The following is a 125,605-nucleotide window of genomic DNA, read 5'->3' as shown; positions in this document are numbered from 1 at the left end:
AACCGCAGTCAAGAAGGAGTGGAGAAAAGTGCTGCCCAGTTCTTTTCCTCCTCTCTAACTTCTCTGGCAAAAAATCTCTATCTTCCCTTCCCCCATCTTTTTAAATCACAGATGATTCTTGTTTTTCCATTCTGTTCTGTTTGGCTTGTTTACAGCCATTTCCTGACAAGGGTGCAGCCTGGCCCGCTGCTTGCAAACCACATCACTGCCTGCTGGCACCTCCTCAGCCTTGGCGTGCTACAGTTTGCTGTTGGGTCTCGTCCCTTCATTAGAGAGCTGCTTTTGGATGGTTGATTTGATCTGCTCTAGAAACAGCATCCAGACTGCAGAGATGCAACGTTGCTCCTTCCCCTTCCTGCACGCTGAAAGACTAGGGACCCGAGGCATTGGAAAGGGAGGGGGCAGGCATGGATCTGAGATACAGAGATGCTGAGAAGCTGGAAGAATTTGCTCAGATAGGCTTTGGGGGAGGTCTGGGGGTGGAGGCTCTGAGTGGCACCAGCCAGGGACCATTAGAGATTACGCGGGGGGAGTTAAAAAGCTGCGATTAAGTCAGAGAACACTGTCTTCCTCATCTCAGCCCCTGCTGAGAATCAATCCTGGTAATCACTACTTATCACCACTGCTGCTTTCCAAGGCTCAGCCCTCTCCTAGGTTAGATTAGAAGAGAAGAGAAAGGACCCACCAGCCTTCCTCAGAGACCTTTCAACTTCCTGCTTTCTACCGCCTACCTCTGAGATCCTTGCTCTCCATGGCTTTGCAATTCGGATAGTTATCTTTGCCAAGGTTTGATCTACTCTGATCCCCGGGGATTCCCTGGGCAGAACAGAGGGCAAGTATTTGTTGTGCATGGTTTCAAAGTGTAGTGTTAAAAACAGACACAGCCCTGTCTTCAAGGAGCTCATGATTTCTCCTGGAGTCAAAGTAAACCCAGATAGCAATGGAAATATGGAGAGAAACTAGAGACTAATTTCCTTATAGGCAATGGCAGCAAGTTGCATTCCGTGCTGGAATAGTTTGGACACAACTCTCCGTGGACTCTCTTTATTTTGATCAGAGAGATGCAGAACTAGCCCCAACTCTCTCTGGAGGAGTGGGGAGGCAAAGTAATCTTGGTAATAAAATCCGATTAATAATTTACAGGCCAGACTAAGAGTGAGTTGTTTGCTATGGATTCAGTTTAACACTTAATGTACAACTACTATGTCCATGGCACAATGTGTAGGTCTTCACGGAAGTGGTGAGTGATAAAAAATGAACAAGGAAAGTCTTGCCGCTAAAAAGCATGTCCTCCATGCATTTCTAATAATATTTGGTTTACAAAACTTCAATCATATAGAATCCTTTGGAATATAGTACTGTGAGGTGTTCACGCCTCCTGGACTCTTTCACTGAACTATCTGAAGTTGTTAATGTCCTTAAATCTTGTTTTGATAATTTGAAATTTACATTCTACTGTATATCTGTATTGGTTTAAATATAAAATGATCCTCCTGTCCCCCAATCCCACACTTCTCAAAGTCTGCTTATAACTGAAACAATAGGAAAACTAGACAGTTATCCTGTCTTTTCTACCCCAGCACATTATCTTACCCCCAAGGGACACAAGTACCCCCTGAGAAGCAGGGTAATCTATTGATGTATCTATTCTATCTAATCAGACTATCTATTGGGTAGATATTTGATAACTATTTATTGATTCTCCCTCCTTCCCAGGTCCGACCTTCCTGGGCAGCTCCAGTCTCTCCATTTTTCCTATGTTATCCTTTCACTCCTACAAGCTAGGAACCTCTTAGTTGTGAAACATCCCATTCCTGGCTCTCTGTCTTTTTGTGCCTCTCTTGCGGTAGGTACCCTATTTGGTTCTGGTCCTTGCTTTCGTGTAATATTGTTTTGATTATGGACACACAACCAACTTAGCCCCAAGTCAGAAAGTGGCAAAAAAAAAACCTTATTAATTACTCCATTAATTAATTCATTCAAAAAAGATTTGTTAGCAACCTATTCCTTAGACTATGAACTGCAGTAGACACGGGCAAGACAGAGATGAGTGAAACAGAAATGTTTTCTGCCCCAGTGATCACTATAAGTTCTTGGGAGAGGCAGACATTAATTAAATCATTGTTCCAGTATGTAATTCTGAATTGTGCCATCAAGAGAGAAAAAAGCGGGCTGTGAGGATGTAGAGCAAAGTACTTGATCTGCTTTAGGGGAGGTGGTCAGGGAATGTTTCCCTGAGGAAGCGCCATCTCAGCAGAAATGTGGAGGAGGACTAGGAGTTAGTTAAATGAAAGTTAACCAAGTGGGAGGGAGCATTTGAGACAGAGAGTACAGCATGTGTAAGAGTCCTGTGGCCGGGGGAAGGGAACACAGCCAACCTGAGGAACTGAAAGGGGACCAATATGGTTGGAATACAGACCCAGAAGAAGTCAGTCAGATAGGCTGGTAGGTGGGGGCTAGGATTCTAAAATCCAAACATAATTTCAGCAGTGTGTGCGTATACCTATATATATATATATATATACACACCTGTATGCATGGTCAGGACATGACCAAATATGCTTACTTTACTCCAGAGTGAATTAAGCAGGAGGAACTTTAAGGAAAAACAAAGTAACCAAGATCAACAGTGCAGGAGAAGTAAATTCACAACAATAAATATTCCACAACATCTCAGAGGACAAAGGGCAGCAACTTGTTTGTTGAATGAACAAAAGAAAAAGGACAATGAATGATGAGCTAGTACAGTATTAGACATCTCCATGTCCAGCCACATTCCCAGCAGAAGCCTGACCTGGCTCTGCTTCTTCCAGACCAAATCACCCATAGTGCTCTGCCTTCTGATTGCCATGGCAATCTGTACATGCAAAGGCATTGCCCCACTTACCACACTGATGGTGTGCCACCTGCCCTTCCCACTAGACCCTGAGTTCCTCAAAGGCAAGGACTTGTTTTGCTCAGTTTTTCACCCCCAGGGCACAACACAGTGCCTGGCACAAAATAGGTGCTCAATAAGTGTTGATTCAAGAAAAACAGTCCTGCCTGCATAAACTCAACTAGACTCACAGAACTCCGGATGTCAGGGTGAGCAGTTACCTAAGCCTTCTAAGCTCTCAAGCAACCACTTCAGGAGAGCCACCTGTATTAGACATCTGTTTTGTGGCCAAATCTTAAACTCATTCTTCTAGTGATTAAATCCAAAATGCTGTTTTTCTTGTGTTTTTTTCTGTGGGTGTGTCAGCTCATCAAGTCAACAGAAACTAAGCAGGAAAACCCTAAGGGTGAATTGTTAGTCCTCTATGAGTAGCCTTTGTATTTCTAAGTTTCCATGTGCACACCCACGATTTCCTTCTGTTCATCCAGCACCTTTATGATGTATTTAACTACAAGAGGTTAAATGACTCATGCAAGATCACACAGCAAATCAGTCAGGCCTAGACTTTTTTTTCTCCTATGTTCATTCCACTCCCTTTCTCCCCACTCCAGTGCTTCCCTTTACCCACCTTGAAAGATGGTTCTCAGTGGCCCCAGTGTGAAAGATGCTCAGCAGAGCTCTTTGGGCCTTGCTCCTGCTGAGCTGAGCACTGACAAAGCTCTGGTGGGGAGCCAAAAGGAGCTTCTCAGGGGATGCAGAGATTCGGCACACAGAGAGGGGAGAGAGCTTGTGGATAAAATGAGAGTTCCTGTGGCCAGGATTCTCACCTTGCCATGGTTGACTAGCTCACTGCATACCTGTGGGCAATACATGGCTGTTGACTATAAAAAGAGCTCTGCCCAGTGCTCTGCGTGCAACATGGTGGTAGGGCTGCAAGGCTGCAGGAGAGCAGAGCAGAGGCTGTAGTGGTGGCAGCGCCGAGGACAGAGGCCCAGAGGATGGTTGTGCGGGACGACTGTGAAGAGAGGCCCAGAGGATGGCTGTGTAGACAGAGGGGCCCAGAGGCACAGACCGGCTTGCTGCATGCAGACTTGCTCTGAGTGAATGGTATTCTAGTGACTGACCTGCCACCTGGAAATAAAGTCGGGTATAACCCTTGCACCCCAAGAACGTTTTGCTGTCAATTTCTTTGGTCACATTGAATCCATAGCGAACTTGCCCGGGGCTGAAACCCATTGGCAAGACAGAGCTGCCAAAGCCAGACCTGTTCTCTCTCACCTTCCCAGAGGCAAGCTGATACAATGTGCGGTCACCGAGCCATCATCATGACGCAGCCAGGAGCAGTCGGGAGGCTTGCGAATGGAACTGCAGACAGACAGCAGCCAGGAGGGCATGGAAGAGCCATTTCTTTCTGAGCCCAGCACCAAGCTAGTGCTGCCTGAGTCCTGGACCCAGATGGCAGCTTCTACAAGATGGTAGTGAGTTCTGGTCTTGAGCTGCGCAGCACTGCTGTGCCCTTCTTCAGGAGAACAAACCCAAACCAACTGCTATTCTTCCTACCCCTTTGGAGACCAAAGTTATGATAGGATTAAATGGTCAGATTCAAAACTTAAAGTGTCACGGTATTTTCCCGTATTAAAAAATTCACCAAATAATTGCTAAGTGCTCTGTTCTAGGCATTTACCTAAAGATGAAAGGGCATTCTCTAGTCTCAAGATGTTTCCAGTCTAGTAGGAAGGTAAGCTGCCACACAAAAATTATACATGAGGAGTGTGGTTATGTGCCATAAAGAGAGGATTAGATTTTGCCTTAATGAAGGTAAACCACAGGGAGGGCCACCAGGCAGGCCAGCAGTCTTGAATGGCACCGGGCATTAAATCTGGAAGACAAATCCATGGCATATGCCTATAATTCTAGGTCACTGAGCAGTTTTCATGACTGCAGCCTTCTTATCTAGGAGGTAGTAATGATCAGGTACTTAGGAGAGCCCTGCTGCATGCAGCCCTTTGCATACACCACCTCAGGCCATCATCAGAACCCCCTGAGGTTAGTTCTCATCAGCCTATTTCACAGCTGAGGAAATTGAGGCCTTAAGAGGTTAAATAACCTACCAAAGTCAGTCAACTGGAGTTGGAGGTGAAATGTAAACTCAGCTAGTATTTAAAATTTTTAATATTATAGAAATCTATCAGCTACTATGTTCCAAAAGTGGAGATCTCCCCACAGATCCTGAGGAAATGCTCAGTTGTCCTGTGGAGCAGTTCAAATGCTGGGTGGCGTTTCTATGGTACCAGGTTCCTAGATTCTAAATTTCTATGGGACGGGGCTGAGACCAGTATTTCCAGGTAGAAGGCAAGATTAGGAGACAAAAGTCAAGCCCACCCACTTCAGGATTCTGGAGGATCTGGGCCAGCCGTATCTGAGATGGAGTCTCTAAATCAAATGTCCCGGTCCTAAGCCCCTGTGGACTCCAGCTGGATTTCCTTGCTCTCAGGTACGAATCAGTCGGTGTCTGCTTGCCATAGTGCTCAAACTTGCCTTCAGTGTCTCAATGAATCATAAACTGTTCTGACAGAGACTTTAGAGATGATCTAGCCCAATCCCTCATGTATATATGACACATTAATAGTAGTTAATGGCAGAGCCACTAAGATGTTTCCTCTTTGCTTCAAAAAAAGGGTCATCTTACCACTCAACACTGATGTAAGCTATTTCCCTTGGTTGGGAAACCAAAAAAAGAATCTTACAAGTTGTGCACATCCACTGAGAATCTCTGTCAATCCTCATCTGTAATATTTTGCCCCATGGGCAGTGCCCCTTCTGTGGTAGAGGCAGGAGGGTAGGTGGGGATGGAGAGCAGAGGATTGCTCTCTAATGCTGAGAACAGAGACTGCTGTTGCTGGCCTGCTCTTCTGCTTCCTCACTTGGAAGCCCCAGCTGTCTGCCATGTTCAAGGCCAGCGGCCATCCATTTTATGTGCCAGGCTCCTTATCTGCCCGACCCACAGGCAGTCATAGCTAAGCTCCTTTCACCTGCTGGCTGCTTCTCTAGGCCACATGACTGTGTGAGTGGCTGGCCATGCAGAAGCCAAGACTTTCTTTCTCAGAGGCCCGGCTGAAGAGGGGGGCGGCACCGACTGCTAGGCGTACCCCAGGATCCCCTGCCCTTACTTTCTGTTTGGGACAGGAAACATCTGTGTTCTGTGGCTACCATGCAGTAAAGCATAGGAAGGTGCGGAATGCCGGCAGAAAGTGGGAGAAGTCACAGCTCTTCCGCCTGTCACGAAGAACTAGACAGGATAGCTCACGACATTGCTCACCCTCTTCTAGGACCCTTGAGCCCCATATACAGCCCACTTTGGGGGCTCCACCTCCACTCCTTTTTAGGATCCAAACCCCTGGTTTGGAGAGCATGGTAGTTCCCATGGCAAAGGGCCTCTTAGCTGTTTCCATGGCAACCAACACCCAGACCATTTAGTTGCTAGTCAACTGACAGCTGTTAAGTGAATAGGATTCAGTTTGGAATCTGAGGGATAGGCCAGGGGTTTCTCGTCACAGAAAAACACACAACAGCCCCAAATTAACTCCTCTAAAGGCTCTCTTAGGCAACATCTGGAGAAATCCAGTACCACTTTCTATACAACCCTGCCCCTTCCATTCCCAACACACACACACACACGCACACGCACACACGCAGGAACACATACTCAACGAACACCCAACACGGCAAGCTCCATTTCCTAATCTCCTTCCCAGAGGAGATTATCCTTTGAACTACCTAGCTTGAATGGCTAATCCCAGATCGTCTTCCCTCAGCCAGGACCTCACCTCTGTCAAGCCACTTGTCTTCTGTCTGTGGGTTTTCCCAGAGAACAGACTGTTTTATAAACCTTTGCAAAGTGTAATTAAGATCAATCTGTTTCTTTAAAAAAAAAAACTAAGGTTTCAAAACCAAACATACAGGATTGGAAATTACTCCATGCTTATTGCTTTTCATTAGCCTGAAGATTTGACTAAATGCCAGGCCTCCCAACTAACATTCTCCCAAATTCATGTAAGACAGGAGCTGAGTCTAAGCTTCCACGGCTTGCTCAGTGGACTAGAAAAGTGAGACTGTCACTGGAAAGAGCATGACCTTCTGCATATAGCCTAAGGTTTAGTGCTTCTCAGTGTTCTAATGACTGTGGGGGAGGCGCCTACGAACTGTTGGTACTGAAGACCACCTTTCAAACTAATCTCCCCACAGGAACCCTACTTAGCTCACTGCTGCACGCTCCATGTAGCCTCACAATGGCTGGTAAACAGTTATAAGCTGTTGTGTTACCCTTCTGCTCTGACTAAAGGGGACATAAACACACTAGCTGAACTGATTTTCTTCTTTCAACATGTAGGGGCAGGAGTAGGAAATGCAGGGCAGGTGGCTGTTAGCTTCAGAGGTGCTCAGTGACTCCATCATGAGTTCCCTGGGAATAGGGAAAGAGCAGACACACATGGGCACTGAGCTTTTCCAAGTGTCTCAAGAAGTTCTGTGCATGGATGATAACCTCATTTTTCTGAGGACACATCATACTTTCTGATATTCCGACTTCCAGATGCTGAGGAACATGTCTATCTCCTAGAATAACAGCTAACATGTACTGAGTGAGTGTGTACTCTGTGCTAGGGTCATTCTATGGGCTTTATAAGTATCATCTCATTAAACCAACTGCCTCACTCTTATTATTCCTAATTAAGATAAGGGAACTGAAGCATGGCAAGGTTAAGGCATTTAAGGATCGCACTGGTAGTCCTATTGGTGGAGCCAGAAACCACAGCAGTTAACCAAGCACCTATGGAATTCTCCCTAGTCCAGCATGGGAAGACAGAGTGGGCTGTCCCGGAAGACACAATGAGAAGAGACACAAAAGATTTAGCTAAGGAGTGCAGGGGCTGAACGGCTCCAGGAATTAACTGGAAAATCTTGCCTGTTGATAACTTTATTCCTGATCTATGTCTGTCCCCTGGTGGTTTTCCTGGGAAGCTCACAAACCAAAGAAATCCAAGCATCTAGTGAAATAGTGAGATGAAAAGAACTAGACCAAATAAATGCTGATTTGTGGCATAAACACCCCAACCTAAACCAGATGGCCTTTCAAGGTCCACACTACCCAACTCACTTGTGAATAGGGTTGTAATTTCTGTGACAGCTAAAAGCGGATTGGTGTACATTGATTAAAGCATGCAGCAGAATAAATGCCCCGTGATTTTACGTACGCTTCAAAGGCAGGAAATTCCAAGACTTAATTGACTTAGCCATTACTTACTACACCTTCACATTTCATTTTTAAGTTTCTAGGCTTCCCCTATGGCAGGTTCCCAAGAGTAGTCTGCTTCATGTCCACTTGTAATCTCTTACTTCCCCACCCACTCAGTTCCCCCCCCACCTTTCAGATGTTATTATTCAACTAGCTGATATTTGCTTTCACTGCTTCATTCAAGCACACTTGGTGGTGTAAGATTGTGCAAAACAAGGTCATTTCATATAAAATAGACAAAAGCTAACTGGGCACAAAGGGGAGAAAAGGCAATTTCTGAGGATCAAGTCTTACTGACTCTAGGACTGCAGGTCTGGGTATCCACCTTCCACAGATCTGTGGGAACATACTCTGAAAGAAGCGGGTGATGGCAGCGCCAGTGCAGAAGACAAGACTGCCAAGTTTTTATTTGTTCAAAGGGACATTTCCAGGTGCATAAAGAGGCCGTAAGTTAATGTTGTTAAAAAAAAAAAAAAAGCAAACATCTGCTCATCAAGTGCTCCATTTAATGAAAAGTACCTAAGACAGAAAAGGAGACATGAGATAGCCACAGAGAACCAGCTATCAGAGTTGAATTTCTCTCGCAGAGTACTTCCCTTCCACTGACATGCTGGGTACCCCTGGAGGGCAAGGCGAGTTACAGTAGAAACAGGGGGCGCTGGAGGTGCTGTCAGGAGCCAGCAGGCTTGTTGGCCAGATGCACTCAACTCGGCGGGGCACTTGGAGATGAGGGACTTGCAGAAGTAATATCCCAGCCAGATGGATGTGGTTCAGAAACTGTCCTCCGCTACAAGGGCCAATAACCCAGGGCAAGTTATCCAGCATTCCTAAGAAACCTCACTTGAGTCCTGTCTGGTTGGACCATCCTTATTCCAAAAGCAAAAATACCTGTGGACAACTAAACCAATCCCTATAGCCTGTCTCTCTTCTTTCCTTCAACCCTTTTACAAAAGATATTACAAGGGCAACAGTTCTGAGCTCTCAAGCAACAGAATCTTAATATGCTTTTAGAGGTTGAGAGGCATAAAACAGCAGTCTAGAAATTCCTTTCACTTTATGGCACTGATTTAGTTTAGACTTGAGCTCTCCTTCCCCCCCTCCACTTGTATTCTCTATCCACTCCCACCCCAACCTCCCACCCCATGGACATACTGGTATCAAACAGCTCTAGCCTTCAATCTCTATTGGGATTTCCCAGCAGAAGAAATTTTGCTTTCTGTCATCAAGAAGTTCCCACTTCACCACCAGTCTTATCTGGAGAAAGAGAAAAACAATTAGGAAAATGAAACTAGGACCTCACCTCAGGTCGGACTTGGTTTAACTATTCCTCTTAGATACAAATTGTAACAAATTGCCTAATTCCTCCTACTTTTCTTCTGAATCATGCCGTCACAAAGGCTGCCTGGGCTGTGGTGTGGGCACGGGTATGGGCCTTAACTTTCGAGAGCAAACCAACTCACACCTACGATTTGGTGTTAGCACCACATACTAACCTAGTTAATACATCAAATATAATTTCAAAAGCATTCTTTTCCCTCTTAGATCAGTGGTACATAAGTGAAGCCTTACGTGAAAAATAATTTTACACTTGAACAATTTCTCATGTATTTGGTGATCTGATCCAGTTTTTCCCAACTGTAACCATGAAGAGTAGAGCATAACAAGTTAGATTCTTAGGTGTGGATGAACTTATTTGTTGCCTGGAAATGGAAATGTTAAAAGCACTAAGGATGTCCAAAGAAGTTCATGGTTGTATGAAAAATTTCAGGAACAGTACCCTTTGCAGCAATATGATTTCAGTTAACTTCCTTAAACTGTTTCTTGATAATATACCTCATTAGAGACCTCTGCCTTGACTTGTTGTTACTCATACTATGAGCTGTCCCTTCTCATTCTTAATAAATCACTGACAATTTGCCAGTCCTTTCTTATGTGGACATGAGCTTACTTTTAATTAGTTATTACTTCTCTTGTACTCAAATTTCTTCACAAGGCAACATTTGAGTGACAATGACACCCAGCTTCTCAAAACTAGTTTTATTAGTTTTTCAAGCCTAAGTACACATAACTACTATTTCACTTAGTGCTTAAATTAACAGTTTTAGGCTGTTTTTCAAATGAAATGTAATTCACTGAATAACTACCATACATTAAAAGCCTACTATGTATAAGGCCCTAAATAGACACTCTGTATAAGTAACTGAGGCTCAGAAATGCCCATGATTATATGGCTACTCTGCAAATTCACCTACAAATCTGTCCCTGACCTTTAGGGTCTCCAACATCCCTGAAACTCAAGACTCTTTCTCTACAAGTCTCTTTAGAATGTTCTTTAGTTACTTGCTGTTTCTAGAAAATAAATGCCCAGATTACTCCTGGGTTCTAGTTGGATTTCCTTCAAAAAACGCAGCTCTTTCTCTTCATAGAAAAAAGCAATTGCTTTACTTCCTCCATTCTTATCAAGGTTCCTATCTTTAATACAGGCCCATTCCAGCAGGATCTATCTCACAAGTGTTTGGTAGAATAAGAAGTATAGCAGAATGAGTGAGTCAGAAGTGAAGTGAATGTAGGGTCAGAACAGGTGGAGGGGAAAAAGAAGAATGTTAAAAACTACCTCTCGGCCCTGGAGCTAAGAAACTACTGCTCTCTTTAGTGGAGAAATCAGGATTCTGATGACAGTGCTATGACAACGTGAAATCTTGAACCAGTTGATACTTGCCTAAAACCCTCTAATATCGCACAGCTTCTGGAGTCAGAAGACCTGGTTTTAAATCTAGATTGTAATATTTCTTGGTGGATTGACTCTGTTCATATGGCACATTGGAGGTTCAAATTTCTTCATCCATGAAAGAGGGATAGTATCACCTCTACACAGGGCAGTGGTAAGGATCACTGTATATAAAAATGGCATCACAAGGCCCAGGCTAACCATTAGACTAGGTACAAAGAACAAAGAAAGGGACACAATGAAGAGCATCTGTCTTGTCTCATGACCCCTAACACTCAAACTCAGCTCCTTTTCCCAGGCTGCTGCTGCTGCTTTTTTAGAGAGGAAGGACTCCTACTTCAGTTTTTCCTTCTTGCCCCCATCATCTGATTCCTAATATAGTCACAGGCCTCTAGTGTCCTCAACGACAGTGTCACTTACAGAGGGGTATTCACTCTTCACTGGTAGTTTATTCACGTAACTATAGGTCTTGTCTTTTTCCATGGGGCAATTGATTCCGCTTTTACAACCATCAGGCTCAGGAATGGGAAAGGGAACTGGGACACCCAACACGATGCCATGTACCACAGCCTTGCTACTTTGAGACTGAGTATCTAAGGAAAAAAAAAAGAATCAGACAGTGAAGGCAACAGCCTATTTCCAAACTATAAACAAAAAATTCAGACATATTCTCAAGCAAAGGTATTGCTATGATAGCAAATCATTAAGTCTGTGCTTCTTAATTTCTATGGCCTATTTCTTAGTAGTTATGCTTCACACATCTGTGAATGTTACAGAGCAAGCATTCACTTCCAAACTTGAAAAATAACTGAATCATACAATCAATCAATAAACAAACAAACAAACAAATAAATAAATGCAATGGGGTGGGGGTTTCATTGCTCTTAACCCCACCTTGCTCTTCATTGCTTTGCAGAGTTTCTCAGGAGAATCAGAGCTACCTGGATAAGTAACCTTATCCAACAAAGTTAACTGATTTTTGGCAGTAAACTTTCTGTTTACTGTTTACATCAGCTCCTGTCAAAGTGTATTGAGTACCTTAAAGGGTTTTAGGAGGTGGGTCTCTGAGTTCTCAAATACCTTGCCCAAAGGATTCCATTAGAAATTAAGAACAAAAAAGCAACAAAAATGGAAAGAGGGGATAGGGAGTTTCCACAGAAATGCCACAGGCGGTAACAGTAATCCCTAAGAGCTGACCCCTTAGAAATTGGGTAAGACTGGGAAGAGGTACGTTCTTGCTAATCTCCATCTTCCACATAACAAGATGGGCAGGAGAAATATAATAAAATTAGGGCAACCAGAGGTAGGAGCTATTAGGTTATCCTGGAGCTCCACAGTATTGGCTCTGTTTCTTTCTTTCTGTCTGGGTTGGGGATTACTTTTGTTTAGAAGGCACTTTTAGTTTGGAACAATGAAAGGGCAAATGTATTGTCCAGGAGACAAAACAACTCTAGTACTTAGAGCTGTGTTGAGGCTGAAGGACAGGAAATGACAGGAATTTTGAGATTTCTTAGATTGCCTGGTCTAGTTTCATGGAACAGAAAAATGAGGGAAGGATTCAAGGTAGATGCCCTTTCTAGAAACAAAGATTTGTATTTGTCTCCATTCCTGGGAATCTGAAGATGAACAAACATGGTACCAGGAAGCACTAAGTTCCAATAACATTTCTTCGAGTTGAAGAAGCAAGCTCAGATTGTTTCTTGGGTCCCCAGTGAGCTTCCTAAATCTTACAGAGGCTAAGTTTAATTGCTTCTGTGTTTTCAGGCAGAACACAGACTCAATAGCTAGAAGGTATATTGCTTGAAATAACATTCTGGAGGAGTTCCAAAGCCAAACTGGGGTCTGTCCTAATACTCTGTAGTCTGTAGCTGAACAGTGCTGACATTCCCATAAAAGCATGTTGGACAATACAGACCAAAATAGGACAGAGAGAAGCCAAGCTGTCTTCTCTAACCTGGGAACACAGGGGAAGCTCCCTATTTGCTTCAAGGGAGTATGACAGCTATGGGGGACTCTGGGAAACAGGCATATGGGAATCCAGTAGAAAGGTGTCTAAGGGAGTAGTGAATCCTAGCTTTGCAAAAGTTGGAAGGGAAGTCACAGAATTCCTGACTTCATCTCTCCTCCCCCAAATTCCCATGCTCATTCCAATATTTGAGATTGATGCTATACTTTAAGATGAATTTGAAGGTAAGAGCCACTTTAACTCACTACTGGTGAACGTGACATTGACAGTGTAAGACTGTCCTTTGTGCAGATGGCAGGGCTGGGTGGGGCATGGGTTCACATTCACTTCCTTTATAACTCCAACCCCAGAACCTGCAAAAGAAGAAACGTGAATTCAAACAGGAGGGAAAATAAAACCACTGAGGCTTTCCCCTACCTGATGGTAATGTTCTTTGCTTTCCAGGAAACTGTTCATATTTGATGGGTGAAAGGAAATGAACGAAATTATTAAGTATACACAGCCAAATCCCCTGCTCTATGTCTGGGCAGGGATTTACTAGAGAAAATCATCCCTACTGCTCCTTCTATCCCAACACAGGATTTTAAAGTAGCGCACATAGGGCTCAAGGTGCAAGCACTACTGTTTCCATTTGAAATCTTGAGACTGGTTGCTCCCAAACTGCCTTCCAACCCTGTCCTGGTATCTCTCCATATCAGTGGTCTTCAAGCTCTGCATACCCCGACCAGTGAGAACAACTTTAAGCATGTGTCTGCCAATTATAGGTGTATACTCCACTTTGGAAACCTGCCTTCAGGGTGTGTGTCTTTTTGCTGCGGTTGTTAATTTCAGTCTAAACAAGGACAGAAGTACTATTTTTCACAATAAATGCTTGACTGAAAAAGATCAAGTACAAATATTAAAAAACTCAATTACCTCATCCAGGTCTCTGAAACTGGGCAGCTGAATGGGACAGAGTGCAAGTAAACTGCTTGTTGCCACTGCCTGTAACAGGGTCGGCTTAAATCCTCCCATTCAACCACCATTGTTGAGACTGGCACCTGAAATCTCACTGGCTTCATTATTTATGTAACCTCAAGGCAAGATATCTAACCTCTGTGGGGATAATAATAGTGACTATCTCATAGGGTAGGTGAGTTAACACACATGTATCTCTTAGATGAGTGTTTGAAACATAGTAATGCTATATAAGTATTTCCTATTATTATCATCTTAAGGGATTCAGTCCATGAATTCAGTCTACAATAGCTGCTCCTGGGTGGCTAGGAAGTTCCCTTTTAACACAAAAGGGCCTCTCACCTCAAAAATATTTTGTGGGTAGAAATTACAGATCCCTGAATGGACTCTTTCTGTCTCAATAGTAGAATGCATGAAGACAGAAAGCAAAATGCAGGTTGAGAGCGCATTACCACCCTCACAGTCAGCAGGTTAGTTCAGTCCTGTAGGGTAGGAACTGAACAGCTCATGTAGATGCACTTTGCTTTCTCAGCTGTGCCTGCTCTTGGGTGGAACAATTTTATCTACTGACCAACACTGCTAGGTATACAAATGACATGCAGTCCCTATCCCCTGCTTGCTTGCCCACCATGGAAAGTTCTCAAACTGTACATGCAAGGTCTCTCCTCTAAGCACTTCTTACACTCTGTCCTATCTTCTGTGGACAGGAAAAACCATATCTGGAACTTTAATCAACAACCTATTGTAAATCAGTTCTTATGCTAAAGCTTTCAACATCCAGTTTCTATCTGTTCCTTTCAAGGCTGAGTCACATGATCTAATAGGAACTGAGTAAAGGGCAGTACTTGTAGCTCCTTCATCCAGCATTTTTTTTGCTAACAAGAGGTTCTTGGACTTCCAGTGTCAATAGAACAAACTCCTCAGTCCTAATCTGCAAAAATTGCAAAACTCATTTCTTGGCCCCATTTCTCACTTGAGGGAATGTCCCCTTCAGGGGCAAGGGGATGTAGAGCGGAACTCAAAACCTTTTGATGTGGGCACTGAAGTTTTTACATTGTATTTCCCAATTAAAAAGTAAACTACAAGTCTGCATCTGAAACCCTCCTTCCCTTGAGAATTTCTTGCCAAAGGCTTTCAAATGAGTAAACCAATGTCAGTATTTCCTTTCCCTTATTTTTTCTTTACATGTTACTGTTGAAACCTAAAGTGGTCCACAAACACCTACTAGTTTCCTACTGCTTACCAGCTGTGAAAACTTGGGCAAGTTACTCTATGAGCCAGTTTCTCATCTGTAAAACACACTGTGAGAGCTAAACAAGTTAATAAATACAGTGACTTTATCTAAACATTAGCCACTAAGTTTAACAGAGTGGAAGGCAGTAACTCAGGTGATAATAGCATCTTTCAAGTGCCAGGCTCCTACTTCAGTGGAACAGCATGTGTGAAGGTTAATAGGCTAGCAGTCTTTATTCCTTAATCAATCCTGTCTCCCAGCAGCTAGTTTTGCTTTAGCCTCACATGAATTTTGATGGCATAGGGGAAAGAGTATTTGTTTTATCATTCACTTTTTTGATAAATATTTACTGAGCAGTTACTATTACCTGAGCACTGGATATATATACGCAAACTTACTCTGTGTGCCTTTGAGTAAGTTACCTAACCTCTCTGGAATTCAATAATTGACTGTATAATCTACAAGTCTCCTTCCATCTCACAAATTTAGAAAATCAGTGTCATGACTCTTTCAGTTATCATGACACCTCTCCACTTAGCAAAATTCTGCTCCAACAGTTAATTCTACAGATTAGACAGAAGAACTCACAATTTCCACCCCTCTCCCCAACCCTGTTCTATTTCCCAACAAAGATTTCAATCACAGCGGCAACAGGGGGGTTATGTGTCATCAATTGTGACCAGAAACACGAGTTTTATAAATATGAGGAAAAACTTATTAAGAATCACAAAATTTCATAGCTTGAAAGCAGCGCTATGCTTCGGACTTGTCAGCAAAACGTAAATTAAAAGGAAAAGCAAACGGAGTTGGGAGGGAGAGGTCATCCATCCATTTCTTTCTGCCTTAATAGAAGGCATAAATGAGAAGTTCTGCGTCGTCCACACCACGCACTGCATGTGCTGCCTGCCCTTAAAACTTTAGAAACTTAGCCAAAGTCCCACCAATAACGTCCAGGGACGCCAAATACGCGTCCCAGGAAAGAGCCGAAGTTGTGAGCTCTCGGGTTTCATTCCGGCCCGCACCTTCTCCCCTACCCCAACCCACTCCACTAGGGGTCCAAGGCAGAGCCTGGCCGCCCGAGGGACCCGCCCAACCTAGACCCGGGGTTCTCAGCGGGGTTCGGCGGGGGCTCTCGCAGAGGGCGCAGGAACCCCCTCGGGCTGCCGTGGGGCTCACCGCAGTCCTTGAAAGACACCGGCTCAGCCAGGGAGAAGGCGCGAAGCGCCAAAAGCAGGAACACAGTGGGTAAGACGAACATCGCAGCCACTGAAGTTCTCAGAGCTGGGAAGAAGGAGCCGCTTCGGTCACAAGATAAACCTGCTGGGGCGGGCCGGGGGAGGAGCCCAGTTAGGCGACCAGTTACCAGCAACCAGGGCCGAGGCCCGCCCGCGCCCCGCCTCCTGCCCCCTGCCCCAGGGAGCCAGGCTTGGCTTGGTCCGGCCCAGGTGCCCACTACGTCGGCCCATCTTGGTAGCTCATCACCTAGGAGGACTAGCATCCGCGTCCCCCGGCCCCGCTCCTCTCCCGCGCTACGCCCTGGCTTTGTGGGTACTCCCTGAAACGCAAAGGAAGCATTTCTAGCCAATCAAACCCCTTCTCCTCCAGCACCACCCAATAGGTGTGTTCGAAGGCGGGCCTCCGAGGGTTCCGCCCCTCGAAGCCCATTCGGAGAGGATTGGGGCAACGCAAGGGGCGGAGTTTGTGGGAAGATGGCGGCCTCTAGGGGCTTGTCACTAATGGCCGTGGCGCTGAGAGCGGTCACCCCTTGGCCTATGGGCAGGTACCAAGCCTAGAAAGGCACCTGGGAAGGGCGTTAGGTTGTGCGTCTCCTGGACTAAGGGGAAATTAAGGCCTGCGGGGAGGTGAGGGTTGGTGGGAGGGCGACATGGTGGAGGTCGCCAAGTGCCCCCTGCTCCTGGATTTATGCTCCTCCCTTGTCAGCAGGCTTCTCGCGGCCTCCCGCGGACCTCAGGCGCGTCGGGAAGCGTCGTCCTCCAGCCCCGAGGCGGGCGAAGGGCTGGTGCACCTCACCGACAGCTGCGTCCAGGTAGGAGGCGGGACGCGGAGCTGCGGTGCCTGGGCGGGGGCCGAGAGTGCGGGGACCTCCCCTTTACCTACCGACTCTTCTTAACGCCCTTCTCCGGCATGATCCCCCCTTCCTGCATTTCAGAGGCTTCTGGAAATCACCGAAGGGTCAGAATTCCTCAGGCTGGAGGTGGAGGGAGGTGGATGCTCCGGATTCCAATACAAATTTTCACTGGATACAGTTATCAACCCTGACGACAGGCAAGGAAGAAGGGGTGTGTCCTCAGAGAATGTGCGGGGCGGATAAAAGTGGCTCCAGTTGAAGGTGCACTTTTATCCCAAATTCAAAAGGTTTGCCAAGGATGCTTAACACCACCCTTCTCACATGATGGGGATACAGAGTAGGTTTGTTGTCTTGATTCAAAATAACTGTTACAGGAGAAAAATTGGCCTGCCTAGGCCAGTAGGTTACTTCGTAGGCAGGCAGGCAGACAGGACAATCTAGGCCTAAATCCGTAAACATTTCTCAAAATTCATTCCACTGAATCTTTTTGCCCCAAAGAAAATCGGCACATGTTAGAGGCAAAAAGGGCTGTTTCCTCTCTATTTCAGAAAACAGAGGATGTGCACCTCTGGGCTTCAGAGGGTGTCATGTTTTTGGTATTTATAATATTCACTAATGCTTTCCTCCTGTCTTTTCAGGGTATTTGAAAAGGGTGGGGCGAGAGTGGTGGTTGACACTGATAGCTTGGCCTTCGTGAAAGGGGCCCAGGTGGACTTCAGCCAAGAACTGATCCGAAGCTCATTTCAAGTGTTGAACAATCCTCAGGCACAGCAAGGCTGCTCCTGTGGGTCATCCTTCTCTATCAAACTTTGATGCAAGGACAGGTGACCCAGAGATTGCTTCATTTGTACCAATTTGAGGAACCTGGGATTAGTTGAATTCTAGTGGTTTTCTTCCCGTCATGTCCCTCTCTCATTATTTCCAGGAGTGTTGTGTTTTGCTTCCATTATTTTCAGAATATGAAGTTTTTACTCTTGACTGAATTTCCCTTGCACAGTTCTAAGGCCAAACCCTTAGGTGCTATGACCTAAGATTTTTTTAAAAATTTTTTATTAAGGTATTATTGATATACACTCTTATGAAGGTTTCACATGAAAAAACAATGTGGTTACTACATTAACCCATATTATCAAGTCCCCACCATACTCCAATGCAGTCACTGTCCATCAGTGTAGTAAGATGCCACAGATCCACTATGTGCCTTCTCTGTGATACACTGTAATCCCGGTGATCCCCCACACCATGTGTACTAAACATAACACCCCTCAATCCCCTTCTCCCTCCCTCCCCACCCACCCTCCCACACCCCTCCCCTTTGGTAACCACGAGTTCCTTCTTGGAGTCTCCGAGTCTGCTGCTATTTTGTTCCTTCAGTTTTGCTTCATTGTTATACTCCACAAATGAGGGAAATCATTTGGCACTTGTATAACCTAAGATTTAATAACTGTTTGAAACCCAGTATAATCTAGAGGCTCCAAGTTTCCAAAATTTGTAATTACTTCTCAGACCTTCATAGCTGCTTGTTTATATGTGTATATCTATGTATAAAAGCTTCATTTTAAAGAAAAGTCCTTATTTAGGTGTGTTTTGGGTCAGAGTTGTAGATTGTGTAGTTTGAACACTGTTCCTAGGTCAGAGAGGGTAAGAAAGGCAAAGGAAATGTTCTCTTTTTCATCTCACCCTTCCTAAATGCTCTGGTTGACTTATCCTTATTTTCTATGCAGCCCGTTGACCACTTCCATTTGTTAGGGCAGATCCACTTTCCTCTCATACTCATGAATCTGCTAGATTCATAAAACCAATATAAATAACCCATAACCCAGAAATCTTGGACCTAACCTACACCGATAACCTGAATAATTTCAAAAATGGCCTCAATTCTCCATATTCATATAGGCATTTCAAGATTATGTGATCATTTAGGATAGATCCTATTTTTAGGATATGTTGCTTCACTTACCTTATGATGTAAAATGTCTCTGGTGCCATGCATAGCAGCATGTGGGCCCTTTGTTGGTATAGATAATAGATACTTAGGGAGTTTCACGTTGGATTACCAGATAAAATGCAGGATGCCCAGTTAAATTTGAATTCCAGATAAACAATAATTTTTTTAGTATAAGCAAGCCCCAAATAGTGCATAAGGCATACTTAATACTAAAAATCATTTGTTTATATGAAATTCAAATTTAACAGCATCCTGTATTTTCATTTGTTAGATCTGGGAACCTTACTTTAGGGTCACTGAAAGGAGCTTTTTAAGCACAATTCCTAATGAATTTTTTTTTTTTTTTGAGAGGGCATCTCTCATATTTATTGATCAAATGGTTGTTAACAACAACAAAATTCTGTATAGGGGAGTCAATGCTCAATGCACAATCATTAATCCATCTCAAGCCTAGTTCTCGTCAGTCTCCAATCTTCTGAAGCATAATGAACAAGTTCTTACATAGTGAACAAATTCTTACATAGTGAATAAGTTCTTACATGGTGAACAGTACAAGGGCATTCATCACAGAAACTTTCGGTTCTAATCACGCATTATGAACTATAAACAATCAGGTCAAATATGAATATTCGTTTGATTTTTATACTTGATTTATATGTGGATCCCACATTTCTCCCTTTATTATTATTATTATTTTTATTTTTGATAAACTGCTGAAGTGGTAGGTAGATGCAAGATAAAGGTAGAAAACATAGTTTAGTGTTGTAAGAGAGCAATTGTAGATGATCAGGTGTGTGCCTGTAGACTATGTGCTAATCCGAGCTAGACAAGGGCAATAAAACATCCATGGATGCAGAAGCTTTCTCTCAACACGGGGGGGTGTGAGGTTCTAAGCTTCACCACTGTTGTTCCCCAATTTCTCACCTGATGGCCCCCCTGCGACTGTGCCTGTCTTAGGTTGTTCCTCCCTTGAGGAATCTTACCCGTCTCTGGCTAACCAGTCATCTTCCGGGGCCATACAGGGAAATGTAAAGTTGGTAAGTGAGAGAGAAGCCATATTGTTTGAAAAAGTTAGCTTTTTACTTCTTTGCAGATTTATGCCCTATGGCTTCTATGCCCAGCACTTGTCTCGAGGTATCTTTACCACCTGGAGGAATTATGTTACTCGGTAAATTCGATATGAGGCACGAATTCTATTTAAGGGTTGTAATTAGGAAGGAAGAAGAAAAGCTATAGAGGTAGCATATGGAAGAAAACATGGGAGGATTGATTATTTCTTTGACATATCTTCTTGTAGAGTACCTTAAGTATGTATAGGTTTTAAACAACTAACTTGCACACACATATTAACATAATAGGAATACGGTAACATAAACAAAGCAAATCTATAATTACCAGCCATCTCCAGTGAAGCCAAGAAAACCATTTAGGCACCCTAGGCATTTGTGAAAATTAGTCTATGATATGATGGACATTGTCCAACTGTACTTGAACAGTCTGAGAGAAATCAGACAAATTAGAGCAACCCATTTCTGGGATCTGTTCACATCCCATAAGTTCTTTTAACCATAGATAGTCTATAGTCGTAAGATTTTGGAGCGCTACAACTTGCACCCCTCCCAACTCCTGATTGAGTTCCAACAGTACAGATCCGGTCAAATTTGTTGTCTCACTGTATGCACATGCCAGCCTAGACATCTCCCTCCTCATTCCAATGGCAAGTCCAGGAAACGGTGAGGTGGACACAGCCACAACCGCAGCATCACCCGGATCCCTGTGAAGGCTTTTTGATGATCATCCCCCGGCACGAGTCCTCCAGAGAGTGCTGATACCGGAAGCTCCTCCTCATATCGTATCTTAGTTCATTTTCTGGGTAGCCAAGCTAGGCCTTGATCTTCTGCATAGAAACAAACAGACCCTTTGCCCACACTTTGACATGCCCTCTATACCACTGTGTAGAACTCATTGGAGGTCAGCACACAGGAACTGCTTTTTTTTATTTTTTATTTTTTATTTTTATTAAGAGAAAGGAATATTATCAGGAAAGAGTACCTCCATAGCTGATCATCTGACACCCTTTAAGTGATCAACATTAAGGATATTTAAAGCATGTGTTAATCTTTGATTTACCAATTGTTTTATCCTATCAAGGAGTAATCCCCCTTTTCTTTCTTTCTTTTTTTTTTTTTAATCTTTAATCTACACTTACATGAAGAATACAGAATACTATGTTTACTATGCTCTCTCCTATATCAGGTCCCCCCTAAAAACCACCTTACGGTCACTGTCCATCAGCATAGCAAAATGTAGAATCATTACTTGTCCTCTCTGTGTTGTAGAGCCCTCCCTCCCCTTTCTCCCTCCCCCCCATGCATGCTAATCTTAATACCCCCCTTCTTCTTGCCCCCCCCCATCCCCCCCTGCCCACCCATCCTCCCCAGTTCCTTTCCCTTTGGTACCTGTTAGTTCATTTTTGGGTTCTGTAATTCCGCTGCTGTTTTGTTCCTTCAGTTTTTCCTTTGTTCTTATACTCCTCAGATGAGTGAAATCATTTGGTATTTCTCTTTCTCCGCTTGGCTTATTTCACTGAGCATAATACTCTCCAGCTCCATCCATGTTGCTGCAAATGGTAGGATTTTTCCTCTTCTTATGGCTGAGTAGTATTCCATTGTGTATATGTACCACATCTTTATCCATTCATCTACCGATGGACATTTAGGTTGCTTCCAATTCTTGGCTATTGTAAATAGTGCTGCGATAAACATAGGGGTGCATCTGTCTTTCTCAAACTTGATTTCTGCGTTCTTAGGGTAAATTCCTAGGAGTGGAATTCCTGGGTCAAATGGTAGGTCTGTTTTGAGCATTTTGATGAACTTCCATACTGCTTTCCACAATGGTTGAACTAATTTACATTCCCACCAGCAGTGTCAATTCCTAATGAATTTTAAAGTACTTGTTTGGGTATGGCCCTTAAATAGGCAGTAGAGCTAGAAATAGTCATGGTATGTGTGTGACAGTGCTGGGGAGCCAGAACTGCACGGGCAGACAACTAAAAAAAAGATAAAACATCACCACCTTGAAAAATGATTTATTAATGCTAATGGGAAACCACAACCAACTTGAGTCTGTAAGAATTATTGGTTCAACTCATCTTTTCCTTGAAAGCCTAAATGTTTATTACCACAAAAACTTGCGTTTCTGGACTGGATTAGTATTAAGGTTGCTCAATAAAAGAATTTACCATTAGAAAAACAAATAAAGAGTTTAGAAAAATGTATCTGAGACAGAAACTTAGACGCTTCCATTTTCAATATGGGAAAACCCAGAACTTAGAGAAAACAAACCTATCGTGTGTACAGTGTGTTTAGAAAGGAAGGCAGGAGACACGCAGAAGCCTGAGTAGAGAGAAGGGGGCAGAAAGCAGCCTACTGTGAACAAGTCTGCATGACTTTGTTAGGACATTGAGAGTTGCTGCTGATTCTTGGGCCTAATGAGATTCCCAGCTATGTCCTCTTATCCTTCTTAAGAGATTTTGCTACATTTTAAGTGTTAGAACCCTTCTTCCAGAGTATTTTTGTGGGTTATTTATTGATTTGGTGATTTTAAAACTACCGAGCACAAGCATAATAGCTTTAGTTGCTAAATAGTTAAATTGCAGTGGCCAATTAGGAAGGAATAGGGTCTGCTCAATATATGTTAGTACCTAGTGCTAATGGGAGAATAGAAATGTTGTGTTTAGAAAGAGTGGATTTGGGAGGGATCACCTCACTTCATCACTCTGAGAAAGCTACATGGGGAAACCTGAAGTGGTAACAAGAAACCTCTGTTGGAGCAGAGTCATAAAGAAATTTTAAGAATACAACATGGGGAAACAATAGAATAGCATCAGGGAACTGTGTGTTTGGAAAAAATAGTAATCATGGTTAATTGGGTTTAGGATCTTATTAGGCCCTTTGTGACCAGATGCCCTCTTGGCAGGCCATGAAAGCCAGCAGATGTCTGCAGAAATTTTGCTGACTGTTCAGATTCATTTAGGACAACTTTATACTCTTTCAGTATCAATTGGAAGATTTTTTTTCCCCTCCCTGATACTTTCACGGGGGAGCTTTTCAAGGCCCTTTTGAGGAATGGCAGGAACATGGGACAAGCATCGTGATTAATTTTTCTTGCCTATGATGCAAAATGCTGAGATAAAAATAATATACTGAGAATAAGGAGGGATTCCATCTTAGAGCTAAAATTCTATTTTAAAAATCAGCGAGTTAGGTAAGATTCCTAACGTACTTTATTGTAGTTAACCAGCAACTGACCCTATCTTAAGGCAGGGCAAGCAATCCTAAATTATGTTTCCACTGCTTGCAGGTAGCCATTACCTTGGAGAAGAACAAGATCAAAAAATTCCTTGTGTTAAGTTTCTCTTACAGAATGTCTAGAAGACTGTGGATGATGACAATATCTTTCACTGTAGATAGACATCATGAGACCACAGTTACCTACCCTCCCTTGTCTCTTTACCCCATTCTTTAAATCCTTAAAAGACATGAATCCTAAGCATCCTAAGCCTTAAGCGTGCTTCTGGGGCTGCCCACACTCTTGTTTTGAAGGTGTACTTTGCCTTAAGTAAAGCTGCCTTGCTGTTCAAATTAATGCATTTTGTCTCTGCACTGTCCTAAGCCACTTGGGAGATTAGTAAGATACAACTTTTCCCAGTGGTAAGCGTCTTTGTTACTTTACTATTTCATTCAGTTTTTTAGACTTAATCACAAGTCTCTCTGTTCTACTCAGACAAGTAGGGAAGGGCTACTGAGATCTCTGATTTGGGCTTGCCAGTTCCCATCAAGTCAGTGACCCTGATGGGACTATGGCTGTACAATCATGCTCTTTAGTAGCCTTCCCTAAAATCTCCTTCCTTTGCTTTGGGGATGTTATCAGAACGTAGTCTCACTCCATCCAGTGCTCCACGGCTCCTGTAAATCCTGGGGTGATAGGGGCTTAGTTGCCACACCATGCAGATTCAAGCAGACACTGGATGCCGGGTGACCCTGGCTTTACAAGTTGGCAAGGTGCCGGAGTCCAGCTCCAGCCGAGGTGTGGGTCACGAAAGAAAGGACAGCGTGGGCGAGTGAGGAGACGAAACACCTGATCAAGGTTGTAACATCTCCCGACATCAAGCAACAGGGTCTTTATTTTTATATCTTTTAAAGGTTTACATAATGTTAAACATTTTTCTTTAATCATGAATAGTACAATTCTTTTCCTGTCAATTTACATAATTCCAGCTTATTACCCTTAAGTAAATAGCGTCATTTCTTTTAACTTTCCCCTAGTCTATTGTGATTAGTTATTCATAAAAGCTGCATGCTAAGTGCTAAACAGGAAATGGCATAAGACAGTGTGTGAGCTAAGCGTGTGGGCTATGATTTTTACTTTAAGCGTGTAAGATTATATAGTGTTTAAGATATGTGTCTAAAATATGTGTCTAAAGCTATATAAAGTTTAAGCAGGTTATATAAAATGCAAGCTATATTAAGTGTAAATATATTATTAATTAAATCCTATCCTACACATGTGGGTTGAGGCTCACATCTAAAATCTAGGGATGGTACTCTTATCACCCATTCCTCAACATTTCTACAAATACAATAAAAACATCTTATCCTTTCATAATATTCATTCCACAATTTTAGATGTTTACACCTCTCCTTCTGCATTTACAGGCACTAGGGCCTTGCAGTCCTCTTTAATCTTTCATATAATGATACTAAATCTGCTCTTAACTACCTTACCATTAATATAATAATATTTTATCATAAATTTATTATAAACTTCTATATATGGGATAATTATAAATGTAAATCTTATTTTACTCATAACTTCTTTCTTCAAGGGGAATACTCTTCTAATATTATAAGCAACATAAAAGGGGGGCCCTGGGTAGTGGGGACTATTAATCTCTTTTTATTACTTTGCTATTTCATATAAATTTCTTGGGAAAATGGTTTTTTTCCATGGGAGTTTCTCCATGCCCCAGGTTCCTATAACTTCTTCTCTGCCAATATTCTAAAGAAATTCTGGTTAGTCCTGTTTCAGTTGTTACGAAGGAAGGAACAAACCGCATCTAGTTTTGAGAGGCCTGGGCTGTTCTGCCTCACTTCTTCATGGCAGTATGCCTGGAACAGTTGGTCCCATAACACTGCTTCCATTTCCGGAATTGCTGCTTTGATCAATATTTTGGGTTATGTTATTTACTAAAGATTAATAAAAAATACATAAGATTTCCCATATATGAGCCCCATCACCAACATCATAACTGCAAAAATAAGTGGGAATTAGCAGAGGCCAGCTATGAGGTTTCCCTTTTTCAGGATTCCTCCTCATGCCTGGACCTTGTCAAACAGCATGAGCAGCATGGCCCGTGCCAGCAAGGGATTTGCCCTGTGTCTAATAGGAGTTCAGTGAACTTCCCTTTCTTCCTGCTTTCACTACTCCTCGGGTTTTAATGAATTCCTTCCTTACCTACACTCATCTGACCCGTTAGTGAATTCTTTTGTGATCAGAGTCAAAATCCTTCCGAGTCCAGGCTGAAGTTGCACCTAGTGTGCAGGGAGAGGTATCCCAAGATGCAGCTGCCCCCCAACACTATTCCAGAATTGGTTTTTAATTATGTATACATGGCTAGTGAGTGCCTGGGGCAGCATGCCCCCTTTCTCCTTTGGCAAAACATAATAGTGCAAGAACCAAAGGGAAGGGAGCCTTGCCTCTGCTTTGTGTTTTTAGCTCCAAAGAGGGGGCCTCTTGATCAACATCCAGATATTACCTCGGTCATGTGATTGATAGTGACTCCTGGTATGCAAATTATAGATGTCCCACCTGCCCTTAGGTCTTTGTGTGGGAATGTTGACTGATTATAAGACAGGAGGAGAAAATAGGTTCAGAAGATAAGGAAGGACTGCTAAAGTAGGTGTCCAAGAAGGTATTCTTTCTCTTTCTCCTGAGAGTTGAGCCCTGCTTTTTGAGTGGAGGGCCGACATTGGGCAGGGGCATCTGTATACAGAAGTTGGCAGCACTGATCCTCGCAGTAGAGCCTCCCTTGAAGTCTGGGCCTGAGCTGATGCTGCTGGCAGTGGGCAGGGTGTCATACTGCAACATTAATACGGTTTTTTGTGTTTGTCTCAAAAGCAGGAAACCTGACTGCTTTTCCACTTTTTGAGGCATCTCGCACTGATATTTATGATTGCTCTTTTAAAATCCCTGTTTGCCATTTCTCCACAGAAATACCACAGGGCTGCTTAAAGGAAGTTTGCTCTAAGAAGTTTTGAAAAAATTACCATCTGGCTTTAATTGTAAAATATAGTCAGATAAATGTATAAGGAGAGGGAGCATTTAAGTAGTCTAAGGCCAACAGCTGTATTTAAAAATATTTTATTTTTTTTTGAATAGGTAATACATATGGTACAAAAGTCAAAGAGACACAGAAGAGGATACAGTGGATGCAGTGAACAGTCTCCCAATCCTATTCCCATCCACCCTGTTGCCCTCCCACAAACCACCATTTTTTCTAGGAATGTGTACCATAGGTAGAATCCCATACGTAAAATGTGAAATAACATGGACAAGAATATTCATTACAGCATTATTTATAATAGCAAAAGATAGGAAGCAATGGAAATGTTCATCAATAGGGGACTGATTAAATTATGATTTATCCAGTCAGTGAAATAGCATATAGTTAGAATGAGCTTATTATGTGCAAGTATATTAAGTGAAAAAAGCAAAGTGTAGAACAGTATGCAGAAAATGCTGTTTGTGTTTTTGATTCAAGGAAATATGTATATATGTGTGAAATATCTCTGGAGGGGCAAGCAGGAAAGTGAGGGTTGGGAGGAGGGGCAGTGGGAACAGCATTTAAGTAGGTACAGTGTCAGCAGGGTATCCTGAGGAGTGATCAGAATTTCTCTGGAATGTTGGATATAAGGTAGAGTGACAAGGGTGAGGTTAACAGATACCCAATTCTCTTTCCCCTTTCTTTAGACAAATAACAGTATGTGGTAAATGTTGTTATACACAACCTTCCTTTTTCCCTTGATCTATTCTGGATTTCTTATGAGGGCACTTAAAGCCACTTCTTTTTTCCTTTTGAGGGCTGCATAGAAATTAATGATTTCTAATCTTTTACTGTTAAAAATAAATGCTATAATAAATAACCTCTTACATTTGTCATTTCACATTTGGTGAGAATATATCTGAAAGGTTAAATTCCTAGAATTGGAATTACTGATTCCAAGAGTAAGTGCTTTTGTAATGTTGAAAGACATTGCCATATTATCCTCTTCAGAAGTTGTATGAATTTCTTCTGTCAGTTATGTGTGTGAGTGCCTCATTCCCCAGACCCTTGCCAACTAGGAGTCTAAACAAACTTTTTGGTCTTTGCCAATCTGACAATTTTTTAAGAAGTGTCTCAGTATGGTCTTAAAAACTCTCATTTCTTTTACTATGAATGGAGGTCAGAATTTTCGTATGTTTTAAGAACTATGTAGTTGGTCTGCTGAAAACATCTCAACTAGTATAGTGACCTAGAGCAAATTATTTAGGCTTTGTATATCTCAATTTCTTCATCTATAAACTGGGAATAAAAATAGTAAGTAGGATTGTTGGATGATTGTAACACTCAACATAGTGCCTGGCACATAGCAAGCATTCAATAAGTTATGTGATAGCTGACAATCAGAGCAGCAGGTAGGACAGGACAGGTTAAATTAAGAAAAGAGCATTCATCTCCCTATCTCCAGGCACACAGCCTTGTTCATTTACATTGCCATTCAACAGAGACGTCCAAAATCAGAGTTTCCTTGTCTTAGAAGGTAAAGAACCTTTTCCCATTGGAGCCCAGTCAGAGGCTATTGGCAGAGCTGGTGAGGGGGGTAGCACAGCTTCATATGTAATATTTAGACAGCCAATATGGTAAAGAAATTTGGTTTAATATGAAATAAAACAAAAACAGAAGAGCCCAGATGTACATTTATTTATTCCACCGTGGTCCTAAACTCCTAGCTAGCCAAGGTTGGGGTGGGTCTCTACTTGCCAACTCAGAGGGTTGCCAGCTGTCTGTTTCACAAAGAGGAAGGGGGCTGAGGCTTCTGAGTAGACAAACAACATAGAAAATCTGGCTTCCTCTAAACAATCCTATACCTGTTTTCAAGCTAGAAAATAGACCTTTTTATTTTTAGCACACCAAACTGGTGTCCACAGGAGGAGAGCCTAGGAGAGACTTGTTTCTTGTAAGAAGCAATAGGTACTTAATACAAGTCTTTGGAGGTGGGCACCCTGTCTTGTGGCAGCACTTGCTGTGGTGCACAGGAGCTATTGCTGGGGAGATTTTGAATGTTTATTTACCTGAAGCTACTGAATATTTTCTTTAGCCTTGTGTAAGGCCCAGGCTCCCCCTTTCTTACCAATTCTTTGTGTTTTTCATACTGTCCTCTTGCTGCTTTTGCAGGCTCCTTGCTCCCCTCATTTGTGCCTCTTATACTCAGCCATCTCACTTCAGTCTTCTCTGAGATGAGGGGATCTTCTGCTCCTCCCTGGGGCCACTGAACTGGCTAGAGGATGGAGATGTGGCAAAATATGGCCCAGACTAGATTGGCCGAGTGGCGGTGATGGTTCTCAGGAGGAGGCAATGCAGCCACTCCCCAAAGTTCCTCAGTCCTTTTTTGCTCAGTAGGTACTGAAGGACCATCCAAGGGCAGATGTAGCCCAGTTGTGGAATCATCAGGATGAAGTGTGGATCATGGCTGGAAAGGTGTCTGCAGCATGAGGCCGAAGGACCTTGTGTGTTTGCACAGCTCGAGGGGGTGGAGGACCATCCTTTGGTAAGCATCCTTTGGCAAGGCCAGGACAGATAGCAGGCTGGGCCTCATGGTCAGTGGCTGAAGCATTAAAGCATTTGGTGGTGTTTGAGCCAAACAAGGGCATGTGGCATGGAGGCAGTGACAGAAGCTCCCAGGCAGAGCCCAAGCTCAGAGAGGTGAAGAGCTGGCAAGGCTGACTGGGAGCTGGGCTGCAGGGCCTCCCGCCTGATGTCTTCATGGTGTCTTCCCAGCTCGAAAGCTTCCTCGCCTGTGGCTGGGGCCATTTCCAGGTAGCTGCTCACACAGACTCCTCACTGCTACTCCTTAGCAGTGCAGTGTGGGGGGCCGGCCTCCGCCACAAAGCCTGGGGAGCAGTGGCAGCGGTAGGAGCCTTCTGTGTTCTCACAGTGACCGTGGGCACAGACTGCAGCAGGCCCATTCAGGTCATCACACTCGTTCACATCTAAGAGGAAGGGAAGGAGGAAAGAGCTGTAGGGGCCCAAGTGCCTCTGGCTTGCTGCCTCTCCCCCTCTGGTCCTGCAGGGGAACCCTAGGTGTGGCAGCTAGAGGCTGAAGTCACTGTCCCAAACTGAGTAACTCAAGGACACAGAGCAGATGGTAGTGAGTCCATACTGTGCCCAGGAGAGTGACCATGCTCTTTTGTCTCTGTTTTGCTTTGGTCTAGGAACCTCCAATGGAAAGGGCTTTCTAAACAGCCTCTGGCCTTCCTTGGAGCTTTCTCACCACTCAGCCTGGTGCCTGGCAGCCCCACTAGGTGGCAGCAGCGGATGTCCTAGTTGTCTTAAGGCAGGGGTGTCTCCCTAGTGAGTGGTGGGCCAGTCTGACCTTCCCACTGAGCCAGCTGGGCCATCCTGCTCCCTGGGCATTGCCACTCTGATTTGAAACTTACCCACACAGACCATGTGGGCCGTGTCCAGCTGGAAGCCCTCAAAGCAGTCACAGGTGTAGCCCTCCCGCACACGCACACAGCGGCCATTCTCACAGCCATCAAGAATGCCACATTCCTCTGCCTGAAGCCCTTCGAAGCCAGCCTGGTGCTCTGGTAGGAAGGAATCAGAGAAGGAAGCTGAGACCTTCTCACCCCCCCGTTAGACTCTGGGACCTCACCCTCCACTATAAAGGGCTGCCCTTACTGAACTGGGGTCGGGATTGGGAAAGTCATAAGACTCAAAAGATTTTAAAACCAGACAATACTCAGAAAATCAGTATGTGTCATTTTAGGTGGGGTGAGACATGCTATACTTGAAACAAAGACCCCTGGAAGGTTGGGATGCTGTTGTCACAATGCCTGGGCTCCTGAGCAGTTGGGTGTCTCTGTACAGTTTTGGTTTTGTTGTGATTGGTAGTAGGGTGTTAAAATCTTTACATAGTGGTTTTGTGGGAAAAGGATCGGCAGCAAAGGGGGTTTCCCCTCACTCAACACAAAGCAAAACTTCTACAAGATCTGCCTAACCCTTTTCTCTCTCTTTGTAGCCCCCCAGCCCTGAAAAAGACCCTACCCCTGATTTCAGGGCAGTCTTAGTCTGAGAGGGTGGCTGTGGCTCTGGCAGGTACTGCATCCATGGCACAGATGCCAGGCCTGACTTCCTCGTTGGAGTCCAAGTCCTGAATGCTGCTAGGGTTATTGCCACATACTGACAGAGCCACCATGGCTGGCCTTAAGTGATTAGGAATCCTTAATTCAGACTTCAGGTCACAACTGTGAATCTATAGAACAGGTTATTCTGCATTCTGAAACTGGTGTGGAGGGGCAAACAGACCAGAGGTACCCTACCCACTTCCTCTCGCTCTACCAATTCACAGGGAAGCCTTTGAAGTTGGGATGCGTGTCCTGTATCTGTGTCCCCTGTGCTGGTTCTTTAGAGGGAGTTGTTAGGGTCTGACCCAAGCCTTTGGAATTGTCCCTTGAGTGACCCGTGAGAGGGCTCAGTGTGTTTTTTCCCTTCCCTGTCCTCACCCTGCTGGCAGTGATTAGCAGGTGGAGGAGATGGAAGGGAAACAGCTCTGGTTCCCATTTTTGTGGCAGTACAGACCTGGATGGCTGGCCACATAGTGGGGCTGGAGTTCTGAAGGCCGCAGGGGAGACTCAAGGACTGGGAAGTGGTCCCCTGGGTGGTCAGCTGTGTTAGGGAAAGGTGGCTCAGGGATGGCATCCTCAGGGCTCAGGTAGTTGTAGAAGGGGGCCCCGTCTGGGCCATAGAGGCTGTAGTTCAGGTCCTCAGGCCCAGGGCCATATTCATAGCCTGGCCGGAAGTGGACCCCAGCCTCCCGCTCTGCTTCAATCCGGGCCACGTTGCACAGCTGAGCATAGACCTCTGTTGGGGAAGAGGAAGAAAAGAAGCTGGGCCCAATTCCTGGTAGCTAAAGCCTGGTGTGCTGTCCCCCAGCTCACTCCCCAGCCCAGGAGAGAGGGAGCACGCAGGAACTGGTGTCCTCTGAGAGCTCCTGGAAGCGCTCCTCTCCACACTCCACCCACTGCCCCACTTTGTCCCCAAAGAACAGGGAGGGAAGACAGGCACACTACTCTGATTGCTCTACTCATTTCTGAACCCCCTTTACAAGGTGAGGGCATCCCCTGCCCTGAGGCTCTGCCAACTCTGCAAGTGTTTCCAGGTCTCTACACAGAGGCACAGGTGCCTACTCACCAGAGCTCCTGGGGGGGCACAGGGCACACTGCTGGCTCCAGGCCTCGCCGTCCTGGCAGCAGCATTCTGTGTATGTGGTGCGATGGCCATGCAGGGGTTGGCTGCATACATAATTGGTGACTTTTTTCCAGCAAATGTCCATGTGGATGTCATGGTCAGGCAGGTCCTCTGGGGGTGCAGGGGCAGGGCGTGAGCCCCCCAGCTCAGGCCCACTGCTCCTGCCGCCCTCCCCCCGCCTCCCACCGGCCCCCCGACCTGTGCTGCTGGTGCTGTTCACACAGTGCTGCTGGCTGAGGTCCAGGGTGAGCGGGGGGCTGCAGAAGCAGTGGAAAGAGCCTTCTGTGTTCACACACTCGCCATTCTCACAGGCCATGGCCTGGCACTCATCGACATCTGTGGTGGTGGGAAGATGGGAGGAATGTGTGGGCGGTGCCAAGGTGGCTTGTCCAGGGACCACCTTCATGGAAGGGGGTTTTCTTGTAACTGATAATAAAGAGGTAGTACCCTTCTTCCCCCACCCCTGCCCCAGCCCAGCCTGCCTGACCCCTCCCAGGGAATGCCTTTCCACCATGTGCCCACGGCAGTCCCTGACCACCCACAGCACCCTCCCCACAGACCTGCCTGCTGCCATGAGCACTTCCCCAGGAGGGGAGCCGGCTGGCAGGGGCTGGGTTGAGCATTCAGCTGTGGGCCCGAGGGTGGGGAAGGGTGGGGTGCATCCTCACCCTCACACTTCCTGCGCTCTGCATTGTACTGGTAGCCAGGATCGCACATGCAGATGTAGCCAGGCACTGTGTTGAGGCACCGGCCATTCTGGCACAGACCAGGCCCGAACATCACACACTCATTGGCATCTGAGGGAAGGCAAAGCTGAGGTGAGGGGGAGGTGAGCAGTAATGAGGCGGTACTTAAGATGGGGCTCCCAAGCTGGACTTACTGGGTTTAGCGGCCCTGTCACTCGCTAGTCAGGTGACTTTGGGCAACGTCTTAATTTCTCCTTGCCTCAGTTTCCTCCCTGAGGCTGTGGAGAGTACTGCTTAGCCTCTTAGAGTTGGTATGAGGATGTAAAGGTTCATACGTGGAAAGTGCCTACGGTAGTCCTTGACACACAGCAAGCACTTAAGTAAAGCTACTTCTCTTACTATTTCCTTCTCCAGCTTCAGGCTTAGGGCTCTGAAGGGCTTAGACCTGAACTACCCACTGTGAGTATGGGTTCCCCGAAGTGTCTGGCTTGTAAGTGGGGCAGGGAGATAAGCTTCTGCCCCCGGCCTCTGTACAGCTCTACCACCTGCTCTGGCCCTGGGCCTTGTGACTGGGTTAGTCAGCGTCGTGGTTTGTTCCTGGAGGGTTCAGACTTGGGGGATCAGGGAAACCAGGTGGAGCTCAGGTCAGAACTTCCAGCTAAGAACCTACAGGTGGTTAGCCTGGGGACAGGAATGAGGGAAGCCACCAGGGCGATGCAGAGATCCCCTGGGGGACCTAGAGGGCCAGGCTGGGCCGGCTCAGGTGAGTGGGATTTGGGGAGAAGGGTCAGTAGGGAGGTCACCTGTGTACGTGGTCTGTCCAAACATCCAGGCTCCTTCCACAGGGATGTAGCCTTTACCACTGGGGCAGATCTCGCTGAACGCAGCTGTGCAGGGAGACATCCAGGCTCAGAGAGGGAAAGCCTCTGCCCCCTTCTCTGCTCCTTTCAGTGTCACCCTGCCAAGCTGGCCCTGAGAGGATCTGGGACCCTTGGGAGCCTTACCTGAGTCCTCGACTGGGCACAGGTCACAGGTGTCTCCCCAGGCGTGGCCCTGGGTGCAGCAGCACTCGGCCTGCGTGGTGTTCCGGCCCAGAAGGCTGGAGCAGGGCAGCTGGCCATTCTGCCCAGAGTAGCATTCCATGCGGATGGGGCCTGGAGGGTGGTCCCCTGGCAGGGCCTCAGGGATGCTCTGACCTGTGTGACAGACGCCCCTGATTATTGTCTGTCTATGGCTTTCTGGGGCACCCTGGCCTTTGAATTTATTTTTTAAATTTAGTGTTTAGCAGTTTACAAAATGCTTTTACCTATGTCATCTCACTTGATGCTCTCCACAACCATATGAGGTGGGCATTATTATTAGCTCCCTTTTGCAGATGAGGCAATTAAGGCTTAGGGAAGCTAGGCAGCTTGTCACAGCCACCAGCTATTAAGTGGCATAGAGAGCAGGGATTTTACCCCAGTTCCTCTGGTGCCAAAGCCCCTGCCTGCTTCCAGTACACCACCCTGCCTTCCTTCACTGTAGCGGGTGCCCGCTGCTCTGGCACATCACACGGCAGCCCCTCTGTCCATTCCTTTGCTTCATTCTGTACCCCAGCCTCTCCCACTCTTTCGTGTTCTAGGGCCTGCTTGCTTTTCCCCAAGTCAGAAAAGGCCAGCTGAGTGCTAGTCCAGCTTACAGTTCGGGGTTGAACCCAGCAGCTCTGGGATGGAGTGGGAAGGAGAGAGTGTTGAGCTTAGCTCAGCTTCAAGGCCTCCCTTACCAGAGTGCTCCCTGGGGCTGCATTCAGGGTTCCCCCAAGACTCAGTCTAAGATCCCTGAGCCACCCTAAGTTGGTGTCAGAGTTCCTAAGCCTCTCAGGAGAGAGAAGAGGGCAGAAACAGGTCACAAGATGGGAAGGCTTCTCTCTCTGTGCACTTCCTACAAATACCATGCCACTTGAGGCCCTGAGGTGTCTGGAGCACGGTGGCACCTTAATTAATGTGTTTGCTCCCCCTGTTGGTAGGTAGGATGTGCACACTTCCCCTACCAACCTGCCAGATGAAGATGGAGTTGCAGTCTCCCTTCCTTGCCCACTGGGTGAGAACCTATTTATGCAGGTTCATCACAGCCCTGAAGCCTCATGATGTCCCCTGGCCTGGTGAATTCCCCTTCTTGCCGTGACAATCACTGCATTCCGACTCCTCATCCCTCCACCTCCATTCCTAATCTGCAGCCCAGCCCACACTGCCCCAGTGCCTGCCCAGGCCCCCCTCTAGACTGGAACAGTATAAAGACTTTGTAAGCCTGGAGTGGTGGTACAGAATTGCGCGGGGTGCTGTACGGGTCCTGCTTACCTCCAGCCACACGAGGGCGGCAGTGCCCTTGCTGAGCGTCATATTCCTCCAGGTCGCTGGCACAGAGGCACAGGAAGGAGCCCTCCACGTTCTCACAGAGCGCCGCCCCACACACTGCCAGCATGAGCTCACACTCGTTCACGTCTGCCAGGCACGAGGACTGCTCAAGGGTGGAGAGGAGGCAGCCCCTGCCCCCTGCCCCTGCCTCTAGCCCAGCCGGCAGTTCCTCTTCTCATCCCCCCAGAAGAAACAGGCCAGGTCTTGGGGGAGGGGCAGAAAGTAGGAGCAGCAGGAAGGGGGAACAGATGAACAGAGGGCATGAGCTGAGAGCAAGGAGAAGGGGGCAGAAACGGGTCATGAGATGGGAAGGCTTCCTTTCTCTGCACTTTCTCCAAATACCATGTCTCTTGAGACCCTGAGGTGTCTGGAGATGGGTGGCACCTCAGTGTGCTTGTTCCCCCTGTTGGTAGGATGTGCACACTTCCCCTACCAACCTGGCCAATGTACCCGCTGAGGGTGGAGTTGAAATCTCCCTTTCTTGCCCACTTTATGAGGACCTATTATGGGGCGATGGGGCCATGAACAGTTCAGGAGGAGGGCCCTAGGGCCTCTATCTGGGACAGTCAAGATCTGTGGCGATGGGGTCAAGCGCCCAAGGGCCTTCCCTTCCCCGACCCAGAGCCTGGTCAGCTCAAAGGCCTCTCACCAACACAGTCCCAGCCGGAGGACGAAGTCTCAAAGCCCTGGTCACAGAGGCAGCGGAAGGAGCCATCAGTGTTGTCGCAGAAGCCGTGGCTCCCACACATGGTGTCGTTGGCACACTCATCTATGTCTGTGGGACAGTGGGGACTGGAGTGTAGGGTGCACACTATTTGCTGGGAATACTTACTTGGTTTATTAACACCAAGCTCTGTAAAAAGTGACTTTTAATCACAGGACAAGAAAACTCTTAACATTCCTCTTCAATTTTTGTATAAGCCCTGCTGTATGGAAAATATACAAATTTCAAACAGGTGCAAAAAGTGTCCTTGGGAGAAAGTAGTTTTTAGCTGGATACATGACCAATAGGTGTCCTCAGTCCCCCCTCCCCCACTCTGCTCGCTGCTCACCAATGCAGTCTCCAGCTGGGGCCAGGTGGAAGCCAGGCTGGCAGCTCAGGACACAGTGGTAGGAGCCAGGGCTGTTCTCACACCTCAAGGCTCCACATACGGAGTCTCTGTAGTCCTCACACTCGTCAATATCTGTCCCCAGAGTCATGAGAGGAGACAGAAGTGGCCAGGTCACTGCTCTGGCCACTACCCCCCCACCTCTGGCATTATAAGGTCATGCCCCTCAACCTCTGGGGTCCTTGATCTGTTCCAAATTACTGTTTGATCTCAATCCCAGCATATCAAGTTCAGGGTCACTGCCCCTGACCCAGCAGGGTGAGCATCCAGGAAGAGAGCTGTGTGCTGTTTAGGAAAGCACTGAGCACCTAGCCCCCGTGACACTCTTTCCTCCCACCCTCTTCCCTGCAGCAGAGCACCTTACACTTAATCTTCATATAAAACCTTCACCAAACGTATTACAGAGAGTTGTCATCACGTCTGTCTCCCTTGCTCAATTTCAAGATTGTCCATAATTGTCTGTTTGTCCTAGCAAAAGATACTGAAACTAGCAGGCGCTTAATAAATGTCTACTGAATCAATTTGGCTTAAAAACTAGATGGTGTGCTCTGCTCACACACGGATTATGATTATCTTCATTTTGTCATCCTCGGACAGTCCCTGAGTCAGCAGTCTCAATAAACGCCTTACCCATTAGATGATTAATCTGTGGAAAGTGCTCTGCTTCCCAGAAACTGCAGTCCTGGTCCCAGGGAACCAAGGGCCAGGCATGGGTGGAGGTGGGCAGACCTGGGGTGAAGCCCTGTCCACTCCCCCGGGAGCCCTTACCTACACATTCCCCACTCTCTGGGGAGGGCTGGAAGCCGGTCTTGCACAGACAGTTGAAGGAGCCCTCAGTGTTGACACACTGGCCTCCCAGACACTGGTCAGTGACCACACACTCGTCCACATCTAGAATAGAGAAGTTGTCAGCAGACCCTACCCTGGGGTACCAGGGCCCTGTGCAGCTTCCTCTGGGCCCTAAGTAGCCCATAGGTGGGTCTGGGAGTGACTCAGGGTAGGAAAGGTCTGGAAGATCTGAGCAAGAGTCCAGAACTGGAAGCTAGAGGCCAGGCTAGGGGCAGGAGCCCGGAACTGGGGTTCTGTCACAGGGAGAAGGGTGACAAACAGTTCAGAGGGTGCACATGTAGACATCATGGAGAAGCCCTGGTGAAAGACTCGGAGTCCCACCCTGACTCCCGGCTGCCTCTCATCATTCCCAGCTGCCATCTTCCTAGGTGGGGCTGTGGGCATTGTCTCTTTCAGGACTCTAGACGTAGCCTTCAGCGTCACTGCTGCTGGCAAGTGGACATGGCCAAGCTGGGATCTCACCCTGGCAGCTGGTGCCCCCCTCTGCACTGGCAAAGCCCGGTGCGCAGAGACAGAAGAAGGACCCGTGGCTGTTGAGACACTCGCCGCGGGGTGCGCAGTACTCCTCCTCCACACACTCGTCCACGTCTGCAGGGAGAAGTGGGCACTGGTGTCTCCCCACGTGCCCACACTCCTGCCTCCAGTTCCCAGTGGGGAGGCTGAGCCACTCACCCTCACAGATGGTGCCGTTGGCCAGCTGGAAGCCCGGGGGACAGAGGCACTGGTAGGAGCCCACTGTGTTCCTGCACATGCCTCCCAGGCAGCTGCTCCGGGGGTCTTCACACTCGTCCACGTCTGCAGGGTCACATGGGGAGGAAGGCAGCCGATGACAGCACCTCCCATGAACAGGAGCCAGCAGGGAGGTCTCCAGAAGGCCTGTCACCTGCCTGAGGAGTCTGGACCCAGAGGGGGATTCTCCCTTTATAAAGCAGCACAGGTGCCAGCGCAGGTGACTCAGCTCCCTCCACTTCTGCCTCAGCTCTGCAGGTGTCCCTGCCTCTGGCTGGGCTTCTCCAGCTGCCCACACAATGCTCACCTTGGGGACACTTGGCTCCTCCAAGCTACCCTGCCCTTATCATGGCTGAGATGGCTTAGATTTTACTGGGAAGCAATGGGAAAACAAAGGAGAAATAAAGGAAATGATACTAAGAACCCGAGAAGGTAACAGAAACTATATTCTTCAAGCTGGCCTAGCCTACAGTTTGCCTGGTACAGGCTGATGTTTTCTGAAATGTCCCAGCACCCACCCCTCTGAGGGAGCTTCCTGGGGAGCTTGCTAGAGAATCTGAGGCCCACAGCAGTGGCTGACCTAGCAGGTCGGGGACAAGGCCCAAGAAGCTGCATGTTGAACAAACCACAGCGAAGTGTATGATCCAGTGGCTCACTGGCCCCCTAGACCCAGGTCTGCAGTCATCTTTCGAAAACTCCTGTGTGGGGATGGGTGAGAATAGGTGTCCCCAGCTGCCCCGCCATCCGAGGTGGACAGAGAGGCCCCTGGTCTGGAAACACCTCCCTGCTGTCACCTGGTCACTCCCTTCTCTAGGGTGAGGGGTTAGTCCTTGCACACGGGGTAGGAGGGCAGCTCTCACCTTTGCAGGTGTGGCCCAGGGGGCTAGGCCTGTAGCCCTCGCCACAGTCCCTGCAGGAGAAGGACCCCTCGGAGTTGGTGCAGACTCCTGACGGGCAGACTCCCGGGAAGGCACACTCATCTAGGTCTGGGCAGACAGCCAGCCAGTCACCCGGGGCCTGGGAGGGCTCCCTCCACCCGGCAAGGCAAGCACCTTCCCGCACCTCTGGCCCCCCTCTCTGATCATGTAGGACTCTCTCCTGGGCAGGAGCAGGTCCTGGCTGTGGGCCTCCTGCAGGACAACTCCAGCACCTTGTCCCCAGAATGCTCCTGGGGTAGCTCTACTGTCAGCTTCCCTCTTGTCTCAGTGACTCCCTTTTCCTCCTGTTCCCCACTTCCAGTTTGGAGGCTTATAACAATAGCTCTCTTTGGAACCGAGTCCATTTATAAGGTCCTCTAGGCTAGCCTGGAGACCCTGAGCATCAGCCTAATGCTGGGGCACAAATGGAGTGTTCTTGGGGAGGTAAGAAGACCTGTATTCTCAGCCCCCTGTGGCAATCCCTTCCCCAGAGTTACCTTCACAGGCAGTTCCATCCTCATTCACCCAGTACCCAGTCTCACAGGCCGAGCAGGCGAAGGAGCCCTCAGTGTTGAGGCACAGGCCCGTGGGGCAGGAGGCCCGGCTGGCACACTCGTTGACATCTGAAACAGGCCACTGAATTCTGTGTAGGACTCTGCTGGGCAGACATGCCAGGACAGCCGGAGACTGACAGGTGGGTGGGAGGAGGGGAAGGACAGGTCTTGACAGTGGTGTGCTGGGCAAGCCCGGTTAGGGGTATGGGGACAGGGGTGGATTAGGTGTGTGTGTGCAGAGGGAAGGAACTGCAGGCTAACTTGCCCATAGAGAAAGGTGCTTCAGCATCTTTGTACCTTGGCAGCCCTTCTCATCTGAGGTGACCTCGTAGCCCTGCTCACAAGAGCATCTAAAGGAGCCCTCTAGGTTGATGCACCTTCCATGGGTACAGACCCCAGGGGTCAGACACTCGTTTACATCTGTGGAAGAGAAGCCCAAGATGGCAGGCTGGCCTCCTTTCCTTCCTGCAGTCCCCATAGTCAGGCTTGCAGCATCTTAATTATGAGGCCAGGGAATCTGCTTTCAGAGGGCCCACAGGTCACTCCTTCTCCTGGCTTCACCCACCTGGGCGGGCCAGGGTGCCCTCCCCAGCTGAGGTCACTTCAGCTCTATCTGCTAACACAGAGCATCCTGCATATGTCCTAGGAAAGGGATCCGTGTCCCTCAGCCATGGGGCTGGTTCGGCCCATCTGAGAACAAGACCTTTGACCTGCCCTACAGTGGGTCTGAACCTCTCTGGCCTCCCACATGCCAACCAGACTGGTATGAGCCCATGTTCCCAGCTCAATAACCAGCTTCAGTAGGTGAGTGGGCAAGGCAGAGAGAGGCCAAGCTATGCCTGGGTGGCGGGGCGGCAGTCTCGGGAGCCTGGGAAATGTCTGCCCTCTCCAGAGCCTCAAAGCATCTATTCACAACTCTGTCCCTCCTGGCATTCTGAACCCGGGTCCTTCTTCCTGCAGGGGGTGAGGGGAAAGAACATTCTTCCTACAGCTGACAAGCAGCCCCTCTGGAGGGAGAAGAGCACTCACTGTTCAGTTAAACCTTGCTGTTTAGACTTTGCTGGTGAGATGCGGAATAGCAGACAACCCCTCCCTCCCTGGGGACCACAGGAGGGCCTGGCTGCCAGCTCACACTCCCAGAGTCAGGCTCTTCCCAAGTGCTTGGCACCTTGCTCTACCCATCAGCATCAAGCCACAGAAGCTTCTGGGACCTTGGGCTGCAGCTCCTGGATGAATATGGCCAGGAGCCAAGGGGCCCCCACCCTGGCTGATTCAGGGGGGCAAATCCCCAGCAGCGGAAGCCTGCCCACCTCACGTCCAATGTCACTTGGGTACCCAGCCGGATCATGGGGGACAACAGGCTGCAAGTCACTTCCCCCAGCCCACCTCTTTCCCTCTCTGTGTGTGGGCTCAACCAGAGGTCCTGAGGCCGAACAGCCCTCACCTACACAGCTCCCGCTCTGGCCCCTGTAGCCCTCCTCGCAGGCCAGACAAGTGTAGGAGCCGGGGGAATTGACGCATCTCCCATCAGGGCAGGTGCTGGGGTGACGGCATTCATTGATGTCTGCAAAATAACAGCCCCTCCCTTGGTCACGCCTGGGAACCACAGCACACAGAGGTCTGTGAGGAAGTGAATCCTTGGCCGGGGAGAGTGAGGAATGTCAGTGTCTGTACAGATGGAAATGAGGAAAAACCTGGTGTTGTCCTCTGTTCCCAACTCCACCTCCCACCCACTGTCCTGGACAAAAGAGGGAGATCGTCATTCTCCTGGAGGAGGGTCACCAGCTTATGCAGGTTCAGAGATCCTATTGCCTGGGAGGAAGACTACTCAGCACCATGGAGAACACACAGGAAACAGGGCCAGGGTCAGAACACAGGCTTTCTGTAAGGGATGAAAGTCAGCAGCTGCTGTCACAGAACAGGACACAGGTCCTGAAGTTGGGGGTGAAAACGAGTCATCCTCGAGGTTGGTTGGTATGCAGACGCCAGGCCACATGAAAGCCCTCTGTCTCAGGGAACAGGGGCCCTCTCAAGCTTCATCCTAAGGGTCCAGAAGAGGAAGTCATACACAGGGCAGGTGGTTATTCAGGTGGGTGTCTGCAGGGTGATACCCAGAACTCCTAGGTTATGTTGAGGACACCGAAATAAGGTTCATTTCTGGAAAGAGGGCAGTCAAGAGCCCTTAATTGGCTTGTACTATTCTAAGAATTTCTGTAAAGACAGAGATGGAGAGAATGAGACAAAGATGAAGGGAATAAGGGATCTAGGAGCACCAACACTGGCACCCAGGAGACAGCAGCTGGCACCGTGGCCTGCTGGCCTTGGCTGAGGTACCAGCAGGAGGGTAGGCAAAACCTGGGAAGGATAAGCAATCCCTGTTTCAGGGATGCAAGACTTGGCAGATGAAGAAAAGGAGAATGAAGTGAGGGTTCCCTCTAAGACCACATTGAGAAAACTGAAGTCTTTGGACCTCTCCTATAGAGATCAGGCCTGGTGGCAAGGAGATTAGGTTTACCAGGAGCAAGGAGCCCTGACGTCTGTCCCATTTCAGGTGTACAATGTAATGATCTGGGTACATCTGCGGACGTGTTGCATGAAATGTCTTCAGCTGGCACTGTGCTCATGGCACTGGCTCTCTACTTGCCAGGCCATGGGGTCTTTGGCGTCCTGGTTCCTTGCTTCTGGGTGGGGCCAGGGGACTAGTGTTAGCCAATGAGCTATGTGTAGGTAGGATGTGTGTAATTTACAGAGCACAGTGTTTAGCTGAGTGCACCCCTGCAGAGTGCTCTCTCTTTCTTCCGTGGAGACTGGCCACATTTAAGAACATTCCGTGGAGACGGGCCACATTCAGGGACCTCCAGCTGACCCATGATGGACATGTGGTCGTGGTCAGATACGAACTTGGCTGTGTCCTAAGTCACTAAGCTTGGGGTTGCTTGTTGGTGCATGTCTACCCTGGCACACCACTGCCGGCTTCCTTCCTCAGACCGGAGCCTCGGCCAGCGATTATCAGATGTAAGGGGTCTGTCAGCAAGTGGGCAGAAGATCCAAGCAGTCCTCTGCCTGCCTCTGAGCCAAGGAAGGCCTTCCTGAATGGGAGTGGATGTAAGCCTATTGAAAGGAGCCAGATAAAGATTCCAGATGAAGATTCTACTTCTGACCAGTCTTGTTAAGGGCATAGGCTCTCATGTCACCAGACAGCCTGAGGCTATCCCACTGACCTCTTGGTGCCTGAACTGGAGCTAGATTTTTCTGCCTAGTCTAGGGTTTGAATTTTAATCTAAAATTATGGTATATTTTGGTAGGTTCTAATACCCTGGCTGTCAGGGAGGGAACTATGTATCTTATTTATTGCTTACATTCCGAGCCCATGGCGGGGCCACAGTTGGCATTTAACAAATGTTTGCTGACCAAAGAATGAGACCATGTGACTAAGACTTCACACTCTCTTGGTATGGCAGCTGCTGAAGAGACCCCAGGAAACCCATGGAAACAGTTTCCCAGGGACCAGCCTGCTGACCTGCTCTCTGTCCACTGGGAGGATCCTGGAACTTCTCTACTTCAGCCTTTGCATGAGGAAATGTAAGGGCGCCCCCACCTCTGTTCCTTGCGAGAGCACAGGGTGGGGTGCTCAGAGTGCTCAGTCAGGGACCAGAGGCTCAGGTGACCTTGGATGCAGCAGAGCCCCAGCAGTCTGCAGGGGACTCTAACCCCTTTCTGGGGGCTACCTAGAGTCCTGGTCCCATGGAAATGCCATTAAGACTGCATGGGCCACTGTCCAGACCACTCAGGCCTTTCACCAGAGACTTTGAGTGTAAGTAGAGAGAGTGGTTTCCTAGCTGGAGAAAGAAGAAAGAGGGAGAGGAAACTGACTGGGCTCTGGGGGCGATGGGCTGGTCTGTGGTTACTGATGGAAACCTGGAGAAGTGTGCAGGCTACATCAGTCTTTCTTTCAGCAGACTCAGAGTGTCTGCCCTGGGCCAGGAACTCAGCCTGACCTCCCAGCCAAGGTGAGTGCCTGGAATCTTTCCTCGGGAAAGGAAGGGGACAATCCGGAGGCATGGACAGGCCTGGTAGGAGTCTAGACGTGAAGAAGAACAGGGCCTTCAGACAGTACCAGTACCCCTGCCCACTGAGGGTCTACATGTGCATGCTGTATATATTAGCCTCTGAGATGGGCATTATGCTTTCCGTTCTCAGACATCGTGATAGGAGCCAAACGCAGGCCTGTCTCTGACAGAGCCTGTGCCCTTAACATGGACTGGTTAGTACAGATTTGTCTTTTTAAAGTCCTGGCATTTTCTTGGTTCATTTCCTTTAGCTTTGCTTTTCTTTTTAATAGAGTCTAATGTCAAGTTCATAATGTTTTGATGCTTAAATGAGGTAACTATCAAGTACCTCGCACCTGGCACATAGTAGGGATCCGTCAAATACTGACTCCCTTCACTCTCCATTCTCCTGTAAACTACCAGGCTGCCTGTCTCCATCATGTTAACAAGGACAAGGGGAGTGGGTCTGGCTTTGATTGTGTGTAGGCCTGCATTTTCAAGGGGGAGCACCAAGAGGGAGGCACTGAGCAGAGAAAGTGACACGCTGTGGGTGCAGAAAGAGAGCTAGTTGTCTGTCTGATACCCCAGCCACCCCTCCCTTTGCTAGGACCTTTTAGGACCTCTGGCCTTTGCTTCTGTGGTAATGGCCTTGGGAAGGGGGCTCTGCCTTGACAGGGTGCACAAGCTCACCTCTAGGCAAGGTGAAACCAGCTAAGTCCTGGCCAGGGAAAGCCTGGAGGCTGGGAGGAGCCTGGACCTAAACTCTGGTCCAGGGCAGGATTTCTTTCCAGAGAGCTTTATTTATCCTCATTTAGTCCTGTCTCAGCCAGTCTTAGCACATAAGCCAGGCCTCATGCAAGCACTTGACACCCCAGCCTGGCGAGGAGTTGGTAGTGGCAGAGCTGCCAGGAGCAGGCATAACAGTCGCTGGTTCAGGCCAGTTTGTGAGGACACCAGTTGGCAATGTCACAGTCCCCTTTTGGAGAGGACTGGGAAATGGAGTGAGGATCAGGGCTCTTTCATTCGTTCAACTAGCATTTGTTGGGGGTGTCCAATGATGGATGTTTATCAGGGGTCCACACATGGCTCATCTGAGAATGTGGTCCATCTGTGAGGAGCTCGTAGGCTAACAAGTTTTAACAAGTAGGTCAAGGCTGAGGCACCAGGTGCCTCCAAGATAGATCAACTCCTTGGCCACATGGAGAGAGGGGTGTGACTCATGGTGAGGGACTGGGGTATACAGAGGCATGTTCCCAGGGTCTCACATACTTAAAGTTGCTTGGGCTCCCCTGCTTCAGGAGGCAGATATCACTGGAGGGATGAAAAGCTCAAGGATTGCCAGCCAGGCCTCTGTCCTTGGGAGTGGGCTCAGCAGCAAGGGGCTTAGCTGGGAACAAGCTGGAAGGGGAGTTGGTGGCCGGCTGGCACATGGAGAGGGACCAGCAGAGCACATGGAGAGGGACCAGCAGATGGTGGGGCAGCAGGCTGTGCTCCCTTACCCCATTCCTTACCTTGGCAGTGGCCCTTCCTGACCATGATGTAGCCCTGGCCACACTCGCAGTGGTACGAACCCTCTGTGTTGGTGCACCTCCCCCTGCTGCACACCTCTGGCTGCTCACACTCATCAATGTCTGCAAACACACACAAAAGTGCTGAGCTGGGGCCAGCCCTGCCGGGGATCTTGGAACATCCTTTCAGAAGCTGAGGACAAGGACACCCATGCTGAGGCTCAGGCAGGGAAGGAATCCTTGCTGCAGCCATGATTGGCAGGGGGCTCCCACGCCGGGTCTGAGATGGATCTAGCTCAGGCCTCTGCAAATCCTGAGTTCCTCTCTCCTAGGGAAGGCTATTTTGGGGCCCTTAGGGAGCCTCCCAGCTATCTCCTTGATGCAAGGGCTGTTCTTCAGGTTAGGTGGCAATCTATATGGCATGATCTGAAGAGGTCCCTCCTGACCCCAAGACACCCCAGAGGTCTGCTTCTAGAGTTTTAAGGGCCTTCTTAAAGGTTAGGGATTAAGCAACCAGCAAGACAGAACATGAGAGGCAACTGTGGGTCTATCTGCTTGGTTTATTCTATTGTCCCAAAGCGATCAGAGGATTGCTCAAAAGCCCCCCCGTGGTCATGCCACTCCCCTGCTTAAGCACCTACCAGGGATCCCTGCTGACGGGGCCTCTGCCACCTGCCCAGCCTTGCTGTATTCACTGATCTCCACCAGTCCAGCTTCTAAGCCTTTGTTCATTCACATCCGTGTTTCTGCTTGGAGTGTCTTCCTTCACCTCAATGGCCAGCAGAGTCCTACTCCCATTTCAAGGGCTGGCTTGACTGATCAACTCTAGGTCACTCTGGCCACTCCCCATTCCCTGCCCCCACAAATTAATGGAGCATCCATGTTTGCCCCGTGCCCCCCAGCACTAGTTCAAGCACTTCGCAGAGTCCTCCTGCAGATTAATTGAGATAATCCAGGTGAGGGGCTTAGCACAGTGCCTGCCTAGCACAAGGGACACACTGAAGAAACATTAGCTGTTATTATCTGCATTAAATCCATCCTATAAAGTCTAAGCTCCTCAGTCTAGCTTGTGAATCTTCATGACCTGGTCCCTGCCTACTTCTTTCACCTCCCTTCTTGCCTCCCACACACCTCTTAGCCTCAGCCATACAGGACCTGCTTCTGAGCCTCTGCATGTGCTGTTCCCTTGTCTGGAGTGGCTTCCTAAGCCTCAGCTTGGCAGTCTCTGCTCATCTCTCAGGTAAGGCTGACCTCTCCCCTCCAACCCATATGCCCCTCACCAGGGTACCCTTAGGACCCAGCCCTTAACTAACTGTTTCTTCACTTGCCTGTTCCCCCCAACTGCTGAGAATGTGCCTTATTATCTGAGTGTCCCCAGTACCCAGCAGAGAACCCCCCAAAATGCTAGTTGCATGAGTGGATTAATAACCATCTGTCCATGTACACTGTTTCAGCTGAGCAGTACTTTACAACACTTTAGTGCATGGCAGTCATCGGCAGAAGGTGTAAAATGCACAGTCCCAGGCCTAAACTTGGAGCTCTCACCCCAGCAGTATGGGGCTGGCCCAGGAACCTGCATTTTAATAACTCTCCAGGGAATTCTGAAATAAATGGTTCTCACTCTGAGAAGTTCTAATCGCAATGGAAGAGAAAAGGGGACTCAGAGGCAGAGCTATGTGTGGGAACTTGATAAAGAATCCACAAACAGATACCAGGATGACTATCTGATAGATGAGGCTGGGAAAACTGACTTGCTCTGTAGACAAATATGGAAATGGAAATGGAAAAACCCGGATCTTAACACCCCTACAAAGATGGACTCCAGATGGATTCAAACATGCCATGAAAGGCAAAGCTATAACTTTAATGGAAGAAAATGTAAGAGAATATCTTTGCAAGTTTTGGGAAGGACTTGTTAAATAAAGCCCCAAAAGCATAAAAATAAAGCAAAAAGGTGAATTTCAATATATCAGAATTAAGGATTTCTGTTAAAAGAAGGACATGGATATGATTAATGGACAGAGGACAAAATGGGAGAGTTACAAGATTTAAACCCAGCAAATATCTGGAACATTTAAGGAACTCTTAAAGAGCAACAAGAAAAGCCAGCAACCACTATTGGAAAACTGAGCAAAAGATAAGAACAAGCCATTTCCACAGAAAGAAACTCTTCAGTAAATGTACACAGAGATGCTCATGCTTATTAGCAAAGTCAATGGTATTTTAAATCATCAATATTCAAATAATGTGTATTAACAACTATTTATACTTTAATTTTAATTCTAGAAATTATATATGGTTTATAGTAATTAGTTCATGAATAAAAACAGTATTAAAACAATGAGATACTGTTTTATGAGACAGGCAGAATTTAGAAAGTAGATGTTATTCTGGGTATGACCTCACCAAGTGGCAGCCAAGCCCGACCGAGGGAGGACTGACAGCTGACCTTGAGCTTCCCCCCCCCACCCTCCGTTCCCTCAGCTTTCGGGGCCGGCAAAGACCTTCCAGACACCAGGCTGGCACACAGACAAACCCCGTCTGGATCAGCTCCGGGCAAGTCATTCCCTGCAGCAGCCCCTGCTTGTCCCAAGCCAGCACCAGGGCTGGGCCTGAGAGAGCAGCGTCTCTGGCCCACACCACCAGCCAAGGCTGCGAGACCACAAGAAGCCCCTCACCCCAGCCTGTAACTGCCCCCCTAACTCCAGGCTGCTCTGAGCCCTGCTGCTGAGTCACTTCCCTGGAAGCCAGCTGACTGCACGGCCACCCTGTGCTCACAAACCTCTGCTGGCTGCCCGCTGCCTGTGGGACGGCACCCAGACTCTCCCCGCCGATACTCAAGGCACTGTGCAAACTGGCCTCAGCTCCAGCCACTTCCTCCGCATACCCCACACTCCAGTCAAACGGGGCGGATCTTCATTCCCAGAGCACGCTGGGCTCATTCACTGCTCTGTGCTCTGCAGAGACGGTTCCCTTGCCCTGGAATAAAGACCCTCTGCCCTCTCCTTCCTCCACTGTGCATTGTAAGGGAGTGTGTTGTTGGAAGCAAACTATGCTTTGGGGCCAGAATGACTTTGATTCTGTTTCCAGCTCTGCCATAACTAGGCGTGAGGTCCCTGGTGTTTCAATTCACCTCTCTGAGCCTCAGTTTGCTGAACTATAAAGTGGGGATAAGGATTTCTACTGCACAGGGCTGGGATGATGAGCTTCACATAATAAAGTGCTTGGGACATTAATAAAGCGCCAGTATATGAGTGCTCATTAAATGGTAGCTAGTATTATTCTGCCCCATCGCAAACACTCCCATGGGAAACCTTCCTACAATCTTCCATACAGAACAAGCTGCTTCCTCTTCCAGATCGCACGCACACCTTACTCCATCCATGGTTCTCCCACTCTTTGATTAGATTAGGTGGTTTGACTCTTCACCCCCATCATCAGGTGAGAGGACCTGGATGGCTCTGGTCTCCACAGACAGAAGAGCCGTGGGAGACCTGGGCACCGGGAGGACACACAGCCTCCCTGGCCTCTGGGAGGTGCCTGTGAGTGATTGCGGGGCTGTCCCTGCCAGAACCAGCAGTGTGAGCCCCAAGAGCAGCAGTGCCTTTCTTCGAGTGAAGGATTCCAACTGGGTTATGAATCTTCAGGCACTGCCTGGAAAGTGCTGCATCATATTCTCTGTGAGCTCATTCATAAAAATGTATGCAGAGTGTTTTGTATCACAGCCTAAATGCTGACAATTAAAGGGTCTTTACCCAGGGGGAATCATCTTTTCCCAGGGTCCCCAGGCAGTAGGCCAGGCCTTCCCAGGGCAGCTCAAAGCCTTGCAGGTGTCTCCAAACTGCTGAGGACACATGTTCCTCTTGCAAAGGTGTGCCTGCTCCCCACCTGCAGGAGTCCCAGTCAGTGTTCTCATGGCGCCCTCCTTAACCAAAATGAAAGCAGCTCCTGGTCACTCAGGACTTGGGAACCCGGCTTATCATCCTTATCTCTAGCCGTGTTCCCTGACCCCCTCACACTTGGCTCCAGCCACAGGTCCTTGGAGCCTTTATGCATGTCGCTGCCTTTCTGGTTCATACCTCTTTCCAGCCTCAGCGTAAGATCAGTTCCCTCCCAGGTCCAGGTCAGAGCCCTGTTCTCTGTCCCACAGCCCCTGTGCTCCCCAAGCTGCAGTGCAGTGGCTGAGTGCTGTGACTGCCTGGATCCTCTTCCACCCCAACACCACCTGTGACGTCCTGGCCCCCTCCAGGGGCAAGGGAGTGCCCAGCTTACCTTGGCATTCCTGTGTGGCTCCCGAGGTGGCCAGTGTGTAGCCAGGGTAGCAGAAGCAGGAATAGGAGCCCACGCGGTTGACACAACGCCCTTTTCCCTTGCAGGGGTCCCTCAGACACTCATTGTCATCTGAGCAGGGGGACGTGGGGAGGGAGGTCAGGCAGGCCTTTCTTTGAGCACCTGCTAGCAACCTGCCCCTGCTAAGGACTGGACAGGGCATGATGCCTTGGGGCAAGGAGGGAGGATTGAGGCTGCAGAGGCAGCCAGTGAGATGAAATATCTCTAAGGCTGGAAGCCACGAGGTTGGGCCACTGAGCCCACTCAAGCACAAGGGCCAGGGATGGCAGCCCAGCACCTCCTTCCTGCCCCATGTTCCCCTCTCCCAGTGGCCCCATGATCACTTCCTTTCTCTTTCAGGGCACACCGGATGTGTGTCCTGTGTGTAAAACTATCGTGGGCCAGGGGGAGGAGGGATCAGGACTCCCCCAGGGATGGCCCTGGTGGAGACATTTACAGCTAGGTCAGGCCATGCTCCACTCTGCAGACAGCAAGACGGCAAGTGGGAGGGGGTGCTGATCTCAGAGATGAGGGTTCCGGGCACTGGTTGGGAGTCCCTGGGGTGGCTTCCCATCTCCTGGAGTCCTAGAGACTCACTGGATGGTGATCCCAGAGATTGATCTCCCCAAGGTTAAAGTTAGCTTTGTCCACAGGGGCTATACTCCCCCTCAACCCATCAACCACGCAGCTGTGCTTAGAGCTTCTGATGCCTGGACTCTTGACTCTGCCCCCAGTCCTGCTTCTATCTGAGTGAGCCCAGGATACCTGAAGTGAATACCTGTGCAGTAGGCCTGGCTGGGGTGCAGCTGGTAGCCAGGGCTACATAGGCATCTGTATCCATCTGGGAGGTTCACACAGGTTCCAGGGCCACAGATGTTGGTGGACCCAGCGGCACATCTGTCAAGGCCTGTGGGAGCTAGACCACAGCAGTTATGGTGGGGAGGGTGGAAGTGGATGAGCAAGGCGGTAGACAGGGCACAGGGGCCTCAGAGGACCCACAGAGGCCTCATACCCCTTAGCTGGGCCCTCTCACATCCACGTACAGCACGGCCGTGGCCTTGCCTCAGACCCCCACAGCACCTCCTCCCAGGGCCGGGCCCTACCAGGATGGAGTCTGCAGCAGTCCGTCCCTCTGACAGTGGATTCCAGTTCCCCATATTCCATGTCCCAGCACAGGGTCACCCCTGCTGAGGCCCAAGCTTGACCTCACCCTGAGTATAGGCACAGTTCTCATGCCCAGTGCATCCCTTCCCTGCAACTGCTGCCCAGATTCCCCCAGACAGACAGACAGACAGACAGGCACACAGATCTGGTGAGTAGGGTAGAAAAGCAGCCGGAGGAAGAATGCTGAGGTGGGCTGGAGCCAAGTGGACAGGGCCTGGAAGTCCACACTGAGACAGGCCTACAAGCAAGCAGTCATGCAAGATGGGTGTGACGAGCTGTCTCAGGAAGACCCACATCTTGTCATGTTGTCTTGCTCAGAAAGGCAGCAGGAAAGTGGATGCACTGCAAGGGGAGGCACAGGGGCCCTTAGACACCTGTTGATATCATTTAAACAAGGACTGCCTTGGGTGGTAGTAATGTGGTAAAAAAATGAGGCATCAGATGCTGGATTTGGAAACAGTTCGGAGACTCACCAGGACTCAGGTATGTAGAGGTGGCAGAGAGGGCAGGAACTAGCTTTTTTGAACTGTGTCTTTAACACTAGAAAAGTACCTGGTACTTAGAACATGCTGAGTGAACAGATGACTGATGAAATACCCTGTGACTGCCTTGAGGTCTCAGCTGCACGCTCCTGCCCCTGCCCCATGGCACTGAGGGGGCCCTGGAGGCCCGAGGGGATGGGTTGGTGCACAGCGGGGCTTCACAGCATTTGCTAAATTGGACTGAACTGGATGTGCACACAGGCCTATTTGGGAGGCCACCCTGCCCCTGGCCTGGCTCTGAATTGGTGTCAGCCTGGGAGCCTGTAGGGACCACCAGCCAGGCTGTAAATGTCCTCTCAGAGGGCTGAGTTTAGAGAATAGTAGGCAAGGAAAGGGATCAGGAAAAAGGCTGTGGGTGGTGGTTGGGGGGGATTCTGTCTCCCAACAAAACTGAGAGCTGCTGCTGAGGCTGACCTGGGCCCCTCCTCTGTCCTCATCCCTGCCTCCAGGCCCATTTTCCTTGCAAGAAACTCAGAATCCTCATCTAAGACCCTTAACCCAGCTCATCCTGCCTTCCAAGCAAGGCAAGATGGGGTACTAGGACACCCTCTGGAGCAGCTGCCTGAACCCAGAGGAGAGAGGTCCTGGGAGAGCGCAGTGGGATGCCCAGGAAGGCCTGGGAACCACCCCAGCCCCACACTCTCTGGACTGTTCCACCAGGCTGCAGGGTCTCTCCTTTATCAGAGGAAATCTGGAAATACCCCTCTCCCCCAAGGTGCCCTCAGTCTGAAAGGTCAACAGATCAGCAAGCCCCTGACATGGGCACATGAGGGAACACATGTGCACACACACACAAGCACATGTGAGCACACACGTGCACAGGCAGCAACAGTGGCCACATTGGCCTGGCCTCTCTTGAACCAAGTCCCCAGACAATGAGCCTTTAAGGAGGGCACATCCCAGAGCAAGGTGGGTTTGCCAGGGACCCCCCTGCACTGCCCCCCTCACCACTGTAGCTGGCCCGAGAGGTGGAAACACAGGCTGCCAGACAGTTAAACAACCTTGAGAACTAGAACCATTTTCCTTCCCGAAAGTCAGCTCTCCCTGGGGGCCGGAGGCTGCCTGCTGCTAGGGCCCTCAGCTGACCTAGGGTCAACAGCCTGGAGCAGTCAGGCTCCCAGAGGCCCCACGTGCTCCGCTCCCTCAAGAGGGGCCCCTGGATTCTCCTAAATGGCCTCTGAGTAAGCCCCTATTCTTTCTCCTTCCTGGCCTGACTGGTGCTCTGGACAGGACTCCTGTGAGCACTCTGTGCTCTCCGTGAGGAGGAGCCAGGGGCTGAGCCTGCACCAGAGTTCACTGGACACTGTTCAGCTGGTTGGAGAGGCCCTGGAGTCAGCTCTGGCCAGCCACGCCTCACGGGGCTGGCTGCAAGTACCTGAGGGGCCCAGTACCACTGGCACTTCGGTGGGAGTCGTCTCTTGCTCTTCTTCCCGTGTCTCTGGGGTCCCCTGTCCAGGCAGTGGCAGCGTTGGTCTTCCTACAGCATCTCCTGCAGGTGGGAGAGGGGAGCAGGTGAGCCACGGCCCCATGGCTGCCCACCTTCCCACTTCTGGACACGGTTCCCTCCAAGGACACCAGCAGTGGCTCTTCCCTCCTCCCTGCTGTTCCAGGAACCAAGGGTGGAGCCTAGAGCAGGTCACCCCTTCTGCCTCCTAGGCTCTTGAAATGTAACCTGGCTCCAATCAGAGTTAGCATCTGAGAGCTCTAATGGGTCTTAGATCACATCCAGTCTCACCCATTTCACAGGGGAGGAGACTGAGGCTCACAGAAATGGCCACTTGTCCAAGGCCAGCTAGCCAGTTGGAAACAGAGCCAGAGCGCGTCTCCTGACTCCTGCTTCAGCATTCTTTGGTTTGCAATGCACTTTACAGCTTACAGAGCCCCGCCATAAACATCAACCTGATCTGCCTTCAGAGGGAGCAGGGCTGGCACCGGTGTCCATTTTATAGTGGAGGAAGCTGAAGCTCAGCTTTCTGACTTCTGAGTAGTGCCCTGTCCCCAACCCCAGTGACCAGCAAGGTGGGCTCTGCAGACAGGGAAGACAGGCCATGGGAGGAAGGGCTCTGGCCAGCTGGCCAGCCCCAGTTTCAGCCAGTGCTGCCTCTTCAGTCTCATTCGTACACTGAGAAGCACCATGAAATGCAGAAAGACAGCTGCGGCTAGGGAAATATTTGCCAAGTATCAGGTGTCTTTCGCTGATCTTGCAGCACCTGAGGTGTGGAGAGTCCCTGCAAAAAGCACTCCAACATTGGTCATCCGTGACCTCATCTGATTTGAGCCCCGTGCATCAGCTCATGTGTACTTACTCCACTCCCAGATGAGAATCTCTCCTTCCCTCCCCCCTCTGTTTTCTGGGAGCCAAGAGGAAGAGGGACTCACCTGGGGCCCAGGCAGGAACTTGGGTAACACCGGTTCTGACCTGCATAGAAACAGAAGGTCACTCTTGGCCCCTTGTCATGCCCATGACATGCTTCATTCTGATACACTCAGCCCTGCCTCCAGTCTTCTCATCCAACTTGCTCATTCACTTTTTCTTTCATTCCAGGTATCTGATGAGTTCTTACTACATGCAGGGCATTCTTCCAGGCACTTTATATCCACTGTCTTAATCAATCTTCTCAACTATCCTGTGACAGTAGGTTATAATGGTTAAATGGGCTAATGCATGTAAGGTGCCAGCTCAGTGCCATACCAGCAAGTATCATATCAATGCTTGGATCTTGGATAAAGCAACAGAAGCTCCAGATGTGGACTAGCCTACCTAGGGTCACAGGGCCAGTGTGACAAAGCTGGGCCCCCAGGCCACACCTGGTAGCCTGACTCATCGCAGCACGCACAGAGAGGTAGATAAGCAGTGGGAACCAGGGAAGAAGAATAGCAGAGGATGACAGAGGTCAGGAGCACGACTGGGAATGTGAGGACACAGAAATAGTATGCTAGTCTGGGAGGACAACACATGTTCTCCAGGGAGAGAAGCAGCTCACTGGAGACACAGTTTTTGGGGAGAGGCAGGTATGCAGGTCAGAGGGGCAGGCAGCAGGGTAGGGGCAGCACACTGGTGAGGGAAGAGGCAGATTTACTCCTCTGGGATTTTTTCTAGAAGGACACTCAGTTCTTCACAGGGGAATTCTGGGCACAGGGAAGGGAGTGGAACCCCCTTTTTCAGTGAAGTGGTTTGAGGCTATTCACAGTTCTGCCTCTATTTACCGTGAGCCACTTAGAGGAGAGACCTTGAGGTTTGAGCAAATCAGGCTCAGAAAGTGCCAAATATGGAATTAATCTGGAACCAGTTCTGGACCTCATCTGCATGCTTGATGGCAGCCAGGACTAACAGGACATGTTCCTCCTTCCTTGCTGAGGGGAGGCCAGAGCACCCCAGCCGAGAGAGTGCTTGCACTGAAGCTGCTGCATAAACAGGGGCTGTTACTGCTTCCTTTAGGGAAGGACTGGGTCTTTGGGTCCACCTGCTCATGTTAGCATCTCTCCAAGTTAAGACCTACATTTAACCCTCCCTCACTGGGCACTTCCCTGCAGCCTCAGTGGCTGCCAGGCCCCACTGTCTGCCATGCTCACCCAGCTCCCTGGCGGGAGGACTCCTCACTCACCTGGCCAGCCTGAGAGTCACCTGGGAGGGAAAGGTGAGAACATGAGCTCAGGGGGAAGAGTCTGGCTGCCTCCTCTCCACCACCCACGGCCAGGGCTAGTTCAGTCTGTGACCTCCTGACCTTGTCCCCAGCAGGTCAGCAGTGGGGATAGCTCAGATTCTTCTCACCTGCCTCTGCCCCTGCCACCTGCTGGGATGAGTCACCACAGAGCCCAGAATCCCAGGTCTGGAGGGCCCATGAGGTGGCTTACTTGGTGAGAAAAAGCCTCCTGCTTTCCTTTAAGGCACGTTAGGGACAGGATCTCACCCCTCCTGGGCCAGCCTACCCCATGGTCCTAGCTGTCACCCTCTGGGCCCAGGGAACATTCTAGGAGAGGAGCTGCTCCTGGCATAGCCAATGTCCAATTCCCTTGACAACTGGGGCTCTGTCTGACTTCTTGGTCTGTCTGTTCTAGATTTCTGGAGCCATCTTGGCCATCCCTTAGTTCTCCTGGCCCTAATATGTCCTTTGTCTCCTGCACGGCATGCTACCAGTAACCCAGGTGTGCCTTTGGTGGTTTCCCAGGACACAGTCCGGGTGCCTTAAGCCCAGTCTTTTTCTAGCTCTGTGCCCAAGGCAGTGGACCTGGAATTAGTGCTCTGACTCTAAGGCCAGGGTAAGACCTTAGAGCCTCTTAGAGCCACCCAGACACTCCAGGATCTACCTGCCAGCTCTTCAGGCCTTGCTCTTCAGGCCAGCTCCAGCCCCAGAAGCTGCATGGCCAGAGGCAGGACATGGGAAGGCCTGATGAGCTGGGGTGGGGACTGCTGCAGACCTCCACCAGCACCTCCCTGGGATGTGGGTACCTTCTGGCCCCAAATGGGGGAGGAAGGAGATGAGGTCTTGCCATTATGCCAGGCCAAGAGAGCAGGTTCCCAGGCCTGGGTGCTGCCGCTCCAAACTCCCTTTCTTATGGGAAGCCATGGATCCAGGATAAACAACCAGTGGCTCTTTGAGGTGCCAGAACCCAAGAGGCAGGGTAAGCCCGCAGGCATCTCCCGCAGCCCAGGTACCCTTGTCGGGGATGGTCCCAGCCTCCAGCCAGGTGTCGGTGGCTGCCCGGAGTGGCTGTCTCTCCTCTGGCCCCTGCTGCCTGTGCTCCCTCAGGGGCCTGGCCAGTTCCTCCTCCTCGGCTTTCCTCACGGACAGGCGGATGTCTGAGCTTGAGTAGGTGTAGCCGTGGCCAGCAGGGCAGATCTCCCTGAAGGCCTCTGCAGGGTCAGAGGACAGGTTGAGAGATGCTGTTCCTGCAGGAACCCCGGGCCCTCTCTTCCCTCCCTCTGGGGGAAAAGAGGATTGTGGCGGCAAGGGGGGAGGGACCCCAGGTTGGGGTAAGGAGTTCAGCAGGTAGGTACAAAGGGCCATCTAGTTTGAGGTTAGGTCCAGGTGAGGGAAATGGCCACTAGCTTGGAGGAAGCCCCTTGGTGGCCAGAGCTGATATGAAGTCAGAAGGTTACCTGTGCCAGGCAGAGGGCATTTCTCACACTTGCTGCCCCACGCTTTGCCCACTCGGCTGCAGCAGCATATCTGCTTGGTGATCCTCTGGGCCAAAGGCAGGGTGCAGGTTCCAGGCCCCAGTGACCGGTAGCACAGCCCCTGCCGCATGGAGACAGCCTTGTCCGCTGCAACAGACACGGCGGGTGGGGATGGGCAGGCGGCCAGCGGAGGGGAAAGCGTGGGCAGGAGGGCAGGGAGCAGAGGAGTGCTGGCCTCATGCATTCAGGCTGGCCCGGCTTGCGTCTCATTCTGCAGGTCTGGGCCCTGAAAATTCTCATAAGCACGTTAGGGGGAACAGCACCTCCCCACATTCCCTGTTTGAGGGGACCCTTAACTCTCACCCTCACATGGAGAACCTGAGAGCAGGAAATGGGACGTATGTGCTTGTTTCCAGGTGCTGAGGTGACAAGTGTTTACAGAAGCCCAACATGGGCCTGGGCTCCAGTGGCGAGCAGTGTGCCCTGAGGGCCACAGGCTCCTAAGGGAGATGAGGCAAGGTGAGGACCAAGGGCCTGATGGGGAGCTGTGGGGCAGCCACACTGTCCTGGTCGTCTTGGTGACCCCGGCATTCTGCACAGTGTCTGGTGCAGGCAGATACTCAGTAAGTGCTCATTGGACTGATGGATGGGCAGCTAGATCCACGGATCCACATCCTGTGGCTCTCAGTGAGTGTGGGCTCTGCTGGGCTTAGATAATAACAATACCACCACCACTGTCCCCTTTCTTGTTCTTTGATAGTAAATATTACAGACTACTCTCTTGTACGTTATCTCAGTGGGAGGTGAGGAGGCCATCCTGCGTTGGAAGACACCGAATCCCTAGAGGGCCAGATGAGGGCATGAGGGGCAGGGTGAAGACGATGACACTCAAAGCTGAGGAAGTCACAGGACCCAGGATCCAGCAGACCAAGTTCAAATCCCTGCTCCACCATGAGCCACACAGCCATCCTGGGCTCCACCTCCTTCATGTGTGAACTAAGGATGATGATGAGAATTCCATGCATAGTAGACACCCCGCATGCCTGGCATCTTTGCCCCCATATTCTTCTAACAGCACCCTGGTTTTCCCATGGACTCATCCTTGCCCCCACGTGGAATGGCGGCTGACCCCACTTCCTAGCTGAAGGATGTAGTCCATAGCCCGGTCACAGTGATTGCGTCAGGGGTGGGCCCTTGACCAAGTGGGCCCAGTGATAATGATCAGCTTTGGGACTTTTCCTGGGTTATTAGAAAAGAGGTGCTTTTATTTTTCTGTTTTTTAATTGAGTTTGTAAGGCTGGGAGGTGTAGGCCTGGAGCATCTGGCAGCTACCTTTGAAGCAACTAGGGAATCAACACAGAGGAAACAGAGCAAGAGACATCCTAAGACGCTCTGGGTGCCAGGATCCAACCTAGCCCAAGGCGCCCCTGCGCCTGGACCCCCTAGTTGTATGGACCAGTGAATTATTTTTCCTTATAGTTGGGTTCCTTTGAGTTGGGTTTTGGGTTTCTGTCACTTGTAACCCAAAGACTCCTGACTACCACATCTCCTTTGCAGTGATGTCTAAGGCCAGGTGCTATACACAGCCCATCACCAGTCAGTCCACGAGCCTGGGTCTCCAGGTGCAATCTCTGCCTTCAGCGGACACGGCCCTTGGGACGCCATAGGGAATGGCTCAGTCTCTGAGCCGCAGTGTGGAGGTCACCTAGCTAGGAATTTCAAGAGGCTGCCACAGCACAGAGAGGGCCATGCAGACTGCCTACTGGCCCCGGTCAGGTGGCAGGGAGTGGGGCAAAGCCCAGAAATGAAGGAAAGAGAAGCTTCATGCCTACCCACACCCACCTAAAAGCATGCGAATCATTGGAGGAGGCTGGAGGTGGTAACATTAGGGAGGGAGAAAAAATAAAGAATACCCAAAGGCCATCCCTGCCTCCCTGTATTAAAGGTCTCTTTCTGGCACTAAGAAATAAAAGTCGCCTCAGATGTTAAATGCCTGCCTGATAAAGGAAGCCAAAGAGGGGTGTGGTGGGGAAGAAGGAAGTGCTGCATCCTCCTCAAGGCCATGTCTACATGTTTCTGCCCCCATGAAGTCTTCCTCAGAGTGGCCTGACGTGTTCTCCCCACTCCGGGTCCCCTCACTCTCTGAGTGTCCCCTCAGAAGGCTCCCACTACCCCTCTCCCTGGAGACACTCACTGGGCCCATCTCCTCTCCCTCCACGTGGGATGCTCCCTCTGGGAGACCCTGGAGTCATGTTCATCCATGGCCTCCCCAGCCCCAGTACCTGGCAGTTTGCCACCGGAGGGCACTCTGCTGAGCTGGGGTGGTGGTACTCCCTGGCTGCCACTTAGCGGGGGCCAGTGGGGGGCCGGTGTTACTCAGGTCTGGCCAGGACTCCCTGCCTAAGGAAAGCCCTCTCTGGGCCTTGGTGGCGGCTCTGCCCTCGGGGGGGTGCCAGCTGGGCCTCCCGCAGCTGGGAACCACGGAGGTCACTGAAAACGGCTGTCTGCGTACCATGTGTGCACATGCACAGGCACAGTGCTGATGTGACTAGTGACACATGAGTGGTTGTGGTCACAGACACACACTCAGAACCATAGGGGATCCAGGTTTACAGGATGGCCCTGGGGCCAGGCAGCAGTGTGATTCCCGCTCTGGGCAGGCCCTTTAAGAAAGGTCTGCAGCTAAGCAGCCAGGCTGCTAAGCTCAGGGCTTGGAAGACGCAGCCACAGCTCAGTCAGACATTAGAGCAGAAGCAACACACATCCCCGTAAAGTAAATGAGGCAACAGAAATGATTTAAGAGAAAACAGAAGTGAAAAACTTCAAACTGCAAAGCCCCAAAAGAAATGCCTAAAGCCAAAAGTCGTAACTGCCTCCATTCCAGCCAGCAGGGGGGAGATCGGTTTTTGTACGTTGGACCCAGTTTCAGATTGAGTAGCAGATATGGCCCTGGGATGGGGCCTGGGGGAGATTTCTGCTTGGGGCCTGGCCCGTAGACCTGGGGGGCCCCATCCTGCCTCCCAGCACCCCCACTCCCAGTCCCTGGCAGCACTCACACACACAGCGGCTCCTGGAGGGATCCAGCATGAGGCCAGGCCGGCAGGTGCACAGGTAGCTGCCCCTGGTGTTCACGCAGTCCGAGTCCTTGCACAGGCCCAGGGTCAAGCACTCATTGATATCTGTAGGGTTGGAGGAAATGACCAAGTGCCCGTCCCTCTGAGGCCTGATGGAGGGGGTAGCTGGGGCAGAGAGCTTCAAAAACTTTCTTCAAATAAAAAGACAACAATAAGAGAGCTCCATTTCTTAAGTGTGATCCCTCTCTGTGCCTCAGTTTCCTCATTTGTAAAATGGGAATAGTAATTCTACCAGGTAGTCTCTTTAGGAGGAGAAAATGAGATAAAAATTGCCAATCACTTAGTCCAGTAACTGATAATGATTATAATATTGAGAGCTGATGTTTATTGAGTGGCTGTTATGTGCCAGGTACCACGCCAGGTGGTTTACATATAAAACCTCATTCAATTCTCACATTTTTATTAATCACATGCCCTCCTTTTAAGGGTGAGGAACCTGAGGTTCGAGGAGTAACTTGCCCCCAGTCATTCAGCTAGTAAGTGACATGCTGGGATGCAAACAGGGGAAGCAGATAAGGGGACAGCTTGGGTTGGAGGGTGGAGAAGGGGCTGCCCAGTCCCTCCTATTCAGCCTTCCTTGGGAGACCCTGAAGCATCTCTGCAGGACCCAAGCTCTGGGGCACATGTCTGCAGTGAGCTGCAGGATGGAGGGCACTGGCAAGGAAGAGGAAGCAGGAGGCTGGAGGCAGGTGCTGGTGGGCAGAGGGTTAGGAGGGCACACTCCCAGGGGGCCAGGAGGCCTCAGGCAGGCTGCACACCTCCCCCAGCACCAGTGGATGTTCATGCTGCTCTTCAAATAAGGCAGCTCCATTAGCTTCCTTTGTGATCTCAAGAACATTTCATACCGGAAACTTCTTCCCGCCGAGGGGAAACCCCCTGCTGCATACTCTAAGCTCCAAGAAGCTAGGGGCTCCCCACCCCCCGGTGATGGGGCCTTTGTTGGTGGTGATGGCAGTAGAGACAGTGAGCAAGAAAGATTCATAAGGGCACCCCCACCTCCAGGGCTGGGGGATTCCACGTGGCCACCCAGGGTCATCAGAGCCACCTGCTCACCCACGGCTTTGGGGAAACTGGCACTGAGCACAAGACTGAAGAGGCTGAAAGATGACCCAGCTTCTCTGTGGCAGGGCACCCTATGGGAGGGAGGTGTCTGGGCAAACACTCCTGAGATGTAGGAAGGGGAACTGACCCATTTGCCTCCAGACTGCGGCCAGAGAGATACATCTAATTGTAAATCTGACTTGTCTCTGGGGCCCGCAATGCCTCCTGGAGGGAGCCCCTGAACCCTCCACCATATTTCCCCAAAGTCTGTGGGTGAGCAGGTGGCTCTGGTGAGACTCTGGGATGCTGTATTACCTCCTGTGAGTACCCAGGCTGTATTCCAGCCAGCCCAAACTGTTCCTTTGCTCATGCTGTTCCCTCAGCCTGCAGTGCCTGCACCCCCTTTGGCCAACTCTACTCATTCTTTAAGTCGAGGCCAGGTATGATCTGAAGACTTCTATCCTCCCAGTCTGGGGAGGGCCCACAGCACCCAGTGCTTCTTTCCCTCGAGAGCACCCCTCTCACTGTGTGTAATTGTTTAAGCATCTGTCTTCACCTGGGGCAGTGGCTGTGCCTCAGCCATCACCGGGTATTAGCACCTAGCATGATGGATTCAGTTCATGGCCACACCCGAAGTTACCCTGTGGAAGCAGGGGAAACGGATGGAGGAGAGGGAGGGTTGGTGCAGGAGGGTACTGAGGTGAGCAGGTTCCTTCCCAGACACAGAGACCGTGGCAGCAGGTTCGGGCTGGGAAGGCTCCAGGGCTGGGGCCTCCTGTACCCTGGGGCTCAGTGGAGGGAGGGCAGAGAGCTCCTGTGAGGTCCAAGGAATAACTTTGACCCCCCAGACTGGGAAGCATGCCAGGAGAGGCCCCTGGGGACAGAGTAGATATGTGGGCCCTATTGCACTCTCTAAGGGCAAAGCTACACACTTGTCTCCACACCCACTGACCACCAGGCCCACCAGTGCCGCCAAGGGAGTCTGCCTCTGGGCTGGGCTGGGACAGAGGCCTGCCCAGGGACTTTGCCCATAGGCCACAGATCCCCACTGGCAGACAGCCCAGCCACCCCCTGGGGCTGCCTCAGACTCCTCTGCCCTGAAGAAGCCTCCAGGGGGAGTGTACCTGGAGGCCGTCTGGGTCAGTCCCTTGCCTCTAACCCTGCTTCACCCAAAGCGAGTCACACAGACAGCGATTTCTCCAGTTCTCAAAGCTCTCCAAGGGGAAGCTGCCTCAGCTCCCCCCTGACCTCTGCCAGCCCCACGAGCCTCTCATTGGCTAGAAGGCCCTGCTCACATCACATCCAGTGCCAGGCCCGCAGACAGCAGGGGCCCCCTGCTCTGAGCCTAGGCTGCTCAGCAGCAGCAGGTGCCCCCTCAGTGGGGGCCTCTAGACCCCTCAGTCATCCTGTTCCCACTCCCTGCCCACACTGGAATCCCTGGTAGTGACAAAGCCACAGCTGGGCCCCACGTCCCACCCCTCTGTGCCAAGACGGTGAGGCCCCTCTGGGGGCAACCTAGTACAGAGCACCCCAGGCCTCAGCTGGCCTTACAGAGCCAGCCCACCAGGCTAGCAAGACCAGGGGCTGAGTCTTGTGCCCCCTGACATCTGTGCTCTACCCGTCCCCATCCCCATCCTGGCTGTCGGGAGAAGTCTAAATAGCTCAAGGTGCTTTACTGGGGAAAGTCCACAGAGTCCCCATCAACTTGAGTCAAAGGTCCCCCCTCTCCAGGGAGATCGGCTCTGGAGGTGAGTGGATGTGCCGGGGCTGGGAGGCACCTTTAGACAGGGCACTGCGCAGCGCTAGAGGGGCACCCGACCCAGGTAGGGTGGGGATGGGTGGGGATGGGTGGGGATGGGGAGGAGGGGGTTGGCTCAGCTCCCAGGCCCCTTCTTGGCTTGCTCTGTCACTATCCCCCAGCTTCCTCATACCCCCAGGACCAGCAGCCTCCACATTTCCCCTCCCAAGCCCAGCCCTGGCCCCGGGCATCTTACCTTGGCAGTGAGTGAGGTTCAGTCTCTTGTACCCCTGGGGACACTCCAGCTGGCCATTTTCAATCACGGGGGAGGCTGAGGAGGGAACATGCAGACAGGTTTCACTGGAGGCCTCTTGGGCTCCTCTGCCACCCATGCCGGGAAGAGGGGAGCAGTCTAGACAAAGAGGGGAGCAGTCTGGACGAAGAGGGGAGCAGTCTGGACATCGAGCGGTGAGGCCCCAGCCCACAAGCCATCACTCTGAACAGCTGGGTGCCCCTGTGGCAGAAATCCCTTCCCTGGCTCTCAGCAGGCTGCTCCCGGCCCACATCACTCTTACAAAAACTGATACTCAGTGATTGCATATCTTGTATATAATTATAGTATTATATACAGTATATTTTATATTAATGTTATACAAAAGAACATATGAATGAACAAGGCTTCTTTTTTTTACTTGTTTTTGAAGTAATTATAGATTTGCAGAAAGTTGCAACAAATAGTACAGAGAGGTCCTGCGGTGTCCATCACCCAGTTTCTCCTAAGGGTTACATCTTACACAGCTGTAGCTGTTTTATTTGTTTTTAAAAGCTGGATACAATAACTCTTAGTCTATTTCTAAGTTCAGTTAATTTTGATACTTGGTTGTAAAGCTGTCATAGCTGACAAGGTATCTTAGATCAAGATGGAAGAAGCTAATTGCTGAGGCACTCCTAAAACCATGGTATTCATTTTTCTCTCACATTCACCAACTGTGTGATGCTGTGGTTGAAATTGGCTAATGAATTTCCATCTTCCCTGAGGTCTGTTAGCTGTTCAATTTCCAGTTTTCAATTTTTTTAAGTGTGCAAATGGAGATGGTTTACAGCAACAGATCACATAAAGACGGAACCATTTTCAAACGTGCACTTTCAAAAGGCTCTCCTTGGAGCATGAGGGCACTTGAGAAGCAAGCAGCCCACTTGAAGTTCATAGGAGACGAAACTGCGCAGATGCCTGAATCCAGATTGACCAACAAGGAAATAAGTCTCAATATTTTGGTGCTGACTCATGGCCTACCTTGATTTCACAACTTTCTCCTTTACTTGAAAGAGAAAACAAAAAGTGTGCTTAAAAAAACCATTCACATTAAATAAAAACAGGGAAAACATCTCCATTACTTTGGAGAGACAGGCTAGTTTGTCAACATTCAAAGTATTGCTTTGAAGCATTTTTTTAAAGGTTTTTTTCTTTTTTCTTGTAAAGCTCTAGCAGGTATCATTTTATTGACAGCCACCTGTCATCACAGAGAAAGGCAGCAAATGTGGAACACACCTCTTTTTGTTAAAAAAAAAAAAAAAGAAGAATTTATCTTTAAGTTTGGCAATTCCTTTGTCAAAATATAGCCAGTAATTCCTAAGAGACACAGGGGTTTTCCTAGATACTATTCCAACATGAAGTTTCATAAAGGCACCATTATATTTTAAAGGTCTTGTTTTATAAAGTTAACGTCTTTATGACTTCCTGTAGCAATATTCTTCGGACTTCAACTTCTTTGTGGCAATCACCGGCCTATGTTCACTGTGGTGAGGAGATCTCACACACAGCGATCTCCAACTCCATTCCCTTTCCCAGATTCCTTGTCTAGCATCAGCGGCTACATGTACAGAGTTGATTGGTGAAGCTTGTTTTTATTCAGGAAGTCATTTACTCCTGACAATATATGTCTTCTGGCACACCCCTTTTTTAGTGAGGTCCAAAAAGATAGCTCTCCATTTATTTTATGGTTGAAATAGATTCTTGCAAGTACCAACAAACATGTTAGAAGTACTATACTTTCATCCAGTTGCACAGCAAAGTTTGAGTGTCTCAGTGTTTTTCAGTATTTTTCTAATCACAGAAGCCATCTCTAGGGGACTCATTCCCAGTTTCCTTAAAACTAAGTGCAGCATCCAATCCAGAAAAATCAGCTTACATTTCTTTGGGGGCAAAGAACAAAATTTAGATGGCCGTGTGGGAGGGAGAGACCTCGGCTTGGGACAAGAACTCAGTACCCACCCAGGATCAGAGTGAGCTTTGGGCAGCTAGTGAGCTGCATGGTCACAGTGATGGTGGCCCCTGCCACCCACAACAGGTGTGCCTTTCAGGTGCTCCCAACACATGCAGGCCTTCCCTTGTCAGAGCGCTTAACACACAATGCTGTCCCTGCCCTTCTGCTTGTCCACCTCCCCTGCTTACACGGAGAATGAGCTCTGTGAGGACAGGGACCTTGTCTTCTTCATCACTGCTGTGCCCCTAGAGCCAAGTACAGCACAGGGGACAGTACAGGCACTAAACCAAAATGGAATGAATAATAATAGCAAACACTAAAATAGCACTTAGTATGGGCCAGTCCCTATTATGAAGTCTTTCCATGTACTAACTTATTTAATCCTCCCTGAGCCCTTGGCAGTACTAATAATATCCCCATTTTATGGATGAGCAAACTGGGGCACAGAGGTTAAGAAACACATCCAACGTCTCTCAGTTGACGGATGGAGCTGGGATTATGAACCTAAGCAGTCTGCCTCCAGAGGATACATTCCTCCCTATTGCCTCCAGATAAATAAATGAATGAGTTTGTGACAAGCCTTAGGAGTTGTCCATGCTAAGAATCCTGGGATCTGGAGACCACAGGGAGATGCCTGCTCAGCAGGAAATGTATCACCCTTCCCAGGAACCGCCTTTTTTTTTTTTCTTTTACAAAGGATCAGGAGAGTGAATGGGAAAAAAAAAGAGAGAGAAAAAGAAAGGCAGGGGTACCAAAAAGGAGGTCAGAAGAACTAATCAGATGCCAGATAAATCCTCCACAATGTCCATAACCAAAGTGCTATGCAGAACCGATAAAGGAAATGGTGAAGAACCTGTGCTATCCCTCATGGCCCCTCAGCCAGATCAAGGATAAAACAAGGTGTCAGAGCAGAGAGGAGAGGATCTGTGAGATCTGGAAAGACGGAGAGGTGACGTTGTGATCCCCCTGGGTGCTTCAAAGAAACAGGGGGAGCTGCTGGCAACCCTGCAGTGGGGCCTCAGACCTGAGAAAGCCGTCTTCTGAGGCGTCAGCAGGGAGCAACCTGCACTCCAAGGAGTCTGAACATCACAGAAGTGCCATGAAGCATATAGGACAGATGTGCATGACTTTCCTGGTGAGGAAACCTGTACCACGGGGGCCTGGAACTCAGGTCTTCTGGCTCTTGACCCCAGCTGAACTGCTGAACTTTGACCTGCTCACAGATCAAGGACAGAAGCAGAGGGGCCCCTGGCTCCAGCCTGCCCCTGCCCTGGTAATTCTTCTCCTTGGCTGCTGGGACTCCCAAGGGCCAACTAATTGCTGGAGACAGTTTTGGCGCAAATTCTACTACACAGCTTGGGGAGGAGACGGTGGAGACATATTTCTGGCCACAGGGCTGTTTACAAGCCATGTTGATCCCAGGTTGAAATGACAGATGGCTGTAGCAGGGAGATGCAGAGAGTGCCTTAACATATCCCCTGTGTCCAGAAAACACACACGCACACTGGATGGGGCCAAGCTCCATGCACAGGGGCATGTGGGCAGGCTGGAATTGAACCCCTGATTTGCGCACCTCAGGTGGCCAAGTGGGAAAGAAACTTGTCTCTCAGAGCAGTGGACAGAGTGTGGGCACCGGGGCAGCTAGCCCCTCAGTGAATCCTGGCTCCCCTCTGACTAGCTGAATGACTTAGGGCACATTTCTTAACCTCTTTCGGTCTTAATTTTTTCATCTGTAGAAGTGGGGAGAGAAACTCAGTTTGTGGGTTGTTAAGAGGATTACAGAAACAAGCAATGGCAGAGTAGAGCTAGCACAATGGCTGGCACAATCCCTTGTAGATGTTCCCCAAGGCTTCCTTCCTCTTTCCTTCCTTCCAGCAACACAGTTTCCAAGGCAGCAAGCTGGCCTGCTGCCCCACACTGGCTCAGGAGACTGGGGCAAGTTACTCAACTTTTCTGAGCCGTGGTATTCTTACCAGTAAAATGGGAGTGACAACTCCTGTTTTGGGGGCATCGTAAACCCTGAACAAGCATGCAAGACTCTCAGTGCAATGCTTGTTACATGTTGGCGATCATCATAATGTCCATTATTTCAGACTGTCTTCTTTGGACAGTCCTAATGGATCCCCCCCGATGACTGTGGAAATTCCACCTAAAGATGGGCTCTGAGTGCTTCCTCAGGGTGGCCAACGTGGGAGTCTTGGTCACCACGAAGAGGGATGTGGAGAAGGGTCTGGTCAGACCCCTGGCTTAGACAGGCACCACTCCAGCCAACCCCACCCTGGCCAGTGATGCCACGTGTCAGTGACACCCCCACTGGGGGCAGGAGGGTGCTAACTTAAGCCACAGCACAATTCCCAGGAGACTTCCTGTCCCTTGGAAGCAGCTCTCTGAACATCCTTGAACTAAATGTCCTCTGAATGCTGCTTTTCTCAGCCCCACAGCTGGAATTCTGAAAATCCCATTTCTTCAGGGCAAGAGACTGGGCGTCTCACCCAGAATCCCAGAAACAGGAGCCCCACCCCAACACAGCTGTTCCCCAAGCCTGGGTCCTCTAGTTTACTTAGCAAATGCCCAGGCCAAGTGCATAGAAAGGAGCACAGGAGGCAGATTACAGAGTGGTTAGAAGCAGAGGCCTGGGGTCATACACACACCTGGGCCTTCAGGCCCAATTTAGTCACACCCAACCCTCAGAGATGTTGTCAGGATGCAGTGAAATGAGGAAACGCTTAGTGTGGTGCCTGGCACTTATTAAGTGATCTAAACACTTGCTGACAACAGTGGTGCCCGTAATGGTGCTGCCTGCTCCAGACCTCACCTTGTGCCCACATCACTCTCACTCTCTCGGCAGGGGCTGGCTTCACAGACCTGCACCTGTGACATCCTCATGGGCAAAGGTCCTGATAAGACTAAGACAAACCAAAGATTTCTTTCTATTGAGGGTTTCACATAAATTTCTTTCTGTTGAGGGTTTCAGACATATAACCACCCTTTCCACAAGAATGAATTTCCTTTCCCAGTTCCTATAAACCTGTTCTTACTTGGTGCCCTCTTCATGGTGGGCTGCTCAGTACTTCTGGGTACATGCCATTATATTGCTGGGCAGCTGCAGTTCTTAATAAGTTGTCCCTTGTGCTCAGTTTTGAGTTGAGCTCTGCTCACCAGAAACATGCACACATTGGCTTTCGCTTTATAGAACAACATGGAACAAGCCTACTGGCTCCCCCACTGGACAATTCTTTCAGCATATCACTGTTAACTCTTAAGCCGGAGCTGCAGGTTGCTGCCCTGCCTGTCTTTTCGCCCTCAGTGTTCTTGAGGGATGTTGTCCTTCATGTACATGTAACTCATGAAATACATTCCTGGGCTGCACCCTCCTGGGTGTGGGATCCTTGTCTGGTGTACTGATTTTTGCTGTCTCCAGGCAGGCCCAAACCTCCGCAGAATGACTAGGGAGATCCTGGCAACTGAGAATCAGACACACTGTGGTCTGAATCTTAGCTCCTCTGTTCTAGCTGTGTGACTTTGGGCAAGTTCTTGTCTGCTCTGAGCTTCATTTTCCTCACCCATAAAAAAGCAGATAAAGTTCCTTAGCTTTGCAAGTGGTTGGGGCAATTAAATGAGGTAATGCCAGTGTAGAGCCCAGCATAGTGTAAAAGTTCAGTAACTGGTGGTTACTATTATTTTTAAGAGGGAAGGACGCAGAATTCCTTGAAGGGGCAGAGCAAGAGAATCAGCTCTCCTTGCAGATACAGGGAAGGGCCTGCGTTCTGAGGTGAACTCATCCCACGCCCAGCAAATGGATAGATGATCTAGTGGCAAATAGCTGGAGGCCACCACTGAGGGCTGAGAGTAGTGTGCCAGCCCCGCCTGCCCCAGCAAAGGGGCCTTGGGGTTGACATAGCCAGTGCCAAGCCAGATGGGGCAGCAGCCAGCTTTCCAGTCAACCCAGATGTCTGTCTTTCTAAGGTAAAAATTTTTTTAAATGTGGCCTCAATCAAAGTGGCCTTTGAGAACTGTGTGCTCTTCAGGGGAGTGGCAAAAGCTCTCAGCTGGGACCTTTGACAAATCCCAAGGCTGAGTCCTGAAAGATGGGCTGCATCTGTCACTCAGAGTGAAGAGAGAATGGGGGCCACAGTCTGGCCTAAACATCTCCCTGGGAAAGGGGGCACTGGGGAACTTTTCTGGAAGAAAACGATTTGTGCTATATAAACATTTCAAGAGAGTTCTTCTCCATGTTAGGAAGAGCAGCATTCTGCAGGGACCTTCTTGAACAGTTCAGTGTGGTGCTCCAGAAGCCAAGAGATGATTTAGGGGGAGCCATGAAGTCTGAAGGGCACAGCCATACATTATCAGAGGAGAAGCAGAGGTTCAGAGGGGCAAAGCCACCTGGCTGAGAATGTTCTAGAACCCAGAAGGGTGGCCTATCTTGTCAACCATTCCCAAATCCACTCCAGCAGCTCACCTTTTCATCCACTGGCACAGTAGCTTGCTTGTCACGCCTACTTAAAGAAACATTCCCCACCCCTGCCCCAGGCTCAGGCGTGGAGTTAGGTGTTTGGCATCCTGTCAACACAAACAATGTTCCCCAGAGGCTTGCTGCTTCTCTATACAATGCCCAGCTGCACTTTAATGTGTTTTAAATGTTTACGTTGCTTGGTCTTTGTTATTTCTTGCTCAGTGTGCTGGAATGCTTGACATCCCCTGGTGCCCCACTTGCTGAGTTGTGCTGAACACAGTGGGGGAGGAGGCTTGGGAGGCACTACGTGGGACAGGGAGGGGGTGAGGGCTCACCCTTGGGTGTGCTGTGCTCCTGGAAGTCTTGCTCACTCTCTTGGTATCACCTGCATATGCAATTTCCTTGGGATGTTAAGCTTTTCGCCATCTCTTTGGCCTACTCTAATAATTCTTCAGTCTCCTCCTGGATGTCACCCCCTCTAAGATGCGCTCCCTGACTCACCAGTTTGAGCTGGGACCCCCTACCCCACAGTGTACAGACGTGTAGGTTATGCATTGCACAGAAGCACCACATCTAAGAGAATCATTGGCACCCTAGATTTGAATATTTATAAAGACTGTTTTGAACAAATGGAAAGGACACCTTTCTCTAATTTGCACAAAGGTGCTACAGGACCCATCAGTGGCCCCAGTTCTGCTGTCTGTGTTCGCATAGCATTTGGCACTTGTCCAGTCAGTGCTACCTGTATATTCCCCCCACACCCTATGACTAAGTTTGGAGAAGGGAGGGCCTGAACACTAGGGGCACTTCAAACAAGTGCTTCATCAGGGCCTATATAGTTGTTGACTGAATGGAATGTGGGATATAGAAGTCTCAAGGAGGGCCTGCCCAGGAGGAGGAAGAAAAACACAGAAAAGAAAAGTGGTGAAAACATCTCTGTCCTGCAGGGGGAGGTGCTGAGCAGGGGCACGGGTCCATTCCCTTTTCCCTTTCTGGAGGGATACTTTCTAATAATAATTATAACAGTTGCTGTTTATCCACCTAATGCTATGCACATGCATCAATCTAATTTACTCTCCACAGCAGCCCTATGAGATGCAGTTCAGGTACAGGGCAGAGAGAAGTCAGCAGGCAGAGCTGGGACTGGGAGCTGCTCAGTGACAGATGCTCAAGCTAAAGTCTGGTACTACCCTTTGCTGCTTCACCAAACATCCTATCACATGGTGAATTGGCTCTGACTTATTTTTAGTTTGGAAAATATGGTCACTGCTCCACAGCTGACTCTGAAGTTAGGAACAGTCCTGCCCCTCCCACCTTTGGGCTCCGGGCCAGGCCCCCCACAAAGCCAACTCACCAAGTTCAGCTGCTGACAGGCAAAAGAAATGCATGTCAGGCCCAGGCCCAGAAGTGAGGCCTGGAGAGGGGACATAGGCGAGCAGGCAGATGCCAGACTCAGGCAGGGGAACCTCATCAGCTGCCTCCCCACTGTAAGATCAACACCTGCAAGAGCAGCATGAATGCACGTTGTGCTCACCCCTAAATCCTCAGTGCTTGGCATTCATGAGGCACCTGGTGAATATTTGCTGAATGAACGAAGTTTAGGTTTTTCCTACCATCTGAAAGAGGACAGGGAACTGGGTTTCCCATAACCCAAGGCTGAGAACATTCTGGCACAGACACACAACCCTGATTCAAAGACTGGGAGGCAAGAAACAGGGAGTGAGGAGGTGGCCTGAGGGCCCCTCCAGGGAGAGAACAAGGACACCAAGTCACTAGATGAAGACCTCTGGGTCCTGGTACCTGGGCAGGGGAGTATGCAGAAGGAGACTGAGGGGAAGAAGAGGGTCCAGGGATCCCTAAAATCTTAGCAGGAACCACAGGCAGGAGGGAGGAATCGCTCCCAGGCAGTCAGGTAGAGCAGCTGTGCCAGGCTGCACCTGGCAGGGAGGCTGGGCTATCTGCATGCTGAGGAGCCTTGGCCACCAGCCAGAAGCACCTACAAAGCAGATCTGGAAAGCCTGCCCAGCTTACCAAGCTGCTCTACCTGCCTGGCCTCTGAGGCCTTGGTGGGAGATGGAGAGGGCACCCCACAGCAGAGGCCAGGTCCTGGGAGCTTTGCCCACCACCCTGGACCCAGGTGCCCAGCACTTACCTGGTCTGGGTGGGCACAGGGCACATGAGGTCACCCCCCAGAAGGCTCCCACACTGCCACAGCAGTCCTCTTGGGTAGTCAGCTCCAGCAGGGGGTTGGCACACTGGAAAAGAGGCCATGGACACCTGTCACCCCTTCTTCCCTCACCTGATGTGCACAGAGATGTCCCAGGAAAACCTGAGACAAGAGCTCACCTCCCATATCTACCAGAGGATGCTCCCACCCAAGGGAGGGGAGAAGAGTCAGCCTGTCCTGGAAGGCAGCAGAGTGACCTGTGGTCTGCTCCTCCAAACTCTAAACTTAGTGAGGCAGGCACACCCCAGACAAGACAAAATATGCCTCTGGAGGTCTGCAAACTGCCCCTTTGTGTTCCCAGTCCACAGACAGAGGTTCCCAAAGGATGGGCTTTCCTCCATCAAACTCCATGGAACTCCAGGGTCACCCACAATGCAAGCCTTCCCAGGGAGCAGGGTCCAGGCTCAGAACACCACAAGCTGAGAGGCCAGGGAGGATCTGGGGACTCAGAGGCCCTAGCCCTTGGTACTCCCCACCTCCTCCAATTCCCTAACCTCAGAAGTTTCTGGAAATACCAAACTACAACCCCAAGGTCTGGCTTAGCCCTTACTTTTAGGTGCCTAGACTCAGAAAAGCTTACCTGATTTCCCACCACTGACTGTGGATGCCTGAGGGGATGACATAGAATGTCTCTCATCTTTCACCCCCAAGGCTTTGAGGCTTAACCTGCATTTGCTAATTCCACATCTCTGTGGCCCCAGTCTCAACTGAATACCAAACTCCTCACCAGATCTAACAGGCCCACTGTCCATGCACCGGAGGGGTCTTGGGCTCAGCTCCAGGAGAGTTCATGATTTACTGGGACCTGAGAATGCTGGTGCCCCGCCAGAGGGGGAATCTTGTGGGTCATCTTCTGCATGCCTGGCACTGATCAGTGGACCCTAGGTAGGAGAAGCCCTCTCCTCACCCAGGTAATTTTATGCCCTGAGTTTTCCTATGTGGGGAGTAAGTAGGAGACCCTGCAGATATATTCTGTAAGAACGAGGATGAGAGAGAAAGAAGGGGCACAGAGGGGGGAAATCACTATTCTGGAAGCCTCCAGGACTGAGGCAGGGGCTGTGTTCTCACCTGTCCATTTATAGCGCTCAGGTAGCAGCGGCCCAGCAGTCCCTGAGGCCTGGGCACCACCGGGGGCCGAGGGGCCTCTCTGGTCCGAGTGGGGATGATGTTACTGCCCCAGTGGCCCTGGCCGGGTCTGGCAGGGAGCCGGGGTGAAGGTCTGGTCTCCACGCTGTTCTCCTCCGGGGCCTCACCCCGTACCCGTGCCACCTGGTGGACCTGCACAGAGGCCTCCGGTGGGTGGTGGATGTGCACCTTCACCAAAGAGGGGTTCACGGAGGCTGGGCACAGGGGCTGGGGTCAGAGCCAGGGAAACAGCCCACCCTCTGCAGTGTACCCACCAGCCCTGGGCTGGGCAGGTGGCTGGCTGTGGGTCTCCCCCAAATTCTCCTTCCATTTCTTCACTCTCTACTCAAAGGCCAGAATAATTCCCCGGTGAGGTCAGGGTAAAGTGCAAATTCCTTCCTTCCCCACTTTTAATGAAGGACCTTCATTATCACCTTCCAAACCACTTCCTGATTCTGCCTCCTACAATGATCTGCACAACCAGCACTCCAGCTGGGTCTGCAGGGCCCGCCTCGTGCCAGTCCCGCTGCGGGGGGCCCCCTTCCTGCTCCCCGCTGCTTTACCAAGGGCTACCCATCTTTCAGGCTAAAAGGAAGTCCATCTCCTCCATGCAGCCCAGGCTTGGGTGCCTCCATCCTCTGACCTCTTATACAAGTCAGTATTTTTTTGTACCCTTGATTTGGTACCTAATAATGGAAGGCAGAGGACAGGAAATGTTTTATGATGACGTTCTCTTTCCCATCTATCCTTCCTCTATTGTCCAGGCCTGTGGGTTCTTGAAGGCAGGATCCTCTTACACTCACTCTTTTGTCTCACCCATAGCACCCAGTAGGGGGAAAGGACCAAAAAACTGAGGAATGCTGAGGAAGGGCAAAGAGAACTTTAGGGAATGAAACTGAGCCCGAGGAACAGAGAAGAAGGAGGAGGGTTTGATTGAAGAACAGACTGCCAACAGCCTCCCTGCCGCCGCCACGATGCCAGCAGCCCCTGCCCGTTCCCCAGTGCCCCTCCCAGCCCAGCACTCTCCCAGCCCCGTGCTCACCCAGCTGGTTGGAGAGAGGCAGTGTGAAGGTGGACTGCCTCAAGGGCACTTCCAGCAGGTCCCTGGGATGGGAGCCCCTCTCTGGAGACTCCCTGTCCAGCTTCGGGGCAGGCAGGTGGCAGAACTTCCCGGTGGAGTTGGCCGGGCACCAGCACTCATCCCGGCCAATGCAGCGGCCTCCATTCAGGCAGGGGATCTGGCAGAAGTCTACGACATTGACCTCAAGGTGACCGGAGGTGGAAGAATATAGCAGCACCCACCGGGTGGCCAGTGGGTGACAATGGAGAAACAGGGGGAGCAGTACCCCAAATCTGGGAGGCTTAGGGAGGCCAGCAGTTCCTGAAGTACAGGGACTTTCCAGGAAGCTGGGAAGTGAAGATGGGTATTCCCCAGCCCCAGCCTTACAAAAAGGCCCCTTCATGCCTTTCCTCAAACCCACAATAACCTGGGGGACAAGAGGGCAGTGGGATCATTAATTTCCTCACTTCTCCGTGGAGGAAACTTGGACTCAGGTTATGTGACTGGCTCAGAGTCACACAGCTAGGCTGTGACAGAGCTGGGCGAGGACTCAGCATTCCATGTGATTGAGGACAGCTTATGGAAGTCACAGTATGAAAGCAGTCGGCTTTCTTCCTGCAGAAGAGCAGGCCTCTCCCTCTGCCCCACCACCCACCCAGGGCCAGCCAGGAACCCACCAAGGGGGGAAGTGACTCACAGATGCGGAAGCCAGACTTAGGGTCATGCCCGTGGCCGCCCTGGCTATACAGGGTGGTGGTGTCACCGCGCTCACAGCTGTTGGAACAGTGCCCATGGGCACAGGTCTGCTTGCAGATGGTAGGGGTGAAGACAATCTTGATCTTCTTAATTTTCTCTGTGAGGTTCAGCCCTGCAGAGAGAGGGCTTGGGTCCAGGGGGCAGGGCTGAGAGGCATAGCTGTGACCTCCAAAAGCTGGTTAGAAAGGCCCATGGGAACAGGGGGAGGAATCCATCCCAGGGGCATTTGCTAAGTACCTGCTAAATACAAGGGCCCAGAGTGGGGCAGGGTAATATCTGTGGGAAGCTTGTAGTCTAACATTTATTAAGGGAAGCAATGTGCCAACCACTAATCTTGTGCTTTATGCATATTAACCTCAACCCTCTTGAGTATTATTTTAGGTTAAACTATTAGAAATTGCCATTTTTACAAGATACAAAATGGTTGAATGTTGGCAATTTCCTATATCCAACCTGATATTTCCATTTTACAGTTAAGAAAACAGAGGCCCAGGAAGGTTGGGTTGCCCCAAGTCACACAGCCAGCAAGGGCTGGAGCTGGGCTTTGAACTAAAGAGCAGAGAACTGAATGCAGCTCAGATTTGCCAGAGTGGAGTTTTCTAAGAGAAGTGGAGGAAGATAGAGCCTGGATGAATTACTGGAGTCAGTTTTTCGGGGGAGAACAAAGTGCCAGAACAAAGATTAGGCACTTTATTTGCTTGGTAGTGGGAAGCATCAAAGATTTTCAGCAGGAGATCAAGGAGGAAGTTTGGGGGACTAATGCCCTCCCAGCTGGGGTGTGCAGGTGGAAGGGGAGCCAGGGTGACCAGCTGGGAGGTCACTGCAGCAGGTAAGCTGAAGTTGCTTCATATAACGTGGGTAGTAGCAGTGGAAATACAAAGGGGGAATATTCATTCAGCATAGGGATCCCAGGTTGAGAGGCCAGACGAAGTAAATATAAAAGATCTATTTAGACTGAGAATTCAAGGAGCTAGTCTGTGAAGTTGGGAAGGAGAGAGAGAAGACAGAGAGAAGTCGTGAAATAACTGTGTGCATGCATGAATAGAGAGCTGTAAGCAAGTGTGTATGCTAATGGGAGGGGCTGAGAGAGGGGCACTGGTGGAAGGGGCATGAGAGGGGGACAGGAGAAGGACCAGTGATATAGCCTAGCATTCCAGGGGACTCAAGAAAGGGCGGGGTGTGCCTTAGACAGGAAGAGGGACACCTTTTCAAGATGGCATGAAAGGAGGTCATCAACTATAAAAAGGAATGAAGTACTGACACATGAATAAACCTTGAAAACATTATACTAAGTTATACCAGACACAAAAAGCCACATATTGTATGATTCTGTTTTTGTGACATGTCCAGGATATGCAAATCTATAGAGACAGAAAGTAGATTAGTGGGGCCAGGGGCTTGGGGGAGGGGGGAATAGGCTTCAGGGGCGTCGGGCTTCTTTTTGAAGTGATGTGCATGTTCTGGAATTAGTGATGGCAGCTGCACAAATTGTGAATATATTAAAAACTAATGATGTGTACATTTTTAAATGGTTAATTTTATATTATGTGAATTTCACCTTGATTTTCAGAATGGAAAAAAAAGGAGGTCAGCTCAGGTATGGGTTTAGTTGAGGGAGTGGTGTTCATGATGGGGCAGATGGCCGGAAGGTGTGGGACTCTCTGGGAGGCAGCAGGCATGTGTACGTGCTGCAGGGATGGGACTTGGGAACATCGGGGCAGCTGGGAGTAGCTGCTCTGAGGAATGAGAGAAAGCACCCAGGCACACGGGGAAGGACTGTCAGGCAATGGCCAGAAAGCGGATCCACAGGGCAGCTCAGATGTCTCCTCCAGGAAGCAGAGTCCCAGCTGTAGGTGTTAAGGAAGCAACTGGTCAGGTGGGTCTGGGAGAGTTGGGGTTTGCAGGAAGGATAAGGTGGAAGGACTGGGGCCAGGGAGGTGAGGTTCACAGCTGGATGTGAAGAAAGCGAAGGCATGGAGCAGTCAAGGCCTAAGGGTCTCAAAGGGCCAAAGTCTGATCAGCTGTCTTGGTACTCCCGGGGCCTGGCCCAAAACAGGCGCTTGACAATTGTTTGTTGATTGACTGAAATGATGAAACAAGGTGACAACTCTGCCTCTGAGAGTGGAGGGGACGCAAAAGTGGGGAGAAGGTCAGAGATGGAGATGCCCTGCTCTCCTAGGACCCTGAGACAGAGTATTCTTACCCCAGGGGGATGACAGGTGGTTCGGATATGCTGCTGGCTGGGCACCATCCCTCCTCTCAAGGCCTGGCCCTGCAGGCAGTGCATTGGAAGTCAGCTGGCCACGGGCAGCAGCGGTCGGGTAAAGGCGGACTGTGCGGGACAGCCCCACATGCTGTGGGGAGGGGTTGGTCTGGCTGAGCCCACTCAAGATCCTATGGAAACAATGGCAGTACAGGGGTTTGCAGCTGGCAGCAGAGTCTCTGTGCCCTCTGGTGCTGGCTGCCCGCCCCACTGCCTCGGCCCTAGAAGCATGCCTCTGTTTGGCTGCCTTCTCACCACCCACAGGCAGCTGGCTCAGGGACCTTGGGGTGCCCCGAGGCAGGGGCACTGAGCTAAGGCCTGCTGACTAGTTCAGTGGGAGTGCTTGCCCCTGTATGGAATAGCCAGGCTTTTGGTGGGTTATTCTGGGCAAGTCACTTAGCCTCTCTGGGCCTCAGGGCCCTCGACTGCAAAAGGAGGGCATCAGACTGGTCCCATGTAGCTCTGACATTCTGAGAATCTTCTTGACTCTTATGGACCAGCCTCTGCCCCTAAACTGAGTCCTTTGACTGCTCCCTGCTGCTTTTTAATACAACCCTTAACACAAATTACCTGTGGAATAGGTGCCCAACGAATACATGTTTACAGCTTGATTCTGGGGCAGAGCCTAGAATATCCCTCTCACTTATTTTTATTGTAAAAATAACAATGCTCAAGGGGAGGAAAACAAACAAAAAACGACTTCATCACCCTCCACCCCAACACAGCACTAATACTTTTTGTGCATTTCCTTTTAGCCTTTGCTCAAGTTATGCTATTGTCATCACCTGAGATACAATTTAAATTCTGTTTTTAATTAACACTAGTTCACACTTTACACAATTCTATAGTTTTCTTATTTATCATCTTAATTGCTACAGGCTAGTCTGAGGATGAATCACAATTTATTTGGACACTCTACTGTTACATATTTAGATTGTTTGAAATTTTTAGTCGCAGAAATTCTTAGACATATGGCCTTTTCCCTTCTGTTAAAAAATTCCTTTCATATAGAGGAGTCATTATGCTAGTCTATATGTTTGAAAAATTCTTATGATAAAGATTTTGAGAAGAATTATTTTAGGATTAATTCCATGGACTAGAATGACCATATCAAAAGTTACAAACATTTATGGCTCTAGGTACCCACTGCAGTACCCTTTCTGAAAGGGTTGCATTAGCATCAAAATGTATCAATGTGCCGCTCAAAGTGCAACCTCGCCAACATAGCATATTGTTAATTTAGTATACTTTGCTAATTGAATAAGCATAAAATGGCACTTCCCTATTGCTTTTATTTCCTTTCCTTATTGGTTCCAAGGTTGAAATGTTTTTCATTTCATAGACATACATTTCAAATTGTGAAAACTCTGTTCACGTCCTTTGATATCTTTACTATTTAAGTTGTTTGCCACATACATCTAAACATATTCTTTATGTGTTTATTATAGGCCAGGCCATTCTACCAGGCAGCCTCCATTGTAAATCTGCCACTGTCACAATGTATATGAACTACTGTATTCATGAGGTATCTGGACCATAGTGGAAGAAAGCGCATTATGGACATGGAAATTGAGAGAGGAATTACTTGTCCAAGGCTTCACAACAGGTAAGTTAGGGCCCCCAAATTCCAATCCAGAGCAGCCTGACTCCTGTGCCACCCAACAAACCAGCCCAGACCATGATGGAGCTCAGCCTAGAGGCCTATGCTCAGGTCAGCACCTTCAGCTCAGGAGGGTGCTTCTTCCCATAGTAAGTCCCACCCCTAGCCTCCTCTCCTTGGATTCCTTACCCAAGTGGGATAAGATCCTGGGACCTTCTCCCTCCACCATCCCTATGCCAGTTCTGTTGGCCCTGGGTATCCAGGCCATGAGCAAATTACCTCTTATCCTTTCCTGGCAGAAGCCAAACCAGGAGAGATGTCAGAGCTGGGCACCCCAGGCCTCCCCTGGTGCCCTCCAGCCCTCCCCCAATCCTTGGCCTGGCACTTCAATGGTGCTCTTCCTTCCAGGGCCACCAGCAGCAAATCCTTATCCTGATAGGCTCCAGCCGTGCCTCACCCTGATTCCTGAGTTTGGGGGCTGGTGTGGGAGAGAGGTCCTATTAGCCACCCCCAGAATCTCTGGGAGCTGTAATGAGCCAGAATTAGAAGCCCAAACCTCAGGCACCTGCTCCTCATTCCCGGGAGAAGGTGAGCACAACCAACTGTAGCAGCAAACACAATCATTTCAACAGCTCCCAAGGGTGTGCCCGAGAGAGGTGGGCCAGCTGGCAGGTCAGTGGGGGTCTCCTCCTAGTGCCTGGCTCAGCTTAGGGCCAGCACCACAAAGCACCCTAGAGAAGTGAAGGGAGTAGCTCATGTTCTGCCCAGACCACCTAGCACTCTTTTGAACTTGATCCTGACCAAAAGCTGTCCAATCTGATCAAGATGGAAACTCAAAGCATTCTTTCTTGGTGGTTTGTTGTCATTATTATTGTTGCTGTCACTTGTTTCTCTAATTGGAACTCAATGTTAATGACCCCATGATTCCTGAGTTCAAATCCCTTAGTTGCAGAGAAGAAAACAAAATAAAACCATGCATTCCCTAATGGTAGACAGGACCTGGCTGTACAGAGAAGAGAGGACAGGTTTTAGGCCAAGCAGATGCCAGTTCTGCCTCTTACTAGCAGAATGGTCTTGGATAAGCCTCTTAGCTCCTCTGAGCCTCACATTCCTCATCTGTAAACAGGAATAATGACGTCCACCTCATTGGGCTATTGTGAAGAATAAGAGAAACAGTGAGACCATGTGATTATTTTGCAAATATAAGTAAATGGTCACAAGTTGAAAAATATGTCAGAATTTTAAAATCACATAACAAAGGAAAAGAAAGTGCTAGATATATTCAGACCAGATACCTCTCCTCAAGCCACTAAAAATTCTTCATCTAAGGAGAATGAAAGACTCCCCCCAAAACCTTGTTCTACTGTGATTTCATCAAAGGATAATGGTTCTCCAACTTGATGGTACAAGAATAGAACTTGCTATCTCTCTGGGATTCTTCCAGGGAAGTCTTGGCAAAGCTGCCATGATGGACCAGAACAGCTGTCTCTAAATTTCAGGATCTTATGGATCAGTATAATTTTGAACAAATTTAGGAGAACATAAAGTTGCCAACTTTTTATTTAGGTGACACATTAAAACACAAACACAAATAACTATCAATTATTGCCACCATAATTTCATGAAAGAAAATACATCTCAATGCCAAAAAGAAACATCTGAATAGGCTTAGCTTTATGGAAATATCACCACATTGATTTTATTTTCTTCATGGATCAGTGAAAACTCCATGACAGGCCAACACCAAGCCAAGGGAGAGCCACCAGGACACATGATCCACCTTTCTCTGCTCTAGCCTGAGGACTCTCAGACTTTTTCAACCAATTTGGGAAGGAAAACTTCCCACCCCAGCTGGCTGGGATCCTCAGCCCCAGGTGCAAACTGCCTGGACAATGCATACCCACAGTGATGCCTCTCAGTCAAATGTGGGGAGGGAGGGAAATAACAGCCATTCAGTGCCTCCCAGGTAGCAGGCATCATAGTACATATTTTACATGATAGTATATAATTTGTCCAAACAACCCTATGATCAAAATCCTCTACTTGGCCAAAACCAGCTGAAATAAGGTAAAAAGACAAATGACCAAATGGAGAAAATATGTGCAACTCCTGTCATGGCAAAGACCAATCTCCATAATATATAAAGAGCTCCTAGAAATAGAAAAGACAGACTGTAGGGAAAGTTGAAGTTCCTATGGCCAGGATCCTCACCTGACCCTAATCTGCTTGATAATATAATCACCCTCTGTGTACGCTGATGCTTACACACCCATTGGCAATAAGCCAGTATTGCCTGTTGCTTTATAAAGAGCTCTGCCCAGTACTTGGGGCAGAGCAGAGGCTGGAGATGGAGGCAAAGCCTGGAGTGGAGGCAGAGACACAGACAGGTTGCTAACTTGCCAGAGGTAGACATGATTCCAGCACTTGCTTGCTACTGTGAGACTAAAGCTTGGTATTGGTAGAAACCCTTTTACCCCTAACATTCCATTGTTGTTATTTGGTCTCATCGAATCCAGAGTGAACTTTCCTGGGGGCAATTCCCCTCAGACAAGACACAGACCAATAGCCCTAAAAGAAAAATCATCAAAGGAATACAAACAGTTCACAGAAAATAACAAATGTTTCTTAAACACATGAAAATATGTTCAACCTTTCTAATTCTAAGACATGAGAAAATGAAAACTACTCTGACATAGCATTTTAAAAATCATATTAGCAAAAATTCAAAAGTTTAAAATAAACTAACATCTTGCCAATGGGTTTCTGCCCTGAACAAGTTCACTACGGATTCAATGAGACCAAAAAAAAATAACAATGGAACATTCCAGGGGGTAAAAGAGTTTATACCCAACTTCATTTCCACAGTGGCAGGTCAATCACTAGAATCCTATCTACTCAGAGTCTACATGCAGCAAGCCAGTCTCTACCTCTGGGCCTCTCTGCCTCCCCACTTGCAGCCGTCTCAGTCTCTGTCTTGGGCGCTGCCACCACTCCAGTTCTCTGCTTGCCCTGCAGCCGTTCAACACCCCAGAGGAGTGGGGAGAGCTGTTTATATAGCATCAATAACAATATATTGTTCATACATGTGTAGTGAGCAAGCCAGTCAGGGCCAGGTGAAAATCGTGGCCATAAGAACCTTCATTTATTCCACAAAGAATATGGCAAGATTGTTATGAAATGGCATTCTAGATGTTGTGTGTAGGAATGTAAATTGATACAGGCCTTATGGAGAGCAATTTGGCAATTGCCTATCCACACCACATCTATGCATCTACGCTTTGCACCTGCAGTTCCACCTCTGAGATTATGCTGCAGATAAACTTGCTGTGGTACATGCATTGCTACCCTGCCCAAGTCCCCTTTGCAGCTGGTGCACTCGGGACTGACTTCTGAGTCCTGCTCTTGGCTGATGGTAACCACCTGACTAGCTCCTCCCACCACCATGACTAAGAAGCCAATGATTGTGTGAACCACAAGCTCAAAAGCCCTACCCCCTAGCCTCAAGGTGGGATAACTCTGCAAGCTCCACCTCCAGTGGGGCCTTGGCTTGATTTCCCTGGACCAGTCCTTGCTGGACTCTTTCCACCTTCCCATTCTGCTTCCCTCCCTCTCCTTGCACTCCCTCAATAAATCACACCCCCAATCCATGTCCTAGCTCCAGTCTCTAGGGGAATCTGACCTAAGAAACTTATAAATACCCAAAATGATGGATGAACAAGATTATTCATAGCAATACCATTTTGTAATAGAAAAATATTTTGTAAACAGGAACAACTTAAGTGCCCTGCAGTAAGGGATTGGTTAAACAAACTAGGATACATCCACATGATGGCGTCATATGCCCTCAAAACAGAAAGGAGCAGCTCCTTAATATCCATAGGGAAGACTTTCCACGGTATACTGAGAAGTGAAAAAACAGCCCAGCTCTGGCCCACTGACTATTTTTGTATGGACTGTAATCTAACAATGGTTTTTTATATTTTCTAAGGGTTGAAAAAAAAAAGAAGAATATTTCATGACATGAGAAAGTGATATGAAATTCAAATTTAAGTTTCCATAATGAAGGTTTAATTGGCGCCCAGCCACATTCACTGTCTGTGACTGCTTTTGCTCTATAATGGCAGAGCTGAGTAGCTGCAGAAACCATATGTCATACAAAGCCTAAAATATTTACTATCTGGGTTTTTGTGGAAAAAGTGTGTGGGCTCCTGATGTGGGACATGTAAACTATTGTCTAAAAATAGAGAAAATCAGGATCCATGGTGCATTTACTTGCATATTCATAAAGCAACCTTGGAAGGAAACCCTGGAAATTAATAATAGTGGTCACCTATGCATATGTGGGGGGAGGGAATAGGAGGTAGGTGGATGGGGGATTAACGAGGCTACAATTTAACGAATGCTCTGCATCAGGCTCTGTACCAATCACGCATGTCACATACATTATCTCCTGTGGGCCTCTCCATAACCCTAAGGGTTACTCATTATCCCCATTTTCTAGTCAAGAAAGCAGAGAGTAGCGGGGGTCTATGCCTTGTTGAAGGTTGCAGAACTCCTAAGTGCAGAAGCCAGGTTACCAAATCAGGTAAAATTTCCTCCAGAAAACCACCCCATCATTTGTTATTTCTTTATCTCCATTTTACAGATGAGGGCACTGAGGCTTTGAGGAATTAAAGAAGAATAGGTTTGGGTCCATGTGGTGGAAAGCCTGAAATACTGGGGAAGTGTCTGGACTCTATGTACTAAATGGGTAAGGGACAGTACCTGGAGATTTTGGAGCAGCCCACCCTCTTTCATTCATTCAGGAAGCACTTCCTAGGTGCCTGCCACATGCCAGGCACTGCAGTCCAAAAATGATGAAGAGCCTCTTACCCTCTGTGAGCCAGTGGAGGCACCCCAGCAAAGGTGTGGGGCACAGAGAGAGCCACATACTGATTTTGAAATGCTCTTGATTCTTTGAGCAGGTCTAGGACATGACAGGAGGGGCTTTTTGAAATGATTATTACTCTGGTGGTGGATGGACCAGACTGGGGAGGGCTGGAGGCCAGCTGGAAGGCTTTGGCTGTGGTCCAGGTGAGCAGGGCCCAAGGATGGGGCCAAGAAGAAGGCACAGATTCAAGGAATATTAAAGACAGAGAATTCCCAGCTGTGGCTCAGAAAAATGGGTGCAGGGAGGTCAAGGAGCCAAGATCTCAACTGAGAGATCCGAGAAGTGGTTCTGTCTTGGACATGGTGAGTGCTGGGTGCCTCCAGATGGAAACACCCAGGAGGCAGCACAGAGGGGAGACACAGGGGCTGCAGGAATGGTCCGGGGAGGCGTATGTGTAGAGGTGATGGCTACAGAGTTAAGAGGGAGGGATGATATCGCTCAGGGAGAGTATGCAGAACAAACCATGCTTTAGAGTTCTACTGCTGGACTGAGGTGTTAACTCTGCTAACACTTCTCAGTTTCAAGGGGGAAAATGTGGTAATGAACAGACTAGTCTCAGTTTGAAGTTTTATTCCCATAAACTCGTCTCCAACCTTTGGCACCTGCTATCACTGTCTGCTAGCACACGATGATAAAACAAATGAACAAGCAGTAAGTGAATATTAATGGAAAAACGTGGCAACAGCCCATCACACTTCTCTTGACAGCTTGTTCTTTTCACGTGTGTGCGCCTAAAGCTGGGCTTTTATTTTGCACACACAGACGATCGTCATAGTTTCTGCTAATAAAACTGCTCCCAGCTCCAATCATAGAATTAATTACACTGATGGTTCATGGTATTCCTTATGATTTCCAGGTACTCTGACACCTAAACACTTTATAAATAAAGGAGTAAGGAGAAGATAAATAAGGGCAGAGGAGGGAATCTGGGGAACAGCAATGCTTGAGGGGCAGACAGAGAAAGAGGCTATGAGGGTGTCAGAGAAGGAGTAGCCAGACAACGGGAGGGGACCAGGGACAGAGCACCCAGCCAGGATGCCATTCCCAGAACATCTCTGCTTCTGCTTCAGACTATGACTGCAGGCCTTGCGAATTGCAGTCAAGCATGGTCGGGCACCTCCCAGGCCCCTCAGTCTCAGTCCCCTGAAGATCTGCACACTGGGGTGGGACGAGCCCTCGCAGATCTCTGTTCCTTCTTTCCTTGGCCCAGGCAGGCCTCACACCCAGGCCAGAGTCAGATGGCTCTGGTGTGTCAAACCCCCATGGACCTAAGATAGTATTGCCAGACATCCTTGTTCAGCCCCTGCACAAACCTGCCTTGCTTCAGCAGGGGACAAGGGGGCACCCAGCCCAGGTGGGTACAGAGGAGGGGACACTCTGGCCTTGGCACAGGAACCAGGAACCTGCTGGTTCTGGGTGGTGCCCAGCTTAGTGGCTGAGTGGGTGAGGCCCAGGCTGGACTAAGACTTAGCAGCCGTACTCTCTAGCTTTGGGGTGTGCGAGGTGCCTGGTCGTTGCGTTCCCTGGTAACACTGTGAGGAGGGGAGCGCTTGAACCCAGCCCCACCAGTCCTAGACAATAACAATGAACATTTATTGAGCACTAGTTCTGTGCTGTGGGTTGTTTTATTTACACTATGTTATCTATCTTCACGACCATGTTAGGGGGCTAAGTACTGTGTTTAACCCCATCTTTTCAGAAAAGGAAACTGAGTCACAGAGAGGTTAAGGAGCTTGTCCAAGGTCATTCATCTAGACCTGCACAGTCCAATAGAACTTTCAGTGACGATGGAAATGCTCTCTAGTCTGTGCTGTCTAGTACACAGACTATTAGCATTTGGAAATGGGTCTGGTGTGACTGAGCACCGGAGTTTTATATTAAATTAAATTTAAATAGCTCCATGTGACTGGATAGCGCAGTATAGAAAATGGAGGAGTAGGATTTGAACCTTGAAAGTCTATCCTGGCCTGGAACTCTGTGGCTGGAAGTTTCCCCTGGCTACACTCACTGAGTTCTTTGTCCTCTGAAGGCTTCGCTCATACTCCAGACACTTAGGTTCCTTCACTGTCCTCACCTGGGGAATCAGCCCCTCCTAAGCTTTGCTTCCTGTCCCCAAACTGCATTATCTGTCATCAGAGGTAAGGAGGGTCAGTGGCAGCAAAGAGACTGGATTTCCAGAGGCAGACTTGGGACCATATCCCCGGGGGGCAGTTTCTGCACAATGTGAGGAAGGACTTCTAAAGAGCCAGAGTTGACCAGTGACATGTTGGCCCCTGGAGGGGCAGGACCTCCCTGCCCCTGAAATCGTGGAGCCAGCAAGGAAGCCACAGGCATTCCTGCTCAGAGTGGGGCTCCAGGCCCGTGGCTTCCAAGAGACATGTGGGGTGGCATGCCCAGTGGGGACACAGCCCTGCCTGCTGCCTGGCACAGTGATGGGCATCCTCAACACTGGCACCTCACTCCCTGGTGCTCTCCTGAAAGGGCCAAGGGCTGACTTCCCCCTCTGTGACTCAGTTTTCTTTTCTGAAAAGACAGGGTTAAACATAGTACCTAGCCCCTAAGGTGGTCATGAAGGTTAGATAACATAATGGAAATAAAACAAGGCCTCTCCTGCTGCTGATCCTGCTGCGCCCACTGGCCCAGCCTCTTCCGCCTTACTGGTCAGCCCAAAGCCCCCACCCAGCCCCACCGGGCACCTGTGAGTCATATCCCCCTGCTCTGAGGTCTGAGCCTCTAGCTCTTTCTGTGGCCACATCCAGGGCTGAGAGGTCTGGAGCTCTGACACAGAGACTCCAGGGGACGTCCCCATCGGGCTGCGGTAGGGAAGGGGCAGGACCCTGGAGAGTTTCTCCTGCCCAAAACCGCACCCTGCTCTGCCCTCCAGGCCAGCTTGGAGGAAACAGGAACAACACGCCCTCTTTCTTGGCAAGTAAATAAGAGGCAGATGCTGGCATGAGCTGTGCATGTTGGGAGAATGTGTGTGGGGCACTGATCCCGCCTCGAGAGCAGCCTCAGGTAGGTGTTACCTTAGTCTCTCGATGGTCCAGAGACCCTCTGAGCCTCCTCACTCTCCCCCATGCTCCAGACCCTTCAGGCCTCGGTCAACTAAGAACACTTGTAGGTTGCCAGGCTGCCAAGCCCGCACGAGGTTCTGCATCGCTGTTTCTTGGCCGGGCAAGGGGGCAAAGGAAGCAGGGCAGGAGAGCCAGAGCAGGCTGCCCAGGCCCTAGGAGCAAGCCCAGGGCACCACAGAGGGCAGAGCTGGGGGGACAAGAGACCCTAAGGGGCTGCTCAGGACCTCAGGAAATGCCTCTCATTTTCTACCTAGTTTGCCCAAGCATCGCATTGCCGGGGCAACGGCCCTCTCCCTCCCACCAGGAGACAGTGATCCTCCAAAAGCTCCTTTGCCTCTCTGGGCCCAGAAGACCCTCCAGAGGGCTGCAGGAACAGGCCACCCCCCAGCCAGGAAGAGAAAGAATTAGGTCTTACCTTCTTTATATCCTCCATAGAGTCATCACACAGCAGCTGCCCCCCCAAATATTTATTCAGCGAACTCTGAACTTCTCCATGGCCTCGCCCAGCTCCTTCCCCTCACTGGAGCCATCTCCCCAGTCCTGGCCCACTGGGGCCGGAGAGCAGTCTAAAGCCTTTGGCTCCAAGTTCCCCCAGCATGACTTATCAGCTCGTGGGGAACACGGATGTCATGAATTCATTATTCAAACACTTCCAAGGTGCGCGGTCCCATGTGGGCACTGTGGGAAAGGCATCTTGCCCCTGAAAGCTTAAAATCCAGGCAGGGAAGCAGGGAGCAGAGGAGGGTTAGCATACCAGGTGCCTTCACATAAATTAGAAAAGGGGCCCCCTCTGGGAAGCTACTCTATAGAAGCTGCCCTATGTCCTTCAGGCTGGCGTAATGTAGCAGTGCCAGGGCTGGGTGAGCCAGGCTAGATTTTAGCCCCCTTCATCCCCCAAACGGCAGCTTTGTGCAGAGTGAAACACACACACCCATATCAGCAGCCTGGGGACAAGACCCTGCACGTGTGTGTTTCATAATAATCCAAGAGCAAAAAGCAGCAGGCTCCAGAAGTCTCACCGCTGGATGCATGGGGGAAGGCTTTCTAGACTTTGTGTGATGTGAGCTCCAGTAAGCAGTGGGGAGGGCAGAGTCCACCCAAGGCAGAGAGAACTGAGTGCAAAGGGACAAATTCAGGAATGTCCTGTTGGTGGTGCTCAAGGAGTAAGGATGTCTGTTTGGTTAAAGAGAAAATGGGAAGGGCCAAGGATAACAATAAATAATAGCAAATAGCTACATGGTAGTTATTTAGTGCCAGGTGCTATTCTACTAATCATCATTAAAATTAAGAAACAGGTATATTATTATCCCCATTTTACTGGTGAGGCACAGATAAGCTAGGTAACTTGCCTAAGGTCACACAGAGTTGGAAATGAAACACAGAGAGCTGGCATTTAACTCTGGTTCTGGAGCCTACACTCTAAACCTCTACACTATTTGGTGGTTTGCAAACCATACTTTAGGACTGAGCTGTAGAACCAAGAGTGTGGGCCTTAACCCAGGGCCCTTGTGCATAGAGCTCCTTATGCTCCTCCCAGCACTGTGTCCTAACTCTCCCCCTGTAAGTGGCTACAGTGGTGCTATATGAGTTACAAAGAGGCACACGAAGAAAGGAAGTGGTTGGAGAGGGGAAGCCACTGAAAGGGAAGAGAAAGACAAGTCAGGGACTATGGATCCCTGGCAAGTGCTCCAGGAGATTGGTGGGGGGGGTGGTGTTGCTGGGGGAAGTGGAGGCAGAGTGGACAGACCTTAAGCTGAGGGGATTGAGTGAGGACCATTTCCCAAAGCCATGGAAAACTTGGCATATGAGCATCTTACTACCACCAAATTAGTATGAGCTCACCTCCTGCACTGCTGAGTCCGCAGCTCACGGCCTCTGGGACCCCTCTCCCCTCCCATAGCATACCCGTACACATGGAGCTCAGCAAGCCCCCTTACTGGACAGCAAACACAGGCCTGTGCCTTCAGATGTGTTCATCCCACTTCTGCACATACCCAGACAGGCCTACTGCATACAGAGGCAGCTGGAGTCCTGGGTCCATGGCTCCGCAGAGGCTGGCCGGACTCCTGGCAGCCTGCAGCCAGCCTGCTCTTTCAGAGGCTGAAACTGTACTCTGGGACCATAAACAAAAGGAGATCTCTAGAACTGGAACCCCACCCTGAGAAGTCTTTATTTAGCCTCGTAGCAGCCCCAAACCACCAACTGATTATGTGTCAGATTTGCTACAGGCATTTCAATTTTTAATTTTTGCTAGGTTCTTTACATCTGCTACCTCACATGATTAGCTTGGCAACACTACGATATAGAACTATTGCCCCTCATTTTACAGAAAACTGTGAAGCAAGAGCCGGGCTTGCTGCATGCAGACTGCCCCAGAGGCAGACGTGATTCCTGCACTGGACCTGCCACTGTGAGAATAAAGCTTGGCATAAGCTCTTTCACCATTAACGTCGTTGTTACTGGGTCTCACTGAATCCAGAGTAAACTTGCTGTGGGGCAATGCCCCTCAGGCGAGACAATTGAGAAGCACAGGGGGGCTCCTACCTGCCTGGGTTCACCACCAGCAGCGAAGAGCTGGGATGGGGTCTCAAGATCTGCTCTGTCAGTCTTTGGTGAATGACATTCCCCACTCTGCTGCTGCCCCTTGGCCATAACAGGAAACCTCACTAAGGCCAGAAATGCCTTAAAGTAGTCTGGACAAGTTCTCAGAATTTCTAGTTACCACTGCTGCTTTTCTGATATAAACCAAACGCTCAGGTAACCCCAGAGTCCCAGACAAATAACAGTAGGTGCCATCATAGAATACCTCAAAGGTGCCAGATGCATTTACATACATTAGTAAATCCGCCTGATAATTCTGTAAGGTACTGATGGGTATCCTCATTTTACAGGTGAGAAAACTGAGGCTTGTGAGGTTAAATCACTGGCTTATGGCCACATAACCATTAAGTGGTAGAGCTGAGACTCAAACCCAGACTTACCTAAGACACAAATGATTTCACAATTCCTACCTCACACTCTACTGCTTGCTGTAGGGGCTTGACATTGACCCAAGAACTTCAAAGAGAGAAAGAAATGTGGAGTCAATTTGTTCCCCAAGGGTGTGGTCTGTCTGGGATCTGAAGAGGATACTCTGGTCCCCTTGCAGTACTAGATTCCCCCGAGAGGCCTCTGACACAAGCCCCAATCTTCCACTGTGTATACACGTAGGTAGACATGTTAGGTAGTGGTCAGGGGCTGGGGCTCCCAGAGGAAAATGTAGTGTAGGCAAATGGCTGGAAGCAGAAATGTGGTAGCTCCAGAGGTTTTGATCTACAATCTTCATTTCGCAAGGAGTGGAGATTTTTCTTTTCAAAAAGCACTGAACTTCCTTGAATTTTAGACCTTTCACAAATATTTTTTTAGGAGGAAAAAGAAGAAAAAGCCCCCACAAAATGCCTGTCATAGCTACTCACTTCCACAATGAATCATGGACACAAAACCACAGCTATGTGCCTAACAAAGGAACTATGCGTTTTCACATTTTGTTGTTGGAAATCGTTTAGCAATCTTTACTATGTCATTTGCAGACTGACAGACAGACATGCATGCACAGCCCTCTGGGTCCTAAGTAGCCAGTGGTACAACCATCGTCATCAGATGACTTTGCATTTTCCCTTTGGAATCCTTCTCTGGGACCTTATCCTGCAAGGCTTAAATTTTCCTCCTTAGCCCCTCTCCGGAGTGGGGTGTGTGTGTGTGTGTGTGGCGGGGGTGGGTGCTGTGTGGGTGTGTGCCAGTGATTGAGGGAGGAATGCTGAGACATTGATTCAGTTAGTTCCACAAGTGGAAACGAGTATACATTTCAGGGTCCCTTTTTTATTTGTTATCATAATACAGCCTTACTTACATAAAGTGTTTTTTTTACCTGGGAGCCTTACAGTGCCTTTTCTGACAATGGCAAATTAATTACCTGATGGCAGATTTAAAGATTGCATAACTGGAAAAGCTACTGGACCCATAAATCAGAAACTTCCTCTATGTCCCAGACAAGGGGTGAAACCCGATATACATATATTTGAAAACCTTGAGCTTGAAAGGACAAATCACAAGGCCTGAAAAATCTCCATTATGATTTTGTAGGTATGTTCTTTCAGCAAAACTTTCCACCCTCACCCCCATTCACACACACACACACACTCGCCAGAGGCTGACATTCATGAGTGGCCACAGTTCTGGCCAAAGCAACCAGATGGGACAGGACTTCCCCCAGGGCATATGAACAAGAGCATTGAGTGTCTTTCCATTCCTTTCTTGCTTCATCTCTCCCAGACATTTTCCTCTCAAAGAAAAATCCTAGAGGACTTAGGTCAGTTAAATGCTGTGAGCACAGCCATAAGCTTGAAGTGTCTGTTGTTACGATTTATTTTAAGTTGGATGCTGGGAACTGCAATCATTAGCATTTTAATGACCCCAGCAAGCCACCTTCGCTCCCCACATATGGCCATAGGGGGTGCAGCTCTCACCAGGTCCTGTAGCTTTCTGGAGACCCTGGATGCCTTGCCTGACCCAGTTCTCGCAGCTCCCACACCACACTACCTGTTGAGCACTTGCCTGAACTCACCTGCTCTAGAGGCTGTTCAGCAAAGTGGCTGCAAGCAAGGGTTCTGGAGTCTTGAACCGAGCTGGGCTGGGGTGGCCCTTCCCCTCAGTTTCCTCATTGTGGGGTGGGGAGCAGCAGGAATATCCTTCTTTAGGGTCATTGTGCACACTGTTCATGGGTTGGAGATCTTTCAGTTGCCCCTGTGGACGCCTCTCAGCCCCACTCTGGGCCCTGGGAGACTCCTCTGCCCTGTGCCTTCCAGTCCTGCTCAGCAATGTGGGTGCCCAGCAAGAAGTCAGGAGAAGGAGTTGAGGTATTGATCCTCCTAGCTCCCTTCTGACAGGTCACTGTGGGTAGGCAGTGGCTGTGTTCATCCACCAGAGGCCATGGCCCCATGGTGGCCCTCTCCTATGGCTGTGGCTTCTCTGGGTTCCAGTATCTACTGGCCCCTCACCACCTTTAGACCTGGAGGGTTAAGGGCTTTTCTACACAGCTACCTTGGGATACTCCACCATCCTTCATTGTGTCCTCTAACCCTGAACATGCCCTTTGCAAACATACTGTTTATCAAACTGCTCCCATTGAGTGGGCCATGTGTTTCCTGCTGGGACTCTGATGCAGATGAGACAGAGTATCATCTATAGAGTACTGAGCACGACTCAGCACTTCACCTGCTTCCTTTTATTTTATTCTGACCATGGCCCTGTGCATGCAGTATTAGCAGCATCCTTTTACACTGAGATTCAGGGAGGTGAAAAAACTCACTAAGTATCAAAAGGCTGTAAAAACAGAACAGATGAAACAGGTCTGACTCATGACCCATGCTCTTGACCACATGCTGTATTGTCCCTGTATTAAATTAGGCTGTGCCTGTAAAGAGCTTCATACAGTAGGGCTGGCTGATTCAATAAGGCTCTACAAATGGTAGGTTAAAATGACAACCAACACCACACGCAAACCCACAGTCCAGAATTCTACTCTAGCATAAGCCTAACTCAACCCCAGCCACAACTACAAGGTTAAAACCCCACTCTATACCACACTGAAGTCACGCTCTGACCATCATCCTCCTGAAAAATAGAATGTCACCCTAATCACCTTAGACCCACCCAATCCCAACCCATACACTCACCACTGTATGCACAATTCTAGACACCCCACTGGGTCAGGCTGGGGTCAGGGCAGTGATAAGCAGTGGGGGACCCTCTGCCCCTCTGCTGTGGGCACTTGCCCCCATCCCAGTGGCAATGCAATCCTGCCACCTGCCTTCATTTATATTCTACCAGCTGGACTCAACGTGATTGCCCAGAAGACATTTGTGTGGCATCCACTTCTGGCATGTCACTGAGCTGGTGACTGGGAAGGACAAGGGAAGGTGTGGGAAAGACAAGGAGGGGAAAGAAGAGGGTAGAGCACCTAGCAGAGAGCCTGAACATAGCAGCATGCAGTAAATTTTGTGGATGGTGGTGATGAAGAAGAGGATTAGAAGGGGAAGAAGCTTCCAAGCTTTCTCCAACACTTTGCTGGGCAGATAGGAGGTGAATGGCTCATCTCTCAGATTTGTAGAGGGCTGGGGCCAGGGCTGGGCTGGGAGGTTGTCCCTCTCTGGAACCAGACCTAGGGAGGTTCTGATAATCCTCAGCTCGGGGAAAAGCCTCGAAAAGGGAGTCATGCATCCTTCATCAGAGATTTTGGGGACCACCTTGGGCCACCTTAGGTCAGACATTCACCTTCAAGCTTAAATAGGAGAAGGAGGAAGGTAGGAGGAAGTATGCAGGAAGCTGACACCATTTCCCTAGAATCTTCCTGCCTGTCCTGTGTGGGAAGCAGGAGGTGTTAAGAAGGCCGTGGGCCCCCTTTTCCCCTGAGCACTGGCATCACCAACCCAGAGGTGTCTGCACTGGGCCAAGCATAGCAGAAGGAGGAGGCTTGCAGGTTCTGCTGTGTGGGAAGAAGGCACAGTAGCACCCACCTTTTTCACAACCTTTGCTGGAACACCTAGGCCCGGAGTCATAGCATAGACAGAATGCATGCCCCAGAGCCTGTGCCTTTTGTTATTCACACATAGTACCCTAAGACCAATGAGAGCCCTGCCCAGGCTCTGAGCTCTGTAGGACTCAGGTATTTGTGTGAGTTGAGGAGGTATAAATTAGTCTCCACAAAGCCCCAGAGGCCCACCCCATCGCCCCCACCTTCAGAGAACCCTAGAAGGGGTCTCAGCAGCCATAGCCAGCTGGAGAGAACTGCCCTGAAGCAAAATGCTTTGTAGGGGAAATGAGAGAATTCTCCCTCCTGGGAAGAAACTAGATCCAGGGTTACTACATACAGCTGCACAGGCTGTGCACTGCACAATTCTTGGAGTACCTCTCACAGAGACTATGATGTGACAGGCATCTCCTGGTGTTGTGTCCAGTAACTGAAAAGTCCAGCACAGAATAACTTGCTTCCTTCCTTTCAGTGATAGGAATGGAGTGCTTCAGACCCACCCACCCACCCAGGCGGTCTCTGCTGGGCAGGGAGGGGCTGGGGCTGGCAGGGGTTAAGTGCTGAGGAACCGGGCACAAACCTTTGTGTGGCCCATCTATACTTCCAGAATTCCCCAAAAGCAGCAGGGAGGGGGCTTGGACAGTGGAGGAAGTGCTCAGCTGAGACCCAGGTCTCTTCCACTCTCCTTAAAAGCAGCAGCAGGGATTCTGTGACTTCAGACTTGGGAAAATAGAAAGAACCCTGTCCATTTGTTCTGGCTGGAGGCTCACAAGTGAGCATCTCCCTCTGACCACTCCTCTCTGAGCCCTCCCTCTTCCAAACCTACAACCCCAAGGAATGGGGTTTATGGGGCTCTTCTAAGGCCCAGTAAATGGAAGAAACTGGGAGGAAACCCTTTTATAGGTGCTGCAACCCCATACTAAACTCGTGGCAGCCCCAAGGGTCTGCTAAGCCCTGATCTGGCTATGCTCATGTCACCTCAGAAGAGAAACTTTGCCCTTGGCCTGCCCTGGCTCCAGACTCCCAAGACCACCTGTTGGTCCCTCACCTGGGAGAGCCCCTTCCTGCCCAGTGGCATGCTAGGGCATGGGCTCAGTGTTAGCTCAGAAGGGAATGGACCTGAGGCCATCTTTCTTTGCTCTAGACAGCAACAGGGGACACGCTGAGACAGGAATTTTCATTCAGAGATATTTATCGATTGAGTGCTTACTATATACCAGACATTATTCTAGGTGCTTGAAATATGTCAGTGAACCAAGATCTTGCCCTTGGAATGTCCACATTGTAGTTGGGAAAAAAAACAGATGATAAATATTAAATATAAAAAATAAGTAAATTATGTTAGAAAGTAAAAAATAAAAGTACTGTGAAAGTAAAACCCAGATGAGGGCACTCTCAAGCTGGTTTACAATATTTATAGGGAAATGGGAGACATCACCCTTGTGAAGGAGCTAGGCCCAGGGTCAGAACATACAGATGCCTGGCTGGACACTGAACAAGTGGTTGGGGTACCTGTCCCAGACACAATACCATGAAGTACATCCCCTGGTTTGTGTCCAGTGGCTAAGGTTAACCCTAAGACTAAAACCTTTCAGAAGTAGCCAGGGAGGGCCTCAATGAAGATCTTCTCCGGAAAGTAAGCTGTGCACAAATAGGAGGCATATGCAAAAGCCCCATCTACTTTCAGGAGTGCTAATTAACAACAACAACCAGCATTTGCAAGGCATATTACAGTTCACAAAACAATCTTTCACCCACATTGTTCTGGTTAATCCTCACAGCATACCAGTGAGGAAAGAATTATCCTTTCTATTTGATAGATAGAGATACCGAATCTCAGGGGTTAAGTGGCTAACCCATGGTCACAAGCCTAGCTAGTGACTCAACATGGAAGCAAAATTTGGTCTCCTGTTTCTAAGTCTTTTCCAAATAGTGTATTCAAGGTCCTAAGGTTTGGGGAATTCCACAAAAACCCCAGGGGGCAAGCTCAGGGCTCAGGGTTACAAAAACAAATCAGAAGAAAATAAGGCTAAAAATAGAAATAAGAAAAGGAAGGAAGGCACTCAAACCCTGGAGGTCCCAAAAGCTTGAGTCTGCCAGGATTGTAGGGTTGGGTCAACGCAATGGAGAGGTACCAGTCCATGGCCATGCAGAAGGGGTGGTACAGCATAAAAGATGAGGTTGCCTAATCCTACTGTGTCCTGGCCAAAGAGAACTTGAGGCCAGACTGTCAGGGCTGGCTAAAGTCTGCCCCGTGAAAGGCAGCACGTGTCCTTGTCATGACCTTGGAAATGAGCAAAGGTGGAGTAAACACATTTCATCATCTGGGACAGAAAATGGCCAAGCTGGAGGCCAGAATCTGAGACTATTAGCTCGACCACAGAGGAGACTCACTCTATGCCTCTGATTTACAAATGTGGAAACTAAGGCCCTGGGAGGGCAAAGGACTTTCCAAGGTATCTGAGCATGAGTTGGCCTCTCATCATGTCCCAGGTGAATCAAGAATGGTCTTGGGTCTGGTGGACTTGAATGAGGAAGAGGGAAGACAAATAAGGGGTTGTGTTGTCTACAGGTACAGGCATGTTGAAGCCCAGAGCAGAGGAAGGGAGTGGGTGGGAGGCAGCTGGAGCAGGAGCCAGGCTCAGAGGATGCTGGCAAGCCTTCAGACTTGTCCAGTCAGGGTCCTCTGGTTTCCCAGGATAGGCCCACAACCCGCCTGCCAACTTTGACCTCCCTCTTTCCCCATCTATAAGACCAGAAAGTGTGGTGAAGAACCCCCACCCCCATTGTGGGGTATCTCACACTGATTTGTCATAACCACTGGGGAATAGGCAGGCAGGCTAAGAGATTTTGCATTTATTGGACCTACTGTGTGCTGGACACTCCACCATTCACTCTACATGAAGCAGTTCAATGAATTCTCTCAACTACTCTATGAGATTGGCATTAGTTTTCCCATTTAAGAGCCAAAGGAACAGTTTCTGTGGGGTGAAATGGCTTGCATGACTAGTCTGTGAGGGCACCAGGGCTTAAATTCTGCCTGGCTTCAAAACCCAATGCTCTGGCAGCACACATATTGGGGCTGCTTCCTTGCATCTTTTCCCTGTCCCTTCTGTTCCCAGCTGACCCCTTCCAGGTACTAGCTTCTGATTCTAGGTCATTAGCCTACCAGGAAAATCTTGCCGTTCTGTCAGATAGTGAGTGCCTCCTCCCCTGTACCCTTTGCCACCGGAAGGGAGCCTGTGTCTCCTGGTGCAGTGACCTACTGAGAGGCTACTCTACTCCCCCATACTGGAAGAGACCACCCCTTGGGACAGAGTCCCTGTGCCCCCAACAGGGGGTGAAGGGAGGCAGCACCCCTGTGAGAAACCTGTAGGCTCACTCTCAGCAACAGCAGGTTGAAGGTCACAGGTCAGACAGTGCAAAAGGGCCCTGGGGAGACATTGAACAACGCAGGGCCCTGCCCTGAGGCACTAAGTTCAATGACCACCCACAGGCAGACACATCATGCAGCCACACATGTGCTCAGAAGCCCTGAGCTGCCCTGAGGTCCTGCCTCACCTCCTTCTACCACAGAGAGGCTCAGCACAGGCCTGAGTGCTAGGGCCAGCTGGGGGAGTGGGGAGCAATTGACCTCATGTCTCTGAGCCTTATCACTAGAACTGAAACATTGCGACTGTGCTGCAGGGACCTGTGAGAGTGAATGAGGGTCCCAGGGCAGAAAGCAACACCTATCACTCAGCATGTATTTACTCAACTCCACTCTGGGCCAGTCATGTTCAGGTGGTGGAGATGTATCAGCAAAGAGAACAGCTAAACCCCTGGTCCTCCTGACCTGACATTTTACTGGGGTAAGAAAAACAATAAATCAAACAAATAGTAAAATATTTAAGACACTGGAGGTTATGCAGAAAACATTTTAAATCAGATGATAGGAGGGCCCCACTGAGAGAAAAGACCTGAAGTGGGGAGGCAGCAAGCCAGTGAGTATCTGGGGAGAATGTTTGCTGTGGGTTGAGCTGTGTGCCCCAAAAGGATGTAGAAGTCCAAACCCCCAACCTGTGCCTGTGACCTGATTTGGATTTAGGATCTTTTCAGGTATAATTAGTAAGGTTTAGATGAGATTATATTGGATTAGGGTGAACCCTAAATCCAATGATGCCACATTATAAGGACACAGATGTGTGTGCACACACACACACACACACACACAGATGAGGGCCATGCAACAAAGGAGGCAGAGATGAGGGTGATGGAGCCACAAGCCAAGGGACCTGCAGGATTACTGGGAGTCCTCCGATGCCAGGATAGAGGCATGGAACAGATTCTCTCTCAGAGTTTCCAGAAGGAACACCCTACAAACATGTTAATTTTGGACTTCAGCCTTCTGAACTATGAGAGAATAAATTTCTGTTATTTTAAACCACTCAGTTTGGGGTAATTTGTTATGGCTAAAAAACTAACACAATGTTCCAGGGAAGGCCCTGATGTGGAAGCATGTTTGGGGGAAAAACCAGTTGGCGAGTATAGCAGAAGCAGAACAAATGAGGGGAGTGAGAAGAGAGAGCTGACATCAGAAATGTCAGAGAGGTTTTGGGGGCAGATCATGTAGGGCTGCTCTTGTGGCAAACCCTTAACAAGGGGAGCTGTTCACTGTGGATCCCTGCTGGAATGGGCTGCCGTGGACAGGTGCAGTTGGTTCTCATGACCTTTGTCCCCTGGTCTTACATTTGCGAATATGTTTTATTAAATGGTAAAAGGAAATTACAGTTGCAGGTGGAATTAAAGTTGCTAATCAGTTGCCCTTAAAAAAGGGGGGTTGTCTTGGATTATCCGGGTAGGCCCCATGTAATCACAAAGGCCCGAAAAGTGGAAGAGGGAAGCAGAAGAGTCAGTGAGAGAGATGCAGCCAAAGACAAAGGCAAAGGGGTGATTCAAAACATGAAGAGCTCACCTGCCTGGCTGCCTTTGAAGATAGGAAGGTGGCCACAAGCTAAGGAATGTGGGTGGTTTGGTTTCTAGATGTAGGAATGGCCCTCATGTGACAGCCAGCAAGGAAATGGGGTCCTCTGTCCTTCTGCCCAGAGCAGGCTTACACACACACACACACACACACACACACACACACACACACACACACACACACATCTGCAAGGAACTGAATTCTGCCAACAACCTGAATGAGCAAGGAAATGGATTCGTCCCGAGAGTCTCCAGGAACTCAACCCTGGCTGACCCCTTGACTTGAGCCTGGTGAGACCCATGTCTAATGTTTGATCTATACATAGGTAGGCTAATGCCTTTGTTATTTTAAGCTTCTCAATTTGTGGTAATTTGTTATGGCAGCCATAGAAAACTAATGCAGTAGATAAAGGTGGTGTGTGTCTTTGTGTGTGTCTGTGTGTGTGTGTGTGTGTGTGTGTGTGTGTGTGTGTGTGTGTGTGTGTGTGTGTGTGTGTGTGTGTGTGTGTGTGTGTGCAGACAGAGGAGATCCAGAAGAGGAAGAGACCTGCACAGTAGAAAGAAGGCTGACTTCTGGGGGAGCAGCCTGCTGAGAGCCACAGCTTCCCACACACCTTCCTGCCACCCCCACTTGCCCTGCTCAGCACTGTCGTTCAGGTTCCTTGTTGCCCAAGGACCAACCAAGCCTGCTCAACATGTCCCCAGAGCCCAGCCTCTAGGTCAGGCCAAAGAGCAGACCCAGTGGAGGTCCCTCCCACTCTGGGAAATGTCATGACACCTTCTCCTTGAGCCCCTTTCCTGTAGGGCTAGTGAGGATGGTTCTGGTGGAACAACCAAGCTAGCCCCAAACCACCATTCCTGCTGCTGCTGAATCTGCTAGTCATGCTTCTCCTGAAGCTGGGCCTGAGCTCTGACTTGACTTACCCCCAGAGCAGGTCTGTGTATGCATGCACACACACACCAGTGTTTTGTCTGCTCTTTACTACCCAAGTCCCCATGCCTCTTGCCCATCCAAGTCCTCATGGCAAAGAGAACTAGCCCACTGCTGGCTAACACATATTGAACACCAACTCATCAGGCATCATACTAAATGCACTACTCACAGTTCATCCTCTCTGTAATCCTATCAGGTGGAGACTATTGACTCAGAGTGGTTAGGACACTTGCTTAATGTCACACAACTGGTGGGAGGTCTATCTAGAATTGGAACCCATTATTATCTGAATCCAAAGGCCAGGCTCAGTCCCTCAATACTGAATGTGTGGTCGATGGACCGGAGACCATGCTAGACACACTCACCTGAAACCTGCCGGGCCAACAGGTGCATGTTAACAAGTACCCAGGTGACTCACATGCCAGTTGTGGTTTGAGAAGCACTGGTGTAAAGCACCGTTTTCAACACCTGTGGGTCCCAGGTAATTGCAACCACCCGCTCCCACAACCTCTGAAAGCCCTCCCCCAGCCACTTGGCTCTTGCCCCCTAGGCAGGGCAGACCATCTACCCAGCCTTGGGGAAGAGCCTGGACCTGGGGCTCAGAGGGAGTCTCCAGGTCCCTGCAGCCAGCCCAGGCTGCAGCTGGACTGTATCAGTCCATGGCTGGCTCCCCATAGGGCATGCTGCCTGCTGCCTGAGACCCTCCTGGCCCCTCCCTCTCATCTTCCATCTGGGACACAAGTTCCTTGGCCTCTGTCTGGTGCTTTCCTGAAGGGGGCCTCTGTCTACCACAAATCCCTATGTGTCTCCCCTCCTTGGACATTATGCACCCTCCCTAACTTGTAAAATGCCCCCTGCATCATGTCACTCCCTCTGTACACCAAGAGCCTGTCTAAGTTGCCATCAGGAGAGAGGCCAGCGGCTGCTTGGGAAACCTGGCCAAGCTCACAGGAAATGTCTGACACCACCAGGCAAGCAGGATTTGGCCTCCCAAAGCAAAACACAGCTGAGCCGACAGCAGGCCACTCGGACTTTCCCAGATTTCATGGCACTGAGGTCCCAGGGCAGAGAGAGAAACTGGGCTGATCTGGAGGCTGAAGCTCATTAAAAACATCACAGTAGCCCCTGGCCTGGAAGCCTGCAAAGCCTAAAGAGGACTGCCCTGCTGTGGGCCAATGACTTCATGGTGGGCTGCCTCTTGCACACATGAAACCTTTGCTGGGGAATCAAAGGCTCATGTAGCTTAGCTTGTCATCCTTCTGTCTCAGCCTCCTCCTCTCCCCAGTACTTAACCTCACTCATTTATTCATTCAACTTATGTTGACTGAACACCTACAGTATGCCAGGCAAGGTGTTAGGTACCAGGGACACATACATGAAAGAGCATGACACAGCCCTGGCTTTCAGGGAGCTCTTGGTCCAGTGAGCAAAGAAACAGCCCATCCCAAGGCAGATTGAAAAGTGCTACACTAGAGACACATAGATCCTCCCTTTCTCCTGCACTCTGAGAAGCATAGCAGGTGTTGTCTCTGGTGTGACACCAGGTACAGGGTGAGGGTTCAATGCCAAATGGATCCTTTGTTAGGTAACTTCATTTGGACCAAGTGACAGACTGCAAATGTGGACTGAGTACTTTCTGTAAGTTAGGACTTTAAGAAGAGCTATGGGGAGAACCAAAGAGTACAAGACAGAGTTGCTGCCTTCCAGGGCACAGGCCACACTGTCCAATTGCTGATACAGGGGCATGGACCACAGGGATGTGAGCCATGTGTGCATTGCAGGAGGTCAGAGAGTTGGGAGGAAGCGATCAGATAGCTGGGTGGAAGTGCTGGTCAGGGGGTGCTTTTTGGAGGAAGTGGGACTGGGCCTTGAATAATAGGAGGAGCAGGATGGGCTGGGAATATGGGGCAGGGATGTCAAACAGCTCTGACTCGAGGGTGCAAGGGCCTGAGTGACCTGCCGAGCAACCACCCCACAACACACACACAGGGGACGGATACGTTAATAAGTGGATGAGTCCCCAAGTCCAAAGAGCTGCAGGGAGAAAGCTGCGCTGGAAGGACTCTGCTTGCACCCTTTCCTGGACTTGCCCTGCACCTGGCATCTGTGGTGCTCCTCCCAGTGCCTTCATACCAGGCCTACCCACCTTGGGCCCACAGCCAGGACCAATCAGAACAAAGCTCAGGCCCTGCCCACCTGCTCACGGCCAATCCCAGGCTATCCACCCTGTCCCCCTGTGCTGTTCATCTGGCCCTTAGCTCTGCCCCACCATCCCAAGGTTTTGGCCAAAGGATCTGGCTCTTCTGTTTTTGACCTGTAAGGCCTTGACCTGAGTTTGTCCTTCTCCTGGATGACCTCAGTAACCACTCGTTTGAGTGGTTGGGGCCCTGGAACTCCACTCTACCAAGACCTTGTTGGCCTACCTCTCTCTCTACCCGCCTACTTCAGAGTTGCTGGACAATCTCAAGTTCCTTTCCTTTCTCTCCTGTGCTTTCCCGCTGGAGACCTGACCTCGAGGCAGCCTCCTTTCCCTGGTTCTCCTGGCCTCTGAGAGTGCAAACCCTTTTTCTCCTTAGTTCAGCAAGACAAGGTTGCAGCATTTCAGAAAGAACTTCCTACGTAGGAAGCAAATGGAAGAACTAACCTGAAAAATCAAAAGGAAAACACAGCCCCCTAGAAATGGACCAGTTCACAAAGTTCAGATTTCCTGTCCAGAGCTAGAAAAAGCCTAGCCAGGTTGGCGGGCAAGCAGGCCAGGGAATTTTTCCCGTGAACGCTCTCCTTGTCCACTTTTTAGTCTACTCTCTTCAGCACACGCTCCTTCGCTTCCCCTCCAAGGAGACAGGTTACTGCTGGGCAGTGAGTGAACTGAAGGGCTTTTTCCTGGCAGAAGGGACCCTCTGCATCACAGAGCCACGGGCAGAGAAGGAGGAAGGAGAGGAGAAACACAGTTCACTGTGTGCCAGCCACTGTTCTAAGTACTCTGCTTATATTCACCAACCTGATCTTTACAACAATTCCACAATGATGATTAACATCATCCCCGTCTTACTGATGAGGAGTCAAGAGGTAAGGAACTCGCACAAGGTTGCCCACATAGGAAGTGGCAACACCAGGATTTGAAACAAGAAAGCCAGTCCCAGGGCTATGCTGCACCAGGGCACCTCCTGCCTCCCCTAACCACCCCAGCCTGGCGAAGCCTGTGCAAACCCCACCCCCTGCTCCGCACAGCCCTGGTGGGGGCAGGAGAGGGGAGCGGGAAGGGGAGGGGAAGAGGGAGAAGTCTGGCCTACTCCACCAAGGTGTTCACCAAATGGTCTCCCTCTCACCACAGACCGTGCGCCTAGCCCAGTGAGGAGGGAACTTACCCGGCAGGGGGCTGCGTTCTGAGGATTGCAGGGCTTTCTCTGGCCGTGCTGCTCCAGTGCAGGTTGGGTGACCTCTCGGCTGAGCGTCTGGGGGCCAGCCTGGAGTTCTGGGGGTCAAACTCCTCCTCAGGGATGACTTCCTCACAGTGGGCTCCCCGGAAGCCGGAGCGGCACACACAGAGCTGGGGCCGGCTGCAGAAGCCTCTGTTCTGGCAGGGCGGCTGGCACACGGCTGGGGAGGCAAGGAGAAGGGTGAGGGCAGGGGCCAGGGGAACCCCATGCCCTCCTGTCAGGTGGGCCTCCTTCCTTATGTTGCTTGGCCTCTCCCACTCAAGCAACATATGCCTAACAATGGCATTATTATTATTATTATTATTATTATTATTATGGCAGCTAGTATCCCGTGAGTGCTTACAATATCAGCCCCTGTGTTTTGCAGACACTATCTCATTTAATCCAAACAATGCTAGGCAAAAAGTGTCATTATGACTCGCATTTTGCAAATAATGTCCCTGAAGCTCAGAGAGGGTAAAAGACTTGCCTGAGGTCACTCAGCTAGTCAGTGGTGGATCTAGGATTCAAATCCAGGTCTGCAGCCCAGGTTCTTTTCACCCTACTGCCTCCCAGCAGAGCTGGTGTGGTTTTTCCTACCTCCCATCTCTGAACCTTGGCCTGGAGCTGAGGATGAAACTAAAGGATCTGTTGGTTTCAAGTCAGCCACCAAATGTGCTCTGGGGAACCCTACCCTGGAAAGCTGCCCATCCCAGGCTGGCTCTGATGGTAGGGACCTCAGAACCCCATGTCTCTCCAAAGCCCACCTACTAGATCTTAGCTGACGAGGAAGGATGTTTACCAGCTCATGCATTCATTCCACGAACATTCCTAGGGCACTCACAAGGCATGAGGCTTATGGCAACAAGGGTCCCTCTCTCAGGCAGCGTGCTGTCTCACAGGGAAGCCAGGACAGAGGTCATATGATAAGGGTCAGCCAGAGCCTCTAACCCAGGCTGAGGCAAAGAGAAGAGAAGGTCAAGAAAGGCTTCTGGGAAGAGGTGATGCCGACCATAGACACAAGGGATGAGTAGGCTGGGCATTGTGCTGACCCAGGGCGGCCTGCCTACTCAGGGGAGAGTGGGAAATGATAGGTTTCACTGCAGGATCCCAATCACCAGCTGTATCCTGAGGCCAGGGCATTTTCCTCAGTGCCTCAGCATCCTGTCTGGACGGGCCCCAGGCCTCCAGGCAAGCAGACTAGGTCAGCGAATTATAACCCAGAGCACTTCCCCAAACACAAATGGCCACCATGGTAGGATTTTGGCCTATTGCCTGGCTACCACTCCATCTGCCTATGCAGACTCAGCGCCCCCCGGCCACCTGGCAGGCCCCTGTCACCGACCATCAGAGGCCAGCCCACAGCCAAACCAGCTCAGTGAACACTGGGGAAGCAGGTTTGCCCAAGACAGGTCTGAGCCCTGGTTTATCTTAGGGAGGGAGTAGAAAGGGAAGGCCTGAGTGGTTCCCATGTGGACCATCACTGCTAGTCTCTCGGGCCTACACCTCTCTGCTGGCACAGACCCAGCGCCTGGAGGGGGGAAGAGGAAGGCCATGCAGCCTCTCCCCATCTCCATCTCACTTCCACCTCTGAGCAGGCAGTCCTCGCCTTAGGACAGCCTTTCAAAGCCAGCCTAGCTTCCATCCTTCCCCTCCTGGGCCCCAAGGATGGCCCATCTTTGACTTTCACAATAAGATCTTTCACTGTCTAGAAACTCAAAACCCCAAATTGTGCAGGCCAAGCCCTGTGCCTCATTGTAATTGCCTACTTCTGGCTCTGCCTTATTTACTAGTACATTCTGCAAACATTTAGTGAGCACTCTTTCTTGGTCAGATTGGGTGCCTGAAGTACTAAGGCAGTAAGACTGGTTCCTGCATGGAGGCAACGCTGCCCAGGGAGTCAGTCCTCAGTGGGGACCAGGGCTGGCAGACTTTGGTACAATGAACAGCTCATGCAAAATGGGCAAATAGGGGCAAACTATCCAAGTGGCATTTATGTTTCATGGCAATCAACATCATGGTGAATAACAGTTTAAAAGACTTCCAAACCCCACATTTGTTGAAGGAAAAAAACCCACTCTGGAAGAGAACCTTTCTGGATCAACCATTTACGAGGCTGTGCAGAGGCCAGATCTGCTAAGGAAGATCTTCCAACAAGCTTCAGGTTTTCGAAGGTTTTGTGCCAACTGCCACCCCAAGCCTGCCTTCATCTGCATCCTCTCGCATGTATTGTTTCACAGGGCTCAGCACGATGCAGGGAGCAACCTGATGTCCTCACTGAATTTAAATGTTTTGTTCTGCTGCGTTATGCATTGATAACCCTTCACCAGTAATCATAAACTGAGCATAAACTCCTCTCCTGTGTCTCTACTCCCCCAAAGTTACTCAAACAGTGGTTCCTAGTGCCTGTCTATGAAAGAGTACATTATTATGACCATTTTTACTGATACCATAAAATAAGGAAAATTAAACGTTTCCTGAGTTTTTTTAATGCTATTTTTTCCCCATCAAATAAGTGTCTTTTATTTGAAGATTACATCTTTGCTACCTTTTTAGAGTTAAAAGTTCTCTTTTAGCTAAAGATGATGGCAAAGGGTAGTTTGTTTTTCTAATACCCTCACTAGGCAAAATGAAAGGCTGGCTACTGTACTTTGGTACCTACAATGTTTTTGGATATTTTACTGGCATACGCAATCCAAAAGTTTGGGTCCCTTGGGAAGGAGGGGGCAAAAGCAGTCATGTGTCCTTTTGTTTAAGACTCCAGCAAAACATTCCTATGTCAAGTGAGCACAGATTTCAAAACTGATGTATCAGAAAGGAAGCAAGCATGTCAGAATCGCCAATGGCAGGAGCTCTCGCATAAAGCAAGGAAGGAAATGCCAAGGGCCCAGGGAGAGGCAGTTCCAGCAGTGCTGTGGGAATTTTAAGAGAGAAAACTCTCAACCATAGCAAGCTGGGAAGTCTTCACGCTTTGTCCCTGGGAGATCATGCCTTACACTTGAGAAATCCATCCAGGATGGGGTATGTGGTTTTAATGAGTCTTTGCTGATTTTTGATTACTGGTGAAGGGTTATCAAGCATGATATCACAATGTCCACATTTAGCCACTGAGGACACCCCCAGCCCCTCAGGTCGGAGGGCAGCACCTTCAGACAACCCGAGGCCCATGTCACCTCCAGCCTCCCTTTGCCCACCGGTCCCTGCCCATCTTCAGCCATTCATAATTTGGTCTCCTCCTGAACCCTTGCTTTTCCACACTCCCCTGGCACTCTCTTCCTCACTAAGGATTGGACATGTGGAAAGTTTCAGCTTTGGGAGTTCAGGTCTGTGCAGTTAGCAGGATGCCAAAAGAGAGGGGAATAAAAAGAAAACTCCCGAAATTGCTTTGAAAGTAAGAAATGGAAGTTACCATTCCCTTAAACCCCCAATTTCTGGCTGTGCCCCCTCTACCTTCACTCTGCTTCAGAACAGTCAAGCCGGGGTTTGCTCAGATTTTCCACACAAAGCCCCCACCTTTGGGAGGAGACCAAACTCAGAATGGGCAAGCCTGGGGGAAATTCTGGAAATGACTTCCAATGTGCAGTCTGCTCCTACCATCGGCTTAGAGCCTCTGTGACCAGCTACTTGAGGTTGGGGGTCAGAAGGATTTGGTTTGACCCGAGCTCAGCGGCATCCCAGTTGCGTAATCTTAGGCACGTCTCATCTCATTGAGATGTTTTAACTGGTCCTCAGTTATCTCATCCATAAAATGGGGCTGATAATTCCTGCCTCAAAGACTTATATGAATAGCCGCAGATCATGGATGTGGAATTTTGTTGTACTCTATGAAGCTGTGCTGTCCAATATAGTCTAAAGCTGTAGCCTCAAGCTGTATGTAGCTCTTTAAAATAAAACTGACTAAAATTAAATAAAATTTAAGATCCAGTTCCCCAGTCACAGTAGCCACATTTCGAATGCTCAATAGCCACATGTGGCTCATGGCTACTATGTTGAACAGCAAGATATAGAACATTTCCATATCAGAAAGTGCTATTAGACAGCACTGCAGAGCTTCAAAAACACCACCACAGGCCCAGGGGCAGAGGCGAGCTGGCTTCTGAACTTCTCTTCCACAACCCTTTTCCCAGGAAAAGGTAAGTCAGTACAGGCCCAGTCAGAGCAGTGGCCCAAGCCCCATGCCACAGAGGCAGGGCTGTTCCGGGTCTTCCACACAGCCAGGCCCCTCCCCAACCACCCTGACCCCCGGGGAGGGCTTTTGTCACACTGTCTCTCCTAGGCCCCAAAGACACCTCCCTCTGTCCAGAACCATTAGATGAAGCACTAACTTCAAGGCGGTTCCTTAAGCCTGTGCCCTCCTCCAAGGCCTCCAGGGCCATCCCCTCTCATATGGGACGTGAACCTTAGCTCCAGATCAGACTCTGGGCCCCAACACCTGAAGCTCAGCTGCTCCCCAGATTAAACCTCCATCTTTCCTAAAACCTGTATCTCTCTTGTGGGACACAAAGAACCTACCCACTGAACTACCTGACCCTCCCTTAGGATGGGGCCCTGTCTGCTTTCACACCCAGAGGCCTTTGCAGACAGGACAGCCTCCTGCTCACCCTCAATATTTATCTTGGCCCTTCTCTGGGCAAGCTATCTTAGACCCCTACCTGGAGGCCTCAGTTTGCCCCTGGAATTCACTTACGGGGAGGGGGTCCACCTGTGGCCCTGGGCTGTTCTCTATAACTTTAACCTTTGGTTCCCATAGAAAGGGCACCCCAATATCAGAGATCCCCAAGACCAAGGAAATCCTGTCTGGCCCCATATACCCTCAGAATTTCCATGCCCAAGCTCCCTCAGGCTCTGAGCCCCAGGCTGTGGGAAGAGTCAGGTCCTCAAGAACTTGCCCTGCTCCCACCACAGCTGTGCTGGGGCTACAACTTGATGGCTGGAAACGGCACTGGTGTTCAGGGCCCGGCCAAGCGCCCAGCTCCAAAATAGCAGTTGTGTTCACATAAAAGCCTTTAATGAGAGAAAGATGCCATTCTTGGCCTCTCGCGTGCTCTCTGCAGACGCCGTCTGGCAGGCCAAGCGGGCCTCTACCGTTTGGCGGACGGAGGGGAGGAAGGGGAGGTGTGAGTCAGACCTTGGCCCCCAGCCTCTCAGCATGGACCGCCCTGCTAATTGCATTAACAAATGCCACAACGCTGGGCCAGGGACTGGGGCAGAGAACGGCCCTGATTCCTACCAGCTGCAGCAGGCATGAGGCTCATGGCCCAGGCTGAGGCCTGGGTTTGTCTCCAGCTTCTGCCTCAAAGCAGGAGAAGACATACCTGTCCGTCCCACAGCCCTGAGGGCCGTGTATGGAGCGGGCAGGGCTTTGGAGGCCTCAGTGCCAGAGGCACCTCTGGAAGTGAGAGAAGGATGGGATGGGGTCCTGGGATGGCCCCCATCAGGGATGAGCTCAGGGACCAGTCTTTCTCTAGAGAGCAACTCCAGGGCACAGAAGACAGTTCGGTGGCTGGCATGGAGGCATCCAAACCCTTCTGTAGTACCAGCTCCACGCCCAGGACCCAGGAAGGTCAGGAGGGAAGGAGGACACCATTTCTGCTTACAACTCAGCCCAGGCCAGGGCAGGAATGTGGGGCAGAGAATGACCCTGCAGTCAAAGAGAGCTGTGTTTGAATTCTAACCATAACCATGGGCAAGTTTCTTCACCTCTGTGAGCTTCAGTGTCCTCATCTAGAAAATGGTCATGCATCCAACAATCACTATGTACCTAGGACAGTAAGCAAGACGGACACTGTTCTTTTCTTCATGGAGCTTCTAACTTAGAGAGACTGTCACAAAACAAGTAAACAAGTAAGTAGAACAGAAATTGGGATATGAGTTATGGAGGAAATGACTGGGGGCTGAGTTTCAGAACAACAATGCTTGGGGTAGGAAACACTGGACAGAGTGGTTAGGGCAGCTCCTCTGAGGAGGGGAGCATGAAATGAAGCCTGGAAATGACAAGGAGCCAGCCGTGTAAAGAGACAGGGGAAAGCAAACTCAAAGAGCAGAGGGAAAGCAAATCCAGCCGCATGTGCAACAGCCCAAGGGTGGCATATTCCAGGAACCCAGGACGGATTTGGAACAAGAGGCTGAGTGCTGGGAGGCAAGGCCAGATGCTCGGCAGCAGGAAGGTTTGAATGGGGCTGTGTTATGCTCTGACTTATTGAAAAAGAACTGAGAGTATGGGGAGGCAGAGGGAGCAGTCAGCCAGCTGCAGCAGTCGCCCGGGAGAGTGTACTGGTGCCCTGGACTGGATGAGCAGCGGGGGAAGCAGGGAGGAGTGGACAGGGTCCCAGGAGATGTAGGAAGTAAAACAAACAAGGCTCAGAGACAACTGGATATAAAGCCTGAGTGAGAGGAAGGTGTCCTGCATGGCCCCCAGGCATCTGGCTTGAGCCTTCAGGTAGAGGGGATGCCATTTATCAGGGTATAGGTAAGACCTAGGCAGCAGAACTGGTGCAGAGGGAGGGAAACCACAAGCCTGGTTTTGAACAAGCTGGGGACGGGATGTCTGGGAGGCATCAAAAGCAGATGGTGAGTTGGCAGCAGGATGAAGGAGTCTGGAGGTTAGAGGAAAGGCCTGGTTACAGATAGGCATATCTGGGTATCGCCTGTCCCTGAGAACACATTAGATCATTCCAGGAGTGGTATGGTGAGAAAGAAAAGAAGAGGACCCAGGACACAGTCTTGGGAAATCCAGCATTAATTGTTGGATAGAGGAGAAGCAGTACCAGTGTAGAGGAACTGGAGGACCTAGGGAAAGTCTTGGGGAAGACTTTGGCTTTCTACCCAACATTGGGTAGAAAAGGAGAAGTCAGCCAAGGAGGTGGGAAGAGGCAGCTGGGGGTGGCAGAAGGAAACTACCAGGTTGCCCATGTGATCACTCACCCACTCATCCTTTAACAAACTGACCAAGGAAGCGCTCTGCTGGTATCAACAGGGCTGGCACCTGCCTTCGGGTCCCATGGGTCAGAACATCTCCTAAATTCTCTTTTGAGCAAAGAACCTCAGAGCATCCAGCTGCTCACCATCATGGTCTAAGGAGTCCATACATGGTAGGTGGAGAGATGGATGGTGTCTTGCTGGGACTGTACCCTTCATGTTAGCTGGGTCTCCTCTGAAGTCATGTGACTCTCCTTAGCCACCTCCTACCTTCCTCTCCACCACTCTCTGCCAACTACTGAGTCTCCTAGGCTCATTTGTCTGGCTGCTTGCAGTGCCTAACCAGTCATCAAAGAACCTGCACATCCCACCCCTGCCCAGACCCTTTCCTCTAATGTTTGCTCAGAACTTACCATTACAAGGCCCTGGGCTAAGTTCTTTATATGTACCATCTCTCTCCATTCTTATAGCTATTGGGGGTACTACTCTTACTCCCATTTGACATATGGAGAAACTGAAGCTGAGACAGTCAAGCAGCTTGCCTGAGATCACCATGCTAGGAAGTGATAGAGGAAGGGTTTGAACCTAGGAGTTGGCTCCAAAGTTGGGCTCTTACCCACCTGGCCATAGTCTTGCCCTGTGGGATGGGGTCGTTACAGGGCTGGGATGGGTTGGGCCAGGTAAGCTTCCTCAGAGAATCCAAGGAAGGACCCAGATCAGGAAGGACAGGGTCCTTGGAGCCCTGTGATTGAAAGCCAGCATGTATGCAGAGGCTCTGGACGGAGAAGGCGGGGAGCAGATCCCCAGGCCTACTCGAGGATCTTCTGAGGATCTCACGGAGAGTTTTCCGGCAGGGCTGATAGAACTGGGTCAGCAGAAGAGAATGGGCCCTGTGTCACTCAGTACATGTTTACTGAACCTTTACCTTGTGTCCCATGAACACCTGCCACCATGTGGCATGCTGAGGGCTGTGAGACAGTCCCCGCCCTCAACATCAAGGCACAGAGACATGTATAGAGCACAGAAAACATGCCAAGCCTTGAACGAAACATTTAACCCAAGTGATCTCATTTGCTTCTCACAGCTCTGTGATGCAGAGACTGATATTAGTCACATTTACAGAGGAGGAAACTGAGGCACAGATTGGCTAAGCCTCTTGCCGGTGGTCATACAGGTAAGTGGAGGAGCTTGCATTTAAATTCAGGCAGTCAGCAAAATCTCCTGCATCTAGATTAAAATAACAGCTGAACTTACCATGTGCCAGGCTCTCTACCCACATTTGAGCATAGCATTCAGCCCCGTACTCTGGAGCCGGGATACCTGGATTTACATCCAGGCTCTGCTGATTCCCACTTGCATGACTTGGCTAAACGGGGATAAAGATCAAATCTAGCCTATGGGGTTGTTGTGAGGACTAAAAGTTAATATTAAGTCCCTTGAATAGTATCTGACCCACAGTAATAGCTATAATAATAACAGACTGTTGTTATTATTAATCCTCAAAAGCAACACTATATAGATTGTTAAACCCATTTTAGGCTCTATGGCTAGAAGGCTGTAATGCTCAGTCACTTGCCTGTGGGCACAGGGCTGGGATTTGAGGCCATAGCTCCTTGCATCAGGAACCAGAAGGCAAAGCACATCTCTTAACCTTAAGCCTCACTGCCTGGGGTGGAAAGGTGGATGGCCGGCCCCTAATTGCTGCAGAGACTCTTCTGCTCTCCCCAGAACAGTCCCAGCCCCTGTGCATTTTAGGCTGAGATAAAATGAGAATTCAAAGAATTCTTCAAATCCTCTTCCCCAGTGTGAGCCTTCAGAAGCCCCTATAACCTGTGTGTGTTTTGGGGTGGCAGTAGGGATTCCAAAAGCCCTGACTATAAACAGGGTCCAATTGTCTTATACCCTGCAGTCCTTCTGCTCATGAAAGACATCAGTCAAGCCTCTGTCAGCTGCCTCCATAAATACATAAACACATAAATTGCACGGCAGAGCCGGCAAACCACAGAAGGTACAGCAGGCACCGAGATCAGAGGAGGAGACAAGCACCCAGCTCTGGACCCTGCCGAGGTGGAGGGAGGAGCTGTGGTTCCAGCAAAGGCCACCTGCAGGCACAGTAGCTCCCTGAGGTCCCGTGACTGGGCAGGAAGGAAGGAAGCGGCTTGCCAGGCAGACGGGCTGGTATGTTACAGCAACCTAGGAATCTGTGCGTAGAGGTAAGGGGGCCTAGAGATGGCCCAGGGGACAAGGGCCATCACTCCCTGCCATGGGCAGTGGGTTGAATTCACAGATATCTGGGAGATACTGAGTCTCCACACAATTCTGGGACTAGACTTCATTCTTGGAAGTGGAGGGATATCAAACACCCCTCCTTGTCAGCCCCCTTCTCCTGCTGGCCAAGGGGGCATCCCACGTATGTGAAAATGCCATGACAGCGTTATGAGCACTCACAGCCTTGGCAGCCTCAGCTCCAGCCTGGAGGGCAGCGGCGGGGAGGGATGAGGGAAACGGGGACCACTGGGCAAAGCAGGAGAGCCAGCTGACAGGGTGTGGAGCCAAGAGCCCCACATTCTACAGAGCTCCAGACCCAGCCATCCGGGGCAACACCCCACAGCCCACCTGGTTCTTGTTAGACTCTTTAGCAGCAAAATAGCAACAAGCAAACAGCACAAGGCCCAGCTAATTAGCACACAGAGCTTCAGTGGGCAAGCTGACTTTAGTGGGAGAGACTAATACCCACTGGCAGTTCCTCCAGAACAGCTGGCCGCCTGCAGGCCAGGGTGGGTGGGTAACCCAGGGGGCAGCAGGGTGAGGGCAGGAGAGAAAATACGGGGCTGAGGACCCCAGACTGGAGCGGGGTTTGTCAGCATGCTAGAGCAGCCCCCAGCTGGGGCACAAGGATGCACGCACATCAGTTCTGACAATCTGCAGAGTCACCCAACCTCGAGTTTCCAGTGTTGAAACTCCAGTTTGGCAGAGATGAATGCTAGAAAGTCATGAGCAAGTTAGGAAATTGAGCACCTCCAGGATTGGAGAGCCAGAGCAAAGCCCATGCCCAGCCCCTCAGGCAGATGGTGAGAAGTCCAACCCCTCTGAAGCCACCCTGCTCCAGCTTCAGCTCAAACCTCAGAAATGCTCTCTGCTAAGCTTGCTAGAATATACCAACCCTCCACCATTTTTCCAACCCCATGTCCCTCCCCAGGCCTCCTAAGTCCTCCAAGGCCCTGCTTTTCAAAGTGTGGTCCCCGAACCAGCTGTGCCAGCTTCCCCTGGGAGCTTGTTCAAAACACAGACTGCAACCCTGCCCCAGACCTGCTGAATCAGAATCTGCCCTTTATAAGACCCCAGAGGATTCGTGGGAGCATTTGAGTAGGGCCCCCAAGGCAGATTTTCCTATGATAGACCCAAACTCAGCTTAGTGGTCTTCAGCCCTGGCTAGAATCACAGGGTGCTTTAAAAACACACCCATGCCCAGGCCCCATCTCCCAGCCCCAGAGCATCTGCTGAGCATAAAATCACCTGACTGCTCACATCCCTGGCTTTTCTGCCCAGGTGAGTTGCTGATTTTGAATCCCAGATCTCTAATGAGCTGGGTGACCTTGGGCAAGTCACCCAAAGCTCACTGTCTTCATCTTTAAAATCATGAAGGACAAGTGTCCCTCCCACAACTCAGCCCCAGCCACAGGGGGCTTGTCTTCTGAGAGTGCTGACTAATCCAGGTTCCCTGTAAAGGAAAAATGCTCAGGAGAAAGTCTGACTTGATGTTTGTTTTTGAGTTTGGAATTTTAGTGTCTTTATCTGGAAACCCAAGATTCGGCCTGAGTTTCATTGTCAGGCTGGGAGAGGGTCAGGGCCACGAGGTCTGAGGCAAAACCAAGAGCCTGGTGAGACAGCATCCCTTTCCCCACAAAAATGAAAGCATCCCTGCCTTGTTGCCACTCATCCTCATCTTGTGAGGCATCAGAAGCAGAGGTGAGGGCAACCATCAGGGCCAGGAACACCGCAGGTTGTGTCAGGCACCTGGACAATTAGCTGGGAAACCCTCACCCTGAAAAGGACCTGGGGTCTTGTCCTTGAGCAACAAAGGGTGCTGGTAAGGGGGAGGCTTTGAAGCTGGGCCCTGGGCCTGGCAGCAGGTAGTGGCAGCTCCAGGAGGGTCAGTAGGATGGATGGAGCTTCTGGAGCTGCCTTAAAGACCTGAGGGGCTGATGAGGGCTCAACAGGGGCCCTCGGAAGAGAGGGAGAAAGATCCAAGGGACTTCATCAAACCCCCATATCTGCTACCATCGGTAGGGATTCCAAAGTCCAGAAGGCCCCAGCCTCAGCTGGTGTTGGGTGGGAACAAAGTCAGGCAGATAAGAATACCAGTTCTGCAGTCAGACTGCCTAGATCTAGCCCTGGCTCCAGCACATGGGTAGTGAGTGTCCTCTTGGCCATGTTACTTAACCGACCTGAGCCTCAGTTTCCTTGTCTGTAAGTGGGATGATCAGTAAATACTCCATTTATAGGAATATTGAGAGGCCTGGCAAAGATAAGTATGTGAAGAGCCCAGCAAGCTTTAGGCACATAGTAAATACTCGGCTGTCGGCTAGGGGCAGAGGCAGTAGTAGATGTAGTAGTATTCTGCATCCCCAGCTCACAGCTGTAGAAACTGAGGCCCAAAAGATAAGGTAAGATATCTGGCAGCAGTGTGTAGTGATTAAGAAGAGGGACCTTGAGTTCAAATCATGCCATTTCCAGGCCTTGAGCAATGCCCTGTCTGTGACTCAGTTTCCTCATCTGCCCAATGGGCAGTGGTACTACCTGCCTCATAAGGTACATGAAGTGCACCTTGCATAGTGAGTGCTGCGTAGGTACTGGCTCCTGTCCTTGCTGTCACTGCCTCCTATGCCATCAGCAGAGGCTTGGGCATAGAGCCCCGCCCCCCCACTCTCCCACCTCACATCCTAGTTTCCGCATAGCTAAAATGACTGTTGTCTCTTTTCTCTATTCTGGGCCTGCCTGCCAGGCTCAGCGCAGTCCAAAGGAAGACCACTCCACACACAGAATCAGAGCCTCATCTGACCATCCTGGCAGGATGCCTGCAAGAGGACAAGGCAGGCAGGGCCAGGGGCCAGAACAAAGGTGGATGCCCATGGCACACAGTGGGCAGGGTGCCCCTGGACATGGGCAATACAAGGCCTCTGGGGCCAGGCATGTTCTGCAGATCACAGGGTCAGGTGGGCATCTAAAGGATCCGGCGGGCAGGGAGAGCGAGCCACCGACACAGCAGGGCGGCAGGATGGGAAGGCAGGAAGCTTTAGCAACTGGCATGGGGGTGTCATTTGAGAAGCTGCTTTCAGCTGGAGGCATTTTTCGATCTCCTTCCTTACCCTGCGCTTTGCCTCTACTCTGGAAAGGGGCTGCATCCTCAGAAGGCAGATTGGGAAAGATGCTTCTGGAGTTCCCACACCAGGCCCATCTCCAGGAGAGGGGAGAAGGGTGGATGGGGTGGAGGCACTCACGTTTGATACAGTGGTTGGTGCTATTTGCTGTTGTCCATCCCGGACAGCATTGTCCCCCGCAGACATTCCTCCTGTGGGGTCAGCAGAAGAGGGTCAGCACAAGGGTGCTCAGAGCGGGACTCTTCATGGAGCCCCTCTGAGGATCTTACCCTCTACAGCCAGGGCCTGCACGTTGGGATCCTGCAGAGCTGACATTGAATCCTGACTCTGCCACTCTCTGAGTGACCTTGGGAGACCTCACTCTCTCCACCTGTGCAATGGAAATAACAATACCTGTCTGATAGGGTCGTAATGATTAAATGAGATAGGGATATAGAGTACCTGACACAAAGTGAGCATTCCATTTGGACAGTAATGACAGTGATCATAAAGACGATCAAAAAGCAAGTTCAGAGAGGTTTGGTCACTTGCCAAGGCCACACAGTAAGTGCCAGAGCTGGATTCCAGCCTGAGTTAGCCCAACTCTGAGTCATGCTCCAACCCTACGTTGCCTTTCACTAAAAAAATCCACCATGGTCTTTGCCCAACAAGTGCCGACAACCCAAGGGAAGCTGGAAGACACCCAGGAAACAGTCTTAAGGACATGCAGATGCATCACCTGTCAACAGATGCACCCTGGCAGGAGCCTTAGCCCCCAAGCAGGCTGGTGCACGGTAAGCTCTGAGTGGCAGATGGAAGGAACCAGGGATATGGGATTTCTAGTTAAGAGGGGCTTATGAGGTAGTAAGCTGGTAGGAAGGTGGGGCTGAGGGCTTGGGGTAAGCTGCCTCTGGATACTGAGCACACTCTTATTTGAGCAGGCTAGCGGAACTTACTTTGTGGGGATAGTCCTGCTGGAAGCTACTCCTTGGTGCTGACACTGACCTGCAGTAACCCCTGAGGTGCTTACTCAATTCACCCAAAGTTTGCTTTCAGGTGGGCAGTGAGGTTCCCAGAACATCAAAAGGTTCCACCAGCCCTAATTCTCCATGTAGAGACCCAAATGCCTGGACCTGGGTGGATTCCCCAGAGAGGCTACTCTGGGAGAAGGTCTCTGGGCCCCTGGCCCCTTGGCTCAGGCTGGGCCTGGTGCTGGCTTCACGGACCCCATAATTACCATCAGGAATGTCTACTGAGCTCTCACCGAAATGGGGTGAGTGGGAGGCAGAGTCAGGAGTTGGATGGTCAGGGTGAAGGACAAAACAGGGTGCCATTCCTGTGACCTCTGTGGCCAGCCAAGCCAGTGTCTGGTCCAACCTAGGGTTTGTTTGACATCTGAGTGGACCCCAAAGCTTGCGTGGTTTTTGGAGCCTTACAAAATATTCAAAACAAATTCCTGCAGCTTAGAAAAGCTGAGGCCCATTCTTGGTCTTTTGGCCCACAGTTGCGGGGAGCTGCCTCCAAAGGAGCTTCCAGAAGGTCCTCCAGGCCAAGAGCTATGCCATTCTGGCCACCTCAGAGCCTCTCTGGACCAAGTCACTGGCTTTTGGGGAAAGGGCTGGTCTGCACACACAGGGTTTCTGAGTGTGTGCTCTGCTGGAGGGGGAAACTGCCCACCCATTTGTAAGTCACTACTCTTTGTGGTGGTGACTAGGCCTCTTACAGGCCTGAGAGTTCTTTAAAAGGAAACAGACTGCATGCCCTGGGAGTTTTCTAAGAACTAGGGTCTGTGGGAAACCGGATAGCCCAGACCAAGGGGAGCTTGGCTGGGAGGTCACGACATGCGGCCCAGCCCAAGGAAGCCCCTGAGCCAGCTTTCACCCCAGATGCCCTCAGGATGGCTATGCAGCTGACTGAAGAGAGCAGCAGCAGTCCTGCCCTACTTGCCCATGGTGGACGCTCCAGGTCCTCAGGGCCACAGTGAGGACTGGTCAGAACCAAAGGCTGCAAGGCGGGGTGGTCAAGCTGGGGCTGGGAAGGCACTCCGTAAGGATTCAGGTATCCAGGGGGTGCCTCTGAAGGTCCTTGGTAGGCCAATATTAAAGTCTTGGGTAGATCCCAGGGAGGTGACCATTCAGTGGGCTCTAGTAGCTAAAGAGAGCAAATGAGCCTGACTAGCTAGGGCATGACTCAGTGGTTCTGACTCCTGAGAAGTTACTACTCAGAGAGCAGATGAGCCCAACCTTCCAGGTGATACCACTCAACAAACATTAGCCCAATATCTATAATTGCTCAACATGGAGACACATCTGGCTAACAGGCCAGGGCAACTGCTATTCTACCTGGGACAAATCAGATCATACCAGTCCTTTATTAAAAACCTCCCATGGCTCTGCATTAGTGTCTGTGAAGCCAACCAGGCCCCCACCTGCCTGTGCAGTCAAATTGTCCCCATTACTCCTCTCTTGTCTTCATGACCTTCCATCACCAAGGCTGAGATCCTCCCATGATACAGTTTGTTGTCACCCAACTGCACCATACACAGCCACATTTCCATGCATTTGCTTAAACTCCTCTCTCTGCCTAGACTGCCTCCCCCTCTTCTTTGAACACTCCAGACTTTCAGATCAAGTGGTTCTATTTTCAATTTATTATAGTGATATGAAGGGTTCTTGAAAATGAATTTATTTATGTAGAAAACTGAGTCAAGCACTGTTTGTAATAACAGAAAGATGTAACTCTAAATGTCCCCAAACAGGAGAATGGATAAATAAACTGTGGTATATTCAGATGATGGCATAATATACAACAGTTAAAGTGAGTAAACTTGGTCTGATTATATTAATGTGGCTAAATAACAAAAATCTAATGTAGAGAGAGAAAGCAAATTGCAGAAGGATAACACAGTATGGTATCACTTATCTAAGTTTAAAATATGCAAAACAATGTGTATTTTGTGGATGCATTCATCTGTAGCAATAGTATAAAAACATATATTGGAATCATAAGTAAATTCAGGGTCGTATCTAACTGGGGAGAAAAAGAGACAAATTTATAGAGGAAATTTAAAAAAAACAGAAGGAAAATATGCCAAAATATTAAGGTTGAAAAAGCTTGGTTGTTAGTTTTATTATTTCCAATAGCTTCTTGCATGTTTGTATGAAACTTCATAATGTAAAATAAAATAGATAAAACACAAAATTCTGTTGTTGTAACAATAAATAAGTTCAAAGAAAAATAATAGAACAAGAGGCAAAAGATAGAGGGAAGTACTATGAAGGTAATGCGCTGTGAGGCTAGTTCAAGAAACACTGAATAGTGGGAAATGATGACTTTAAAAGACCCATGTAGACTGTAAATTTCAGTAGCATGGGAATTGGGTCTACTCTAGTCACGCTCTACGTCAGACACCTAGCACTGTGCCTGGCCCACGCTTCATAAACCTTCAATGTGTGCAATAAATCACCACTCCATATCAAGTTCCATGAGAACAGAGGCTCTTTGGCCACTGCTGTATCCCCATGGTCCAGCACAGTGCCTGGCACATAGGAGGCCTTCCAAATACTTGAATGAAGAAAACGCCGTAGTAATGATGCAATTCCAAACATCGCCAGCAGGTGGCACTTAGTCTTTGGCCCTGAGCAACCCAGAAGGCAATTGCCAGAGAGGTCAGCCGGGCCAGAAGCCAATAGGCAGAAAGGACCTGAGTAGAAAAAAGGGATTGACAAGATCACCACCCACCTCCTTCCCAGCTGACTTGGAGTGGCTGGCTGGAGTGCCAGAGGAACCCACCCTTTCTCAAAACTGCAGAAAATAATCTGGGAGAGGAGCCAGACCCAACATGTGATGTGATGTGTGCATCTGTGTACAGCAGGTACCTATGGGTGGCCCTCAGCCCATGTCCACACACACCTGTGCACATCTACCGGCCTTACTGTGGTGACAATCTGCTTTTCTCATCACCACCTCATTTCAAGACTTCTAACCGTGTACCCTCCCACCTCCACCATCCAGTATCCCACCTTCCCCCAACTCCCACCTAAATGCCTGCAGTTTAAGCTCCTCCATTATCTGGTCCAACCTATGCGTCCAGCCTCGCCCCCATGGCTCCCCTACACCAGAGTGCAGTCATGCTCTTAGGCTAGTGCCAACTGTGAAAAGTCCTTGTCCTCGGGCAGAGCTACACCTCTGGGCCCCACTCCTGCCAGTTACCCTCTGCTTCCCTACATCAAGCCCCAGGGATTCCTGTTCACAGGACCTCCTCTTCCTCTGAGCTCTTCAGCGTTAACTGTCCCAGTTGTTGGTGCTTAACATGAAGCTCCTGGTACTAGAAAGCATGTTCAGTGGTACATACTGATTGATTTCTCCAACTCAACTTTAAGTAATTGAGTTGCTCTCCCAGAGAGAACAATGCCTTTGTCTCTGGGCTCCCATCCCCCATCCCCTGCTCTGCACACTTGTTCTTAATGAAGCATCTATTCACTTGCATAGGTCAGGAAAGAAGAAAACTGGAACATGTCCAGGGCTCCATTAACACTTAATGACTGAGCCTACGTGTAAGTAATCGGCAATGTATGGATCTACTTTCCACCTGCTTTACTCTGGGCCTTCCATGGGCAGCAGGGAGTTCATTTACTCAGTCAATGGATACTGAACAAGCATCAACCAAATGCAGACACTGTTCTGGGCACTGGTAACACAGCAATGAACAAATCAAGTCTTCTGTTTTCATAGAACTTATGCTGGTGTGGTCTGGGAGGCCCAACCAAAACAGAAATAGAAATATAATAGGGCAGATGGGAATAAACGCTATGAAGAAGTACAAAACAGGGTGAAAGAGGGAGAGGGTGGGTGGGGCAGGGGTAGTCAGAGAAGGCCTTTTTGAACAGAGATCTGAATAAAGTAAGGGAATCCTGCTGAAATATGGGAAAAGCACTGCAGCCAAGGAAAACAGCGAGTGGAAAGGTTGTGAGGCTGCCCGTCCTTGGGAGTAGGGACTGAGGTACAAGTGTCCTTTATGCTGCACACCGGGACTAAACCCAACTGGTAAGTCGGGCCCAGGCTAGAAAGGGTTGCCAGAGCCTTTCCCAGCCTCCCCGATGGTACCCCCACCCAGCCCCACAGTGCCCTGGGCTTCCGTGCCCTCCATTCTGGGGACACCTGCCCATACCCAGGCAAGGCCTAGCGCCCCTTAGCCAGGATGATCACTTACCGGGGGTGGGGGGTGGTGCAAGGGAACCTCCCCACTCTGCAAGGGCGACCCCGGGGTCAGCAGGGGTGCCTAGGGAGATGCAAAACAGCAAATCCCAGGCTGGGGTAACACTTCGCCCTGCATAGTGCGTGAGTCGCGCTGACCCCTAACTGCACAGGCGCACAAATGGACCCATTACCCCACCTATGCACTGTGCCGCAGCCACATTGGGGGCAGGCTTCCTACCCAAGGTGCCCCCGAGCCCAAGCCCACTCCCACGTCCACCCATCTTTGAGCCCAAGTCGTACTGCGCCCCAAGCCGTACACTTTGTCTCCACGCGCAGGCTTCACTGCCAGCCCCCTTCCTGGAGATGCATCTGCCTTCGCATTCTGGGGGCCCCTCATCTTCCACCCACTCAGCCTCCCCTGGGCCTCAGGCGTCTGGAACGCCCACCCCGCTGCCCTCTCCCGGATCCCTCTCTAATCCTGGCAGCGCTGCGGGCGTCTGTCCGCATCAGTTAGCTAAGTACGGGAGGAAGGCAGGCGAGTGCAGAGGCGTCTTGGGAATAGATGTAACGTCGTGTCTCTGCTACAAAGGGTGAAGATGGTACTTCTGTTTCCCCTCAATTCTTGGAAAGCGGGTGAGATCTCTGAGCCCGGCAGTGTTGTTTCCAGGCAACACCAAGGCCGGAGGGACGACGGCACCAGCCCAGCGCCCTTTCCTCCCGCCTGTACCTCCCTCCACGTACGAGCACACAGGAGACCGCCCCTCGCTCCCCCAATCCCACATTTCCCTCTGCAGTGCTCACCCCGTAAGCCTCCCTCGCGGCGGAGTTGGGGGCGCAGCCCCGGGCCTCTGCAGGGTCCCGAGGCGCGGGAGAGCTGGGGCGGCCCGGGCCCGGGGTGCGGGCTGCTGCTGGCCCAGGGAACTGCTTCTCCAGTTCTGCGCAGGTGGCTGGATTCGCCGTAGCTGCTGTGCGCGGGGCGGCCTCCTAGCCTCGGCGTCGGCCGGCCTCCTGAGGCCCCCCAAGCCGGGTTCGGCCCGCTTCGCGGGCTGCAAGCCCGGGATGGGCGCGTCTTGCTCCTGGAACAGACTGTACACCTTGGCTGCAGCTGCTGCAGGGTGGCTGCCCCCGGGGCGCCGAAGCCGATTCGCGTCCCTGCCAGCTGGCTCGTATCTTCCCACCGGGACCCTCTGAGCATGACCCATGCCCACGAAGAGAGCCAGGGTGAGCAGGAGGAAGCTCCTCCAGGGGTTCCGCAGGGCGCTCCCGAGACAGCGGTCGGTGGCCCTTGACTTCATGGTGCCCGGGGCCACTGGAGAGAGGTACGCACACGGAACAGCCCGGGGCTTGCACTCAGTGCCCTCGACGGCTGCGGCTGCGCTCGGCCCCCTCGTGGAGTCCGGCTTCTCCGCGTCTAGGGGGCCCCACGACAGACTGCGGGTATGGCTCTCCCCGGGGCGAGGGCCCGCGACTTGAGCGGCCGGGGCAGCGCGCGCTGAGCCTGGCGTCCGCGCTTCGTCTCCAGCTGGGCGCGCACTGCTGCTGCACCTTCGCGCCTTCTCCCCGACGCTGTAGCCTGCTGTAGGGGAACCAGAGGGTTTTATTTTTGGAAACCTCCCCCTGTTTTTTCGTCTCTTTTATCCACACCATGCCCCCTCCTTGGAGGGACAGCTCAGCCCCTTCATTACGGGAGAGGGAGAGAGGAATTCCAGCAACACCCACTTTGGCACCGGGAAGTGAGCAGGCTGCGAGGGGGGTTAACCCGTGAGGAGCTGGGGGAGGCGCAGGGCTGACCCGAGGGCTGGTAGGAGAGATGACGCCTGCCGGGACAGTGACACAGAAGTCACCTTTCTGTTGTTCCGGCCAAGCTCGAACTGTTGACCTGTCCCAAATTCATCTCCCGCCCCTAACCTCAGGGATAAACTCCCGTTCGATGACCAAAGCTGCAGCCTCGAAGGTCTGAAAGAGGCCAGCAGAGGTACCAAGAACGGTGTGACAGAGACAGGACCCGAAGGACCGGCACCCGGAGTCTTCGCTTCCTGCCCCGGCCACCGGGGGCGTCCGTCCCAGGTGCCGGCTGGCGTCCTGGCCGCGCTGGCGAGTGACCTCCCTCCGCCACCGCAAGACGCGTGAGCGCAGGAAGGTTGCCTAGGGGGAGCGCGCCCTCTGGTGGAGCTGGCCGCGTCTCCAGCCTTTGGAGAGACCTGCCGCTGCCAACTGCCTTTGCTCCTTGATCTTAAATGCTCTTCCATTGCGTCGGGGTCGAGCCTAGGCCTAAAGCGGTGATGGTGGAGCCTGGAAGAGATGTCCTGGTTTTCACAGAGGCATAGACATACAGAATCTTGAATAAGGTCACTCAAGGTGACAGCGTGTGTTCAAGAGGGGAATGAAATCCTGGCCTCCTGTCTTGGGCTCAGAAAGAAGTTCATTACCTGGACTCCCAACTCAGCCCCTCCCTCCCTCCCTCGGGAATTTCTCGAAAGGAGATTCCATGAGTCTCTGATTCTGCGTGTGCTCATATTTTGTGTCGGCAGTGAGGGGGGCAAGGGTTCAAGAATGCCAGTTGCCACCCATTTGAGTACCTCCAGCAACTGTCATTCACATCCACGGTCCCTTGCCTTAAAGCCTGAAGGTTTGGCAACCATGACTGCCCCGGGTGCATTTCTGCAGCCTCCTGTTTCCTAGAGAGGCAGAGTGACAGAGCAGGCAGGAGGGCCCCAGTCTACAATTTCCCACACGACTTGAAGGGCCGGCGCAGCTAGTACCTGATGTTGGAATACAGGCCTGACCTTGGCCCCCAAAACTCTCCATGACTGGCCCCCTCTCTGCTCGACCACCTCTTGCTCCAGCCCTCACCACTCTGATCGACCACCTCTTGCTCCAGCCCTCACCACACGGCAGCTGCACGTGCCTCCTCTCTGCTTCTTGACCAAGTTAATGCCCACTTACTTCCCTCCCCCTGGAACACTCACCTCCAGGGATGTTTTACAGGCTGAGGCCCTCATCACTCCCCTCTCAGCTCAAATATCACCTCCTGGAGTGCCTATCCCTGACCCCCAATCTAGCACAGTCCCCTAACTCCCAGCCATCTTTTCTAACACATCACCCTGATTCACTCTCATTGCTCTAATCGCTAGTTAAAAGTGTCCTATTGGTTTACCTGTATAACTGACTTTTTGAAAGGGCTGAACCTGGAGAGGGACTTTATCAGCAAACAGTTGTATTTTCTCCCCTTCACTGCCTTCAACCCCATGAAGGTGAATTCTCTTCTCCACCCTAAATGACATCTCAAGCAGAATCCTTGGCCTGCCCATCCCTACCAGTCACAAGAACAGTCTCATTTCTGTAATTAAGACCAATTTTCAGGCACTAAAATGTCTGGTCCTGTCCAAATCAAACCCTCATCCAATGGACTCAATCTTGCATCTAATTTAAAACTCCTCCCCTCCCACCATGGGCCTGTCCCTGGCTAAAGACCCTACAGTGGGGAGAGTGGGGTATGGTCTGTTTTTCTGACCTTCCTTTTTCTGCTCTGGCACCCCCATGTCAGGAGTTAAAGAAAACCTATGTGACAGATGCCCTTGGCTGGCAGGTGCCAAGCCCTGGCTCTTTCACCAGCATGTCTGTGGATCCTTGGGAGGACCTCCACCCAGCATTGCTGTAGCAAAGCACTCTCTGGCCAACCTCTTGCAGGCCCCTTTATCCCCTATGGGGGCTTGCCTGTCCTGACCAGCCAACCAATGGCGAGTTGGCCGCTCCTCACCCTGCTATAGGGCCAGGATCCACAATCAGAATTCTCCAGACAGGAAGCACACACAGGTCTCCTCATTTGTGTACATCTTTGATTCCTAAAGATGTATGTTGGATTTTCTCCAGAACTTTCTTGCTGTACTTTGGTGCATAGAGGTGCTTGCAACTTCCAGCAACTCAGCCAGCATCAGTGGAGGGAGAGTTATGGGTGTTATGGGTGTCATGCTAATCTCCCCTTCTTGGGGGTCCCCAATTTCTCTGACTGGTTCTACTGGGAACCCCTACACTTGGTTTGCATTGGGTAGTGCCCTCAGGGGAAATCTCAGCCAACATTTCTATATAGCAATGACTTTCTTTGGTCCCTTTCATTTATATTCTGGAATTGACGAATGTAGCTTGATAGCTGTTGAACCTGTTCTGCCTTTAGTAAGGTGTTTGGTACTTGTCTTTGGAATATGAGAACATTTAGACCTTATTTTTCTAGACTTGTGGCCTCCACAGAAATTTGAAGACCACAGAAAAATACTGTTCAACAACCTATAAAATCATTGTCTGACTTCCCAAGCCACAATGGAGCTCTAAAGGAACATATATCTTGTCTGCCTGGCTCACCACTGTTTCCCTGGAACCTAAAACATTTCTTGACTCTAATAGACAGCCAAGAAATATGTGTTCAATGGATGACTAACTGAATGAATGACAGAATAATCCCATTAAGTTAGGAGGGCTGAATTCATTTTAAGAGAGAAAAACTGAGTTCCTGGTGGAAGTTACTGGTCCAAGTTCATGTGCTTGCTGCCTTTAGGGCTGGCCCTATGGATCTCCTTGAATCTTGTGGCTTACATTTTGGGATTAATGCCTTCTCAATTCCCTGCACGCTCAGTTCTCACCCTGAGACACTGCTCCTTCACAGCTACGGGAAAGCCTCAGCCCCACACTTCCCTCTCCTTGTCCTGTGTATCCACCTAGCTCTGGTTCTGGGCACCCTTCCTCTCCCCGCCACCTGTCCAGTCCCTTCAGGAGCTCTCCTCTTTACCCCCCAGTGCTCACCTCAGATCCCCATGAGCCTCCCAAGGCCAGAAACCTTGGCATCATCTTTGTCCCTGAGCTATTTTTTCCTCCCATGTGTCCAAGTCATTATTACTGCTCTGTCTCCTCCGTCTGCACTTCTGGAAGTCTGCCGCCCATTCAGCCTCCCACTGCTCAGCCTCAGCCAAAACCCTCACGCAGACACACTTCCCTCACCACGAGGTGCCCCTCCCGCTCCTTGGTGCGTACAAGTGGTCCTTGGCAATTCCCATCCTGTTCTCCTGGGGCCCCACAACCTGGCTTAAATCTTCTCTGAAGACTGACATCTACTTCCCCACCCCATGCCATCCTCCTGGCCTGCCTCCCACTACTGCCCATCACTCCCTTTCCCTGTAACTGTTGGGATTTGTTGATGCAGCTCTTCAGAATCCCCAATCCCATAAACACTTGAGTTTTTGTTTGTTTTTCATTTTTTAGGCTACCAACATTTATAGAGCCTACCATTGTCCAAGCACTATGCTAAACATGCTACACAAATGGGCTCCTTTAAATAAAGGAGGCATTATGACTTCTACATATACAAAGGAGGAAACTGAGGCTGGGAATAGCTACAGGCTTGCACAAGATCACACAGCTGCTAAGTAGCAGATGCAGGATCAAACTTTGGTCATTTCCCACCTAAGCCCAAACTTTTAAGCCTGCACCACCTTGCCTTAGCCTTGGGTTTGTGCCTCCGTAGCCCTCCTCACAATGGCAGAGGTGCCTTTTCCAGCCATCTCTGCTGCTGTCACCACCCAAGAGCCTCCACTGCATACCCCCCAATGCCCTCTTTCCTGCCTGCTTGCCCACAGTTCCATCCCTTGGGGATGTGGAGTTAGAGCTTTCTGTGCCCTGCTTCCCTCCCCAGTAAAAGAAGGGGGGTGCTGTTTCCAGCATGGCCCCTGACTCACCATGTGTCACTTCCTTACCCCGATCCCAGCTTCCTCCCTAACGAGGCACAGAATGCTGTTAAGCCTACTCACCCATCTCTTGGGTCTGCAGAGGGAAATCATCTCTGGAAAGCCCTGCAGAAAGAGTCCCAAGAGACTGATAAAAAGATTCCAGTGGGGAAAGTTTTCCAGGACACGTGCACTGCAAGGGCTGTCTGCTGCTAGGATGGCAGTCTGCTGGACACCAGAGCCACCTAATTGCTTTCTCATGTCCTATTGGAAAAATGCATGTGGCCAGAGAGCTACCAGAACCTGAACTAATTTGGTAAATAAGGATCCAAAACAAGGACCACGTTTCTGCTCCCTTTGCCGAGACCCAGACTCCTGAGAGAATTCCAGGGATTTTTCTTCCTTGGAAGTGACTGGACCTCTAGCCCCAAATTCCTCTCCCCAGGAGAGCTTGTTCCCCTGCTCAGAACAAATAACATATTTCCTGGTTAATCAGTGGGCAGAACAGCTGAAGAAAGGTTGACTGGGCACCGAGCTTTCCAGAATGGGAGGTCAGATATCCTCGTCCAGGCACTGGGCAGCTGGGACCCCTGCACTGTGCTGCCTCCACTGCCAGTTTGGAAGGTGGGACTGAATGAAGAGGCCCCAGGCCCCTCCTGTGTGAAGTCTTCCAGGCCAGGAGGGGCTGCCAGGACCACTCCACCATGGCCTGGCATTCCCCCAGAACTCACACCCACCCTGCCCTGGTCTGCCAGTGTGTCTCCTCTGGGCTGGTGTGAATGTTTCTGTCTTCTGCAATCTAAGCTCAGTTCTCAGCTACACTTGGTTTCTATTTTCTCATCTGAAAATAGAGATAATGATATTCTTCTTGCTACCCCCACCTTCGGGGCAAATGAATAACCAGCCCCATCTACCCTATGATAGGAGAGAATCGATTACTGTTACTCCATCTGCCAGTTGTTATTTCTTCAGCACTTATTACATACCAGGCATTGTACTAAGTGTTTTACACATGTTTCCTCATTTAATTCTCACAATAAGCTTATGAAGGAAGTATTATTTTCCCATCACAAAGCAGATTATTCCACCAAGGCTCCTAGAGGTAACATGACTTACCCACAATCACAAAGCTAGTAAGTGGCTACACTAGGATCCACTCCTGGTTTGTTTGGTTCCAACACTAAACCAATGCCAGCTTCCAAAGGAGAATTTCTCTGGAAATGCACCTCCGGCTGCAGTTCTTGGGAACCGGAA

At 50.0% G+C, this 125,605-nt stretch overlaps 3 protein-coding genes and 1 long non-coding RNA gene across 10 annotated transcripts; 2 read left to right on the top strand and 2 right to left on the bottom strand.

The window, feature by feature from the left end:
* Positions 1–8,652: 8,652 nt before the first annotated feature.
* Positions 8,653–16,657, bottom strand: NPC2 (NPC intracellular cholesterol transporter 2). 2 transcript variants are annotated; one of them, XM_017656748.3, is made up of 6 exons: positions 16,536–16,657; positions 16,230–16,370; positions 13,108–13,215; positions 11,317–11,489; positions 9,321–9,422; positions 8,653–8,955 (listed from the first exon to the last, which is right to left on the bottom strand). In XM_017656748.3, the coding sequence occupies exons 1-5, from the start codon at positions 16,549–16,551 to the stop codon at positions 9,336–9,338; spliced, it is 525 nt and encodes a 174-aa protein (XP_017512237.1). In that variant the 5' UTR covers positions 16,552–16,657; the 3' UTR covers positions 8,653–8,955; positions 9,321–9,335. The 2 variants fall into 2 exon arrangements, with proteins under 2 accessions (XP_017512237.1, XP_017512236.1); XM_017656747.3 differs by having other exon boundaries at positions 16,230–16,373; positions 16,536–16,566.
* A 36-nt stretch (positions 16,658–16,693) lies between these two features.
* On the top strand, positions 16,694–27,294 carry ISCA2 (iron-sulfur cluster assembly 2). 4 transcript variants are annotated; one of them, XM_017656751.3, is made up of 5 exons: positions 16,694–16,833; positions 16,998–17,100; positions 17,224–17,339; positions 17,781–17,926; positions 26,531–27,294. In XM_017656751.3, the coding sequence occupies exons 1-5, from the start codon at positions 16,763–16,765 to the stop codon at positions 26,587–26,589; spliced, it is 495 nt and encodes a 164-aa protein (XP_017512240.1). In that variant the 5' UTR covers positions 16,694–16,762; the 3' UTR covers positions 26,590–27,294. The 4 variants fall into 4 exon arrangements, with proteins under 4 accessions (XP_017512240.1, XP_017512242.1, XP_017512238.1 ...); XM_017656749.3 differs by having other exon boundaries at positions 16,705–16,833; positions 16,995–17,100; XM_017656753.3 differs by having other exon boundaries at positions 17,781–27,294.
* An 803-nt stretch (positions 27,295–28,097) lies between these two features.
* On the bottom strand, positions 28,098–121,115 carry LTBP2 (latent transforming growth factor beta binding protein 2). 3 transcript variants are annotated; one of them, XM_073242130.1, is made up of 37 exons: positions 120,546–121,115; positions 119,439–120,213; positions 113,580–113,650; positions 101,110–101,341; positions 75,614–75,804; positions 73,352–73,522; positions 72,637–72,843; positions 71,538–71,809; positions 70,395–70,497; positions 61,779–61,853; positions 58,666–58,788; positions 55,592–55,756; positions 55,148–55,345; positions 54,096–54,115; positions 52,870–52,909; positions 51,866–51,979; positions 49,563–49,700; positions 48,728–48,856; positions 44,459–44,578; positions 40,343–40,462; positions 39,196–39,318; positions 38,842–38,967; positions 38,288–38,413; positions 37,371–37,493; positions 37,161–37,286; positions 36,618–36,740; positions 35,793–35,924; positions 35,390–35,515; positions 34,684–34,827; positions 33,352–33,543; positions 33,151–33,234; positions 32,330–32,458; positions 31,860–31,997; positions 31,605–31,772; positions 30,993–31,274; positions 29,849–29,998; positions 28,098–29,401 (listed from the first exon to the last, which is right to left on the bottom strand). In XM_073242130.1, the coding sequence occupies exons 2-37, from the start codon at positions 119,930–119,932 to the stop codon at positions 29,256–29,258; spliced, it is 5,421 nt and encodes a 1,806-aa protein (XP_073098231.1). In that variant the 5' UTR covers positions 119,933–120,213; positions 120,546–121,115; the 3' UTR covers positions 28,098–29,255. The 3 variants fall into 3 exon arrangements, with proteins under 3 accessions (XP_073098231.1, XP_017512235.3, XP_017512234.3); XM_017656746.3 differs by lacking the exons at positions 38,288–38,413; positions 120,546–121,115 and having other exon boundaries at positions 119,439–120,329; XM_017656745.3 differs by lacking the exons at positions 44,459–44,578; positions 120,546–121,115 and having other exon boundaries at positions 119,439–120,329.
* On the top strand, positions 42,588–45,995 carry LOC140850723 (uncharacterized). Its single transcript, XR_012133760.1, has 3 exons — positions 42,588–42,712; positions 42,858–42,908; positions 45,594–45,995. It is a non-coding gene; the product is annotated as an uncharacterized lncRNA (long non-coding RNA).
* Positions 121,116–125,605: the final 4,490 nt, after the last annotated feature.

Source organism: Manis javanica, chromosome 8 (assembly GCF_040802235.1).
Source record: "Manis javanica isolate MJ-LG chromosome 8, MJ_LKY, whole genome shotgun sequence".
In the NCBI taxonomy this organism is placed as follows: Eukaryota; Metazoa; Chordata; class Mammalia; order Pholidota; family Manidae; genus Manis; species Manis javanica.
Note: the sequence above shows the minus strand (reverse complement) of the source record. Positions and strands in the feature narration are given on the sequence as shown.

Bases quoted from the DNA above. Each gene is read 5' to 3' on its own strand.
- NPC2 (XM_017656747.3), bottom strand. The intron at 13,216-16,229 runs GTGAGCCCCACG...CTTCTTTTGCAG, and splicing joins GGTGTCTTTCAAGGACTGCG to GTTCTGGGGTTGGAGTTATA. The intron at 9,423-11,316 runs GTAAGTGACACT...CTCTTTCTCCAG, and splicing joins TGAAGAGTGAATACCCCTCT to ATAAGACTGGTGGTGAAGTG.
- ISCA2 (XM_017656749.3), top strand. From the start codon at position 16,763: ATGGCGGCCTCTAGGGGCTTGTCACTAATGGCCGTGGCGCTGAGAGCG. The intron at 17,101-17,223 runs GTAGGAGGCGGG...CCTGCATTTCAG, and splicing joins TCACCGACAGCTGCGTCCAG to AGGCTTCTGGAAATCACCGA. The intron at 17,927-26,530 runs GTGGGTCATCCT...TTTTTTGAATAG, and splicing joins GGCACAGCAAGGCTGCTCCT to GTAATACATATGGTACAAAA.
- LTBP2 (XM_073242130.1), bottom strand. From the start codon at position 119,932: ATGAAGTCAAGGGCCACCGACCGCTGTCTCGGGAGCGCCCTGCGGAAC. The intron at 72,844-73,351 runs GTGAGTCACTTC...TCAATGTCGTAG, and splicing joins TAAGTCTGGCTTCCGCATCT to ACTTCTGCCAGATCCCCTGC. The intron at 35,516-35,792 runs GTGAGCAGCGAG...ACTGTCCCACAG, and splicing joins CCCAGCTGGAGACTGCATTG to ACATAGATGAGTGTGCCAAC.